This window comes from Haemaphysalis longicornis, unplaced genomic scaffold (genome assembly GCF_048455015.1).
Source record: "Haemaphysalis longicornis isolate Haplotype H1 unplaced genomic scaffold, Haemaphysalis longicornis Haplotype H1 scaffold_10, whole genome shotgun sequence".
Lineage (NCBI taxonomy): Eukaryota > Metazoa > Arthropoda > Arachnida > Ixodida > Ixodidae > Haemaphysalis > Haemaphysalis longicornis.
In genome coordinates, this window is record NW_027526204.1 from 450,142 (window position 1) to 594,320 (window position 144,179).

The window sequence follows — 144,179 nt, forward strand, 5'->3', positions numbered from 1 at the left end:
GCGGCTACTCACAGCACTCAGCAAAGTGCTCTTGACGAAACAGGCCTGAGTCCCTATTTATTTGATGTAGGATGCGATCATCTGGCCGCTACTCACAGCACTGAGCAAAGTTCACTTGACTAAACACGCCTGAGTCCCTATTTATTTGATGTAGGATGCGATCATCTGGCGGCTACTCACAGCACTGAGCAAAATTCACTCGACGAAACGGGCCTGCGTCCCTATTTATTTGATGTAAGATGCGATCATCTGGCGGCTACTCACAGCACTGAGCAAAGTGCACTTGACGAAAGGGGCCTGCGTCCCTATTAATTTGATGTAGGATGCGATCATCTGGCGGCTACTCACAGCACTGAGCAAAGTTCACTTGACTAAACACGCCTGAGTCCCTATATATTTGTGTAGGATGTGATCATCTGGCGGCTACTCACAGCACTGAGCAAAGTGCACATGACGAAACAAGCACTGCGTCCCTATTTATTTGATGTAGGATGCGATCATCTGGCAGCTACTCCAAGCACTGAGCAAAGATCGCTTGACGAAACATGCCTGCGTCCCCATTTTTTTTATGTAGAACGCCATCATCTGGCGGCAACTCACAGCACTGAGCAAAGTTCACTTGACTAAGCACGCCTAAGTCCCTATTTATTTGATGTAGGATGCGATCATCTGGCGGCTACTCACAGCACTCAGCAAAGTGCACTTCACGAAACAGGCCTGAGTCCCTATTTATTTGATGTAGGATGCGATCATCTGGCGGCTACTCACAGCACTGAACAAAGTTCACTTTACTAAACACGCCTGAGTCCCTATTTATTTGATGGAGGATGCGATCATCTGGCGGCTACTCACAGCACTGAACAAAGTTCACTTTACTAAACACGCCTGAGTCCCTATTTATTTGATGTAAGATGCGATCATCTGGCGGCTACCCACAGCCTGCACTGAGCAAAGATCACTTGACGAAACATGCCTGCGTCCCCATTTATTTTATGTAGGATGCCATCATCTGGCGGCTACTAACAGCACTGAGCAAAGTTCACTTGACGAAACAGGCAAGAGTGCCTATCTATTTGATGTAGGATGCGATCATCTGGCAACTACTCACAGCACTGAGCAAAGTTCACTTGACTAAACACGCCTGAGTCCCTATTTATTTGATGTAGGATACGATCATCTAGGAGCTACTCACAGCAATGAGCAAAGTTCACTTGACGAAACAGGCCTGACTCCCTATTTATTTGATGTAGGATGCGATCTCCTGGCAGCTACTCACAGCACCGAGCAAAGTTCACTTGACTAAACACGCCTGAGTACCTATTTATTTGATGTAGGATGCGATCATCTGGTGGCTACTCACAGCACTGACCAAAGTGCACATGACGAAACAAGCACTGCGTCCCTATTTATTTGATGTAGGATGCGATCGTCTGGCGGCTACTAACAGCACTGAGCAAAGTTCCCTTGACTAAACACGCCTGAGTCCCTATTTATTTGATTTAGGATGCGATCATCTGGCAGCTACTCACAGCAATGAGCAAAGTTCACTTGACGAAACAGGCCTGACTCCCTATTTATTTGATGTAGGATGCGATCTCCTGGCAGCTACTCACAGCACCGAGCAAAGTTCACTTGACTAAACACGCCTGAGTACCTATTTATTTGATGTAGGATGCGATCATCTGGTGGCTACTCACAGCACTGACCAAAGTGCACATGACGAAACAAGCACTGCGTCCCTATTTATTTGATGTAGGATGCGATCATCTGGCGGCTACTCACAGCACTGAGCAAAGTGCACTTGACGAAAGGGGCCTGCGTCCCTATTTATTTGATGTAGGATGCGATCATCTGGCGGCTACTCACAGCACTGAGCAAAGTTCACTTGACTAAACACGCCTGAGTCCCTATATATTTGTGTAGGATGTGATTATCTGGCGGCTACTCACAGCACTGAGCAAAGTGCACATGATGAAACAAGCACTGCGTCCCTATTTATTTGATGTAGGATGCGATCATCTGGCAGCTACTCGAAGCACTGAGCAAAGATCGCTTGACGAAACATGCCTGCGTCCCCATTTATTTTATGTAGAACGCCATCATCTGGCGGCTACTCACAGCACTGAGCAAAGTTCACTTGACTAAACACGCCTAAGTCCCTATTTATTTGATGTAGGATGCGATCATCTGGCGGCTACTCACAGCACTCAGCAAAGTGCACTTCACGAAACAGGCCTGAGTCCCTATTTATTTGATGTAGGATGCGATCATCTGGCGGCTACTCACAGCACTGAGCAAAGTTCACTTTACTAAACACGCCTGAGTCCCTTTTTTTTTGATGTAGGATGCGATCATCTGGCGGCTACTCACAGCACTGAGCAAAGTTCACTTGACTAAACACGCCTGAGTCCCTATTTATTTGATGTAAGATGCGATCATCTGGCGGCTACTCACAGCCAGCACTGAGCAAAGATCACTTGACGAAACATGCCTGCGTCCCTATTTATTTTATGTAGGATGCCATCATCTGGCGGCTACTAACAGCACTGAGCAAAGTTCACTTGACGAAACAGGCAAGAGTGCCTATCTATTTGATGTAGGATGCGATCATCTGGCGGCTACTCACAGCACTGAGCAAAGTTCACTTGACTAAACACGCCTGAGTCCCTATTTATTTGATGTAGGATACGATCATCTAGGAGCTACGCAAAGCAATGAGCAAAGTTCACTTGACGAAACAGGCCTGACTCCCTATTTATTTGATGTAGGATGCGATTATCTGGCGGCTACTCACAGCACTGAGCAAAGTTCACTTGACTAAACACGCCTGAGTCCCTATTTATTTGATGTAGGATACGATCATCTAGGAGCTACTCACAGCAATGAGCAAAGTTCACTTGACGAAACAGGCCTGACTCCCTATTTATTTGATGTAGGATGCGATCATCTGGCGGCTACTCACAGCACTGAGCAAAGTTCACTTGACTACACACGCCTGAGTCCCTATTTATTTGATGTAGGATGCGATCATCTGGCGGCTACTAACAGCACTGAGCAAAGTGCACTTGACGAAAGGGGCCTGCGTCCCTATTTCTTTGATGTAGGATGCGATCATCTGGCGGCTACTCACAGCACTGAGCAAAGTTCACTTGACTAAACACGCCTGAGTCCCTATATATTTGTGTAGGATGTGATCATCTGGCGGCTACTCCAAGCACTGAGCAAAGATCGTTTGACGAAACATGCCTGCGTCCCCATTTATTTTATGTAGAACGCCATCATCTGGCGGCTACTCACAGCACTGAGCAAAGTTCAATTGACTAAACACGCCTAATTCCCTATTTATTTGATGTAGGATGCGATCATCTGGCGGCTACTCACAGCACTCAGCAAAGTGCTCTTGACGAAACAGGCCTGAGTCCCTATTTATTTGATGTAGGATGCGATCATCTGGCGGCTACTCACAGCACTGAGCAAAGTTCACTTGACTAAACACGCCTGAGTCCCTATTTATTTTATGTAGGATGCGATCATCTGGCGGCTACTCACAGCACTGAGCAAAATTCACTTGACGAAACGGTACTGCGTCCCTATTTATTTGATGTAAGATGCGATCATCTGGCGGCTATTCACAGCCAGCACTGAGCAAAGATCACTTGACGAAACATGCCTGCATTCCCATTTATTTTATGTAGGACGATATCATCTGGCGGCTACTAACAGCACTAAGCAAAGTTCACTTGACGAAACAGGCCTGAGTGCCTATCTATTTGATGTAGGATGCGATCATCTGGCGGCTACTCACAGCAGTGAGCAAAGTTCACTTGACGAAACAGGCCTGACTCCCTATTTATTTGATGTAGGATGCGATAATCTAGGAGCTACTCACAGCACTGAGCAAAGTTCACTTGACGAAACAGGCCTGACTCCCTATTTATTTGATGTAGGATGCGATCATCTGGCGGCTACTCACAGCACTGAGCAAAGTTCACTTGACTAAACACGCCTGAGTCCCTATTTATTTGATGTAGGATACGATCATCTAGGAGCTACTCACAGCAATGAGCAAAGTTCACTTGACGAAACAGGCCTGACACCTATTTATTTGATGTAGGATGCGATCATCTGGCGGCTACTCACAGCACTGAGCAAAGTTCACTTGACTAAACACGCCTGAGTCCCTATTTATTTGATGTAGGATACGATCATCTAGGAGCTACTCACAGCAATGAGCAAAGTTCACTTGACGAAACAGGCCTGACTCCCTATTTATTTGATGTAGGATGCGATCATCTGGCGGCTACTCACAGCACTGAGCAAAGTTCACTTGACTACACACGCCTGAGTCCCTATTTATTTGATGTAGGATGCGATCATCTGGCGGCTACTAACAGCACTGAGCAAAGTGCACTTGACGAAAGGGGCCTGCGTCCCTATTTATTTGATGTAGGATGCGATCATCTGGCGGCTACTCACAGCACTGAGCAAAGTTCACTTGACTAAACACGCCTGAGTCCCTATATATTTGTGTAGGATGTGATCATCTGGCGGCTACTCCAAGCACTGAGCAAAGACCGTTTGACGAAACATGCCTGCGTCCCCATTTATTTTATGTAGAACGCCATCATCTGGCGGCTACTCACAGCACTGAGCAAAGTTCACTTGACTAAGCACGCCTAAGTCCCTATTTATTTGATGTAGGATGCGATCATCTGGCGGCTACTCACAGCACTCAGCAAAGTGCACTTCACGAAACAGGCCTGAGTCCCTATTTATTTGATGTAGGATGCGATCATCTGGCGGCTACTCACAGCACTGAGCAAAGTTCACTTTACTAAACACGCCTGAGTCCCTATTTATTTGATGTAGGATGCGATCATCTGGCGGCTTCTCACAGCACTGAGCAAAGTTCACTTGACTAAACACGCCTGAGTCCCTAATTATTTGATGTAGGTTGCGATCATCTAGAGGCTACTCACAGCACTGAGCAAAGTTCACTTGACGAAACAGGCCTGACTCCCTATTTATTTGATGTAGGATGCGATCATCTGGCGGCTACTCACAGCACTGAGCAAAGTTCACTTGACTAAACACGCCTGAGTCCCTATTTATTTGATGTAGGATGCGATCATCTGGCGGCTACTCACAGCACTGAGCAAAGTGCACTTGACGAAAGGGGCCTGCGTCCCTATTTATTTGATGTAGGATGCGATCATCTGGCGGCTACTCACAGCACTGAGCAAAGTTCACTTGACTAAACACGCCTGAGTCCCTATATATTTGTGTAGGATGTGATCATCTGGGGGCTACTCACAGCACTGAGCAAAGTGCACATGACGAAACAAGCACTGCGTCCCTATTTATTTGATGTAGGATGCGATCATCTGGCAGCTACTCCAAGCACTGAGCAAAGATCGCTTGACGAAACATGCCTGCGTCCCCATTTATTTTATGTAGAACGCCATCATCTGGCGGCTACTCACAGCACTGAGCAAAGTTCACTTGGCTAAACACTCCTAAGTCCCTATTTATTTGATGTAGGATGCGATCATCTGGCGGCTACTCACAGCACTCAGCAAAGTGCACTTCACGAAACAGGCCTGAGTCCCTATTTATTTGATGTAGCCTGCGATCATCTGGCGGCTACTCACAGCACTGAGCAAAGTTCACTTTACTAAACACGCCTGAGTCCCTATTTATTTGATGTAGGATGCGATCATCTGGCGGCTACTCACAGCACTGAGCAAAATTCACTTGACGAAACGGGCCTGCGTCCCTATTTATTTGATGTAAGATGCGATCATCTGGCGGCTACTCACAGCCAGCACTGAGCAAAGATCACTTGACGAAACATGCCTGCGTCGCTATTTATTTTATGTAGGATGCCATCATCTGGCGGCTACTAACAGCACTGAGCAAAGTTCACTTGACGAAACAGGCAAGAGTGCCTATCTATTTGATGTAGGATGCGATCATCTGGCGGCTACTCACAGCACTGAGCAAAGTTCACTTGACTAAACACTCCTAAGTCCCTATTTATTTGATGTAGGATGCGATCATCTGGCGGCTACTCACAGCACTCAGCAAAGTGCACTTCACGAAACAGGCCTGAGTCCCTATTTATTTGATGTAGGATGCGATCATCTGGCGGCTACTCACAGCACTGAGCAAAGTTCACTTTACTAAACACGCCTGAGTCCCTATTTATTTGATGTAGGATGCCATCATCTGGCGGCTACTAAAAGCACTGAGCAAAGTTCACTTGACGAAACAGGCAAGAGTGCCTATCTATTTGATGTAGGATGCGATCATCTGGCGGCTACTCACAGCACTGAGCAAAGTTAACTTGACTAAACACGCCTGAGTCCCTATTTATTTGATGTAGGATACGATCATCTAGGAGCTACTCACAGCAATGAGCAAAGTTCACTTGACGAAACAGGCCTGACTCCCTATTTATTTGATGTAGGATGCGATCATCTGGCGGCTACTCACAGCACTGAGCAAAGTTCACCTGAGTCCCTATTTATTTGATGTAGGATACGATCATCTAGGAGCTACTCACAGCAATGAGCAAAGTTCACTTGACAAAACAGGCCTGACACCCAATTTATTTGATGTAGGATGCGATCATCTGGCGGCTACTCACAGCACTGAGCAAAGTTCACTTGACTACACACGCCTGAGTCCCTATTTATTTGATGTAGGATGCGATCATCTGGCGGCTACTAACAGCAGTGAGCAAAGTGCACTTGACGAAAGGGGCCTGCGTCCCCATTTATTTGATGTAGGATGCGATCATCTGGCGGCTACTCACAGCACTTAGCAAAGTTCACTTGACTAAACACGCCTGAGTCGATATATATTTGTGTAGGATGTGATCATCTGGCGGCTACTCCAAGCACTGAGCAAAGATCGTTTGACGAAACATGCCTGCGTCCCCATTTATTTTATGTAGAACGCCATCATCTGGCGGCTACTCACAGCACTGAGCAAAGTTCACTTGACTAAGCACGCCTAAGTCCCTATTTATTTGATGTAGGATGCGATCATCTGGCGGCTACTCACAGCACTCAGCAAAGTGCACTTCACGAAACAGGCCTGAGTCCATATTTATTTGATGTAGGATGCGATCATCTGGCGGCTACTCACAGCACTGAACAAAGTTCACTTTACTAAACACGCCTGAGTCCCTATTTATTTGATGGAGGATGCGATCATCTGGCGGCTACTCACAGCACTGAACAAAGTTCACTTTACTAAACACGCCTGAGTCCCTATTTATTTGATGTAAGATGCGATCATCTGGCGGCTACCCACAGCCAGCACTGAGCAAAGATCACTTGACGAAACATGCCTGCGTCCCCATTTATTTTATGTAGGATGCCATCATCTGGCGGCTACTAACAGCAGTGAGCAAAGTTCACTTGACGAAACAGGCAAGAGTGCCTATCTATTTGATGTAGGATGCGATCATCTGGCAACTACTCACAGCACTGAGCAAAGTTCACTTGACTAAACACGCCTGAGTCCCTATTTATTTGATGTAGGATACGATCATCTAGGAGCTACTCACAGCAATGAGCAAAGTTCACTTGACGAAACAGGCCTGACTCCCTATTTATTTGATGTAGGATGCGATCTCCTGGCAGCTACTCACAGCACCGAGCAAAGTTCACTTGACTAAACACGCCTGAGTACCTATTTATTTGATGTAGGATGCGATCATCTGGTGGCTACTCACAGCACTGAGCAAAGTGCACATGACGAAACAAGCACTGCGTCCCTATTTATTTGATGTAGGATGCGATCGTCTGGCGGCTACTAACAGCACTGAGCAAAGTTCCCTTGACTAAACACGCCTGAGTCCCTATTTATTTGATTTAGGATGCGATCATCTGGCAGCTACTCACAACACTGAGCAAAATTCACTTGAAGAAACGGGCTTGAGTCCCTATTTATTTGATGTAAGATGCGATCATCTGGCGGCTACTCACAGCCAGCACTGAGAAAAGATCACTTGAAGAAACGTGCCTGCGTCCCCATTTATTTTATGTAGGACGCCATCATCTGGCAGCTACTAACAGCACTGAGCAATGTTCACATGACAAAACAGGCCTGAGTGCCTATCTATTTGATGTAGGATGCGATCATCTGGCGGCTACTCACAGCACTGAGCAAAGTTCACTTGACTAAACACGCCTGAGTCCCTATTTATTTGATGTAGGATGCGATCATCTAGGGGCTACTCACAGAACTGAGCAAAGTTCACTTGACGAAACAGGCCTGACTCCCTATTTATTTGATGTAGGATGCGATCATCTGGCGGCTACTCACAGCACTGAGCAAAGTGCACTTGACGAAAGGGGCCTGCGTCCCTATTTATTTGATATAGGATGCGATCATCTGGCGGCTACTCACAGCACTGAGCAAAGTTCACTTGACTAAACACGCCTGAGTCCCTATATATTTGTGTAGGATGTGATTATCTGGCGGCTACTCACAGCACTGAGCAAAGTGCACATGATGAAACAAGCACTGCGTCCCTATTTATTTGATGTAGGATGCGATCATCTGGCAGCTACTCGAAGCACTGAGCAAAGATCGCTTGACGAAACATGCCTGCGTCCCCATTTATTTTATGTAGAACGCCATCATCTGGCGGCTACTCACAGCACTGAGCAAAGTTCACTTGACTAAACACGCCTAAGTCCCTATTTATTTGATGTAGGATGCGATCATCTGGCGGCTACTCACAGCACTCAGCAAAGTGCACTTCACGAAACAGGCCTGAGTCCCTATTTATTTGATGTAGGATGCGATCATCTGGCGGCTAATCACAGCACTGAGCAAAGTTCACTTTACTAAACACGCCTGAGTCCCTATTTATTTGATGTAGGATGCGATCATCTGGCGGCTACTCACAGCACTGAGCAAAGTTCACTTGACTAAACACGCCTGAGTCCCTATTTATTTGATGTAAGATGCGATCATCTGGCGGCTACTCACAGCCAGCACTGAGCAAAGATCACTTGACGAAACATGCCTGCGTCCCTATTTATTTTATGTAGGATGCAATCATCTGGCGGCTACTAACAGCACTGAGCAAAGTTCACTTGACGAAACAGGCAAGAGTGCCTATCTATTTGATGTAGGATGCGATCATCTGGCGGCTACTCACAGCACTGAGCAAAGTTCACTTGACTAAACACGCCTGAGTCCCTATTTATTTGATGTAGGATACGATCATCTAGGAGCTACGCAAAGCAATGAGCAAAGTTCACTTGACGAAACAGGCCTGACTCCCTATTTATTTGATGTAGGATGCGATTATCTGGCGGCTACTCACAGCACTGAGCAAAGTTCACTTGACTAAACACGCCTGAGTCCCTATTTATTTGATGTAGGATACGATCATCTAGGAGCTACTCACAGCAATGAGCAAAGTTCACTTGACGAAACAGGCCTGACTCCCTATTTATTTGATGTAGGATGCGATCATCTGGCGGCTACTCACAGCACTGAGCAAAGTTCACTTGACTACACACGCCTGAGTCCCTATTTATTTGATGGAGGATGCGATCATCTGGCGGCTACTAACAGCACTGAGCAAAGTGCACTTGACGAAAGGGGCCTGCGTCCCTATTTCTTTGATGTAGGATGCGATCATCTGGCGGCTACTCACAGCACTGAGCAAAGTTCACTTGACTAAACACGCCTGAGTCCCTATATATTTGTGTAGGATGTGATCATCTGGCGGCTACTCCAAGCACTGAGCAAAGATCGTTTGACGAAACATGCCTGCGTCCCCATTTATTTTATGTACAACGCCATCATCTGGCGGCTACTCACAGCACTGAGCAAAGTTCACTTGACTAAACACGCCTAATTCCCTGTTTATTTGATGTAGGATGCGATCATCTGGCGGCTACTCACAGCACTCAGCAAAGTGCTCTTGACGAAACAGGCCTGAGTCCCTATTTATTTGATGTAGGATGCGATCATCTGGCGGCTACTCACAGCACTGAGCAAAGTTCACTTGACTAAACACGCCTGAGTCCCTATTTATTTTATGTAGGATGCGATCATCTGGCGGCTACTCACAGCACTGAGCAAAATTCACTTGACGAAACGGTACTGCGTCCCTATTTATTTGATGTAAGATGCGATCATCTGGCGGCTATTCACAGCCAGCACTGAGCAAAGATCACTTGACGAAACATGCCTGCATTCCCATTTATTTTATGTAGGACGATATCATCTGGCGGCTACTAACAGCACTAAGCAAAGTTCACTTGACGAAACAGGCCTGAGTGCCTATCTATTTGATGTAGGATGCGATCATCTGGCGGCTACTCACAGCAGTGAGCAAAGTTCACTTGACGAAACAGGCCTGACTCCCTATTTATTTGATGTAGGATGCGATAATCTAGGAGCTACTCACAGCACTGAGCAAAGTTCACTTGACGAAACAGGCCTGACTCCCTATTTATTTGATGTAGGATGCGATCATCTGGCGGCTACTCACAGCACTGAGCAAAGTTCACTTGACTAAACACGCCTGAGTCCCTATTTATTTGATGTAGGATACGATCATCTAGGAGCTACTCACAGCAATGAGCAAAGTTCACTTGACGAAACAGGCCTGACTCCCTATTTATTTGATGTAGGATGCGATCATCTGGCGGCTACTCACAGCACTGAGCAAAGTTCACTTGACTAAACACGCCTGAGTCCCTATTTATTTGATGTAGGATACGATCATCTAGGAGCTACTCACAGCACTGAGCAAAGTTCACTTGACTACACACGCCTGAGTCCCTATTTATTTGATGTAGGATGCGATCATCTGGCGGCTACTAACAGCACTGAGCAAAGTGCACTTGACGAAAGGGGCCTGCGTCCCTATTTATTTGATGTAGGATGCGATCATCTGGCGGCTACTCACAGCACTGAGCAAAGTTCACTTGACTAAACACGCCTGAGTCCCTATATATTTGTGTAGGATGTGATCATCTGGCGGCTACTCCAAGCACTGAGCAAAGACCGTTTGACGAAACATGCCTGCGTCCCCATTTATTTTATGTAGAACGCCATCATCTGGCGGCTACTCACAGCACTGAGCAAAGTTCACTTGACTAAGCACGCCTAAGTCCCTATTTATTTGATGTAGGATGCGATCATCTGGCGGCTACTCACAGCACTCAGCAAAGTCCACTTCACGAAACAGGCCTGAGTCCCTATTTATTTGATGTAGGATGCGATCATCTGGCGGCTACTCACAGCACTGAGCAAAGTTCACTTTACTAAACACGCCTGAGTCCCTATTTATTTGATGTAGGATGCGATCATCTGGCGGCTACTCACAGCACTGAGCAAAGTTCACTTGACTAAACACGCCTGAGTCCCTAATTATTTGATGTAGGTTGCGATCATCTAGGGGCTACTCACAGCACTGAGCAAAGTTCACTTGACGAAACAGGCCTGACTCCCTATTTATTTGATGTAGGATGCGATCATCTGGCGGCTACTCACAGCACTGAGCAAAGTTCACTTGACTAAACACGCCTGAGTCCCTATTTATTTGATGTAGGATGCGATCATCTGGCGGCTACTCACAGCACTGAGCAAAGTGCACTTGACGAAAGGGGCCTGCGTCCCTATTTATTTGATGTAGGATGCGATCATCTGGCGGCTACTCACAGCACTGAGCAAAGTTCACTTGACTAAACACGCCTGAGTCCCTATATATTTGTGTAGGATGTGATCATCTGGCGGCTACTCACAGCACTGAGCAAAGTGCACATGACGAAACAAGCACTGCGTCCCTATTTATTTGATGTGGGATGCGATCATCTGGCAGCTACTCCAAGCACTGAGCAAAGATCGCTTGACGAAACATGCCTGCGTCCCCATTTATTTTATGTAGAACGCCATCATCTGGCGGCTACTCACAGCACTGAGCAAAGTTCACTTGACTAAACACTCCTAAGTCCCTATTTATTTGATGTAGGATGCGATCATCTGGCGGCTACTCACAGCACTCAGCAAAGTGCACTTCACGAAACAGGCCTGAGTCCCTATTTATTTGATGTAGCCTGCGATCATCTGGCGGCTACTCACAGCACTGAGCAAAGTTCACTTTACTAAACACGCCTGAGTCCCTATTTATTTGATGTAGGATGCGATCATCTGGCGGCTACTCACAGCACTGAGCAAAATTCACTTGACGAAACGGGCCTGCGTCCCTATTTATTTGATGTAAGATGCGATCATCTGGCGGCTACTCACAGCCAGCACTGAGCAAAGATCACTTGACGAAACATGCCTGCGTCGCTATTTATTTTATGTAGGATGCCATCATCTGGCGGCTACTAACAGCACTGAGCAAAGTTCACTTGACGAAACAGGCAAGAGTGCCTATCTATTTGATGTAGGATGCGATCATCTGGCGGCTACTCACAGCACTGAGCAAAGTTCACTTGACTAAACACTCCTAAGTCCCTTTTTATTTGATGTAGGATGCGATCATCTGGCGGCTACTCACAGCACTCAGCAAAGTGCACTTCACGAAACAGGCCTGAGTCCCTATTTATTTGATGTAGGATGCGATCATCTGGCGGCTACTCACAGCACTGAGCAAAGTTCACTTTACTAAACACGCCTGAGTCCCTATTTATTTGATGTAGGATGCGATCATCTGGCGGCTACTCACAGCACTGAGCAAAATTCACTTGACGAAACGGGCCTGCGTCCCTATTTATTTGATGTAAGATGCGATCATCTGGCGGCTACTCACAGCCAGCACTGAGCAAAGATCACTTGACGAAACATGCCTGCGTCCCTATTTATTTTATGTAGGATGCCATCATCTGGCGGCTACTAAAAGCACTGAGCAAAGTTCACTTGACGAAACAGGCAAGAGTGCCTATCTATTTGATGTAGGATGCGATCATCTGGCGGCTACTCACAGCACTGAGCAAAGTTAACTTGACTAAACACGCCTGAGTCCCTATTTATTTGATGTAGGATACGATCATCTAGGAGCTACTCACAGCAATGAGCAAAGTTCACTTGACGAAACAGGCCGACTCCCTATTTATTTGATGTAGGATGCGATCATCTGGCGGCTACTCACAGCACTGAGCAAAGTTCACTTGACTAAACACGCCTGAGTCCCTATTTATTTGATGTAGGATACGATCATCTAGGAGCTACTCACAGCAATGAGCAAAGTTCACTTGACGAAACAGGCCTGACTCCCTATTTATTTGATGTAGGATGCGATCATCTGGCGGCTACTCACAGCACTGAGCAAAGTTCACTTGACTACACACGCCTGAGTCCCTATTTATTTGATGTAGGATGCGATCATCTGGCGGCTACTAACAGCAGTGAGCAAAGTGCACTTGACGAAAGGGGCCTGCGTCCCCATTTATTTGATGTAGGATGCGATCATCTGGCGGCTACTCACAGCACTGAGCAAAGTTCACTCTACTAAACACGCCTGAGTCCCTATATATTTGTGTAGGATGTGATCATCTGGCGGCTACTCCAAGCACTGAGCAAAGATCGTTTGACGAAACATGCCTGCGTCCCCATTTATTTTATGTAGAACGCCATCATCTGGCGGCTACTCACAGCACTGAGCAAAGTTCACTTGACTAAACACGCCTAATTCCCTATTTATTTGATGAAGGATGCGATCATCTGGCGGCTACTCACAGCACTCAGCAAAGTGCTCTTGACGAAACAGGCCTGAGTCCCTATTTATTTGATGTAGGATGCGATCATCTGGCGGCTACTCACAGCACTGAGCAAAGTTCACTTGACTAAACACGCCTGAGTCCCTATTTATTTGATGTAGGATGCGATCATCTGGCGGCTACTCACAGCACTGAGCAAAATTCACTTGACGAAACGGGCCTGCGTCCCTATTTATTTGATGTAAGATGCGATCATCTGGCGGCTATTCACAGCCAGCACTGAGCAAAGATCACTTGACGAAACATGCCTGCGTCCCCATTTATTTTATGTAGGACGATATCATCTGGCGGCTACTAACAGCACTAAGCAAAGTTCACTTGACGAAACAGGCCTGAGTGCCTATCTATTTGATGTAGGATGCGATCATCTGGCGGCTACTCACAGCACTGAGCAAAGTTCACTTGACGAAACAGGCCTGACTCCCTATTTATTTGATGTAGGATGCGATCATCTAGGAGCTACTCACAGCACTGAGCAAAGTTCACTTGACGAAACAGGCCTGACTCCCTATTTATTTGATGTAGGATGCGATCATCTGGCGGCTACTCACAGCACTGAGCAAAGTTCACTTGACTAAACACGCCTGAGTCCCTATTTATTTGATGTAGGATACGATCATCTAGGAGCTACTCACAGCAATGAGCAAAGTTCACTTGACGAAACAGGCCTGACTCCCTACTTATTTGATGTAGGATGCGATCATCTGGCGGCTACTCACAGCACTGAGCAAAGTTCACTTGACTAAACACGCCTGAGTCCCTATTTATTTGATGTAGGATACTATCATCTAGGAGCTACTCACAGCAATGAGCAAAGTTCACTTGACGAAACAGGCCTGACTCCCTATTTATTTGATGTAGGATGCGATCATCTGGCGGCTACTCACAGCACTGAGCAAAGTTCACTTGACTACACACGCCTGAGTCCCTATTTATTTGATGTAGGATGCGATCATCTGGCGGCTACTAACAGCACTGAGCAAAGTGCACTTGACGAAAGGGGCCTGCGTCCCTATTTATTTGATGTAGGATGCGATCATCTGGCGGCTACTCACAGCACTGAGCAAAGTTCACTTGACTAAACACGCCTGAGTCCCTATATATTTGTGTAGGATGTGATCATCTGGCGGCTACTCCAACCACTGAGCAAAGATCGTTTGACGAAACATGCCTGCGTCCCCATTTATTTTATGTAGAACGCCATCATCTGGCGGCTACTCACAGCACTGAGCAAAGTTCACTTGACTAAACACGCCTAAGTCCCTATTTATTTGATGTAGGATGCGATCATCTGGCGGCTACTCACAGCACTCAGCAAAGTGCACTTCACGAAACAGGCCTGAGTCCCTATTTATTTGATGTAGGATGCGATCATCTGGCGGCTACTCACAGCACTGAGCAAAGTTCACTTTACTAAACACGCCTGAGTCCCTATTTATTTGATGTAGGATGCGATCATCTGGCGGCTACTCACAGCACTGAGCAAAGTTCACTTGACTAAACACGCCTGAGTCCCTAATTATTTGATGTAGGTTGCGATCATCTAGGGGCTACTCACAGCACTGAGCAAAGTTCACTTGACGAAACAGGCCTGACTCCCTATTAATTTGATGTAGGATGCGATCATCTGGCGGCTACTCACAGCACTGAGCAAAGTGCACTTGACGAAAGGGGCCTGCGTCCCTATTTATTTGATGTAGGATGCGATCATCTGGCGGCTAATCACAGCACTGAGCAAAGTTCACTTGACTAAACACGCCTGAGTCCCTATATATTTGTGTAGGATGTGATCATCTGGCGGCTACTCACAGCACTGAGCAAAGTGCACATGACGAAACAAGCACTGCGTCCCTATTTATTTGATGTAGGATGCGATCATCTGGCAGCTACTCCAAGCACTGAGCAAAGATCGCTTGACGAAACATGCCTGCGTCCCCATTTATTTTATGTAGAACGCCATCATCTGGCGGCTACTCACAGCACTGAGCAAAGTTCACTTGACTAAACACTCCTAAGTCCCTATTTATTTGATGTAGGATGCGATCATCTGGCGGCTACTCACAGCACTGAGCAAAGTTCACTTGACTAAACACGCCTGAGTCCCTATATATTTGTGTAGGATGTGATCATCTGGCGGCTACTCCAAGCACTGAGCAAAGACCGTTTGACGAAACATGCCTGCGTCCCCATTTATTTTATGTAGAACGCCATCATCTGGCGGCTACTCACAGCACTGAGCAAAGTTCACTTGACTAAGCACGCCTAAGTCCCTATTTATTTGATGTAGGATGCGATCATCTGGCGGCTACTCACAGCACTCAGCAAAGTGCACTTCACGAAACAGGCCTGAGTCCCTATTTATTTGATGTAGGATGCGATCATCTGGCGGCTACTCACAGCACTGAGCAAAGTTCACTTTACTAAACACGCCTGAGTCCCTATTTATTTGATGTAGGATGCGATCATCTGGCGGCTACTCACAGCACTGAGCAAAGTTCACTTGACTAAACACGCCTGAGTCCCTAATTATTTGATGTAGGTTGCGATCATCTAGGGGCTACTCACAGCACTGAGCAAAGTTCACTTGACGAAACAGGCCTGACTCCCTATTTATTTGATGTAGGATGCGATCATCTGGCGGCTACTCACAGCACTGAGCAAAGTTCACTTGACTAAACACGCCTGAGTCCCTATTTATTTGATGTAGGATGCGATCATCTGGCGGCTACTCACAGCACTGAGCAAAGTGCACTTGACGAAAGGGGCCTGCGTCCCTATTTATTTGATGTAGGATGCGATCATCTGGCGGCTACTCACAGCACTGAGCAAAGTTCACTTGACTAAACACGCCTGAGTCCCTATATATTTGTGTAGGATGTGATCATCTGGTGGCTACTCACAGCACTGAGCAAAGTGCACATGACGAAACAAGCACTGCGTCCCTATTTATTTGATGTGGGATGCGATCATCTGGCAGCTACTCCAAGCACTGAGCAAAGATCGCTTGACGAAACATGCCTGCGTCCCCATTTATTTTATGTAGAACGCCATCATCTGGCGGCTACTCACAGCACTGAGCAAAGTTCACTTGACTAAACACTCCTAAGTCCCTATTTATTTGATGTAGGATGCGATCATCTGGCGGCTACTCACAGCACTCAGCAAAGTGCACTTCACGAAACAGGCCTGAGTCCCTATTTATTTGATGTAGCCTGCGATCATCTGGCGGCTACTCACAGCACTGAGCAAAGTTCACTTTACTAAACACGCCTGAGTCCCTATTTATTTGATGTAGGATGCGATCATCTGGCGGCTACTCACAGCACTGAGCAAAATTCACTTGACGAAACGGGCCTGCGTCCCTATTTATTTGATGTAAGATGCGATCATCTGGCGGCTACTCACAGCCAGCACTGAGCAAAGATCACTTGACGAAACATGCCTGCGTCGCTATTTATTTTATGTAGGATGCCATCATCTGGCGGCTACTAACAGCACTGAGCAAAGTTCACTTGACGAAACAGGCAAGAGTGCCTATCTATTTGATGTAGGATGCGATCATCTGGCGGCTACTCACAGCACTGAGCAAAGTTCACTTGACTAAACACTCCTAAGTCCCTTTTTATTTGATGTAGGATGCGATCATCTGGCGGCTACTCACAGCACTCAGCAAAGTGCACTTCACGAAACAGGCCTGAGTCCCTATTTATTTGATGTAGGATGCGATCATCTGGCGGCTACTCACAGCACTGAGCAAAGTTCACTTTACTAAACACGCCTGAGTCCCTATTTATTTGATGTAGGATGCGATCATCTGGCGGCTACTCACAGCACTGAGCAAAATTCACTTGACGAAACGGGCCTGCGTCCCTATTTATTTGATGTAAGATGCGATCATCTGGCGGCTACTCACAGCCAGCACTGAGCAAAGATCACTTGACGAAACATGCCTGCGTCCCTATTTATTTTATGTAGGATGCCATCATCTGGCGGCTACTAAAAGCACTGAGCAAAGTTCACTTGACGAAACAGGCAAGAGTGCCTATCTATTTGATGTAGGATGCGATCATCTGGCGGCTACTCACAGCACTGAGCAAAGTTAACTTGACTAAACACGCCTGAGTCCCTATTTATTTGATGTAGGATACGATCATCTAGGAGCTACTCACAGCAATGAGCAAAGTTCACTTGACGAAACAGGCCGACTCCCTATTTATTTGATGTAGGATGCGATCATCTGGCGGCTACTCACAGCACTGAGCAAAGTTCACTTGACTAAACACGCCTGAGTCCCTATTTATTTGATGTAGGATACGATCATCTAGGAGCTACTCACAGCAATGAGCAAAGTTCACTTGACGAAACAGGCCTGACTCCCTATTTATTTGATGTAGGATGCGATCATCTGGCGGCTACTCACAGCACTGAGCAAAGTTCACTTGACTACACACGCCTGAGTCCCTATTTATTTGATGTAGGATGCGATCATCTGGCGGCTACTAACAGCAGTGAGCAAAGTGCACTTGACGAAAGGGGCCTGCGTCCCCATTTATTTGATGTAGGATGCGATCATCTGGCGGCTACTCACAGCACTGAGCAAAGTTCACTCTACTAAACACGCCTGAGTCCCTATATATTTGTGTAGGATGTGATCATCTGGCGGCTACTCCAAGCACTGAGCAAAGATCGTTTGACGAAACATGCCTGCGTCCCCATTTATTTTATGTAGAACGCCATCATCTGGCGGCTACTCACAGCACTGAGCAAAGTTCACTTGACTAAACACGCCTAATTCCCTATTTATTTGATGAAGGATGCGATCATCTGGCGGCTACTCACAGCACTCAGCAAAGTGCTCTTGACGAAACAGGCCTGAGTCCCTATTTATTTGATGTAGGATGCGATCATCTGGCGGCTACTCACAGCACTGAGCAAAGTTCACTTGACTAAACACGCCTGAGTCCCTATTTATTTGATGTAGGATGCGATCATCTGGCGGCTACTCACAGCACTGAGCAAAATTCACTTGACGAAACGGGCCTGCGTCCCTATTTATTTGATGTAAGATGCGATCATCTGGCGGCTATTCACAGCCAGCACTGAGCAAAGATCACTTGACGAAACATGCCTGCGTCCCCATTTATTTTATGTAGGACGATATCATCTGGCGGCTACTAACAGCACTAAGCAAAGTTCACTTGACGAAACAGGCCTGAGTGCCTATCTATTTGATGTAGGATGCGATCATCTGGCGGCTACTCACAGCACTGAGCAAAGTTCACTTGACGAAACAGGCCTGACTCCCTATTTATTTGATGTAGGATGCGATCATCTAGGAGCTACTCACAGCACTGAGCAAAGTTCACTTGACGAAACAGGCCTGACTCCCTATTTATTTGATGTAGGATGCGATCATCTGGCGGCTACTCACAGCACTGAGCAAAGTTCACTTGACTAAACACGCCTGAGTCCCTATTTATTTGATGTAGGATACGATCATCTAGGAGCTACTCACAGCAATGAGCAAAGTTCACTTGACGAAACAGGCCTGACTCCCTACTTATTTGATGTAGGATGCGATCATCTGGCGGCTACTCACAGCACTGAGCAAAGTTCACTTGACTAAACACGCCTGAGTCCCTATTTATTTGATGTAGGATACTATCATCTAGGAGCTACTCACAGCAATGAGCAAAGTTCACTTGACGAAACAGGCCTGACTCCCTATTTATTTGATGTAGGATGCGATCATCTGGCGGCTACTCACAGCACTGAGCAAAGTTCACTTGACTACACACGCCTGAGTCCCTATTTATTTGATGTAGGATGCGATCATCTGGCGGCTACTAACAGCACTGAGCAAAGTGCACTTGACGAAAGGGGCCTGCGTCCCTATTTATTTGATGTAGGATGCGATCATCTGGCGGCTACTCACAGCACTGAGCAAAGTTCACTTGACTAAACACGCCTGAGTCCCTATATATTTGTGTAGGATGTGATCATCTGGCGGCTACTCCAACCACTGAGCAAAGATCGTTTGACGAAACATGCCTGCGTCCCCATTTATTTTATGTAGAACGCCATCATCTGGCGGCTACTCACAGCACTGAGCAAAGTTCACTTGACTAAACACGCCTAAGTCCCTATTTATTTGATGTAGGATGCGATCATCTGGCGGCTACTCACAGCACTCAGCAAAGTGCACTTCACGAAACAGGCCTGAGTCCCTATTTATTTGATGTAGGATGCGATCATCTGGCGGCTACTCACAGCACTGAGCAAAGTTCACTTTACTAAACACGCCTGAGTCCCTATTTATTTGATGTAGGATGCGATCATCTGGCGGCTACTCACAGCACTGAGCAAAGTTCACTTGACTAAACACGCCTGAGTCCCTAATTATTTGATGTAGGTTGCGATCATCTAGGGGCTACTCACAGCACTGAGCAAAGTTCACTTGACGAAACAGGCCTGACTCCCTATTAATTTGATGTAGGATGCGATCATCTGGCGGCTACTCACAGCACTGAGCAAAGTGCACTTGACGAAAGGGGCCTGCGTCCCTATTTATTTGATGTAGGATGCGATCATCTGGCGGCTAATCACAGCACTGAGCAAAGTTCACTTGACTAAACACGCCTGAGTCCCTATATATTTGTGTAGGATGTGATCATCTGGCGGCTACTCACAGCACTGAGCAAAGTGCACATGACGAAACAAGCACTGCGTCCCTATTTATTTGATGTAGGATGCGATCATCTGGCAGCTACTCCAAGCACTGAGCAAAGATCGCTTGACGAAACATGCCTGCGTCCCCATTTATTTTATGTAGAACGCCATCATCTGGCGGCTACTCACAGCACTGAGCAAAGTTCACTTGACTAAACACTCCTAAGTCCCTATTTATTTGATGTAGGATGCGATCATCTGGCGGCTACTCACAGCACTCAGCAAAGTGCACTTCACGAAACAGGCCTGTGTCCCTATTTATTTGATGTAGGATGCGATCATCTGGCGGCTACTCACAGCACTGAGCAAAGTTCACTTTACTAAACACGCCTGAGTCCCTATTTATTTGATGTAGGATGCGATCATCTGGCGGCTACTCACAGCACTGAGCAAAATTCACTTGACGAAACGGGCCTGCGTCCCTATTTATTTGATGTAAGATGCGATCATCTGGCGGCTACTCACAGCCAGCACTGAGCAAAGATCACTTGACGAAACATGCCTGCGTCCCTATTTATTTTATGTAGTATGCCATCATCTGGTTGGCTACTAACAGCACTGAGCAAAGTTCACTTGACAAAACAGGCAAGAGTGCCTATCTATTTGATGTAGGATGCGATCATCTGGCGGCTACTCACAGCACTGAGCAAAGTTCACTTGACTAAACACGCCTGAGTCCCTATTTATTTGATGTAGGATACGATCATCTAGGAGCTACTCACAGCAATGAGCAAAGTTCACTTGACGAAACAGGCCTGACTCCCTATTTATTTGATGTAGGATGCGATCATCTGGCGGCTACTCACAGCACTGAGCAAAGTTCACTTGACTAAACACGCCTGAGTCCCTATTTATTTGATGTAGGATACGATCATCTAGGAGCTACTCACAGCAATGAGCAAAGTTCACTTGACGAAACAGGCCTGACTCCCTATTTATTTGATGTAGGATGCGATCATCTGGCGGCTACTCACAGCACTGAGCAAAGTTCACTTGACTACACACGCCTGAGTCCCTATTTATTTGATGTAGGATGCGATCATCTGGCGGCTACTAACAGCACTGAGCAAAGTGCACGTGACGAAAGGGGCCTGCGTCCCTATTTATTTGATGTAGGATGCGATCATCTGGCGGCTACTCACAGCACTGAGCAAAGTTCACTTGACTAAACACGCCTGAGTCCCTATATATTTGTGTAGGATGTGATCATCTGGCGGCTACTCCAAGCACTGAGCAAAGATCGTTTGACGAAACATGCCTGCGTCCCCATTTATTTTATGTAGAACGCCATCATCTGGCGGCTACTCACAGCACTGAGCAAAGTTCACTTGACTAAACACGTCTAATTCCCTATTTATTTGATGTAGGATGCGATCATCTAGGAGCTACTCACAGCACTGAGCAAAGTTCACTTGACGAAACAGGCCTGACTCCCTATTTATTTGATGTAGGATGCGATCATCTGGCGGCTACTCACAGCACTGAGCAAAGTGCACTTGACGAAAGGGGCCTGCGTCCCTATTAATTTGATGTAGGATGCGATCATCTGGCGGCTACTCACAGCACTGAGCAAAGTGCACTTGACGAAAGGGGCCTGCGTCCCTATTTATTTGATGTAGGATGCGATCATCTGGCGGCTACTCACAGCACTGAGCAAAGTTCACTTGACTAAACACGCCTGAGTCCCTATATATTTGTGTAGGATGTGATCATCTGGCGGCTACTCACAGCACTGAGCAAAGTGCACATGATGAAACAAGCACTGCGTCCCTATTTATTTGATGTAGGATGCGATCATCTGGCAGCTACTCGAAGCACTGAGCAAAGATCGCTTGACGAAACATGCCTGCGTCCCCATTTATTTTATGTAGAACGCCATCATCTGGCGGCTACTCACAGCACTGAGCAAAGTTCACTTGACTAAACACGCCTAAGTCCCTATTTATTTGATGTAGGATGCGATCATCTGGCGGCTACTCACAGCACTCAGCAAAGTGCACTTCACGAAACAGGCCTGAGTCCCTATTTATTTGATGTAGGATGCGATCATCTGGCGGCTACTCACAGCACTGAGCAAAGTTCACTTTACTAAACACGCCTGAGTCCCTATTTATTTGATGTAGGATGCGATCATCTGGCGGCTACTCACAGCACTGAGCAAAGTTCACTTGACTAAACATGCCTGAGTCCCTATTTATTTGATGTAGGTTGCGATCATCTAGGGGCTACTCACAGCACTGAGCAAAGTTCACTTGACGAAACAGGCCTGACTCCCTATTTATTTGATGTAGGATGCGATCATCTGGCGGCTACTCACAGCACTGAGCAAAGTTCACTTGACTAAACACGCCTGAGTCCCTATTTATTTGATGTAGGATGCGATCATCTGGCGGCTACTCAAAGCACTGAGCAAAGTGCACTTGACGAAAGGGGCCTGCGTCCCTATTTATTTGATGTAGGATGCGATCATCTGGCGGCTACTCACAGCACTGAGCAAAGTTCACTTGACTAAACACGCCTGAGTCCCTATATATTTGTGTAGGATGTGATCATCTGGCGGCTACTCACAGCACTGAGCAAAGTGCACATGACGAAACAAGCACTGCGTCCCTATTTATTTGATGTAGGATGCGATCATCTGGCAGCTACTCCAAGCACTGAGCAAAGATCGCTTGACGAAACATGACTGCGTCCCCATTTTTTTTATGTAGAACGCCATCATCTGGCGGCAACACACAGCACTGAGCAAAGTTCACTTGACTAAGCACGCCTAAGTCCCTATTTATTTGATGTAGGATGCGATCATCTGGCGGCTACTCACAGCACTGAGCAAAATTCACTTGACGAAACGGGCCTGCGTCCCTATTTATTTGATGTAAGATGCGATCATCTGGCGGCTACTCACAGCACTGGGCAAAGTGCACTTGACGAAAGGGGCCTGCGTCCCTATTTATTTGATGTAGGATGCGATCATCTGGCGGCTACTCACAGCACTGAGCAAAATTCACTTGACGAAACGGGCCTGCGTCCCTATTTATTTGATGTAAGATGCGATCATCTGGCGGCTACTCACAGCCAGCACTGAGCAAAGATCACTTGACGAAACATGCCTGCGTCCCTATTTATTTTATGTAGGATGCCTTCATCTGGCGGCTACTAACAGCACTGAGCAAAGTTCACTTGACGAAACAGGCAAGAGTGCCTATCTATTTGATGTAGGATGCGATCATCTGGCGGCTACTCACAGCACTGAGCAAAGTTCACTTGACTAAACACGCCTGAGTCCCTATTTATTTGATGTAGGATACGATCATCTAGGAGCTACGCAAAGCAATGAGCAAAGTTCACTTGACGAAACAGGCCTGACTCCCTATTTATTTGATGTAGGATGTGATCATCTGGCGGCTACTCACAGCACTGAGCAAAGTGCACATGACGAAACAAGCACTGCGTCCCTATTTATTTGATGTAGGATGCGATCATCTGGCAGCTACTCGAAGCACTGAGCAAAGATCGCTTGACGAAACATGCCTGCGTCCCCATTTATTTTATGTAGAACGCCATCATCTGGCGGCTACTCACAGCACTGAGCAAAGTTCACTTAACTAAACACGCCTGAGTCCCTATATATTTGTGTAGGATGTGATCATCTGGCGGCTACTCACAGCACTGAGCAAAGTGCACATGACGAAACAAGCACTGCGTCCCTATTTATTTGATGTAGGATGCGATCATCTGGCAGCTACTCCAAGCACTGAGCAAAGATCGTTTGACGAAACATGCCTGCGTCCCCATTTATTTTATGTAGAACGCCATCATCTGGCGGCTACTCACAGCACTGAGCAAAGTTCACTTGACTAAACACGCCTAATTCCCTGTTTATTTGATGTAGGATGCGATCATCTGGCGGCTACTCACAGCACTCAGCAAAGTGCTCTTGACGAAACAGGCCTGAGTCCCTATTTATTTGATGTAGGATGCGATCATCTGGCGGCTACTCACAGCACTGAGCAAAGTTCACTTGACTAAACACGCCTGAGTCCCTATTTATTTGATGTAGGATGCGATCATCTGGCGGCTACTCAAAGCACTGAGCAAAGTGCACTTGACGAAAGGGGCCTGCGTCCCTATTTATTTGATGTAGGATGCGATCATCTGGCGGCTACTCACAGCACTGAGCAAAGTTCACTTGACTAAACACGCCTGAGTCCCTATATATTTGTGTAGGATGTGATCATCTGGCGGCTACTCACAGCACTGAGCAAAGTGCACATGACGAAACAAGCACTGCGTCCCTATTTATTTGATGTAGGATGCGATCATCTGGCAGCTACTCCAAGCACTGAGCAAAGATCGCTTGACGAAACATGACTGCGTCCCCATTTTTTTTATGTAGAACGCCATCATCTGGCGGCAACACACAGCACTGAGCAAAGTTCACTTGACTAAGCACGCCTAAGTCCCTATTTATTTGATGTAGGATGCGATCATCTGGCGGCTACTCACAGCACTGAGCAAAATTCACTTGACGAAACGGGCCTGCGTCCCTATTTATTTGATGTAAGATGCGATCATCTGGCGGCTACTCACAGCACTGAGCAAAGTGCACTTGACGAAAGGGGCCTGCGTCCCTATTTATTTGATGTAGGATGCGATCATCTGGCGGCTACTCACAGCACTCAGCAAAGTGCTCTTGACGAAACGGGCCTGAGTCCCTATTTATTTGATGTAGGATGCGATCATCTGGCGGCTACTCACAGCACTGAGCAAAGTTCACTTGACTAAACACGCCTGAGTCCCTATTTATTTGATGTAGGATGCGATCATCTGGCGGCTACTCACAGCACTGAGCAAAATTCACTTGACGAAACGGGCCTGCGTCCCTATTTATTTGATGTAAGATGCGATCATCTGGCGGCTATTCACAGCCAGCACTGAGCAAAGATCACTTGACGAAACATGCCTGCGTCCCCATTTATTTTATGTAGGACGCCATCATCTGGCGGCTACTAACAGCACTGAGCAAAGATCACTTGACGAAACAGGCCCGAGTCCCTATCCATTTGATGTAGGATGCGATCACCTGGCAGCTACTCACAGCACTGAGCAAAGTTCACTTGACTAAACACGCCTCAGTGCCTATTTATTTGATGTAGGATGAGATCATCTGGCGGCTACTCACAGCACTCAGCAAAGTGCACTTGACGAAACAGGCCTGAGTCCCTATTTATTTGATGTAGGATGCGATCGTCTGGCGGCTACTAACAGCACTGAGCAAAGTTCACTTGACTAAACACGCCTGAGTCCCTATTTATTTGATGCAGGATGCGATCATCTGGCGGCTACTCACAGCACTGAGCAAAGTGCACTTGACGAAAGGGGCCTGCGTCCCTATTTATTTGATGTAGGATGCGATCATCTAGGGGCTACTCACAGCACTGAGCAAAGTTCACTTGACGAAACAGGCCTGACTCCGTATTTATTTGATGTAGGATGCGATCATCTGGCGGCTACTCACAGCACTGAGCAAAGTTCACTTGACTAAACACGCCTGAGTCTCTATTTATTTGATGTAGGATGCGATCATCTGGCAGCTACTCCAAGCACTGAGCAAAGATCGTTTGACGAAACATGCCTGCGTCCCCATTTATTTTATGTAAAACACCATCATCTGGCGGCTACTCACAGCACTGAGCAAAGTTCACTTGACTAAACACGCCTAATTCCCTATTTATTTGATGTAGGATGCGATCATCTGGCGGCTACTCACAGCACTCAGCAAAGTGCTCTTGACGAAACAGGCCTGAGTCCCTATTTATTTGATGTAGGATGCGATCATCTGGCGGCTACTCACAGCACTGAGCAACGTTCACTTTACTACACACGCCTGAGTCCCTATTTATTTGATGTAGGATGCGATCATCTGGCGGCTACTCACAGCACTGAGCAAAGTGCACTTGACGAAAGGGGCCTGCGTCCCTATTTATTTGATGTAGGATGCGATCATCTGGCAGCTACTCCAAGCACTGAGCAAAGATCGTTTGACGAAACATGCCTGCGTCCCCATTTATTTTATGTAGAACACCATCATCTGGCGGCTACTCACAGCACTGAGCAAAGTTCACTTGACTAAACATGCCTAATTCCCTATTTATTTCATGTAGGATGCGATCATCTGGCGGCTACTCACAGCACTCAGCAAAGTGCTCTTGATGAAACAGGCCTGAGTCCCTATTTATTTGATGTAGGATGCGACCATCTGGCGGCTACTCACAGCACTGAGCAAAGTTCACTTGACTAAACACGCCTGAGTCCCTATTTATTTGATGTAGGATGCGATCATCTGGCGGCTACTCACAGCACTGAGCAAAATTCACTTGACGAAACGGGCCTGCGTCCCTATTTATTTGATGTAAGATGCGATCATCTGGCGGCTATTCACAGCCAGCACTGAGCAAAGATCACTTGACGAAACATGCCTGCGTCCCCATTTATTTTATGTAGGACGCCATCATCTGGCGGCTACTAACAGCACTGAGCAAAGATCACTTGACGAAACAGGCCTGAGTGCCTATCTATTTGATGTAGGATGCGATCATCTGGCGGCTACTCACAGCACTGAGCAAAGTTCACTTGACGAAACAGGCCTGACTCCCTATTTATTTGATGTAGGATGCGATCATCTAGGAGCTACTCACAGCACTGAGCAAAGTTCACTTGACGAAACAGGCCTGCGTCCCCATTTATTTTAAGTAGGACGCCATCATCTGGCGGCTACTAACAGCACTGAGCAAAGTTCACTTGACGAAACAGGCCCGAGTCCCTATCTATTTGATGTAGGATGCGATCACCTGGCAGCTACTCACAGCACTGAGCAAAGTTCACTTGACTAAACACGCCTCAGTGCCTATTTATTTGATGTAGGATGAGATCATCTGGCGGCTACTCACAGCACTCAGCAAAGTGCACTTGACGAAACAGGCCTGAGTCCCTATTTATTTGATGTAGGATGCGATCGTCTGGCGGCTACTAACAGCACTGAGCAAAGTTCACTTGACTAAACACGCCTGAGTCCCTATTTATTTGATTTAGGATGCGATCATCTGGCAGCTACTCACAACACTGAGCAAAATTCACTTGAAGAAACGGGCTTGAGTCCCTATTTATTTGATGTAAGATGCGATCATCTGGCGGCTACTCACAGCCAGCACTGAGCAAAGATCACTTGACGAAACATGCCTGCGTCCCCATTTATTTTATGTAGGACGCCATCATCTGGCGGCTACTAACAGCACTGAGCAGAGATCACTTGACGAAACAGGCCTGAGTGCCTATCTATTTGATGTAGGACGCGATCATCTGGCGTCTACTCACAGCACGTAGCAAAGTTCACTTGACTACACACGCCTGAGTCCCTATATATTTGTGTAGGATGTGATCATCTGGCGGCTACTCACAGCACTGAGCAAAGTGAACATGACGAAACAAGCACTGCGTCCCTATTTCTTTGATGTAGGATGCGATCATCTGGCAGCTACTCCAAGCACTGAGCAAAGATCGTTTGACGAAACATGCCTGCGTCCCCATTTATTTTATGTAGAACACCATCATCTGGCGGCTACTCACAGCACTGAGCAAGGTTCACTTGACTAAACACGCCTAATTCCCTATTTATTTGATGTAGGATGCGATCATCTGGCGGCTACTCACAGCACTCAGCAAAGTGCTCTTGACGAAACAGGCCTGAGTCCCTATTTATTTGATGTAGGATGCGATCATCTGGCGGCTACTCACAGCACTGAGCAAAGTTCACTTGACTAAACACGCCTGAGTCCCTATTTATTTGATGTAGGATGCGATCATCTGGCGGCTACTCACAGCACTGAGCAAAATTCACTTGACGAAACGGGCCTGCGTCCCTATTTATTTGATGTAAGATGCGATCATCTGGCGGCTATTCACAGCCAGCACTGAGCAAAGATCACTTGACGAAACATGCCTGCGTCCCCATTTATTTTATGTAGGACGCCATCATCTGGCGGCTACTAACAGCACTGAGCAAAGATCACTTGACGAAACAGGCCCGAGTCCCTATCTATTTGATGTAGGATGCGATCACCCGGCAGCTACTCACAGCACTGAGCAAAGTTCACTTGACTAAACACGCCTCAGTGCCTATTTATTTGATGTAGGATGAGATCATCTGGCGGCTACTCACAGCACTCAGCAAAGTGCACTTGACGAAACAGGCCTGAGTCCCTATTTATTTGATGTAGGATGCGATCGTCTGGCGGCTACTAACAGCACTGAGCAAAGTTCACTTGACTAAACACGCCTGAGTCCCTATTTATTTGATGCAGGATGCGATCATCTGGCGGCTACTCACAGCACTGAGCAAAGTGCACTTGACGAAAGGGGCCTGCGTCCCTATTTATTTGATGTAGGATGCGATCATCTAGGGGCTACTCACAGCACTGAGCAAAGTTCACTTGACGAAACAGGCCTGACTCCGTATTTATTTGATGTAGGATGCGATCATCTGGCGGCTACTCACAGCACTGAGCAAAGTTCACTTGACTAAACACGCCTGAGTCTCTATTTATTTGATGTAGGATGCGATCATCTGGCAGCTACTCCAAGCACTGAGCAAAGATCGTTTGACGAAACATGCCTGCGTCCCCATTTATTTTATGTAGAACACCATCATCTGGCGGCTACTCACAGCACTGAGCAAAGTTCACTTGACTAAACACGCCTAATTCCCTATTTATTTGATGTAGGATGCGATCATCTGGCGGCTACTCACAGCACTCAGCAAAGTGCTCTTGACGAAACAGGCCTGAGTCCCTATTTATTTGATGTAGGATGCGATCATCTGGCGGCTACTCACAGCACTGAGCAACGTTCACTTTACTACACACGCCTGAGTCCCTATTTATTTGATGTAGGATGCGATCATCTGGCGGCTACTCACAGCACTGAGCAAAATTCACTTGACGAAACGGGCCTGCGTCCCTATTTATTTGATGTAAGATGCGATCATCTGGCGGCTATTCACAGCCAGCACTGAGCAAAGATCACTTGACGAAACATGCCTGCGTCCCCATTTATTTTATGTAGGACGCCATCATCTGGCGGCTACTAACAGCACTGAGCAAAGATCACTTGACGAAACAGGCCTGAGTGCCTATCTATTTGATGTAGGATGCGATCATCTGGCGGCTACTCACAGCACTGAGCAAAGTTCACTTGACGAAACAGGCCTGACTCCCTATTTATTTGATGTAGGATGCGATCATCTGGCGGCTACTCACAGCACTGAGCAAAGTTCACTTGACTAAACATGCCTGCGTCCCCATTTATTTTAAGTAGGACGCCATCATCTGGCGGCTACTAACAGCACTGAGCAAAGTTCACTTGACGAAACAGGCCCGAGTCCCTATCTATTTGATGTAGGATGCGATCACCTGGCAGCTACTCACAGCACTGAGCAAAGTTCACTTGACTAAACACGCCTCAGTGCCTATTTATTTGATGTAGGATGAGATCATCTGGCGGCTACTCACAGCACTCAGCAAAGTGCACTTGACGAAACAGGCCTGAGTCCCTATTTATTTGATGTAGGATGCGATCGTCTTGCGGCTACTAACAGCACTGAGCAAAGTTCACTTGACTAAACACGCCTGAGTCCCTATTTATTTGATTTAGGATGCGATCATCTGGCAGCTACTCACAACACTGAGCAAAATTCACTTGAAGAAACGGGCTTGAGTCCCTATTTATTTGATGTAAGATGCGATCATCTGGCGGCTACTCACAGCCAGCACTGAGCAAAGATCACTTGACGAAACATGCCTGCGTCCCCATTTATTTTATGTAGGACGCCATCATCTGGCGGCTACTAACAGCACTGAGCGGAGATCACTTGACGAAACAGGCCTGAGTGCCTATCTATTTGATGTAGGACGCGATCATCTGGCGTCTACTCACAGCACGTAGCAAAGTTCACTTGACTACACACGCCTGAGTCCCTATATATTTGTGTAGGATGTGATCATCTGGCGGCTACTCACAGCACTGAGCAAAGTGAACATGACGAAACAAGCACTGCGTCCCTATTTCTTTGATGTAGGATGCGATCATCTGGCAGCTACTCCAAGCACTGAGCAAAGATCGTTTGACGAAACATGCCTGCGTCCCCATTTATTTTATGTAGAACACCATCATCTGGCGGCTACTCACAGCACTGAGCAAAGTTCACTTGACTAAACACGCCCAATTCCCTATTTATTTGATGTAGGATGCGATCATCTGGCGGCTACTCACAGCACTGAGCAAAGTGCTCTTGACGAAACAGGCCTGAGTCCCTATTTATTTGATGTAGGATGCGATCATCTGGCGGCTACTCACAGCACTGAGAAAAGTTCACTTGACTAAACACGCCTGAGTCCCTATTTATTTGATGTAGGATGCGATCATCTGGCAGCTACTCACAGCACTGAGCAAAATTCACTTGACGAAACGGGCCTGCGTCCCTATTTATTTGATGTAAGATGCGATCATCTGGCGGCTATTCACAGCCAGCACTGAGCAAAGATCACTTGAAACATGCCTGCGTCCCCATTTATTTTATGTAGGCCGCCATCATCTGACGGCTACTAACAGCACTGAGCAAAGATCACTTGACGAAACAGGCCTGAGTGCCTATCTATTTGATGTAGGATGCGATCATCTGGCGGCTACTCACAGCACTGAGCAAAGTTCACTTGACGAAACAGGCCTGAGTCCCTATTTATTTGATGTAGGATGCGATCATCTGGCGGCTACTCACAGCACTGAGCAAAGTTGACTTGACTACACACGCCTGAGTCCCTATATATTTGTGTAGGATGTGATCATCTGGCGGCTACTCACAGCACTGAGCAAAGTGAACATGACGAAACAAGCACTGCGTCCCTATTTATTTGATGTAGGATGCGATCATCTGGCAGCTACTCCAAGCACTGAGCAAAGATCGTTTGACGAAACATGCCTGCGTCCCCATTTATTTTATGTAGAACACCATCATCTGGCGGCTACTCACAGCACTGAGCAAAGTTCACTTGACTAAACTCGCCTAATTCCCTATTTATTTCATGTAGGATGCGATCATCTGGCGGCTACTCACAGCACTCAGCAAAGTGGTCTTGACGAAACAGGCCTGAGTCCCTATTTATTTGATGTAGGATGCGATCATCTGGCGGCTACTCACAGCACTGAGCAAAGTTCACTTGACTAAACACGCCTGAGTCCCTATTTATTTGATGTAGGATGCGATCATCTGGCGGCTACTCACAGCACTGAGCAAAATTCACTTGACGAAACGGGCCTGCGTCCCTATTTATTTGATGTAAGATGCGATCATCTGGCGGCTATTCACAGCCAGCACTGAGCAAAGATCACTTGACGAAACATGCCTGCGTCCCCATTTATTTTATGTAGGACGCCATCATCTGGCGGCTACTAACAGCACTGAGCAAAGATCACTTGACGAAACAGGCCTGAGTGCCTATCTATTTGATGTAGGATGCGATCATCTGGCGGCTACTCACAGCACTGAGCAAAGTTCACTTGACGAAACAGGCCTGACTCCCTATTTATTTGATGTAGGATGCGATCATCTAGGAGCTACTCACAGCACTGAGCAAAGTTCACTTGACGAAACAGGCCTGACTCCCTATTTATTTGATGTAGGATGCGATCATCTGACGGCTACTCACAGCACTGAGCAAAGTTCACTTGACTAAACATGCCTGCGTCCCCATTTATTTTAAGTAGGACGCCATCATCTGGCGGCTACTAACAGCACTGAGCAAAGTTCACTTGACGAAACAGGCCCGAGTCCCTATCTATTTGATGTAGGATGCGATCACCTGGCAGCTACTCACAGCACTGAGCAAAGTTCACTTGACTAAACACGCCTCAGTGCCTATTTATTTGATGTAGGATGAGATCATCTGGCGGCTACTCACAGCACTCAGCAAAGTGCACTTGACGAAACAGGCCTGAGTCCCTATTTATTTGATGTAGGATGCGATCGTCTGGCGGCTACTAACAGCACTGAGCAAAGTTCACTTGACTAAACACGCCTGAGTCCCTATTTATTTGATTTAGGATGCGATCATCTGGCAGCTACTCACAACACTGAGCAAAATTCACTTATAGAAACGGGCTTGAGTCCCTATTTATTTGATGTAAGATGCGATCATCTGGCGGCTACTCACAGCCAGCACTGAGCAAAGATCACTTGACGAAACATGCCTGCGTCCCCATTTATTTTATGTAGGATGCCATCATCTGGCGGCTACTAACAGCACTGAGCAGAGATCACTTGACGAAACAGGCCTGAGTGCCTATCTATTTGATGTAGGACGCGATCATCTGGCGTCTACTCACAGCACGTAGCAAAGTTCACTTGACAACACACGCCTGAGTCCCTATATATTTGTGTAGGATGTGATCATCTGGCGGCTACTCACAGCACTGAGCAAAGTGAACATGACGAAACAAGCACTGCGTCCCTATTTCTTTGATGTAGGATGCGATCATCTGGCAGCTACTCCAAGCACTGAGCAAAGATCGTTTGACGAAACATGCCTGCGTCCCCATTTATTTTATGTAGAACACCATCATCTGGCGGCTACTCACAGCACTGAGCAAAGTTCACTTGACTAAACACGCCCAATTCCCTATTTATTTGATGTAGGATGCGATCATCTGGCGGCTACTCACAGCACTGAGCAAAGTGCTCTTGACGAAACAGGCCTGAGTCCCTATTTATTTGATGTAGGATGCGATCATCTGGCGGCTACTCACAGCACTGAGCAAAGTTCACTTGACTAAACACGCCTGAGTCCCTATTTATTTGATGTAGGATGCGATCATCTGGCAGCTACTCACAGCACTGAGCAAAATTCACTTGACGAAACGGGCCTGCGTCCCTATTTATTTGATGTAAGATGCGATCATCTGGCGGCTATTCACAGCCAGAACTGAGCAAAGATCACTTGAAACATGCCTGCGTCCCCATTTATTTTATGTAGGACGCCATCATCTGGCGGCTACTAACAGCACTGAGCAAAGATCACTTGACGAAACAGGCCTGAGTGCCTATCTATTTGATGTAGGATGCGATCATCTGGCGGCTACTCACAGCACTGAGCAAAGTTCACTTGACGAAACAGGCCTGACTCCCTATTTATTTGATGTAGGATGCGATCATCTGGCAGCTACTCACAGCACTGAGCAAAGTTCACTTGACGAAACAGGCCCGAGTCCCTATCTATTTGATGTAGGATGCGATCACCTGGCAGCTACTCACAGCACTGAGCAAAGTTCACTTGACTAAACACGCCTCAGTGCCTATTTATTTGATGTAGGATGAGATCATCTGGCGGCTACTCACAGCACTCAGCAAAGTGCACTTGACGAAACAGGCCTGAGTCCCTATTTATTTGATGTAGGATGCGATCGTCTGGCGGCTACTAACAGCACTGAGCAAAGTTCACTTGACTAAACACGCCTGAGTCCCTATTTATTTGATTTAGGATGCGATCATCTGGCAGCTACTCACAACACTGAGCAAAATTCACTTGAAGAAACGGGCTTGAGTCCCTATTTATTTGATGTAAGATGCGATCATCTGGCGGCTACTCACAGCCAGCACTGAGCAAAGATCACTTGACGAAACGTGCCTGCGTCCCCATTTATTTTATGTAGGCCGCCATCATCTGGCGGCTACTAACAGCACTGAGCAAAGTACACATGACAAAACAGGCCTGAGTGCCTATCTATTTGATGTAGGATGCGATCATCTGGCGGCTACTCACAGCACTGAGCAAAGTTCACTTGACTAAACACGCCTGAGTCCTTATTTATTTGATGTAGGATGCGATCATCTAGGGGCTACTCACAGCACTGAGCAAAGTTCACTTGACGAAACAGGCCTGACTCCCTATTTATTTGATGTAGGATGCGATCATCTGGCGGCTACTCACAGCAATGAGCAAAGTTCACTTGACTAAACACGCCTGAGTCCATATTTATTTGATGTAGGATGCGATCATCTGGCGGCTACTCACAACACTGAGCAAAGTGCACTTGACGAAAGGGGCCTGCGTCCCTATTTATTTGATGTAGGATGCAATCATCTGGCGGCTACTCACAGCACTGAGCAAAGTTCACTTGACTAAACACGCCTCAGTCCCTATATATTTGTGTAGGATGTGATCATCTGGCAGCTACTCACAGCACTGAGCAAAGTGCACATGACGAAACAAGCACTGCGTCCCTATTTATTTGATGTAGGATGCGATCATCTGGCAGGTACTCCAAGCACTGAGCAAAGATCGCTTGCCGAAACATGCCTGCGTCCCCATTTATTTTATGTAGAACGCCATCATCTGGCGGCTACTCACAGCACTGAGCAAAGTTCACTTGACTAAACACGCCTGAGTCCCTATTTATTTGATGTAGGATGCGATCATCTGGCGGCTACAAACAGCACTGAGCAAAATTCACTTGACGAAACGGGCCTGCGTCCCTATTTATTTGATGTAAGATGCGATCATCTGGCGGCTACTCACAGCCAGCACTGAGCAAAGATCACTTGACGAAACATGCCTGCGTCCCCATTTAGTTTATGTAGGACGCCATCATCTGGCGGCTACTAACAGCACTGAGCAAAGTTCACTTGACGAAACAGGCCTGAGTGCCTATGTATTTGATGTAGGTAGCGATCGTCTGGCGGCTACTCACAGCACTGAGCAAAGTTCACTTGACGAAACAGGCCTGACTCCCTGTTTATTTGATGTAGGATGCGATCATCTGGCGGCTACTCACAGCACTGAGCCAAGTTCACTTGACTAAACACGCCTGAGTCCCTATTTATTTGATGTAGGATGCGATCATCTGGCGGCTCCTCCCAGCACTGAGCAAAGTGCACATGACGAAACAGGCCTGAGTCCCTATTTATTTGATGTAGGATGCGATCGTCTGGCGGCTACTAACAGCACTGAGCAAAGTTCACTTGACTAAACACGCCTGAGTCCCTATTTATTTGATTTAGGATGCGATCATCTGGCAGCTACTCACAACACTGAGCAAAATTCACTTGAAGAAACGGGCTTGAGTCCCTATTTATTTGATGTAAGATGCGATCATCTGGCGGCTACTCACAGCCAGCACTGAGCAAAGATCACTTGACGAAACATGCCTGCGTCCCCATTTATTTTATGTAGGACGCCATCATCTGGCGGCTACTAACAGCACTGAGCAGAGATCACTTGACGAAACAGGCCTGAGTGCCTATCTATTTGATGTAGGACGCGATCATCTGGCGTCTACTCACAGCACGTAGCAAAGTTCACTTGACTACACACGCCTGAGTCCCTATATATTTGTGTAGGATGTGATCATCTGGCGGCTACTCACAGCACTGAGCAAAGTGAACATGACGAAACAAGCACTGCGTCCCTATTTCTTTGATGTAGGATGCGATCATCTGGCAGCTACTCCAAGCACTGAGCAAAGATCGTTTGACGAAACATGCCTGCGTCCCCATTTATTTTATGTAGAACACCATCATCTGGCGGCTACTCACAGCACTGAGCAAAGTTCACTTGACTAAACACGCCCAATTCCCTATTTATTTGATGTAGGATGCGATCATCTGGCGGCTACTCACAGCACTGAGCAAAGTGCTCTTGACGAAACAGGCCTGAGTCCCTATTTATTTGATGTAGGATGCGATCATCTGGCGGCTACTCACAGCACTGAGCAAAGTTCACTTGACTAAACACGCCTGAGTCCCTATTTATTTGATGTAGGATGCGATCATCTGGCAGCTACTCACAGCACTGAGCAAAATTCACTTGACGAAACGGGCCTGCGTCCCTATTTATTTGATGTAAGATGCGATCATCTGGCGGCTATTCACAGCCAGCACTGAGCAAAGATCACTTGAAACATGCCTGCGTCCCCATTTATTTTATGTAGGACGCCATCATCTGGCGGCTACTAACAGCACTGAGCAAAGATCACTTGACGAAACAGGCCTGAGTGCCTATCTATTTGATCTAGGATGCGATCATCTGGCGGCTACTCACAGCACTGAGCAAAGTTCACTTGACGAAACAGGCCTGACTCCCTATTTATTTGATGTAGGATGCGATCATCTGGCAGCTACTCACAGCACTGAGCAAAGTTCACTTGACGAAACAGGCCCGAGTCCCTATCTATTTGATGTAGGATGCGATCACCTGGCAGCTACTCACAGCACTGAGCAAAGTTCACTTGACTAAACACGCCTCAGTGCCTATTTATTTGATGTAGGATGAGATCATCTGGCGGCTACTCACAGCACTCAGCAAAGTGCACTTGACGAAACAGGCCTGAGTCCCTATTTATTTGATGTAGGATGCGATCGTCTGGCGGCTACTAACAGCACTGAGCAAAGTTCACTTGACTAAACACGCCTGAGTCCCTATTTATTTGATTTAGGATGCGATCATCTGGCAGCTACTCACAACACTGAGCAAAATTCACTTGAAGAAACGGGCTTGAGTCCCTATTTATTTGATGTAAGATGCGATCATCTGGCGGCTACTCACAGCCAGCACTGAGCAAAGATCACTTGACGAAACGTGCCTGCGTCCCCATTTATTTTATGTAGGCCGCCATCATCTGGCGGCTACTAACAGCACTGAGCAAAGTACACATGACAAAACAGGCCTGAGTGCCTATCTATTTGATGTAGGATGCGATCATCTGGCGGCTACTCACAGCACTGAGCAAAGTTCACTTGACTAAACACGCCTGAGTCCTTATTTATTTGATGTAGGATGCGATCATCTAGGGGCTACTCACAGCACTGAGCAAAGTTCACTTGACGAAACAGGCCTGACTCCCTATTTATTTGATGTAGGATGCGATCATCTGGCGCCTACTCACAGCAATGAGCAAAGTTCACTTGACTAAACACGCCTGAGTCCCTATTTATTTGATGTAGGATGCGATCATCTGGCGGCTACTCACAACACTGAGCACAGTGCACTTGACGAAAGGGGCCTGCGTCCCTATTTATTTGATGTAGGATGCAATCATCTGGCGGCTACTCACAGCACTGAGCAAAGTTCACTTGACTAAACACGCCTGAGTCCCTATATATTTGTGTAGGATGTGATCATCTGGCGGCTACTCACAGCACTGAGCAAAGTGCACATGACGAAACAAGCACTGCGTCCCTATTTATTTGATGTAGGATGCGATCATCTGGCAGGTACTCCAAGCACTGAGCAAAGATCGCTTGCCGAAACATGCCTGCGTCCCCATTTATTTTATGTAGAACGCCATCATCTGGCGGCTACTCACAGCACTGAGCAAAGTTCACTTGACTAAACACGCCTGAGTCCCTATTTATTTGATGTAGGATGCGATCATCTGGCGGCTACTCACAGCACTGAGCAAAATTCACTTGACGAAACGGGCCTGCGTCCCTATTTATTTGATGTAAGATGCGATCATCTGGCGGCTACTCACAGCCAGCACTGAGCAAAGATCACTTGACGAAACATGCCTGCGTCCCCATTTAGTTTATGTAGGACGCCATCATCTGGCGGCTACTAACAGCACTGAGCAAAGTTCACTTGACGAAACAGGCCTGAGTGCCTATGTATTTGATGTAGGTAGCGATCGTCTGGCGGCTACTCACAGCACTGAGCAAAATTCACTTGACGAAACGGGCCTGCGTCCCTATTTTTTTTATGTAAGATGCGATCATCTGGCGGCTACTCACAGCCAGCACTGAGCAAAGATCACTTGACGAAACATGCCTGCGTCCCCATTTATTTTATGTAGGATGCCATCATCTGGCGGCTACTAACAGCACTGAGCAAAGTTCACTTGACGAAACAGGCAAGAGTGCCTATCTATTTGATGTAGGATGCGATCATCTGGCGGCTACTCACAGCACTGAGCAAAGTTCACTTGACTAAACACGCCTGAGTCCCTATTTATTTGATGTAGGATACGATCATCTAGGAGCTACTCACAGCACTGAGCAAAGTTCACTTGACGAAACAGGCCTGACTCCCTGTTTATTTGATGTAGGATGCGATCATCTGGCGGCTACTCACAGCACTGAGCAAAGTTCACTTGACTAAACACGCCTGAGTCCCTATTTATTTGATGTAGGATGCGATCATCTGGCGGCTACTCACAGCACTGAGCAAAATTCACTTGACGAAACGGGCCTGCGTCCCTATTTTTTTTATGTATGATGCGATCATCTGGCGGCTACTCACAGCCAGCACTGAGCAAAGATCACTTGACGAAACATGCCTGCGTCCCCATTTATTTTATGTAGGATGCCATCATCTGGCGGCTACTAACAGCACTGAGCAAAGTTCACTTGACGAAACAGGCAAGAGTGCCTATCTATTTGATGTAGGATGCGATCATCTGGCGGCTACTCACAGCACTGAGCAAAGTTCACTTGACTAAACACGCCTGAGTCCCTATTTATTTGATGTAGGATACGATCATCTAGGAGCTACTCACAGCAATGAGCAAAGTTCACTTGACGAAACAGGCCTTACTCCCTATTTATTTGATGTAGGATGCGATCATCTGGCGGCTACTCACAGCACTGAGCAAAGTTCACTTGACTAAACACGCCTGAGTCCCTATTTATTTGATGTAGGATACGATCATCTAGGAGCTACTCACAGCAATGAGCAAAGTTCACTTGACGAAACAGGCCTGACTCCCTTTTTATTTGATGTAGGATGCGATCATCTGGCGGCTACTCACAGCACTGAGCAAAGTTCACTTGACTACACACGCCTGAGTCCCTATTTATTTGATGTAGGATGCGATCATATGGCGGCTACTAACAGCACTGAGCAAAGTGCACTTGACGAAAGGGGCCTGCGTCCCTATTTATTTGATGTAGGATGCGATCATCTGGCGGCTACTCACAGCACTGAGCAAAGTTCACTTGACTAAACACGCCTGATTCCCTATATATTTGCGTAGAATGTGATCATCTGGCGGCTACTCCAAGCACTGAGCAAAGATCGTTTGACGAACATGCCTGCGTCCCCATTTATTTTATGTAGAACGCCATCATCTGGCGGCTACTCACAGCACTGAGCAAAGTTCACTTGACTAAACACGCCTAATTCCCTATTTCTTTGATGTAGGATGCGATCATCTGGCGGCTACTCACAGCACTCAGCAAAGTGCTCTTGACGAAACAGGCCTGAGTCCCTATTTATTTGATGTAGGATGCGATCATCTGGCGGCTACTCACAGCACTGAGCAAAATTCACTTGACGAAACGGGCCTGCGTCCCTATTTTTTTGATGTAAGATGCGATCATCTGGCGGCTACTCACAGCCAGCACTGAGCAAAGATCACTTGACGAAACATGCCTGCGTCCCCATTTATTTTATGTAGGATGCCATCATCTGGCGGCTACTAACAGCACTGAGCAAAGTTCACTTGACGAAACAGGCAAGAGTGCCTATCTATTTGATGTAGGATGCGATCATCTGGCGGCTACTCACAGCACTGAGCAAAGTTCACTTGACTAAACACGCCTGAGTCCCTATTTATTTGATGTAGGATACGATCATCTAGGAGCTACTCACAGCAATGAGCAAAGTTCACTTGACGAAACAGGCCTGACTCCCTATTTATTTGATGTAGGATGCGATCATCTGGAGGCTACTCACAGCACTGAGCAAAGTTCACTTGATTAAACACGCCTGAGTCCTTATTTATTTGATGTAGGATACGATCATCTAGGAGCTACTCACAGCAATGAGCAAAGTTCACTTGACGAAACAGGCCTGACTCCCTATTTATTTGATGTAGGATGCGATCATCTGGCGGCTACTCACAGCACTGAGCAAAGTTCACTTGACTACACACGCCTGAGTCCCTATTTATTTGATGTAGGATGCGATCATCTGGCGGCTACTCACAGCACTGAGCAAAGTTCACTTGACTAAACACGCCTGAGTCCCTATATATTTGTGTAGGATGTGATCATCTGGCGGCTACTCCAAGCACTGAGCAAAGATCGTTTGACGAAACATGCCTGCGTCCCCATTTATTTTATGTAGAACGCCATCATCTGGCGGCTACTCACAGCACTGAGCAAAGTTCACTTGACTAAACACGCCTAATTCCCTATTTATTTGATGTAGGATGCGATCATCTGGCGGCTACTCACAGCACTCAGCAAAGTGCTCTTGACGAAACAGGCCTGAGTCCCTATTTATTTGATGTAGGATGCGATCATCTGGCGGCTACTCACAGCACTGAGCAAAGTTCACTTGACTAAACACGCCTGAGTCCCTATTTATTTGATGTAGCATGTGATCATCTGGCGGCTACTCACAGCACTGAGCAAAATTCACTTGACGAAACGGGCCTGCGTCCCCATTTATTTGATGTAAGATGCGATCATCTGGCGGCTATTCACAGCCAGCACTGAGCAAAGATCACTTGACGAAACATGCCTGCGTCCCCATTTATTTTATGTAGGACGCCATCATCTGGCGGCTACTAACAGCACTGAGCAAAGTTCACTTGACGAAACAGGCCTGAGTGCCTATCTATTTGATGTAGGATGCGATCATCTGGCGGCTACTCACAGCATTGAGCAAAGTTCACTTGACGAAACAGGCCTGACTCCCTATTTATTTGATGTAGGATGCGATCATCTAGGAGCTACTCACAGCACTGAGCAAAGTTCACTTGACGAAACAGGCCTGACTCCCTATTTATTTGTTGTAGGATGCGATCATCTGGCGGCTACTCACAGCACTGAGCAAAGTTCACTTGACTAAACATGCCTGCGTCCCCATTTATTTTAAGTAGGACGCCATCATCTGGCGGCTACTAACAGCACTGAGCAAAGTTCACTTGACGAAACAGGCCCGAGTCCCTACCTATTTGATGTAGGATGCGATCACCTGGCAGCTACTCACAGCACTGAGCAAAGTTTAGTTGACTAAACACGCCTCAGTGCCTATTTATTTGATGTAGGATGAGATCATCTGGCGGCTACTCACAGCACTCAGCAAAGTGCACTTGACGAAACAGGCCTGAGTCCCTATTTATTTGATGTAGGATGCGATCGTCTGGCGGCTACTAACAGCACTGAGCAAAGTTCACTTGACTAAACACGCCTGAGTCCCTATTTATTTGATGCAGGATGCGATCATCTGGCGGCTACTCACAGCACTGAGCAAAGTGCACTTGACGAAAGGGGCCTGCGTCCCTATTTATTTGATGTAGGATGCGATCATCTGGCGGCTACTCACAGCACTGAGCAAAGTTCACTTGACTAAACACGCCTGAGTCCCTATATATTTGTGTAGGATGTGATCATCTGGCGGCTACTCACAGCACTGAGCAAAGTGCACATGACGAAACAAGCACTGCGTCCCTATTTATTTGATGTAGGATGCGATCATCTGGCAGCTACTCCAAGCACTGAGCAAAGATCGCTTGACGAAACATGCCTGCGTCCCAATTTATTTTATGTAGAACGCCATCATCTGGCGGCTACTCACAGCCCTGAGCAAAATTCACTTGACTAAACACGCCTAAGTCCCTATTTATTTGATGTAGGATGCGATCATCTGGCGGCTACTCACAGCACTCAGCAAAGTGCACTTCACGAAACAGGCCTGAGTCCCTATTTATTTGATGTAGGATGCGATCATCTGGCGGCTACTCACAGCACTGAGCAAAGTTCACTTGACTAAACACGCCTGAGTCCCTATTTATTTGATGTAGGATGCGATCATCTGGCGGCTACTCACAGCACGGAGCAAAGTGCACTTGACGAAAGGGGCCTGCGTCCCTATATATTTGTGTAGGATGTGATCATCTGGCGGCTACTCACAGCACTGAGCAAAGTGCACATGACAAAACAAGCACTGCGTCCCTATTTATTTGATGTAGGATGCGATCATCTGGCAGCTACTCCAAGCACTGAGCAAAGATCGCTTAACGAAACATGCCTGCGTCCCCATTTATTTTATGTAGAACGCCATCATCTGGCGGCTACTCACAGCACTGAGCAAAGTTCACTTGACTAAGCACGCCTAAGTCCCTATTTATTTGATGTAGGATGCGACCATCTGGCGGCTACTCACAGCACTCAGCAAAGTGCACTTCACGAAACAGGCCTGAGTCCCTATTTATTCGATGTAGGATGCGATCATCTGGCGGCTACTCACAGCACTGAGCAAAGTTCACTTTACTACACACGCCTGAGTCCCTATTTATTTGATGTAGGATGCGATCATCTGGCGGCTACTCACAGCACTGAGCAAAATTCACTTGACGAAACGGGCCTGCGTCCCTATTTATTTGATGTAAGATGCGATCATCTGGCGGCTACTCACAGCCAGCACTGAGCAAAGATCACTTGACGAAACATGCCTGCGTCCCCATTTATTTTATGTAGGATGCCATCATCTGGCGGCTACTAACAGCACTGAGCAAAGTTCACTTGACGAAACAGGCAAGAGTGCCTATCTATTTGATGTAGGATGCGATCATTTGGCAACTACTCACAGCACTCAGCAAAGTTCACTTGACTAAACACGCCTGAGTCCCTATTTATTTGATGTAGGATACGATCATCTAGGAGCTACTCACAGCAATGAGCAAAGTTCACTTGACGAAACAGGCCTGACTCTCTATTTATTTGATGTAGGATGCGATCATCTGGCGGCTACTCACAGCACTGAGCAAAGTTCACTTGACTAAACACGCCTGAGTCCCTATTTATTTGATGTAGGATGCGATCATCTGGCGGCTACTCACAGCACTGAGCAAAGTTCACTTGACGAAACAGGCAAGAGTGCCTATCTATATGATGTAGGATGCGATCATCTGGCGGCTACTCACAGCACTGAGCAAAGTTCACTTGACTAAAGACGCCTGAGTCCCTATTTATTTGATTTAGGATACGATCATCTAGGAGCTACTCACAGCAATGAGCAAAGTTCACTTGACGAAACAGGCCTGACTCCCTATTTATTTGATGTAGGATGCGATCATGTGGCGGCTACTCACAGCACTGAGCAAAGTTCACTTGACTACACACGCCTGAGTCCCTATTTATTTAATGTAGGATGCGATCATCTGGCGGCTACTCACAGCACTGAGCAAAGTGCACTTGACGAAAGGGGCCTGCGTCCCTATTTATTTGATATAGGATGCGATCATCTGGCAGCTACTCCAAGCACTGAGCAAAGATCGTTTGACGAAACACCCTGCGTCCCCATTTATTTTATGTAGAACACCATCATCTGGCGGCTACTCACAGCACTGAGCAAAGTTCACTTGACTAAACACGCCTAATTCCCTTTTTATTTGATGTAGGATGCGATCATCTGGCGGCTACTCACAGCACTCAGCAAAGTGCTCTTGACGAAACAGGCCTGAGTCCCTATTTATTTGATGTAGGATGCGATCATCTGGCGGCTACTCACAGCACTGAGCAAAGTTGACTTGACTACACACGCCTGAGTCCCTATATATTTGTGTAGGATGTGATCATCTGGCGGCTACTCGCAGCACTGAGCAAAGTGAACATGACAAACAAGCACTGCGTCCCTATTTATTTGATGTAGGATGCGATCATCTGGCAGCTACTCCAAGCACTGAACAAAGATCGTTTGACGAAACATGCCTGCGTCCCCATTTATTTTATGTAGAACACCATCATCTGGCGGCTACTCACAGCACTGAGCAAAGTTCACTTGACTAAACACGCTTAATTCCCTATTTATTTGATGTAGGATGCGATCATCTGGCGGCTACTCACAGCACTCAGCAAAGTGCTCTTGACGAAACAGGCCTGAGTCCCTATTTATTTGATGTAGGATGCGATCATCTGGCGGCTACTCACAGCACTGAGCAAACTTCACTTGACTAAACACGCCTGAGTCCCTATTTATTTGATGTAGGATGCGATCATCTGGCGGCTACTCACAGCACTGAGCAAAATTCACTTGACGAAACGGGCCTGCGTCCCTATTTATTTGATGTAAGATGCGATCATCTGGCGGCTATTCACAGCCAGCACTGAGCAAAGATCACTTGACGAAACATGCCTGCGTCCCCATTTATTTTATGTAGGACGCCATCATCTGGCGGCTACTAACAGCACTGAGCAAAGATCACTTGACGAAACAGGCCTGAGTGCCTATCTATTTGATGTAGGATGCGATCATCTGGCGGCTACTCACAGCACTGAGCAAAGTTCACTTGACGAAACAGGCCTGACTCCCTATTTATTTGATGTAGGATGCGATCATCTAGAAGCTACTCACAGCACTGAGCAAAGTTCACTTGACGAAACAGGCCTGAGTCCCTATTTATTTGATGTAGGATGCGATCATCTGGCGGCTACTCACAGCACTGAGCAAAGTTCACTTGACTAAACATGCCTGCGTCCCCATTTATTTTAAGTAGGACGCCATCGTCTGGCGGCTACTAACAGCACTGAGCAAAGTTCACTTGACGAAACAGGCCCGAGTCCCTATCTATTTGATGTAGGATGCGATCACCTGGCAGCTACTCACAGCACTGAGCAAAGTTCACTTGACTAAACACGCCTCAGTGCCTATTTATTTGATGTAGGATGCGATCATCTGGCGGCTACTCACAGCACTGAGCAAAGTTCACTTGACTAAACACGCCTGAGTCCCTATTTATTTGATGTAGGATGCGATCATCTGGCGGCTACTCACAGCACTGAGCAAAATTCACTTGACGAAACGGGCCTGCGTCCCTATTTTTTTTATGTAAGATGCGATCATCTGGCGGCTACTCACAGCCAGCACTGAGCAAAGATCACTTGACGAAACATGCCTGCGTCCCCATTTATTTTATGTAGGATGCCATCATCTGGCGGCTACTAACAGCACTGAGCAAAGTTCACTTGACGAAACAGGCAAGAGTGCCTATCTATTTGATGTAGGATGCGATCATCTGGCGGCTACTCACAGCACTGAGCAAAGTTCACTTGACTAAACACGCCTGAGTCCCTATTTATTTGATGTAGGATACGATCATCTAGGAGCTACTCACAGCAATGAGCAAAGTTCACTTGACGAAACATGCCTTACTCCCTATTTATTTGATGTAGGATGCGATCATCTGGCGGCTACTCACAGCACTGAGCAAAGTTCACTTGACTAAACACGCCTGAGTCCCTATTTATTTGATGTAGGATACGATCATCTAGGAGCTACTCACAGCAATGAGCAAAGTTCACTTGACGAAACAGGCCTGACTCCCTTTTTATTTGATGTAGGATGCGATCATCTGGCGGCTACTCACAGCACTGAGCAAAGTTCACTTGACTACACACGCCTGAGTCCCTATTTATTTGATGTAGGATGCGATCATATGGCGGCTACTAACAGCACTGAGCAAAGTGCACTTGACGAAAGGGGCCTGCGTCCCTATTTATTTGATGTAGGATGCGATCATCTGGCGGCTACTCACAGCACTGAGCAAAGTTCACTTGACTAAACACGCCTGATTCCCTATATATTTGCGTAGAATGTGATCATCTGGCGGCTACTCCAAGCACTGAGCAAAGATCGTTTGACGAACATGCCTGCGTCCCTATTTATTTTATGTAGAACGCCATCATCTGGCGGCTACTCACAGCACTGAGCAAAGTTCACTTGACTAAACACGCCTAATTCCCTATTTCTTTGATGTAGGATGCGATCATCTGGCGGCTACTCACAGCACTCAGCAAAGTGCTCTTGACGAAACAGGCCTGAGTCCCTATTTATTTGATGTAGGATGCGATCATCTGGCGGCTACTCACAGCACTGAGCAAAATTCACTTGACGAAACGGGCCTGCGTCCCTATTTTTTTGATGTAAGATGCGATCATCTGGCGGCTACTCACAGCCAGCACTGAGCAAAGATCACTTGACGAAACATGCCTGCGTCCCCATTTATTTTATGTAGGATGCCATCATCTGGCGGCTACTAACAGCACTGAGCAAAGTTCACTTGACGAAACAGGCAAGAGTGCCTATCTATTTGATGTAGGATGCGATCATCTGGCGGCTACTCACAGCACTGAGCAAAGTTCACTTGACTAAACACGCCTGAGTCCCTATTTATTTGATGTAGGATACGATCATCTAGGAGCTACTCACAGCAATGAGCAAAGTTCACTTGACGAAACAGGCCTGACTCCCTATTTATTTGATGTAGGATGCGATCATCTGGAGGCTACTCACAGCACTGAGCAAAGTTCACTTGACTAAACACGCCTGAGTCCTTATTTATTTGATGTAGGATACGATCATCTAGGAGCTACTCACAGCAATGAGCAAAGTTCACTTGACGAAACAGGCCTGACTCCCTATTTATTTGATGTAGGATGCGATCATCTGGCGGCTACACACAGCACTGAGCAAAGTTCACTTGACTACACACGCCTGAGTCCCTATTTATTTGATGTAGGATGCGATCATCTGGCGGCTACTCACAGCACTGAGCAAAGTTCACTTGACTAAACACGCCTGAGTCCCTATATATTTGTGTAGGATGTGATCATCTGGCGGCTACTCCAAGCACTGAGCAAAGATCGTTTGACGAAACATGCCTGCGTCCCCATTTATTTTATGTAGAACGCCATCATCTGGCGGCTACTCACAGCACTGAGCAAAGTTCACTTGACTAAACACGCCTAATTCCCTATTTATTTGATGTAGGATGCGATCATCTGGCGGCTACTCACAGCACTCAGCAAAGTGCTCTTGACGAAACAGGCCTGAGTCCCTATTTAGTTGATGTAGGATGCGATCATCTGGCGGCTACTCACAGCACTGAGCAAAGTTCACTTGACTAAACACGCCTGAGTCCCTATTTATTTGATGTAGCATGTGATCATCTGGCGGCTACTCACAGCACTGAGCAAAATTCACTTGACGAAACGGGCCTGCGTCCCCATTTATTTGATGTAAGATGCGATCATCTGGCGGCTATTCACAGCCAGCACTGAGCAAAGATCACTTGACGAAACATGCCTGCGTCCCCATTTATTTTATGTAGGACGCCATCATCTGGCGGATACTAACAGCACTGAGCAAAGTTCACTTGACGAAACAGGCCTGAGTGCCTATCTATTTGATGTAGGATGCGATCATCTGGCGGCTACTCACAGCACTGAGCAAAGTTCACTTGACGAAACAGGCCTGACTCCCTATTTATTTGATGTAGGATGCGATCATCTAGGAGCTACTCACAGCACTGAGCAAAGTTCACTTGACGAAACAGGCCTGACTCCCTATTTATTTGTTGTAGGATGCGATCATCTGGCGGCTACTCACAGCACTGAGCAAAGTTCACTTGACTAAACATGCCTGCGTCCCCATTTATTTTAAGTAGGACGCCATCATCTGGCGGCTACTAACAGCACTGAGCAAAGTTCACTTGACGAAACAGGCCCGAGTCCCTATCTATTTGATGTAGGATGCGATCACCTGGCAGCTACTCACAGCACTGAGCAAAGTTTAGTTGACTAAACACGCCTCAGTGCCTATTTATTTGATGTAGGATGAGATCATCTGGCGGCTACTCACAGCACTCAGCAAAGTGCACTTGACGAAACAGGCCTGAGTCCCTATTTATTTGATGCAGGATGCGATCATCTGGCGGCTACTCACAGCACTGAGCAAAGTGCACTTGACGAAAGGGGCCTGCGTCCCTATTTATTTGATGTAGGATGCGATCATCTGGCGGCTACTCACAGCACTGAGCAAAGTTCACTTGACTAAACACGCCTGAGTCCCTATATATTTGTGTAGGATGTGATCATCTGGCGGCTACTCACAGCACTGAGCAAAGTGCACATGACGAAACAAGCACTGCGTCCCTATTTATTTGATGTAGGATGCGATCATCTGGCAGCTACTCCAAGCACTGAGCAAAGATCGCTTGACGAAACATGCCTGCGTCCCCATTTATTTTATGTAGAACGCCATCATCTGGCGGCTACTCACAGCCCTGAGCAAAATTCACTTGACTAAACACGCCTAAGTCCCTATTTATTTGATGTAGGATGCGATCGTCTGGCGGCTACTCACAGCACTCAGCAAAGTGCACTTCACGAAACAGGCCTGAGTCCCTATTTATTTGATGTAGGATGCGATCATCTGGCGGCTACTCACAGCACTGAGCAAAGTTCACTTGACTAAACACGCCTGAGTCCCTATTTATTTGATGTAGGATGCGATCATCTGGCGGCTACTCACAGCACGGAGCAAAGTGCACTTGACGAAAGGGGCCTGCGTCCCTATATATTTGTGTAGGATGTGATCATCTGGCGGCTACTCACAGCACTGAGCAAAGTGCACATGACAAAACAAGCACTGCGTCCCTATTTATTTGATGTAGGATGCGATCATCTGGCAGCTACTCCAAGCACTGAGCAAAGATCGCTTAACGAAACATGCCTGCGTCCCCATTTATTTTATGTAGAACGCCATCATCTGGCGGCTACTCAAAGCACTGAGCAAAGTTCACTTGACTAAGCACGCCTAAGTCCCTATTTATTTGATGTAGGATGCGATCATCTGGCGGCTACTCACAGCACTCAGCAAAGTGCACTTCACGAAACAGGCCTGAGTCCCTATTTATTCGATGTAGGATGCGATCATCTGGCGGCTACTCACAGCACTGAGCAAAGTTCACTTTACTACACACGCCTGAGTCCCTATTTATTTGATGTAGGATGCGATCATCTGGCGGCTACTCACAGCACTGAGCAAAATTCACTTGACGAAACGGGCCTGCGTCCCTATTTATTTGATGTAAGATGCGATCATCTGGCGGCTACTCACAGCCAGCACTGAGCAAAGATCACTTGACGAAACATGCCTGCGTCCCCATTTATTTTATGTAGGATGCCATCATCTGGCGGCTACTAACAGCACTGAGCAAAGTTCACTTGACGAAACAGGCAAGAGTGCCTATCTATTTGATGTAGGATGCGATCATTTGGCAACTACTCACAGCACTCAGCAAAGTTCACTTGACTAAACACGCCTGAGTCCCTATTTATTTGATGTAGGATACGATCATCTAGGAGCTACTCACAGCAATGAGCAAAGTTCACTTGACGAAACAGGCCTGACTCTCTATTTATTTGATGTAGGATGCGATCATCTGGCGGCTACTCACAGCACTGAGCAAAGTTCACTTGACTAAACACGCCTGAGTCCCTATTTATTTGATGTAGGATGCGATCATCTGGCGGCTACTCACAGCACTGAGCAAAGTTCACTTGACGAAACAGGCAAGAGTGCCTATCTATTTGATGTAGGATGCGATCATCTGGCGGCTACTCACAGCACTGAGCAAAGTTCACTTGACTAAACACGCCTGAGTCCCTATTTATTTGATTTAGGATACGATCATCTAGGAGCTACTCACAGCAATGAGCAAAGTTCACTTGACGAAACAGGCCTGACTCCCTATTTATTTGATGTAGGATGCGATCATGTGGCGGCTACTCACAGCACTGAGCAAAGTTCACTTGACTACACACGCCTGAGTCCCTATTTATTTAATGTAGGATGCGATCATCTGGCGGCTACTCACAGCACTGAGCAAAGTGCACTTGACGAAAGGGGCCTGCGTCCCTATTTATTTGATATAGGATGCGATCATCTGGCAGCTACTCCAAGCACTGAGCAAAGATCGTTTGACGAAACACCCTGCGTCCCCATTTATTTTATGTAGAACACCATCATCTGGCGGCTACTCACAGCACTGAGCAAAGTTCACTTGACTAAACACGCCTAATTCCCTTTTTATTTGATGTAGGATGCGATCATCTGGCGGCTACTCACAGCACTCAGCAAAGTGCTCTTGACGAAACAGGCCTGAGTCCCTATTTATTTGATGTAGGATGCGATCATCTGGCGGCTACTCACAGCACTGAGCAAAGTTGACTTGACTACACACGCCTGAGTCCCTATATATTTGTGTAGGATGTGATCATCTGGCGGCTACTCGCAGCACTGAGCAAAGTGAACATGACAAACAAGCACTGCGTCCCTATTTATTTGATGTAGGATGCGATCATCTGGCAGCTACTCCAAGCACTGAACAAAGATCGTTTGACGAAACATGCCTGCGTCCCCATTTATTTTATGTAGAACACCATCATCTGGCGGCTACTCACAGCACTGAGCAAAGTTCACTTGACTAAACACGCTTAATTCCCTATTTATTTGATGTAGGATGCGATCATCTGGCGGCTACTCACAGCACTCAGCAAAGTGCTCTTGACGAAACAGGCCTGAGTCCCTATTTATTTGATGTAGGATGCGATCATCTGGCGGCTACTCACAGCACTGAGCAAAGTTCACTTGACTAAACACGCCTGAGTCCCTATTTATTTGATGTAGGATGCGATCATCTGGCGGCTACTCACAGCACTGATCAAAATTCACTTGACGAAACGGGCCTGCGTCCCTATTTATTTGATGTAAGATGCGATCATCTGGCGGCTATTCACAGCCAGCACTGAGCAAAGATCACTTGACGAAACATGCCTGCGTCCCCATTTATTTTATGTAGGACGCCATCATCTGGCGGCTACTAACAGCACTGAGCAAAGATCACTTGACGAAACAGGCCTGAGTGCCTATCTATTTGATGTAGGATGCGATCATCTGGCGGCTACTCACAGCACTGAGCAAAGTTCACTTGACGAAACAGGCCTGACTCCCTATTTATTTGATGTAGGATGCGATCATCTAGAAGCTACTCACAGCACTGAGCAAAGTTCACTTGACGAAACAGGCCTGAGTCCCTATTTATTTGATGTAGGATGCGATCATCTGGCGGCTACTCACAGCACTGAGCAAAGTTCACTTGACTAAACATGCCTGCGTCCCCATTTATTTTAAGTAGGACGCCATCATCTGGCGGCTACTAACAGCACTGAGCAAAGTTCACTTGACGAAACAGGCCCGAGTCCGTATCTATTTGATGTAGGATGCGATCACCTGGCAGCTACTCACAGCACTGAGCAAAGTTCACTTGACTAAACACGCCTCAGTGCCTATTTATTTGACTTAGGATGAGATCATCTGGCGGCTACTCACAGCACTCAGCAAAGTGCACTTGACGAAACAGGCCTGAGTCCCTATTTATTTGATGTAGGATGCGATCGTCTGGCGGCTACTAACAGCACTGAGCAAAGTTCACTTGACTAAACACGCCTGAGTCCCTATTTATTTGATTAATCATAAAATTCTGCTTCAAAAACTGGATCATTATGGCATAAGGGGAATTGCGCATAAGTTAATCAGTTCCTACTTGCAATACCGCACTCAATTTGTTGTCATCGAAGGGAAAAGTTCGGCAATTAAACCAATCACAACCGGTGTCCCGCAGGGAAGCATCCTAGGACCATTCCTATTTCTACTTTATGTCAACGAAGTTGTCCGAATTGATGAAACAGTCCATTATATAGTATATGCTGACGATACTAGTTTATTCTTTTCGGGAAAGTCGTGCGTCGAGTTAGGTAGTAGAGCGAATCGTGTACTGAGTCAAATTAATTCATGGGCTATAATTAACTGCCTAAAACTAAACATTGTTAAAACGAAGGCTGTTTTATTTCACCCCCACCACACACCCGTTGAGCTGCCCAAAATTCAACTGAACAACACTGAAATTGAAATCGTGAAAAACTTCAAATCTCTCGGTGTGTATTTCTCACAAAATATGACATGGGATGATCATGTCAATTATATTGTCAATAAACTATCTAGGACAGTTGGTGCCATGCGTCGCCACTGCCACTACTTGCCCACCTCTGTTAATATACTCATATATAACGCCCTATTTTCTTCTCTGTTACACTATGCGTTCCTTGTATGGTCAACAACAACATCTGCAAACATTAGTCGGCTTACCGTCTTGCAGAAAAAAGCTTTACGTCTAGCTTGTAAAGTGCCCTATCGCAGCCATACCGCTGAATTATTTAGGAGATACCAAATAATTCAGGTTCCATCAATGTATGATTATAAATTATGTCGTTCATATAAACTAGGTATATTGAAAAATAATGATGCCGTCACCAGCATAGCAAATTTAAAGAAGAACATCCCGGCATATAATGTACGCCATCCTGAAGTGTGGCATGTCGCTAAATGCAGAACTAATTACGGAAATCAAATGTTAAAATTTCAATTACCTACAGTTTTAAACCGTATAGTAACGTCAGCAAACATTGACGTATCCTCTATATCAGTAAAAGAACTCCGCCTAATGTTTGTATAATGATGTGTTGTGGAAACTTGTACTTGTATCTTACTTATTTCTTACTTATTTTTTTTTATTTTTTTTGTGTTCAAATGACAATGCAAAACCTCAATGTGTTTTTCTATGAAGGCTTGTGATGCTTAGCCGCATGCTTTGTACGCCGCCCCGTGCTGCAGGGGGTCAGGGCCTCTCAAGCTGTTTCCACAGCTTTTACCTGTCCTCCTCGTAACATTTTTATTGTTGCGGAATAAATTTCAATTTCAATTTCAATTTAGGATGCGATCATCTGGCAGCTACTCACAACACTGAGCAAAATTCACTTGAAGAAACGGGCTTGAGTCCCTATTTATTTGATGTGAGATGCGATCATCTGGCGGCTACTCACAGCCAGCACTGAGCAAAGATCACTTGACGAAACATGCCTGCGTCCCCATTTATTTTATGTAGGACGCCATCATCTGGCGGGTACTAACAGCACTGAGCAAAGATCACTTGACGAAACAGGCCTGAGTGCCTATCTATTTGATGTAGGATGCGATCATCTGGCGGCTACTCACAGCACTGAGCAAAGTTCACTTGACCACACACGCCTGAGTCCCTATATATTTGTGTAGGATGTGATCATCTGGCGGCTACTCACAGCACTGAGCAAAGTGAACATGACGAAACAAGCACTGCGTCCCTATTTCTTTGATGTAGGATGCGATCATCTGGCAGCTACTCCAAGCACTGAGCAAAGATCGTTTGACGAAACATGCCTGCGTCCCCATTTATTTTATGTAGAACACCATCATCTGGCGGCTACTCACAGCACTGAGCAAAGTTCACTTGACTAAACACGCCTAATTCCCTATTTATTTGATGTAGGATGCGATCATCGGGCGGCTACTCACAGCACTCAGGAAAGTGCTCTTGACGAAACAGGCCTGAGTCCCTATTTATTTGATGTAGGATGCGATCATCTGGCGGCTACTCACAACACTGAGCAAAGTTCACTTCACTAAACACGCCTGAGTCCCTATTTATTTGATGTAGGATGCGATCATCTGGCGGCTACTCACAGCACTGAGCAAAATTCACTTGACGAAACGGGCCTGCGTCCCTATTTATTTGATGTAAGATGCGATCATCTGGCGGCTATTCACAGCCAGCACTGAGCAAAGATCACTTGACGAAACATGCCTGCGTCCCCATTTATTTTATGTAGGACGCCATCATCTGGCGGCTACTAACAGCACTGAGCAAAGATCACTTGACGAAACAGGCCTGAGTGCCTATCTATTTGATGTAGGATGCGATCATCTGGCGGCTACTCACAGCACTGAGCAAAGTTCACTTGACGAAACAGGCCTGACTCCCTATTTATTTGATGTACGATGCGATCATCTGGCGGCTACTCACAGCACTGAGCAAAGTTCACTTGACTAAACATGACTGCGTCCCCATTTATTTTAAGTAGGACGCCATCATGTGGCGGCTACTAACAGCACTGAGCAAAGTTCACTTGACGAAACAGGCCCGAGTCCCTATCTATTTGATGTAGGATGCGATCACCTGGCAGCTACTCACAGCACTGAGCAAAGTTCACTTGACTGAACACGCCTCAGTGCCTATTTATTTGATGTAGGATGAGATCATCTGGCGGCTACTCACAGCACTCAGCAAAGTTCACTTGACTAAACACGCCTGAGTCCCTATTTATTTGATGCAGGATGCGATCATCTGGCGGCTACTCACAGCACTGAGCAAAGTGCACTTGACGAAAGGGGCCTGCGTCCCTATTTATTTGATGTAGGATGCGATCATCTGGCGGCTACTCACAGCACTGAGCAAAGTTCACTTGACTAAACACGCCTGAGTCCCTATATATTTGTGTAGGATGTGATCATCTGGCGGCTACTCACAGCACTGAGCAAAGTGCACATGACGAAACAAGCACTGCGTCCCTATTTATTTGATGTAGGATGCGATCATCTGGCGGCTACTCACAGCCAGCACTGAGCAAAGATCGCTTGACGAAACGTGCCTGCGTCCCCATTTATTTTATGTAGAACGCCATCATCTGGCGGCTACTCACAGCACTGAGCAAAGTTCACTTGACTAAACATGCCTGCGTCCCCATTTATTTTAAGTAGGACGCCATCATCTGGCGGCTACTAACAGCACTGAGCAAAGTTCACTTGACGAAACAGGCCCGAGTCCGTATCTATTTGATGTAGGATGCGATCACCTGGCAGCTACTCACAGCACTGAGCAAAGTTCACTTGACTAAACACGCCTCAGTGCCTATTTATTTGACTTAGGATGAGATCATCTGGCGGCTACTCACAGCACTCAGCAAAGTGCACTTGACGAAACAGGCCTGAGTCCCTATTTATTTGATGTAGGATGCGATCGTCTGGCGGCTACTAACAGCACTGAGCAAAGTTCACTTGACTAAACACGCCTGAGTCCCTATTTATTTGATTTAGGATGCGATCATCTGGCAGCTACTCACAACACTGAGCAAAATTCACTTGAAGAAACGGGCTTGAGTCCCTATTTATTTGATGTGAGATGCGATCATCTGGCGGCTACTCACAGCCAGCACTGAGCAAAGATCACTTGACGAAACATGCCTGCGTCCCCATTTATTTTATGTAGGACGCCATCATCTGGCGGGTACTAACAGCACTGAGCAAAGATCACTTGACGAAACAGGCCTGAGTGCCTATCTATTTGATGTAGGATGCGATCATCTGGCGGCTACTCACAGCACTGAGCAAAGTTCACTTGACCACACACGCCTGAGTCCCTATATATTTGTGTAGGATGTGATCATCTGGCGGCTACTCACAGCACTGAGCAAAGTGAACATGACGAAACAAGCACTGCGTCCCTATTTCTTTGATGTAGGATGCGATCATCTGGCAGCTACTCCAAGCACTGAGCAAAGATCGTTTGACGAAACATGCCTGCGTCCCCATTTATTTTATGTAGAACACCATCATCTGGCGGCTACTCACAGCACTGAGCAAAGTTCACTTGACTAAACACGCCTAATTCCCTATTTATTTGATGTAGGATGCGATCATCGGGCGGCTACTCACAGCACTCAGGAAAGTGCTCTTGACGAAACAGGCCTGAGTCCCTATTTATTTGATGTAGGATGCGATCATCTGGCGGCTACTCACAACACTGAGCAAAGTTCACTTCACTAAACACGCCTGAGTCCCTATTTATTTGATGTAGGATGCGATCATCTGGCGGCTACTCACAGCACTGAGCAAAATTCACTTGACGAAACGGGCCTGCGTCCCTATTTATTTGATGTAAGATGCGATCATCTGGCGGCTATTCACAGCCAGCACTGAGCAAAGATCACTTGACGAAACATGCCTGCGTCCCCATTTATTTTATGTAGGACGCCATCATCTGGCGGCTACTAACAGCACTGAGCAAAGATCACTTGACGAAACAGGCCTGAGTGCCTATCTATTTGATGTAGGTTGCGATCATCTGGCGGCTACTCACAGCACTGAGCAAAGTTCACTTGACGAAACAGGCCTGACTCCCTATTTATTTGATGTACGATGCGATCATCTGGCGGCTACTCACAGCACTGAGCAAAGTTCACTTGACTAAACATGACTGCGTCCCCATTTATTTTAAGTAGGACGCCATCATGTGGCGGCTACTAACAGCACTGAGCAAAGTTCACTTGACGAAACAGGCCCGAGTCCCTATCTATTTGATGTAGGATGCGATCACCTGGCAGCTACTCACAGCACTGAGCAAAGTTCACTTGACTGAACACGCCTCAGTGCCTATTTATTTGATGTAGGATGAGATCATCTGGCGGCTACTCACAGCACTCAGCAAAGTTCACTTGACTAAACACGCCTGAGTCCCTATTTATTTGATGCAGGATGCGATCATCTGTCGGCTACTCACAGCACTGAGCAAAGTGCACTTGACGAAAGGGGCCTGCGTCCCTATTTATTTGATGTAGGATGCGATCATCTGGCGGCTACTCACAGCACTGAGCAAAGTTCACTTGACTAAACACGCCTGAGTCCCTATATATTTGTGTAGGATGTGATCATCTGGCGGCTACTCACAGCACTGAGCAAAGTGCACATGACGAAACAAGCACTGCGTCCCTATTTATTTGATGTAGGATGCGATCATCTGGCGGCTACTCACAGCCAGCACTGAGCAAAGATCGCTTGACGAAACATGCCTGCGTCCCCATTTATTTTATGTAGAACGCCATCATCTGGCGGCTACTCACAGCACTGAGCAAAGTTCACTTGACTAAACACGCCTAAGTCCCTATTTATGTGATGTAGGATGCGATCATCTGGCGGCTACTCACAGCACTCAGCAAAGTGCACTTCACGAAAAAGGCCTGAGTCCCTATTTATTTGATGTGGGATGCGATCATCTGGCGGCTACTCACAGCACTGAGCAATGTTCACTTTACTAAACACGCCTGAGTCCCTATTTATTTGATGTAGGATGCGATCATCTGGCAGCTACTCACAGCACTGAGCAAAGTTCACTTGACAAAACACGCCTGAGTCCCTATTTATTTGATGTAGGATGCGATCATCTAGGGGCTACTCACAGCACTGAGCAAAGTTCACTTGACGAAACAGGCCTGACTCCGTATTTATTTGATGTAGGATGCGATCATCTGGCGGCTACTCACAGCACTGAGCAAAGTTCACTTGACTAAACACGCCTGAGTCCCTATTTATTTGATGTAGGATGCGATCATCTGGCGGCTACTCACAGCACGGAGCAAAGTGCACTTGACGAAAGGGGCCTGCGTCCCTATTTATTTGATGTAGGATGCGATCATCTGGCGGCTACTCACAGCATTGAGCAAAGTTCACTTGACTAAACACGCCTGAGTCCCTATATATTTGTGTGGGATGCGATCATCTGGCGGCTACTCACAGCACTCAGCAAAGTGCACTTCACGAAACAGGCCTGAGTCCCTATTTATTTGATGTAGGATGCGATCATCTGGCGGCTACTCACAGCACTGAGCAAAGTTCACTTTACTACACACGCCTGAGTCCCTATTTATTTGATGTAGGATGCGATCATCTGGCGGCTACTCACAGCACTGAGCAAAATTCACTTGACGAAACGGGCCTGCGTCCCTATTTATTTGATGTAAGATGCGATCATCTGGCGGCTACTCACAGCCAGCACTGAGCAAAGATCACTTGACAAAACATGCATGCGTCCCCATTTATTTTATGTAGGATGCCATCATCTGGCGGCTACTAACAGCACTGAGCAAAGTTCACTTGACGAAACAGGCAAGAGTGCCTATCTATTTGATGTAGGATGCGATCATCTGGCGGCTACTCACAGCACTGAGCAAAGTTCACTTGACTAAACACGCCTGAGTCCCTATTTATTTGATGTAGGATACGATCATCTAGGAGCTACTCACAGCAATGAGCAAAGTTCACTTGACGAAACAGGCCTGACTCCCTATTTATTTGATGTAGGATGCGATCATCTGGTGGCTACTCACAGCACTGAGCAAAGTTCACTTGACTACACACGCCTGAGTCCCTATTTATTTGATGTAGGATGCGATCATCTGGCGGCTACTCACAGCACTCAGCAAAGTGCACTTGACGAAAGGGGCCTGCGTCCCTATTTATTTGATGTAGGATGCGATCATCTGGCAGCTACTCCAAGCACTGAGCAAAGATCGTTTGACGAAACATGCCTGCGTCCCCATTTATTTTATGTTGAACACCATCATCTGGCGGCTACTCACAGCACTGAGCAAAGTTCACTTGACTAAACATGCCTAATTCCCTATTTATTTGATGTAGGATGCGATCATCTGGCGGCTACTCACAGCACTCAGCAAAGTGCTCTTGACGAAACAGGCCTGAGTCCCTATTTATTTGATGTAGGATGCGATCATCTGGCGGCTACTCACAGCACTGAGCAAAGTTGACTTGACTACACACGCCTGAGTCCCTATATATTTGTGTAGGATGCGATCATCTGGCGGCTACTCAAAGCACTCAGCAAAGTGCTCTTGACGAAACAGGCCTGAGTCCCTATTTATTTGATGTAGGATGCGATCATCTGGCGGCTACTCACAGCACTGAGCAAAGTTCACTTGACTAAACACGCCTGAGTCCCTATTTATTTGATGTAGGATGCGATCATCTGGCGGCTACTCACAGCATTGAGCAAAATTCACTTGACGAAACGGGCCTGCGTCCCTATTTATTTGATGTAAGATGCGATCATCTGGCGGCTATTCACAGCCAGCACTGAGCAAAGATCACTTGACGAAACATGCCTGCGTCCCCATTTATTTTATGTAGGACGCCATCATCTGGCGGCTACTAACAGCACTGAGCAAAGATCACTTGACGAAACAGGCCTGAGTGCCTATCTATTTGATGTAGGATGCGATCATCTGGCGGCTACTCACAGCACTGAGCAAAGTTCACTTGACGAAACAGGCCTGACTCCCTATTTATTTGATGTAGGATGCGATCATCTAGGAGCTACTCACAGCACTGAGCAAAGTTCACTTGACGAAACAGGCCTGACTCCCTATTTATTTGATGTAGGATGCGATCATCTGGCGGCTACTCACAGCACTGAGCAAAGTTCACTTGACTAAACATGCCTGCGTCCCCATTTATTTTAAGTAGGACGCCATCATCTGGCGGCTACTAACAGCACTGAGCAAAGTTCACTTGACGAAACAGGCCCGAGTCCCTATCTATTTGATGTAGGATGCGATCACCTGGCAGCTACTCACAGCACTGAGCAAAGTTCACTTGACTAAACACGCCTCAGTGCCTATTTATTTGATGTAGGATGAGATCATCTGGCGGCTACTCACAGCACTCAGCAAAGTGCACTTGACGAAACAGGCCTGAGTCCCTATTTATTTGATGTAGGATGCGATCGTCTGGCGGCTACTAACAGCACTGAGCAAAGTTCACTTGACTAAACACGCCTGAGTCCCTATTTATTTGATGCAGGATGCGATCATCTGGCGGCTACTCACAGCACTGAGCAAAGTGCACTTGACGAAAGGGGCCTGCGTCCCTATTTATTTGATGTAGGATGCGATCATCTGGCGGCTACTCACAGCACTGAGCAAAGTTCACTTGACTAAACACGCCTGAGTCCCTATATATTTGTGTAGGATGTGATCATCTGGCGGCTACTCACAGCACTGAGCAAAGTGCACATGACGAAACAAGCACTGCGTCCCTATTTATTTGATGTAGGATGCGATCATCTGGCAGCTACTCCAAGCACTGAGCAAAGATCGCTTGACGAAACATGCCTGCGTCCCCATTTATTTTATGTAGAACGCCATCATCTGGCGGCTACTCACAGCACTGAGCAAAGTTCACTTGACTAAACACGCCTAAGTCCCTATTTATGTGATGTAGGATGCGATCAACTGGCGGCTACTCACAGCACTCAGCAAAGAGCACTTAACGAAAAAGGCCTGAGTCCCTATTTATTTGATGTAGGATGCGATCATCTGGCGGCTACTCACAGCACTGAGCAATGTTCACTTTACTAAACACGCCTGAGTCCCTATTTATTTGATGTAGGATGCGATCATCTGGCAGCTACTCACAGCACTGAGCAAAGTTCACTTGACAAAACACGCCTGAGTCCCTATTTATTTGATGTAGGATGCGATCATCTAGGGGCTACTCACAGCACTGAGCAAAGTTCACTTGACGAAACAGGCCTGACTCCGTATTTATTTGATGTAGGATGCGATCATCTGGCGGCTACTCACAGCACTGAGCAAAGTTCACTTGACTAAACACGCCTGAGTCCCTATTTATTTGATGTAGGATGCGATCATCTGGCGGCTACTCACAGCACGGAGCAAAGTGCACTTGACGAAAGGGGCCTGCGTCCCTATTTATTTGATGTAGGATGCGATCATCTGGCGGCTACTCACAGCATTGAGCAAAGTTCACTTGACTAAACACGCCTGAGTCCCTATATATTTGTGTAGGATGCGATCATCTGGCGGCTACTCACAGCACTCAGCAAAGTGCACTTCACGAAACAGGCCTGAGTCCCTATTTATTTGATGTAGGATGCGATCATCTGGCGGCTACTCACAGCACTGAGCAAAGTTCACTTTACTACACACGCCTGAGTCCCTATTTATTTGATGTAGGATGCGATCATCTGGCGGCTACTCACAGCACTGAGCAAAATTCACTTGACGAAACGAGCCTGCGTCCCTATTTATTTGATGTAAGATGCGATCATCTGGCGGCTACTCACAGCCAGCACTGAGCAAAGATCACTTGACAAAACATGCATGCGGCCCCATTTATTTTATGTAGGATGCCATCATCTGGCGGCTACTAACAGCACTGAGCAAAGTTCACTTGACGAAACAGGCAAGAATGCCTATCTATTTGATGTAGGATGCGATCATCTGGCGGCTACTCACAGCACTGAGCAAAGTTCACTTGACTAAACACGCCTGAGTCCCTATTTATTTGATGTAGGATACGATCATCTAGGAGCTACTCACAGCAATGAGCAAAGTTCACTTGACGAAACAGGCCTGACTCCCTATTTATTTGATGTAGGATGCGATCATCTGGTGGCTACTCACAGCACTGAGCAAAGTTCACTTGACTACACACGCCTGAGTCCCTATTTATTTGATGTAGGATGCGATCATCTGGCGGCTACTCACAGCAGTCAGCAAAGTGCACTTGACGAAAGGGGCCTGCGTCCCTATTTATTTGATGTAGGATGCGATCATCTGGCAGCTACTCCAAGCACTGAGCAAAGATTGTTTGACGAAACATGCCTGCGTCCCCATTTATTTTATGTTGAACACCATCATCTGGCGGCTACTCACAGCACTGAGCAAAGTTCACTTGACTAAACATGCCTAATTCCCTATTTATTTGATGTAGGATGCGATCATCTGGCGGCTACTCACAGCACTCAGCAAAGTGCTCTTGACGAAACAGGCCTGAGTCCCTATTTATTTGATGTAGGATGCGATCATCTGGCGGCTACTCACAGCACTGAGCAAAGTTGACTTGACTACACACGCCTGAGTCCCTATATATTTGTGTAGGATGCGATCATCTGGCGGCTACTCACAGCACTCAGCAAAGTGCTCTTGACGAAACAGGCCTGAGTCCCTATTTATTTGATGTAGGATGCGATCATCTGGCGGCTACTCACAGCACTGAGCAAAGTTCACTTGACTAAACACGCCTGAGTCCCTATTTATTTGATGTAGGATGCGATCATCTGGCGGCTACTCACAGCACTGAGCAAAATTCACTTGACGAAACGGGCCTGCGTCCCTATTTATTTGATGTAAGATGCGATCATCTGGCGGCTATTCACAGCCAGCACTGAGCAAAGATCACTTGACGAAACATGCCTGCGTCCCCATTTATTTTATGTAGGACGCCATCATCTGGCGGCTACTAACAGCACTGAGCAAAGATCACTTGACGAAACAGGCCTGAGTGCCTATCTATTTGATGTAGGATGCGATCATCTGGCGGCTACTCACAGCACTGAGCAAAGTTCACTTGACGAAACAGGCCTGACTCCCTATTTATTTGATGTAGGATGCGATCATCTAGGAGCTACTCACAGCACTGAGCAAAGTTCACTTGACGAAACAGGCCTGACTCCCTATTTATTTGATGTAGGATGCGATCATCTGGCGGCTACTCACAGCACTGAGCAAAGTTCACTTGACTAAACATGCCTGTGTCCCCATTTATTTTAAGTAGGACGCCATCATCTGGCGGCTACTAACAGCACTGAGCAAAGTTCACTTGACGAAACAGGCCCGAGTCCCTATCTATTTGATGTAGGATGCGATCACCTGGCAGCTACTCACAGCACTGAGCAAAGTTCACTTGACTAAACACGCCTCAGTTCCTATTTATTTGATGTAGGATGAGATCATCTGGCGGCTACTCACAGCACTCAGCAAAGTGCACTTGACGAAACAGGCCTGAGTCCCTATTTATTTGATGTAGGATGCGATCGTCTGGCGGCTACTAACAGCACTGAGCAAAGTTCACTTGACTAAACACGCCTGAGTCCCTATTTATTTGATTTAGGATGCGATCATCTGGCAGCTACTCACAACACTGAGCAAAATTCACTTGAAGAAACGGGCTTGAGTCCCTATTTATTTGATGTAAGATGCGATCATCTGGCGGCTACTCACAGCCAGCACTGAGCAAAGATCACTTGACGAAACATGCCTGCGTCCTCATTTATTTTATGTAGGACGCCATCATCTGGCGGCTACTAACAGCACTGAGCAGAGATCACTTGACGAAACAGGCCTGACTCCGTATTTATTTGATGTAGGATGCGATCATCTGGCGGCTACTCACAGCACTGAGCAAAGTTCACTTGACTAAACACGCCTGAGTCCCTATTTATTTGATGTAGGATGCGATCATCTGGCGGCTACTCACAGCACGGAGCAAAGTGCACTTGACGAAAGGGGCCTGCGTCCCTATTTATTTGATGTAGGATGCGATCATCTGGCGGCTACTCACAGCATTGAGCAAAGTTCACTTGACTAAACACGCCTGAGTCCCTATATATTTGTGTAGGATGCGATCATCTGGCGGGTACTCACAGCACTAAGCAAAGTGCACTTCACGAAACAGGCCTGAGTCCCTATTTATTTGATGTAGGATGCGATCATCTGGCGGCTACTCAGAGCACTGAGCAAAGTTCACTTTACTACACACGCCTGAGTCCCTATTTATTTGATGTAGGATGCGATCATCTGGCGGCTACTCACAGCACTGAGCAAAATTCACTTGACGAAACGGGCCTGCGTCCCTATTTATTTGATGTAAGATGCGATCATCTGGCGGCTACTCACAGCCAGCACTGAGCAAAGATCACTTGACAAAACATGCATGCGTCCCAATTTATTTTATGTAGGATGCCATCATCTGGCGGCTACTAACAGCACTGAGCAAAGTTCACTTGACGAAACAGGCAAGAATGCCTATCTATTTGATGTAGGATGCGATCATCTGGCGGCTACTCACAGCACTGAGCAAAGTTCACTTGACTAAACACGCCTGAGTCCCTATTTATTTGATGTAGGATACGATCATCTAGGAGCTACTCACAGCAATGAGCAAAGTTCACTTGACGAAACAGGCCTGACTCCCTATTTATTTGATGTAGGATGCGATCATCTGGTGGCTACTCACAGCACTGAGCAAAGTTCACTTGACTACACACGCCTGAGTCCCTATTTATTTGATGTAGGATGCCATCATCTGGCGGCTACTCACAGCACTCAGCAAAGTGCACTTGACGAAAGGGGCCTGCGTCCCTATTTATTTGATGTAGGATGCGATCATCTGGCAGCTACTCACAGCACTCAGCAAAGTGCTCTTGACGAAACAGGCCTGAGTCCCTATTTATTTGATGTAGGATGCGATCATCTGGCGGCTACTCACAGCACTGAGCAAAGTTCACTTGACTAAACACGCCTGAGTCCCTATTTATTTGATGTAGGATGCGATCATCTGGCGGCTACTCACAGCACTGAGCAAAATTCACTTGACGAAACGGGCCTGCGTCCCTATTTATTTGATGTAAGATGCGATCATCTGGCGGCTATTCACAGCCAGCACTGAGCAAAGATCACTTGACGAAACATGCCTGCGTCCCCATTTATTTTATGTAGGACGCCATCATCTGGCGGCTACTAACAGCACTGAGCAAAGATCACTTGACGAAACAGGCCTGAGTGCCTATCTATTTGATGTAGGATGCGATCATCTGGTGGCTACTCACAGCACTGAGCAAAGTTCACTTGACTAAACACGCCTGAGTCCCTATATATTTGTGTAGGATGTGATCATCTGGCGGCTACTCACAGCACTGAGCAAAGTGCACATGACGAAACAAGCACTGCGTCCCTATTTATTTGATGTAGGATGCGATCATCTGGCAGCTACTCCAAGCACTGAGCAAAGATCGCTTGACGAAACATGCCTGCGTCCCCATTTATTTTATGTAGAACGCCATCATCTGGCGGCTACTCACAGCACTGAGCAAAGTTCACTTGACTAAACACGCCTAAGTCCCTATTTATGTGATGTAGGATGCGATCAACTGGCGGCTACTCACAGCACTCAGCAAAGAGCACTTAACGAAAAAGGCCTGAGTCCCTATTTATTTGATGTAGGATGCGATCATCTGGCGGCTACTCACAGCACTGAGCAATGTTCACTTTACTAAACACGCCTGAGTCCCTATTTATTTGATGTAGGATGCGATCATCTGGCAGCTACTCACAGCACTGAGCAAAGTTCACTTGACAAAACACGCCTGAGTCCCTATTTATTTGATGTAGGATGCGATCATCTAGGGGCTACTCACAGCACTGAGCAAAGTTCACTTGACGAAACAGGCCTGACTCCGTATTTATTTGATGTAGGATGCGATCATCTGGCGGCTACTCACAGCACTGAGCAAAGTTCACTTGACTAAACACGCCTGAGTCCCTATTTATTTGATGTAGGATGCGATCATCTGGCGGCTACTCACAGCACGGAGCAAAGTGCACTTGACGAAAGGGGCCTGCGTCCCTATTTATTTGATGTAGGATGCGATCATCTGGCGGCTACTCACAGCATTGAGCAAAGTTCACTTGACTAAACACGCCTGAGTCCCTATATATTTGTGTAGGATGCGATCATCTGGCGGCTACTCACAGCACTCAGCAAAGTGCACTTCACGAAACAGGCCTGAGTCCCTATTTATTTGATGTAGGATGCGATCATCTGGCGGCTACTCACAGCACTGAGCAAAGTTCACTTTACTACACACGCCTGAGTCCCTATTTATTTGATGTAGGATGCGATCATCTGGCGGCTACTCACAGCACTGAGCAAAATTCACTTGACGAAACGAGCCTGCGTCCCTATTTATTTGATGTAAGATGCGATCATCTGGCGGCTACTCACAGCCAGCACTGAGCAAAGATCACTTGACAAAACATGCATGCGGCCCCATTTATTTTATGTAGGATGCCATCATCTGGCGGCTACTAACAGCACTGAGCAAAGTTCACTTGACGAAACAGGCAAGAATGCCTATCTATTTGATGTAGGATGCGATCATCTGGCGGCTACTCACAGCACTGAGCAAAGTTCACTTGACTAAACACGCCTGAGTCCCTATTTATTTGATGTAGGATACGATCATCTAGGAGCTACTCACAGCAATGAGCAAAGTTCACTTGACGAAACAGGCCTGACTCCCTATTTATTTGATGTAGGATGCGATCATCTGGTGGCTACTCACAGCACTGAGCAAAGTTCACTTGACTACACACGCCTGAGTCCCTATTTATTTGATGTAGGATGCGATCATCTGGCGGCTACTCACAGCAGTCAGCAAAGTGCACTTGACGAAAGGGGCCTGCGTCCCTATTTATTTGATGTAGGATGCGATCATCTGGCAGCTACTCCAAGCACTGAGCAAAGATTGTTTGACGAAACATGCCTGCGTCCCCATTTATTTTATGTTGAACACCATCATCTGGCGGCTACTCACAGCACTGAGCAAAGTTCACTTGACTAAACATGCCTAATTCCCTATTTATTTGATGTAGGATGCGATCATCTGGCGGCTACTCACAGCACTCAGCAAAGTGCTCTTGACGAAACAGGCCTGAGTCCCTATTTATTTGATGTAGGATGCGATCATCTGGCGGCTACTCACAGCACTGAGCAAAGTTGACTTGACTACACACGCCTGAGTCCCTATATATTTGTGTAGGATGCGATCATCTGGCGGCTACTCACAGCACTCAGCAAAGTGCTCTTGACGAAACAGGCCTGAGTCCCTATTTATTTGATGTAGGATGCGATCATCTGGCGGCTACTCACAGCACTGAGCAAAGTTCACTTGACTAAACACGCCTGAGTCCCTATTTATTTGATGTAGGATGCGATCATCTGGCGGCTACTCACAGCACTGAGCAAAATTCACTTGACGAAACGGGCCTGCGTCCCTATTTATTTGATGTAAGATGCGATCATCTGGCGGCTATTCACAGCCAGCACTGAGCAAAGATCACTTGACGAAACATGCCTGCGTCCCCATTTATTTTATGTAGGACGCCATCATCTGGCGGCTACTAACAGCACTGAGCAAAGATCACTTGACGAAACAGGCCTGAGTGCCTATCTATTTGATGTAGGATGCGATCATCTGGCGGCTACTCACAGCACTGAGCAAAGTTCACTTGACGAAACAGGCCTGACTCCCTATTTATTTGATGTAGGATGCGATCATCTAGGAGCTACTCACAGCACTGAGCAAAGTTCACTTGACGAAACAGGCCTGACTCCCTATTTATTTGATGTAGGATGCGATCATCTGGCGGCTACTCACAGCACTGAGCAAAGTTCACTTGACTAAACATGCCTGTGTCCCCATTTATTTTAAGTAGGACGCCATCATCTGGCGGCTACTAACAGCACTGAGCAAAGTTCACTTGACGAAACAGGCCCGAGTCCCTATCTATTTGATGTAGGATGCGATCACCTGGCAGCTACTCACAGCACTGAGCAAAGTTCACTTGACTAAACACGCCTCAGTTCCTATTTATTTGATGTAGGATGAGATCATCTGGCGGCTACTCACAGCACTCAGCAAAGTGCACTTGACGAAACAGGCCTGAGTCCCTATTTATTTGATGTAGGATGCGATCGTCTGGCGGCTACTAACAGCACTGAGCAAAGTTCACTTGACTAAACACGCCTGAGTCCCTATTTATTTGATTTAGGATGCGATCATCTGGCAGCTACTCACAACACTGAGCAAAATTCACTTGAAGAAACGGGCTTGAGTCCCTATTTATTTGATGTAAGATGCGATCATCTGGCGGCTACTCACAGCCAGCACTGAGCAAAGATCACTTGACGAAACATGCCTGCGTCCTCATTTATTTTATGTAGGACGCCATCATCTGGCGGCTACTAACAGCACTGAGCAGAGATCACTTGACGAAACAGGCCTGACTCCGTATTTATTTGATGTAGGATGCGATCATCTGGCGGCTACTCACAGCACTGAGCAAAGTTCACTTGACTAAACACGCCTGAGTCCCTATTTATTTGATGTAGGATGCGATCATCTGGCGGCTACTCACAGCACGGAGCAAAGTGCACTTGACGAAAGGGGCCTGCGTCCCTATTTATTTGATGTAGGATGCGATCATCTGGCGGCTACTCACAGCATTGAGCAAAGTTCACTTGACTAAACACGCCTGAGTCCCTATATATTTGTGTAGGATGCGATCATCTGGCGGGTACTCACAGCACTAAGCAAAGTGCACTTCACGAAACAGGCCTGAGTCCCTATTTATTTGATGTAGGATGCGATCATCTGGCGGCTACTCAGAGCACTGAGCAAAGTTCACTTTACTACACACGCCTGAGTCCCTATTTATTTGATGTAGGATGCGATCATCTGGCGGCTACTCACAGCACTGAGCAAAATTCACTTGACGAAACGGGCCTGCGTCCCTATTTATTTGATGTAAGATGCGATCATCTGGCGGCTACTCACAGCCAGCACTGAGCAAAGATCACTTGACAAAACATGCATGCGTCCCAATTTATTTTATGTAGGATGCCATCATCTGGCGGCTACTAACAGCACTGAGCAAAGTTCACTTGACGAAACAGGCAAGAATGCCTATCTATTTGATGTAGGATGCGATCATCTGGCGGCTACTCACAGCACTGAGCAAAGTTCACTTGACTAAACACGCCTGAGTCCCTATTTATTTGATGTAGGATACGATCATCTAGGAGCTACTCACAGCAATGAGCAAAGTTCACTTGACGAAACAGGCCTGACTCCCTATTTATTTGATGTAGGATGCGATCATCTGGTGGCTACTCACAGCACTGAGCAAAGTTCACTTGACTACACACGCCTGAGTCCCTATTTATTTGATGTAGGATGCCATCATCTGGCGGCTACTCACAGCACTCAGCAAAGTGCACTTGACGAAAGGGGCCTGCGTCCCTATTTATTTGATGTAGGATGCGATCATCTGGCAGCTACTCACAGCACTCAGCAAAGTGCTCTTGACGAAACAGGCCTGAGTCCCTATTTATTTGATGTAGGATGCGATCATCTGGCGGCTACTCACAGCACTGAGCAAAGTTCACTTGACTAAACACGCCTGAGTCCCTATTTATTTGATGTAGGATGCGATCATCTGGCGGCTACTCACAGCACTGAGCAAAATTCACTTGACGAAACGGGCCTGCGTCCCTATTTATTTGATGTAAGATGCGATCATCTGGCGGCTATTCACAGCCAGCACTGAGCAAAGATCACTTGACGAAACATGCCTGCGTCCCCATTTATTTTATGTAGGACGCCATCATCTGGCGGCTACTAACAGCACTGAGCAAAGATCACTTGACGAAACAGGCCTGAGTGCCTATCTATTTGATGTAGGATGCGATCATCTGGTGGCTACTCACAGCACTGAGCAAAGTTCACTTGACGAAACAGGCCTGACTCCCTATTTATTTGATGTAGGATGCGATCATCTAGGAGCTACTCACAGCACTGAGCAAAGTTCACTTGACGAAACAGGCCTGACTCCCTATTTATTTGATGTAGGATGCGATCATCTGGCGGCTACTCACAGCACTGAGCAAAGTTCACTTGACTAAACATGCCTGCGTCCCCATTTATTTTAAGTAGGACGCCATCATCTGGCGGCTACTAACAGCACTGAGCAAAGTTCACTTGACGAAACAGGCCCGAGTCCCTATCTATTTGATGTAGGATGCGATCACCTGGCAGCTACTCACAGCACTGAGCAAAGTTCACTTGACTAAACACGCCTCAGTGCCTATTTATTTGATGTAGGATGTGATCATCTGGCGGCTACTCACAGCACTGAGCAAAGTGCACATGACGAAACAAGCACTGCGTCCCTATTTATTTGATGTAGGATGCGATCATCTGGCAGCTACTCCAAGCACTGAGCAAAGATCGCTTGACGAAACATGCCTGCGTCCCCATTTATTTTATGTAGAACGCCATCATCTGGCGGCTACTCACAGCACTGAGCAAAGTTCACTTGACTAAACACGCCTAAGTCCCTATTTATGTGAGGTAGGATGCGATCATCTGGCGGCTACTCACAGCACTCAGCAAAGTGCACTTCACGAAAAAGGCCTGAGTCCCTATTTATTTGATGTAGGATGCGATCATCTGGCGGCTACTCACAGCACTGAGCAATGTTCACTTTACTAAACACGCCTGAGTCCCTATTTATTTGATGTAGGATGCGATCATCTGGCAGCTACTCACAGCACTGAGCAAAGTTCACTTGACAAAACACGCCTGAGTCCCTATTTATTTGATGTAGGATGCGATCATCTAGGGGCTACTCACAGCACTGAGCAAAGTTCACTTGACGAAACAGGCCTGACTCCGTATTTATTTGATGTAGGATGCGATCATCTGGCGGCTACTCACAGCACTGAGCAAAGTTCACTTGACTAAACACGCCTGAGTCCCTATTTATTTGATGTAGGATGCGATCATCTGGCGGCTACTCACAGCACGGAGCAAAGTGCACTTGACGAAAGGGGCCTGCGTCCCTATTTATTTGATGTAGGATGCGATCATCTGGCGGCTACTCACAGCATTGAGCAAAGTTCACTTGACTAAACACGCCTGAGTCCCTATATATTTGTGTAGGATGCGATCATCTGGCGGCTACTCACAGCACTCAGCAAAGTGCACTTCACGAAACAGGCCTGAGTCCCTATTTATTTGATGTAGGATGCGATCATCTGGCGGCTACTCACAGCACTGAGCAAAGTTCACTTTACTACACACGCCTGAGTCCCTATTTATTTGATGTAGGAGGCGATCATCTGGCGGCTACTCACAGCACTGAGCAAAATTCACTTGACGAAACGAGCCTGCGTCCCTATTTATTTGATGTAAGATGCGATCATCTGGCGGCTACTCACAGCCAGCACTGAGCAAAGATCACTTGACAAAACATGCATGCGTCCCCATTTATTTTATGTAGGATGCCATCATCTGGCGGCTACTAACAGCACTGAGCAAAGTTCACTTGACGAAACAGGCAAGAATGCCTATCTATTTGATGTAGGATGCGATCATCTGGCGGCTACTCACAGCACTGAGCAAAGTTCACTTGACTAAACACGCCTGAGTCCCTATTTATTTGATGTAGGATACGATCATCTAGGAGCTACTCACAGCAATGAGCAAAGTTCACTTGACGAAACAGGCCTGACTCCCTATTTATTTGATGTAGGATGCGATCATCTGGTGGCTACTCACAGCACTGAGCAAAGTTCACTTGACTACACACGCCTGAGTCTCTATTTATTTGATGTAGGATGCGATCATCTGGCGGCTACTCACAGCACTCAGCAAAGTGCACTTGACGAAAGGCACTGCGTCCCTATTTATTTGATGTAGGATGCGATCATCTGGCAGCTACTCCAAGCACTGAGCAAAGATTGTTTGACGAAACATGCCTGCGTCCCCATTTATTTTATGTTGAACACCATCATCTGGCGGCTACTCACAGCACTGAGCAAAGTTCACTTGACTAAACATGCCTAATTCCCTATTTATTTGATGTAGGATGCGATCATCTGGCGGCTACTCACAGCACTCAGCAAAGTGCTCTTGACGAAACAGGCCTGAGTCCCTATTTATTTGATGTAGGATGCGATCATCTGGCGGCTACTCACAGCACTGAGCAAAGTTGACTTGACTACACACGCCTGAGTCCCTATATATTTGTGTAGGATGCGATCATCTGTTGGCTACTCACAGCACTCAGCAAAGTGCTCTTGACGAAACAGGCCTGAGTCCCTATTTATTTGATGTAGGATGCGATCATCTGGCGGCTACTCACAGCACTGAGCAAAGTTCACTTGACTAAACACGCCTGAGTCCCTATTTATTTGATGTAGGATGCGATCATCTGGCGGCTACTCACAGCACTGAGCAAAATTCACTTGACGAAACGGGCCTGCGTCCCTATTTATTTGATGTAAGATGCGATCATCTGGCGGCTACTCACAGCCAGCACTGAGCAAAGATCACTTGACGAAACATGCCTGCGTCCCCATTTATTTTATGTAGGACGCCATCATCTGGCGGCTACTAACAGCACTGAGCAGAGATCACTTGACGAAACAGGCCTGACTCCCTATTTATTTGATGTAGGATGCGATCATCTAGGAGCTACTCACAGCACTGAGCAAAGTTCACTTGACGAAACAGGCCTGACTCCCTATTTATTTGATGTAGGATGCGATCATCTGGCGGCTACTCACAGCACTGAGCAAAGTTCACTTGACTAAACATGCCTGTGTCCCCATTTATTTTAAGTAGGACGCCATCATCTGGCGGCTACTAACAGCACTGAGCAAAGTTCACTTGACGAAACAGGCCCGAGTCCCTATCTATTTGATGTAGGATGCGATCACCTGGCAGCTACTCACAGCACTGAGCAAAGTTCACTTGACTAAACACGCCTCAGTGCCTATTTATTTGATGTAGGATGAGATCATCTGGCGGCTACTCACAGCACTCAGCAAAGTGCACTTGACGAAACAGGCCTGAGTCCCTATTTATTTGATGTAGGATGCGATCGTCTGGCGGCTACTAACAGCACTGAGCAAAGTTCACTTGACTAAACACGCCTGAGTCCCTATTTATTTGATTTAGGATGCGATCATCTGGCAGCTACTCACAACACTGAGCAAAATTCACTTGAAGAAACGGGCTTGAGTCCCTATTTATTTGATGTAAGATGCGATCATCTGGCGGCTACTCACAGCCAGCACTGAGCAAAGATCACTTGACGAAACATGCCTGCGTCCCCATTTATTTTATGTAGGACGCCATCATCTGGCGGCTACTAACAGCACTGAGCAGAGATCACTTGACGAAACAGGCCTGACTCCGTATTTATTTGATGTAGGATGCGATCATCTGGCGGCTACTCACAGCACTGAGCAAAGTTCACTTGACTAAACACGCCTGAGTCCCTATTTATTTGATGTAGGATGCGATCATCTGGCGGCTACTCACAGCACGGAGCAAAGTGCACTTGACGAAAGGGGCCTGCGTCCCTATTTATTTGATGTAGGATGCGATCATCTGGCGGCTACTCACAGCATTGAGCAAAGTTCACTTGACTAAACACGCCTGAGTCCCTATATATTTGTGTAGGATGCGATCATCTGGCGGCTACTCACAGCACTCAGCAAAGTGCACTTCACGAAACAGGCCTGAGTCCCTATTTATTTGATGTAGGATGCGATCATCTGGCGGCTACTCACAGCACTGAGCAAAGTTCACTTTACTACACACGCCTGAGTCCCTATTTATTTGATGTAGGATGCGATCATCTGGCGGCTACTAACAGCACTGAGCAAAATTCACTTGACGAAACGGGCCTGCGTCCCTATTTATTTGATGTAAGATGCGATCATCTGGCGGCTACTCACAGCCAGCACTGAGCAAAGATCACTTGACAAAACATGCATGCGTCCCCATTTATTTTATGTAGGATGCCATCATCTGGCGGCTACTAACAGCACTGAGCAAAGTTCACTTGACGAAACAGGCAAGAATGCCTATCTATTTGATGTAGGATGCGATCATCTGGCGGCTACTCACAGCACTGAGCAAAGTTCACTTGACTAAACACGCCTGAGTCCCTATTTATTTGATGTAGGATACGATCATCTAGGAGCTACTCACAGCAATGAGCAAAGTTCACTTGACGAAACAGGCCTGACTCCCTATTTATTTGATGTAGGATGCGATCATCTGGTGGCTACTCACAGCACCAGCAAAGTGCACTTGACGAAAGGGGCCTGCGTCCCTATTTATTTGATGTAGGATGCGATCATCTGGCAGCTACTCCAAGCACTGAGCAAAGATCGTTTGACGAAACATGCCTGCGTCCCCATTTATTTTATGTTGAACACCATCATCTGGCGGCTACTCACAGCACTGAGCAAAGTTCACTTGACTAAACATGCCTAATTCCCTATTTATTTGATGTAGGATGCGATCATCTGGCGGCTACTCACAGCACTCAGCAAAGTGCTCTTGACGAAACAGGCCTGAGTCCCTATTTATTTGATGTAGGATGCGATCATCTGGCGGCTACTCACAGCACTGAGCAAAGTTGACTTGACTACACACGCCTGAGTCCCTATATATTTGTGTAGGATGCGATCATCTGGCGGCTACTCACAGCACTCAGCAAAGTGCTCTTGACGAAACAGGCCTGAGTCCCTATTTATTTGATGTAGGATGCGATCATCTGGCGGCTACTCACAGCACTGAGCAAAGTTCACTTGACTAAACACGCCTGAGTCCCTATTTATTTGATGTAGGATGCGATCATCTGGCGGCTACTCACAGCACTGAGCAAAATTCACTTGACGAAACGGGCCTGCGTCCCTATTTATTTGATGTAAGATGCGATCATCTGGCGGCTATTCACAGCCAGCACTGAGCAAAGATCACTTGACGAAACATGCCTGCGTCCCCATTTATTTTATGTAGGACGCCATCATCTGGCGGCTACTAACAGCACTGAGCAAAGATCACTTGACGAAACAGGCCTGAGTGCCTATCTATTTGATGTAGGATGCGATCATCTGGCGGCTACTCACAGCACTGAGCAAAGTTCACTTGACGAAACAGGCCTGACTCCCTATTTATTTGATGTAGGATGCGATCATCTAGGAGCTACTCACAGCACTGAGCAAAGTTCACTTGACGAAACAGGCCTGACTCCCTATTTATTTGATGTAGGATGCGATCATCTGGCGGCTACTCACAGCACTGAGCAAAGTTCACTTGACTAAACATGCCTGCGTCCCCATTTATTTTAAGTAGGACGCCATCATCTGGCGGCTACTAACAGCACTGAGCAAAGTTCACTTGACGAAACAGGCCCGAGTCCCTATCTATTTGATGTAGGATGCGATCACCTGGCAGCTACTCACAGCACTTAGCAAAGTTCACTTGACTAAACACGCCTCAGTGCCTATTTATTTGATGTAGGATGTGATCATCTGGCGGCTACTCACAGCACTGAGCAAAGTGCACATGACGAAACAAGCACTGCGTCCCTATTTATTTGATGTAGGATGCGATCATCTGGCAGCTACTCCAAGCACTGAGCAAAGATCGCTTGACGAAACATGCCTGCGTCCCCATTTATTTTATGTAGAACGCCATCATCTGGCGGCTACTCACAGCACTGAGCAAAGTTCACTTGACTAAACACGCCTAAGTCCCTATTTATGTGAGGTAGGATGCGATCATCTGGCGGCTACTCACAGCACTCAGCAAAGTGCACTTCACGAAAAAGGCCTGAGTCCCTATTTATTTGATGTAGGATGCGATCATCTGGCGGCTACTCACAGCACTGAGCAATGTTCACTTTACTAAACACGCCTGAGTCCCTATTTATTTGATGTAGGATGCGATCATCTGGCAGCTACTCACAGCACTGAGCAAAGTTCACTTGACAAAACACGCCTGAGTCCCTATTTATTTGATGTAGGATGCGATCATCTAGGGGCTACTCACAGCACTGAGCAAAGTTCACTTGACGAAACAGACCTGACTCCGTATTTATTTGATGTAGGATGCGATCATCTGGCGGCTACTCACAGCACTGAGCAAAGTTCACTTGACTAAACACGCCTGAGTCCCTATTTATTTGATGTAGGATGCGATCATCTGGCGGCTACTCACAGCACGGAGCAAAGTGCACTTGACGAAAGGGGCCTGTGTCCCTATTTATTTGATGTAGGATGCGATCATCTGGCGGCTACTCACAGCATTGAGCAAAGTTCACTTGACTAAACACGCCTGAGTCCCTATATATTTGTGTAGGATGCGATCATCTGGCGGCTACTCACAGCACTCAGCAAAGTGCACTTCACGAAACAGGCCTGAGTCCCTATTTATTTGATGTAGGATGCGATCATCTGGCAGCTACTCCAAGCACTGAGCAAAGTTCACTTGACTAAACACGCCTGAGTCCCTATTTATTTGATGTAGGATACGATCATCTAGGAGCTACTCACAGCAATGAGCAAAGTTCACTTGACGAAACAGGCCTGACTCCCTATTTATTTGATGTAGGATGCGATCATCTGGTGGCTACTCACAGCACTGAGCAAAGTTCACTTGACTACACACGCCTGAGTCCCTATTTATTTGATGTAGGATGCGATCATCTGGCGGCTACTCACAGCACTCAGCAAAGTGCACTTGACGAAAGGGGCCTGCGTCCCTATTTATTTGATGTAGGATGCGATCATCTGGCAGCTACTCCAAGCACTGAGCAAAGTTGACTTGACTACACACGCCTGAGTCCCTATTTATTTGATGTAAGATGCGATCATCTGGCGGCTATTCACAGCCAGCACTGAGCAAAGATCACTTGACGAAACATGCCTGCGTCCCCATTTATTTTATGTAGGACGCCATCATCTGGCGGCTACTAACAGCACTGAGCAAAGATCACTTGACGAAACAGGCCTGAGTGCCTATCTATTTGATGTAGGATGCGATCATCTGGCGGCTACTCACAGCACTGAGCAAAGTTCACTTGACGAAACAGGCCTGACTCCCTATTTATTTGATGTAGGATGCGATCATCTAGGAGCTACTCACAGCACTGAGCAAAGTTCACTTGACGAAACAGGCCTGACTCCCTATTTATTTGATGTAGGATGCGATCATCTGGCGGCTACTCACAGCACTGAGCAAAGTTCACTTGAATAAACATGCCTGCGTCCCCATGTATTTTAAGTAGGACGCCATCATCTGGCGGCTACTAACAGCACTGAGCAAAGTTCACTTGACGAAACAGGCCCGAGTCCCTATCTATTTGATGTAGGATGCGATCACCTGGCAGCTACTCACAGCACTGAGCAAAGTTCACTTGACTAAACACGCCTCAGTGCCAATTTATTTGATGTAGGATGAGATCATCTGGCGGCTACTCACAGCACTCAGCAAAGTGCACTTGACGAAACAGGCCTGAGTCCCTATTTATTTGATGTAGGATGCAATCGTCTGGCGGCTACTAACAGCACTGAGCAAAGTTCACTTGACTAAACACGCCTGAGTCCCTATTTATTTGATTTAGGATGCGATCATCTGGCAGCTACTCACAACACTGAGCAAAATTCACTTGAAGAAACGGGCTTGAGTCCCTATTTATTTGATGTAAGATTCGGTCATCTGGCGGCTACTCACAGCCAGCACTGAGCAAAGATCACTTGACGAAACATGCCTGCGTCCCCATTTATTTTATGTAGGACGCCATCATCTGGCGGCTACTAACAGCACTGAGCAGAGATCACTTGACGAAACAGGCCTGAGTGCCTATCTATTTGATGTAGGATGCGATCATCTGGCGTCTACTCACAGCACGTAGCAAAGTTCACTTGACTACACACGCCTGAGTCCCTATATATTTGTGTAGGCTGTGATCATCTGGCGGCTACTCACAGCACTGAGCAAAGTGAACATGACGAAACAAGCACTGCGTCCCTATTTCTTTGATGTAGGATGCGATCATCTGGCAGCTACTCCAAGCACTGAGCAAAGATCGTTTGACGAAACATGCCTGCGTCCCCATTTATTTTATGTAGAACACCATCATCTGGCGGCTACTCACAGCACTGAGCAAAGTTCACTTGACTAAACACGCCCAATTCCCTATTTATTTGATGTAGGATGCGATCATCTGGCGGCTACTCACAGCACTGAGCAAAATTCACTTGACGAAACGGGCCTGCGTCCCTATTTATTTGATGTAAGATGCGATCATCTGGCGGCTATTCACAGCCAGCACTGAGCAAAGATCACTTGAAACATGCCTGCGTCCCCATTTATTTTATGTAGGACGCCATCATCTGGCGGCTACTAACAGCACTGAGCAAAGATCACTTGACGAAACAGGCCTGAGTGCCTATCTATTTGATGTAGGATGCGATCATCTGGCGGCTACTCACAGCACTGAGCAAAGTTCACTTGACGAAACAGGCCTGACTCCCTATTTATTTGATGTAGGATGCGATCATCTGGCGGCTACTCACAGCACTGAGCAAAGTTCACTTGACTAAACATGCCTGCGTCCCCATTTATTTTAAGTAGGACGCCATCATCTGGCGGCTACTAACAGCACTGAGCAAAGTTCACTTGACGAAACAGGCCCGAGTCCCTATCTATTTGATGTAGGATGCGATCATCTGGCAGCTACTCCAAGCACTGAGCAAAGATCGCTTGCCGAAACATGCCTGCGTCCCCATTTATTTTATGTAGAACGCCATCATCTGGCGGCTACTCACAGCACTGAGCAAAGTTCACTTGAATAAACACGCCTAAGTCCCTATTTATTTGATGTAGGATGCGATCATCTGGCGGCTACTCACAGCACTCAGCAAAGTGCACTTCACGAAACAGGCCTGAGTCCCTATTTATTTGATGTAGGATGCGATCATCTGGCGGCTACTCACAGCACTGAGCAAAGTGCATATGACGAAACAAGCACTGCGTCCCTATTTATTTGATGTAGGATGCGATCATCTGGCAGGTACTCCAAGCACTGAGCAAAGATCGCTTGCCGAAACGTGCCTGCGTCCCCATTTATTTTATGTAGAACGCCATCATCTGGCGGCTACTCACAGCACTGAGCAAAGTTCACTTGACTAAACACGCCTGAGTCCCTATTTATTTGATGTAGGATGCGATCATCTGGCGGCTACTCACAGCACTGAGCAAAATTCACTTGACGAAACGGGCCTGCGTCCCTATTTATTTGATGTAAGATGCGATCATCTGGCGGCTACTCACAGCCAGCACTGAGCAAAGATGACTTGACGAAACATGCCTGCGTCCCCATTTAGTTTATGTAGGACGCCATCATCTGGCGGCTACTAACAGCACTGAGCAAAGTTCACTTGACGAAACAGGCCTGAGTGCCTATGTATTTGATGTAGGTAGCGATCGTCTGGCGGCTACTCACAGCACTGAGCAAAGTTCACTTGACGAAACAGGCCTGACTCCCTGTTTATTTGATGTAGGATGCGATCATCTGGCGGCTACTCACAGCACTGAGCCAAGTTCACTTGACTAAACACGCCTGAGTCCCTATTTATTTGATGTAGGATGTGATCATCTGGCGGCTACTCACAGCACTGAGCAAAGTGCACATGACGAAACAAGCACTGCGTCCCTATTTATTTGATGTAGGATGCGATCATCTGGCAGGTACTCCAAGCACTGAGCAAAGATCGCTTGCCGAAACATGCCTGCGTCCCCATTTATTTTATGTAGAACGCCATCATCTGGCGGCTACTCACAGCACTGAGCAAAGTTCACTTGACTAAACACGCCTGAGTCCCTATTTATTTGATGTAGGATGCGATCATCTGGCGGCTACTCACAGCACTGAGCAAAATTCACTTGACGAAACGGGCCTGCGTCCCTATTTATTTGATGTAAGATGCGATCATCTGGCGGCTACTCACAGCCAGCACTGAGCAAAGATCACTTGACGAAACATGCCTGCGTCCCCATTTAGTTTATGTAGGACGCCATCATCTGGCGGCTACTAACAGCACTGAGCAAAGTTAACTTGACGAAATAGGCCTGAGTGCCTATGTATTTGATGTAGGTAGCGATCGTCTGGCGGGTACTCACAGCACTGAGCAAAGTTCACTTGACGAAACAGGCCTGACTCCCTGTTTATTTGATGTAGGATGCGATCATCTGGCGCCTACTCACAGCACTGAGCCAAGTTCACTTGACTAAACACGCCTGAGTCCCTATTTATTTGATGTAGGATGCGATCATCTGGCGGCTCCTCCCAGCACTGAGCAAAGTGCACATGACGAAACAAGCACTGCGTCCCTATTTATTTGATGTAGGATGCGATCATCTGGCAGCTACTCCAAGCACTGAGCAAAGATCGCTTGCCGAAACATGCCTGCGTCCCCATTTATTTTATGTAGAACGCCATCATCTGGCGGCTACTCACAGCACTGAGCAAAGTTCACTTGACTAAACACGCCTAAGTCCCTATTTATTTGATGTAGGATGCGATCATCTGGCGGCTACTCACAGCACTCAGCAAAGTGCACTTCACGAAACAGGCCTGAGTCCCTATTTATTTGATGTAGGATGCGATCATCTGCCGGCTACTCAGAGCCAGCACTGAGCAAAGATCACTTGACGAAACATGCCTGCGTCCCCATTTAGTTTATGTAGGACGCCATCATCTGGCGGCTACTAACAGCACTGAGCAAAGTTCACTTGACGAAACAGGCCTGAGTGCCTATGTATTTGATGTAGGTAGCGATCGTCTGGCGGCTACTCACAGCACTGAGCAAAGTTCACTTGACGAAACAGGCCTGACTCCCTGTTTATTTGATGTAGGATGCGATCATCTGGCGGCTACTCACAGCACTGAGCCAAGTTCACTTGACTAAACACGCCTGAGTCCCTATTTATTTGATGTAGGATGCGATCATCTGGCGGCTCCTCCCAGCACTGAGCAAAGTGCACATGACGAAACAAGCACTGCGTCCCTATTTATTTGATGTAGGATGCGATCATCTGGCAGCTACTCCAAGCACTGAGCAAAGATCGCTTGCCGAAACATGCCTGCGTCCCCATTTATTTTATGTAGAACGCCATCATCTGGCGGCTACTCACAGCACTGAGCAAAGTTCACTTGACTAAACACGCCTAAGTCCCTATTTATTTGATGTAGGATGCGATCATCTGGCGGCTACTCACAGCACTCAGCAAAGTGCACTTCACGAAACAGGCCTGAGTCCCTATTTATTTGATGTAGGATGCGATCATCTGGCGGCTACTCACAGCACTGAGCAAAGTTCACTTTACTAAACACGCCTGAGTCCCTATTTATTTGATGTAGGATGCGATCATCTGGCGGCTACTCACAGCACTGAGCAAAATTCACTTGATGAAACGGGCCTGCGTCCCTATTTATTTGATGTAAGATGCGATCATCTGGCGGCTACTCACAGCCAGCACTGAGCAAAGATCACTTGACGAAACATGCCTGCGTCCCCATTTATTTTATGTAGGACGCCATCATCTGGCGGCTACTAACAGCACTGAGCAAAGTTCACTTGACGAAACAGGCCTGAGTGTCTATCTATTTGATGTAGGTAGAGATCGTCTGGCGGCTACTCACAGCACTGAGCAAAGTTCACTTGACGAAACAGGCCTGACTCCCTGTTTATTTGATGTAGGATGCAATCATCTGGCGGCTACTCACAGCACTGAGCAAAGTTCACTTGACTAAACACGCCTGAGTCCATATTTATTTGATGTAGGATGCGATCATCTGGCGGCTACTAAACAGCACTGAGCAAAATTCACTTGACGAAACGGGCCTGCAAACCTATTTATTTGATGGAGGATGCGATCATCTGGCGGCTACTCACAGCACTGAGCAAAGTTCAACTGACTAAACTCGCCTGAGTCCATATTTATTTGATGTAGGATGCGATCATCTGGCAGCTACTCACAGCACTGAGAAAGTTCACTTGACTAAACACGCCTGAGTCCTTATTTATTTGATGTAGGATGCGATCATCTGGCGGCTACTCACAGCACTGAGCAAAGTGCACTTGACGAAACAGGCCTACGTCCCTTTCTATTTGATGTAGGATGCGATCATCTGGCGGCTACTCACAGCCAGCACTGAGCAAAGATCACTTGACGAAACATGCCTGCGTCCCCATTTATTTTATGTAGGATACCATCATCTGGCGGCTACTAACAGCACTGAGCAAAGTTCACTTGACGAAACAGGGAAGAGTGCCTATCTATTTGATGTAGGATGCGATCATCTGGCGGCTACTCACAGCACTGAGCAAAGTTCACTTGACTAAGCACGCCTGAGTCCCTATTTATTTGATGTAGGATACGATCATCTAGGAGCTACTCACAGCAATGAGCAAAGTTCACTTGACGAAACAGGCCTGACTCCCTATTTATTTGATGTAGGATGCGATCATCTGGCGGCTACTCACAGCACTGAGCAAAGTTCACTTGACTACACACGCCTGAGTCCCTATTTATTTGATGTAGGATGCGATCATCTGGCGGCTACTAACAGCACTGAGCAAAGTGCACTTGACGAAAGGGGCCTGCGTCCCTATTTATTTGGTGTAGGATGCGATCATCTGGCGGCTACTCACAGCACTGAGCAAAGTTCACTTGACTAAACACCCTGAGTCCCTATATATTTGTGTAGGATGTGATCATCTGGCGGCTACTCCAAGCACTGAGCAAAGATCGTTTGACGAAACATGCCTGCGTCCCCATTTATTTTATGTAGAACGCCATCATCTGGCGGCTACTCACAGCGCTGAGCAAAGTTCACTTGACTAAACACGCCTAATTCCCTATTTATTTGATGTAGGATGCGATCATCTGGCGGCTACTCACAGCACACAGCAAAGTGCTCTTGACGAAACAGGCCTGAGTCCCTATTGATTTGATGTAGGATGCGATCATCTGGCGGCTACTCACAGCACTGAGCAAAGTTCACTTCACTAAACACACCTGAGTCCCTATTTATTTGATGTAGGATGCGATCATCTGGCGGCTACTCACAGCACTGAGCAAAGTTCACTTGACTAAACACGCCTGAGTCCCTATTTATTTGATGTAGGATGCGATCATCTGGCGGCTACTCACAGCACTGAGCAAAATTCACTTGACGAAACGGGCCTGCGTCCCTATTTATTTGATGTAAGATGCGATCATCTGGCGGCTACTCACAGCCAGCACTGAGCAAAGATCACTTGACGAAACATGCCTGCGTCCCCATTTAGTTTATGTAGGACGCCATCATCTGGCGGCTACTAACAGCACTGAGCAAAGTTCACTTGACGAAACAGGCCTGAGTGCCTATGTATTTGATGTAGGTAGCGATCGTCTGGCGGGTACTCACAGCACTGAGCAAAGTTCACTTGACGAAACAGGCCTGACTCCCTGTTTATTTGATGTAGGATGCGATCATCTGGCGGCTACTCACAGCACTGAGCCAAGTTCACTTGACTAAACACGCCTGAGTCCCTATTTATTTGATGTAGGATGCGATCATCTGGCGGCTCCTCCCAGCACTGAGCAAAGTGCACATGACGAAACAAGCACTGCGTCCCTATTTATTTGATGTAGGATGCGATCATCTGGCAGCTACTCCAAGCACTGAGCAAAGATCGCTTGCCGAAACATGCCTGCGTCCCCATTTATTTTATGTAGAACGCCATCATCTGGCGGCTACTCACAGCACTGAGCAAAGTTCACTTGACTAAACACGCCTAAGTCCCTATTTATTTGATGTAGGATGCGATCATCTGGCGGCTACTCACAGCACTCAGCAAAGTGCACTTCACGAAACAGGCCTGAGTCCCTATTTATTTGATGTAGGATATGATCATCTGGCGGCTACTCACAGCCAGCACTGAGCAAAGATCACTTGACGAAACATGCCTGCGTCCCCATTTAGTTTATGTAGGACGCCATCATCTGGCGGCTACTAACAGCACTGAGCAAAGTTCACTTGACGAAACAGGCCTGAGTGCCTATGTATTTGATGTAGGTAGCGATCGTCTGGCGGCTACTCACAGCACTGAGCAAAGTTCACTTGACGAAACAGGCCTGACTCCCTGTTTATTTGATGTAGGATGCGATCATCTGGCGGCTACTCACAGCACTGAGCCAAGTTCACTTGACTAAACACGCCTGAGTCCCTATTTATTTGATGTAGGATGCGATCATCTGGCGGCTCCTCCCAGCACTGAGCAAAGTGCACATGACGAAACAAGCACAGCGTCCCTATTTATTTGATGTAGGATGCGATCATCTGGCAGCTACTCCAAGCACTGAGCAAAGATCGCTTGCCGAAACATGCCTGCGTCCCCATTTATTTTATGTAGAACGCCATCATCTGGCGGCTACTCACAGCACTGAGCAAAGTTCACTTGACTAAACACGCCTAAGTCCCTATTTATTTGATGTAGGATGCGATCATCTGGCGGCTACTCACAGCACTGAGCAAAATTCACTTGATGAAACGGGCCTGCGTCCCTATTTATTTGATGTAAGATGCGATCATCTGGCGGCTACTCACAGCCAGCACTGAGCAAAGATCACTTGACGAAACATGCCTGCGTCCCCATTTATTTTATGTAGGACGCCATCATCTGGCGGCTACTAACAGCACTGAGCAAAGTTCACTTGACGAAACAGGCCTGAGTGTCTATCTATTTGATGTAGGTAGCGATCGTCTGGCGGCTACTCACAGCACTGAGCAAAGTTCACTTGACGAAACAGGCCTGACTCCCTGTTTATTTGATGTAGGATGCAATCATCTGGCGGCTACTCACAGCACTGAGCAAAGTTCACTTGACTAAACACGCCTGAGTCCATATTTATTTGATGTAGGATGCGATCATCTGGCGGCTACTAAACAGCACTGAGCAAAATTCACTTGACGAAACGGGCCTGCGAACCTATTTATTTGATGGAGGATGCGATCATCTGGCGGCTACTCACAGCACTCAGCAAAGTGCACTTCACGAAACAGGCCTGAGTCCCTATTTATTTGATGTAGGATGCGATCATCTGGCGGCTACTCACAGCACTGAGCAAAGTTCACTTTACTAAACACGCCTGAGTCCCTATTTATTTGATGTAGGATGCGATCATCTGGCGGCTACTCACAGCACTGAGCAAAGTGCACTTGACGAAAGGGGCCTGCGTCCCTATTTATTTGATGTAGGATGCGATCATCTGGCGGCTACTCACAGCACTGAGCAAAGTTCACTTGACTAAACACGCCTGAGTCCCTATATATTTGTGTAGGAGGTGATCATCTGGCGGCTACTCACAGCACTGAGCAAAGTGCACATGACGAAACAAGCACTGCGTCCCTATTTATTTGATGTAGGATGCGATCATCTGGCAGCTACTCCAAGCACTGAGCAAAGATCGCTTGCCGAAACATGCCTGTTTCCCCATTTATTTTATGTAGAACGCCATCATCTGGCGGCTACTCACAGCACTGAGCAAAGTTCACTTGACTAAACACGCCTAAGTCCCTATTTATTTGATGTAGGATGCGATCATCTGGCGGCTACTCACAGCACTCAGCAAAGTGCACTTCACGAAACAGGCCTGAGTCCCTATTTATTTGATGTAGGATGCGATCATCTGGCGGCTACTCACAGCACTGAGCAAAGTTCACTTGACGAAACAGGCCTGACTCCCTATTTATTTGATGTAGGATGCGATCATCTGGCGGCTACTCACAGCACTGAGCAAAGTTCACTTGACTACACACGCCTGAGTCCCTATTTATTTGATGTAGGATACGATCATCTGGCGGCTACTCCAAGCACTGAGCAAAGATCGTTTGACGAAACATGCCTGCGTCCCCATTTATTTTGTGTAGAACGCCATCATCTGGCGGCTACTCACAGCACTGAGCAAAGTTCACTTGACTAAACACGCCTAATTCCCTATTTATTTGATGTAGGATGCGATCATCTGGCGGCTACTCACAGCACTCAGCAAAGTGCTCTTGACGAAACAGGCCTGAGTCCCTATTGATTTGATGTAGGATGCGATCATCTGGCGGCTACACACAGCACTGAGCAAAGTTCACTTCACTAAACACGCCTGAGTCCCTATTTATTTGATGTAGGATGCGATCATCTGGCGGCTACTCACAGCACTGAGCAAAATTCACTTGACGAAACGGGCCTGCGTCCCTATTTATTTGATGTAAGATGCGATCATCTGGCGGCTATTCACAGCCAGCACTGAGCAAAGATCACTTGAAGAAACATGCCTGCGTCCCCATTTATTTTATGTAGGACGCCATCATCTGGCGGCTACTAACAGCACTGAGCAAAGTTCACTTGACGAAACAGACCTGAGTGCCTATCTATTTGATGTAGGATGCGATCATCTGGCGGCTACTCACAGCACTGAGCAAAGTTCACTTGACGAAACAGGCCTGACTCCCTATTTATTTGATGTAGGATGCGATCATCTGGCGGCTACTCACAGCACTGAGCAAAATTCACTTGACGAAACGGGCCAGCGTCCCTATTTATTTGATGTAAGATGCGATCATCTGGCGGCTACTCACAGCCAGCACTGAGCAAAGATCACTTGACGAAACATGCCTGCGTCCCCATTTATTTTATGTAGGATACCATCATCTGGCGGCTACTAACAGCACTGAGCAAAGTTCACTTGACGAAACAGGGAAGAGTGCCTATCTATTTGATGTAGGATGCGATCATCTGGCGGCTACTCACAGCACTGAGCAAAGTTCACTTGACTAAGCACGCCTGAGTCCCTATTTATTTGATGTAGGATACGATCATCTAGGAGCTACTCACAGCAATGAGCAAAGTTCACTTGACGAAACAGGCCTGACTCCCTATTTATTTGATGTAGGATGCGATCATCTGGCGGCTACTCACAGCACTGAGCAAAGTTCACTTGACTACACACGCCTGAGTCCCTATTTATTTGATGTAGGATGCGATCATCTGGCGGCTACTAACAGCACTGAGCAAAGTGCACTTGACGAAAGGGGCCTGCGTCCCTATTTATTTGGTGTAGGATGCGATCATCTGGCGGCTACTCACAGCACTGAGCAAAGTTCACTTGACTAAACACCCTGTATCCCTATATATTTGTGTAGGATGTGATCATCTGGCGGCTACTCCAAGCACTGAGCAAAGATCGTTTGACAAAACATGCCTGCGTCCCCATTTATTTTATGTAGAACGCCATCATCTGGCGGCTACTCACAGCACTGAGCAAAGTTCACTTGACTAAACACGCCTAATTCCCTATTTATTTGATGTAGGATGCGATCATCTGGCGGCTACTCACAGCACACAGCAAAGTGCTCTTGACGAAACAGGCCTGAGTCCCTATTGATTTGATGTAGGATGCGATCATCTGGCGGCTACTCACAGCACTGAGCAAAGTTCACTTCACTAAACACGCCTGAGTCCCTATTTATTTGATGTAGGATGCGATCATCTGGCGGCTACTCACAGCACTGAGCAAAGTTCACTTGACTAAACACGCCTGAGTCCCTATTTATTTGATGTAGGATGCGATCATCTGGCGGCTACTCACAGCACTGAGCAAAATTCACTTGACGAAACGGGCCTGCGTCCCTATTTATTTGATGTAAGATGCGATCATCTCGCGGCTACTCACAGCCAGCACTGAGCAAAGATCACTTGACGAAACATGCCTGCGTCCCCATTTAGTTTATGTAGGACGCCATCATCTGGCGGCTACTAACAGCACTGAGCAAAGTTCACTTGACGAAACAGGCCTGAGTGCCTATGTATTTGATGTAGGTAGCGATCGTCTGGCGGGTACTCACAGCACTGAGCAAAGTTCACTTGACGAAACAGGCCTGACTCCCTGTTTATTTGATGTAGGATGCGATCATCTGGCGGCTACTCACAGCACTGAGCCAAGTTCACTTGACTAAACACGCCTGAGTCCCTATTTATTTGATGTAGGATGCGATCATCTGGCGGCTCCTCCCAGCACTGAGCAAAGTGCACATGACGAAACAAGCACTGCGTCCCTATTTATTTGATGTAGGATGCGATCATCTGGCAGCTACTCCAAGCACTGAGCAAAGATCGCTTGCCGAAACATGCCTGCGTCCCCATTTATTTTATGTAGAACGCCATCATCTGGCGGCTACTCACAGCACTGAGCAAAGTTCACTTGACTAAACACGCCTAAGTCCCTATTTATTTGATGTAGGATGCGATCATCTGGCGGCTACTCACAGCACTGAGCCAAGTTCACTTGACGAAACAGGCCTGACTCCCTATTTATTTGATGTAGGATGCGATCATCTAGGAGCTAGTCACAGCACTGAGCAAAGTTCACTTGACGAAACAGGCCTGACTCCCTATTTATTTGATGTAGGATGCGATCATCTGGCGGCTACTCACAGCACTGAGCAAAGTTCACTTGACTAAACATGCCTGCGTCCCCATTTATTTTAAGTAAGACGACATCATCTGGCGGCTACTAACAGCACTGAGCAAAGTTCACTTGACGAAACAGGCCCGAGTCCCTATCTATTTGATGTAGGATGCGATCACCTGGCAGCTACTCATAGCACTGAGCAAAGTTCACTTGACTAAACACGCCTCAGTGCCTATTTATTTGATGTAGGATGAGATCATCTGGCGGCTACTCACAGCACTCAGCAAAGTGCACTTGACGAAACAGGCCTGAGTCCCTATTTATTTGATGTAGGATGCGATCGTCTGGCGGCTACTAACAGCACTGAGCAAAGTTCACTTGAATAAACACGCCTGAGTCCCTATTTATTTGATGCAGGATGCGATCATCTGGCGGCTACTCACAGCACTGAGCAAAGTGCACTTGACGAAAGGGGCGTGCGTCCCTATTTATTTGATGTAGGATGCGATCATCTGGCGGCTACTCACAGCACTGAGCAAAGTTCACTTGACTAAACACGCCTGAGTCCCTATATATTTGTGTAGGAGGTGATCATCTGGCGGCTACTCACAGCACTGAGCAAAGTGCACATGACGAAACAAGCACTGCGTCCCTATTTATTTGATGTAGGATGCGATCATCTGGCAGCTACTCCAAGCACTGAGCAAAGATCGCTTGCCGAAACATGCCTGCGTCCCCATTTATTTTATGTAGAACGCCATCATCTGGCGGCTACTCACAGCACTGAGCAAAGTTCACTTGACTAAACACGCCTAAGTCCCTATTTATTTGATGTAGGATGCGATCATCTGGCGGCTACTCACAGCACTCAGCAAAGTGCACTTTACTAAACACGCCTGAGTCCCTATTTATTTGATGTAGGATGCGATCATCTGGCGGCTACTCACAGCACTGAGCAAAATTCACTTGATGAAACGGGCCTGCGTCCCTATTTATTTGATGTAAGATGCGATCATCTGGCGGCTACTCACAGCCAGCACTGAGCAAAGATCACTTGACGAAACATGCCTGCGTCCCCATTTATTTTATGTAGGACGCCATCATCTGGCGGCTACTAACAGCACTGAGCAAAGTTCACTTGACGAAACAGGCCTGAGTGTCTATCTATTTGATGTAGGTAGCGATCGTCTGGCGGCTACTCACAGCACTGAGCAAAGTTCACTTGACGAAACAGGCCTGACTCCCTGTTTATTTGATGTAGGATGCGATCATCTGGCGGCTACTCACAGCACTGAGCAAAGTTCACTTGACTAAACACGCCTGAGTCCATATTTATTTGATGTAGGATGCGATCATCTGGCGGCTACTAAACAGCACTGAGCAAAATTCACTTGACGAAACGGGCCTGCGAACCTATTTATTTGATGTAGGATGCGATCATCTGGCGGCTACTCACAGCACTGAGCAAAGTTAACCTGACTAAACTCGCCTGAGTCCCTATTTATTTGATGTAGGATGCGATCATCTGGCAGCTACTCACAGCACTGAGAAAGTTCACTTGACTAAACACGCCTGAGTCCTTATTTATTTCATGTAGGATGCGATCATCTGGCGGCTACTCACAGCACTGAGCAAAGTGCACTTGACGAAACAGGCCTACGTCCCTTTCTATTTGATGTAGGATGCGATCATCTGGCGGCTACTCACAGCACTGAGCAAAGTTCACTTTACTAAACACGCCTGAGTCCCTTTTTTTGATGTAGGATGCGATCATCTGGCGGCTACTCACAGCACTGAGCAAAATTCACTTGACGAAACGGGCCTGCGTCCCTATTTATTTGATGTAAGATGCGATCATCTGGCGGCTACTCACAGCCAGCACTGAGCAAAGATCACTTGACGAAACATGCCTGCGTCCCCATTTATTTTATGTAGGATGCCATCATCTGGCGGCTACTAACAGCACTGAGCAAAGTTCACTTGACGAAACAGGGAAGAGTGCCTATCTATTTGATGTAGGATGCGATCATCTGGCGGCTACTCACAGCACTGAGCAAAGTTCACTTGACTAAACACGCCTGAGTCCCTATTTATTTGATGTAGGATACGATCATCTAGGAGCCACTCACAGCAATGAGCAAAGTTCACTTGACGAAACAGGCCTGACTCAATGTTTATTTGATGTAGGATGCGATCATCTGGCGGCTACTCACAGCACTGAGCAAAGTTCACTTGACTACACACGCCTGAGTCCCTATTTATTTGATGTAGGATGCGATCATCTGGCGGCTACTAACAGCACTGAGCAAAGTGCACTTGACGAAAGGGGCTTGCGTCCCTATTTATTTGATGTAGGATGCGATCATCTGGCGGCTACTCACAGCACTGAGCAAAGTTCACTTGACTAAACACGCCTGAGTCCCTATATATTCGTGTAGGATGTGATCATCTGGCGGCTACTCCAAGCACTGAGCAAACATCGTTTGACGAAACATGCCTGCGTCCCCATTTATTTTATGTAGAACGCCATCATCTGGCGGCTACTCACAGCACTGAGCAAAGTTCACTTGACTAAACACACCTAATTCCCTATTTATTTGATGTAGGATGCGATCATCTGGCAGCTACTCCAAGCACTGAGCAAAGATCGCTTGCCGAAACATGCCTGCGTCCCCATTTATTTTATGTAGAACGCCATCATCTGGCGGCTACTCACAGCACTGAGCAAAGTTCACTTCACTAAACACGCCTGAGTCCCTATTGATTTGATGTAGGATGCGATCATCTGGCGGCTACTCACAGCACTGAGCAAAATTCACTTGACGAAACGGGCCTGCGTCCCTATTTATTTGATGTAAGATGCGATCATCTGGCGGCTATTCACAGCCAGCACTGAGCAAAGATCACTTGACAAAACATGCCTGCGTCCCCATTTATTTTATGTAGGACGCCATCATCTGGCGGCTACTAACAGCACTGAGCAAAGTTCACTTGACGAAACAGGCCTGAGTGCCTATCTATTTGATGTAGGATGCGATCATCTGGCGGCTACTCACAGCACTGAGCAAAGTTCACTTGACGAAACAGGCCTGACTCCCTATTTATTTGATGTAGGATGCGATCATCTAGGAGCTACTCACAGCACTGAGCAAAGATCGTTTGACGAAACATGCCTGCGTCCCCATTTATTTTATGTAGAACGCCATCATCTCGCGGCTACTCACAGCACTGACCAAAGTTCACTTGACTAAACACGCCTAATTCCCTATTTATTTGATGTAGGATGCGATCATCTGGCGGCTACTCACAGCACTCAGCAAAGTGCTCTTGACGAAACAGGCCTGAGTCCCTATTGATTTGATGTAGGATGCGATCATCTGGCGGCTACTCACAGCACTGAGCAAAGTTCACTTTACTAAACACGCCTGAGTCCCTATTTATTTGATGTAGGATGCGATCATCTGGCGGCTACTCACTGCACTGAGCAAAATTCACTTGACGAAACGGGCCTGCGTCCCTATTTATTTGATGTAAGATGCGATCATCTGGCGGCTACTCACAGCCAGCACTGAGCAAAGATCACTTGACGAAACATGCCTGCGTCCCCATTTATTTTATGTAGGATGCCATCATCTGGCGGCTACTAACAGCACCTAGCAAAGTCACTTGACGAAACAGGGAAGAGTGCCTATCTATTTGATGTAGGATGCGATCATCTGGCGGCTACTCACAGCACTGAGCAAAGTTCACTTGACTAAACACGCCTGAGTCCCTATTTATTTGATGAAGGATACGATCATCTAGGAGCTACTCACAGCAATGAGCAAAGTTCACTTGACGAAACAGGCCTGACTCCCTATTTATTTGATGTAGGATGCGAAAATCTGGCGGCTACTCACAGCACTGAGCAAAGTTCACTTGACTACACACGCCTGAGTCCCTATTTATTTGATGTAGGATGCGATCATCTGGCGGCTACTAACAGCACTGAGCAAAGTGCACTTGACGAAAGGGGCCTGCGTCCCTATTTATTTGATGTAGGATGCGATCATCTGGCGGCTACTCACAGCACTGAGCAAAGTTCACTTGACTAAACACGCCTGAGTCCCTATATATTCGTGTAGGATGTGATCATCTGGCGGCTACTCTAAGCACTGAGCAAACATCGTTTGACGAAACATGCCTGCGTCCCCATTTATTTTATGTAGAACGCCATCATCTGGCGGCTACTCACAGCACTGAGCAAAGTTCACTTGACTAAACACGCCTGAGTCCCTATATATTTGTGTAGGAGGTGATCATCTGGCGGCTACTCACAGCACTGAGCAAAGTGCACATGACGAAACAAGCACTGCGTCCCTATTTATTTGATGTAGGATGCGATCATCTGGCAGCTACTCCAAGCACTGAGCAAAGATCGCTTGCCGAAACATGCCTGCGTCCCCATTTATTTTATGTAGAACGCCATCATCTGGCGGCTACTCACAGCACTGAGCAAAGTTCACTTCACTAAACACGCCTGAGTCCCTATTGATTTGATGTAGGATGCGATCATCTGGCGGCTACTCACAGCACTGAGCAAAATTCACTTGACGAAACGGGCCTGTGTCCCTATTTATTTGATGTAAGATGCGATCATCTGGCGGCTATTCACAGCCAGCACTGAGCAAAGATCACTTGACAAAACATGCCTGCGTCCCCATTTATTTTATGTAGGACGCCATCATCTGGCGGCAACTAACAGCACTGAGCAAAGTTCACTTGACGAAACAGGCCTGAGTGCCTATCTATTTGATGTAGGATGCGATCATCTGGCGGCTACTCACAGCACTGAGCAAAGTTCACTTGACGAAACAGGCCTGACTCCCTATTTATTTGATGTAGGATGCGATCATCTAGGAGCTACTCACAGCACTGAGCAAAGTTCACTTGACGAAACAGGCCTGACTCCCTATTTATTTGATGTAGGATGCGATCATCTGGCGGCTACTCACAGCACTGAGCAACGTTCACTTGACTACACACGCCTGAGTCCCTATTTATTTGATGTAGGATGCGATCATCTGGCGGCTACTAACAGCACTGAGCAAAGTGCACTTGACGAAAGGGGCGTGCGTCCCTATTTATTTGATGTAGGATGCGATCATCTGGCGGCTACTCACAGCACTGAGCAAAGTTCACTTGACTAAACACGCCTGAGTCCCTATATATTTGTGTAGGATGTGATCATCTGGCGGCTACTCCAAGCACTGAGCAAAGATCGTTTGACGAAACATGCCTGCGTCCCCATTTATTTTATGTAGAACGCCATCATCTCGCGGCTACTCACAGCACTGAGCAAAGTTCACTTGACTAAACACGCCTAATTCCCTATTTATTTGATGTAGGATGCGATCATCTGGCGGCTACTCACAGCACTCAGCAAAGTGCTCTTGACGAAACAGGCCTGAGTCCCTATTGATTTGATGTAGGATGCGATCATCTGGCGGCTACTCACAGCACTGAGCAAAGTTCACTTCACTAAACACGCCTGAGTCCCTATTTATTTGATGTAGGATGCGATCATCTGGCGGCTACTCACAGCACTGAGCAAAATTCACTTGACGAAACGGGCCTGCGTCCCTATTTATTTGATGTAAGATGCGATCATCTGGCGGCTATTCACAGCCAGCACTGAGCAAAGATCACTTGACGAAACATGCCTGCGTCCCCATTTATTTTATGTAGGACGCCATCATCTGGCGGCTACTAACAGCACTGAGCAAAGTTCACTTGACGAAACAGGCCTGAGTGCCTATCTATTTGATGTAGGATGCGATCATCTGGCGGCTACTCACAGCACTGAGCAAAGTTCACTTGACGAAACAGGCCTGACTCCCTATTTATTTGATGTAGGATGCGATCATCTAGGAGCTACTCACAGCACTGAGCAAAGTTCACTTGACGAAACAGGCCTGACTCCCTATTTATTTGATGTAGGATGCGATCATCTGGCGGCTACTCACAGCACTGAGCAAAGTTCACTTGACTAAACATGCCTGCATCCCCATTTATTTTAAGTAGGACGCCATCATCTGGCGGCTACTAACAGCACTGAGCAAAGTTCACTTGACGAAACAGGCCCGAGTCCCTATCTATTAGATGTAGAATGCGATCACCTGGCAGCTACTCACAGCACTGAGCAAAGTTCACTTGACTACACACGCCTGAGTCCCTATTTATTTGATGTAGGATGCGATCATCTGGCGGCTACTAACAGCACTGAGCAAAGTGCACTTGACGAAAGGGGCCTGCGTCCCTATTTATTTGATGTAGGATGCGATCATCTGGCGGCTACTCACAGCACTGAGCAAAGTTCACTTGACTAAACACGCTTGAGTCCCTATATATTTGTGTAGCATGTGATCATCTGGCGGCTACTCCAAGCACTGAGCAAAGATCGTTTGACGAAACATGCCTGCGTCCCCATTTATTTTATGTAGAACGCCATCATCTGGCGGCTACTCACAGCACTGAGCAAAGTTCACTTGACCAAACACGCCTAATTCCCTATTTATTTGATGTAGGATGCGATCATCTGGCGGCTACTCACAGCACTCAGCAAAGTGCTCTTGACGAAACAGGCCTGAGTCCCTATTGATTTGATGTAGGATGCGATCATCTGGCGGCTACTCACAGCACTGAGCAAAGTTCACTTCACTAAACACGCCTGAGTCCCTATTTATTTGATGTAGGATGCGATCATCTGGCGGCTACTCACAGCACTGAGCAAAATTCACTTGACGAAACGGGCCTGCGTCCCTATTTATTTGATGTAAGATGCGATCATCTGGCGGCTATTCACAGCCAGCACTGAGCAAAGATCACTTGACGAAACATGCCTGCGTCCCCATTTATTTTATGTAGGACGCCATCATCTGGCGGCTACTAACAGCACTGAGCAAAGTTCACTTGACGAAACAGGCCTGAGTGCCTATCTATTTGATGTAGGATGCGATCATCTGGCGGCTACTCACAGCACTGAGCAAAGTTCACTTGACGAAACAGGCCTGACTCCCTATTTATTTGATGTAGGATGCGATCATCTAGGAGCTACTAACAGCACTGAGCAAAGTTCACTTGACGAAACAGGCCTGACTCCCTATTTATTTGATGTAGGATGCGATCATCTGGCGGCTACTCACAGCACTGAGCAAAGTTCACTTGACTAAACATGCCTGCGTCCCTATTTATTTTAAGTAGGACGCCATCATCTGGCGGCTACTAACAGCACTGAGCTAAGTTCACTTTACGAAACAGGCCCGAGTCCCTATCTATTTGATGTAGGATGCGATCACCTGGCAGCTACTCACAGCACTGAGCAAAGTTCACTTGACTACACACGCCTGAGTCCCTATTTATTTGATGTAGGATGCGATCATCTGGCGGCTACTAACAAGCACTGAGCAAAGTGCACTTGACGAAAGGGGCCTGCGTCCCTATTTATTTGATGTAGGATGCGATCATCTGGCGGCTACTCACAGCACTGAGCAAAGTTCACTTGACTAAACACGCCTGAGTCCCTATATATTTGTGTAGGATGTGATCATCTGGCGGCTACTCCAAGCACTGAGCAAAGATCGTTTGACGAAACATGCCTGCGTCCCCATTTATTTTATGTAGAACGCCATCATCTGGCGGCTACTCACAGCACTGAGCAAAGTTCACTTGACTAAACACGCCTAATTCCCTATTTATTTGATGTAGGATGCGATCATCTGGCGGCTACTCACAGCACTCAGCAAAGTGCTCTTGACGAAACAGTCCTGAGTCCCTATTGATTTGATGTTGGATGCGATCATCTGGCGGCTACTCACAGCACTGAGCAAAGTTCACTTCACTAAACACGCCTGAGTCCCTATTTATTTGATGTAGGATGCGATCATCTGGCGGCTACTCACAGCACTGAGCAAAATTCACTTGACGAAACGGGCCTGCGTCCCTATTTATTTGATGTAAGATGCGATCATCTGGCGGCTATTCACAGCCAGCACTGAGCAAAGATCACTTGACGAAACATGCCTGCGTCCCCATTTATTTTATGTAGGACGCCATCATCTGGCGGCTACTAACAGCACTGAGCAAAGTTCACTTGACGAAACAGGCCTGACTCCCTATTTATTTGATGTAGGATGCGATCATCTAGGAGCTACTCACAGCACTGAGCAAAGTTCACTTGACGAAACAGGCCTGACTCCCTATTTATTTGATGTAGGATGCGATCATCTGGCGGCTACTCACAGCACTGAGCAAAGTTCACTTGACTAAACATGCCTGCGTCCCCATTTATTTTAAGTAGGACGCCATCATCTGGCGGCTACTAACAGCACTGAGCAAAGTTCACTTGACGAAACAGGCCCGAGTCCCTATCTATTTGATGTAGGATGCGATCACCTGGCAGCTACTCACAGCACTGAGCAAAGTGCACTTGACTAAACACGCCTCAGTGCCTATTTATTTGATGTAGGATGAGATCCTCTGGCGGCTACTCACAGCACTCAGCAAAGTGCACTTGACGAAACAGGCCTGAGTCCCTATTTATTTGATGTAGGATGCGATCGTCTGGCGGCTACTAACAGCACTGAGCAAACTTCACTTGACTAAACACGCCTGAGTCCCTATTTATTTGATGCAGGATGCGATCATCTGGCGGCTACTCACAGCACTGAGCAAAGTGCACTTGACGAAAGGAGCCTGCGTCCCTATTTATTTGATGTAGGATGCGATCATCTGGCGGCTACTCACAGCACTAAGCAAAGTTCACTTGACTAAACACGCCTGAGTCCCTATATATTTGTGTAGGAGGTGATCATCTGGCGGCTACTCACAGCACTGAGCAAAGTGCACATGACGAAACAAGCACTGCGTCCCTATTTATTTGATGTAGGATGCGATCATCTGGCAGCTACTCCAAGCACTGAGCAAAGATCGCTTGACGAAACATGCCGGCGTCCCCATTTATTTTATGTAGAACGCCATCATCTGGCGGCTACTCACAGCACTGAGCAAAGTTCACTTGACTAAACACGCCTAAGTCCCTATTTATTTGATGTAGGATGCGATCATCTGGCGGCTACTCACAGCACTCAGCAAAGTGCACTTCACGAAACAGGCCTGAGTGCCTATTTATTTGATGTAGAATGCGATCATCTGGCGGTTACTCACAGCACTGAGCAAAGTTCACTTTACTAAACACGCCTGAGTCCCTATTTATTTGATGTAGGATGCGATCATCTGGCAGCTACTCACAGCACTGAGCAAAGATCACTTGACTAAACACGCCTGAGTTCCTTTTTATTTGATGTAGGATGCGATCATCTAGGGGCTACTTACAGCACTGAGCAAAGTTCACTTGACGAAACAGGCCTGACTCCCTATTTATTTGATGTAGGATGCGATCATCTGGCGGCTACTCACAGCACTGAGCTAAGTTCACTGGACTAAACACGCCTGAGTCCCTATTTATTTGATGTAGGATGCGATCATCTGGCGGCTACTCACAGCACTGAGCAAAGTGCACTTGACGAAAGGGGCCTGCGTCCCTATTTATTTGATGTAGGATGCGATCATCTGGCGGCTACTCAAAGCACTGAGCAAAGTTCACTTGACGAAACAGGCCTGAGTGCCTATCTATTTGATGTAGGTAGCGATCGTCTGGCGGCTACTCACAGCACTGAGCAAAGTTCACTTGACGAAACAGGCCTGACTCCCTGTTTATTTGATGTAGGATGCGATCATCTGGCGGCTACTCACAGCACTGAGCAAAGTTCACTTGACTAAACACGCCTGAGTCCATATTTATTTGATGTAGGATGCGATCATCTGGCGGCTACTCAGAGCACTGAGCAAAATTCACTTGACGAAACGGGCCTGCGAACCTATTTATTTGATGTAGGATGCGATCATCTGGCGGCTACTCACAGCACTGAGCAAAGTTCACCTGACTAAACTCGCCTGAGTCCCTATTTATTTGATGTAGGATGCGATCATCTGGCAGCTACTCACAGCACTGAGAAAGTTCACTTGAATAAACACGCCTGAGTCCTTATTTATTTGATGTAGGATGCGATCATCTGGCGGCTACTCACAGCACTGAGCAAAGTGCACTTGACGAAACAGGCCTACGTCCCTTTCTATTTGATGTAGGATGCGATCATCTGGCGGCTACTCACAGCACTGAGCAAAATTCACTTGACGAAACGGGCCTGCGTCCCTATTTATTTGATGTAAGATGCGATCATCTGGCGGCTACTCACAGCCAGCACTGAGCAAAGATCACTTGACGAAACATGCCTGCGTCCCCATTTATTTTATGTAGGATGCCATCATCTGGCGGCTACTCACAGCACTGGACAAAGTTCACTTGACTACACACGCCTGAGTCCCTATTTATTTGATGTAGGATGCGATCATCTGGCGGCTACTAACGGCACTGAGCAAAGTGCACTTGACGAAAGGGGCCTGCGTCCCTATTTATTTGATGTAGGATGCGATCATCTGGCGGCTACTCACAGCACTGAGCAAAGTTCACTTGACTAAACACGCCTGAGTCCCTATATATTTGTGTAGGATGTGATCATCTGGCGGCTACTCCAAGCACTGAGCAAAGATCGTTTGACGAAACATGCCTGCGTCCCCATTTATTTTATGTAGAACGCCATCATCTGGCGGCTACTCACAGCACTGAGCAAAGTTCACTTGACTAAACACGCCTAATTCCCTATTTATTTGATGTAGGATGCGATCATCTGGCGGCTACTCACAGCACTCAGCAAAGTGCTCTTGACGAAACAGGCCTGAGTCCCTATTTATTTGATGTAGGATGCGATCATCTGGCGGCTACTCACAGCACTGAGCAAAGTTCACTTGACTAAACACGCCTGAGTCCCTATTTATTTGATGTAGGATGCGATCATCTGGCGGCTACTCACAGCACTGAGCAAAATTCACTTGAAGAAACGGGCCTGCGTCCCTATTTATTTGATGTAAGATGCGATCATCTGGCGGCTATTCACAGCCAGCACTGAGCAAAGATCACTTGACGAAACATGCCTGCGTCCCCATTTATTTTATGTAGGACGCCATCATCTGGCGGCTACTAACAGCAATGAGCAAAGTTCACTTGACGAAACAGGCCTGAGTGCCTATCTATTTGATGTAGGATGCGATCATCTGGCGGCTACTCACAGCACTGAGCAAAGTTCACTTGACGAAACAGGCCTGACTCCCTGTTTATTTGATGTAGGATGCGATCATCTAGGAGCTACTTACAGCACTGAGCAAAGTTCACTTGACGAAACAGGCCTGACTCCCTCTTTATTTGATGTAGGATGCGATCATCTGGCAGCTACTCACAGCACTGAGCAAAGTTCACTTGACTAAACATGCCTGCGTCCCCATTTATTTTAAGTAGGACGCCATCATCTGGCGGCTACTAACAGCACTGAGCAAAGTTCACTTGACGAAACAGGCCCGAGTCCCTATCTATTTGATGTAGGATGCGATCACCTGGCAGCTACTCACAGCACTGAGCAAAGTTCACTTGACTAAACACGCCTCAGTGCCTATTTATTTGATGTAGGATGAGATCATCTGGCGGCTACTCACAGCACTCAGCAAAGTGCACTTGACGAAACAGGCCTGAGTCCCTATTTATTTGATGTAGGATGCGATCGTCTGGCGGCTACTAACAGCACTGAGCAAAGTTCACTTGACTAAACACGCCTGAGTCCCTATTTATTTGATGCAGGATGCGATCATCTGGCGGCTACTCACAGCACTGAGCAAAGTGCACTTGACGAAAGGGGCCTGCGTCCCTATTTATTTGATGTAGGATGCGATCATCTGGCAGCTACTCACAGCACTGAGCAAAGTTCACTTGACTAAACACGCCTGAGTCCCTATATATTTGTGTAGGATGTGATCATCTGGCGGCTACTCACAGCACTGAGCAAAGTGCACATGACGAAACAAGCACTGCGTCCCTATTTATTTGATGTAGGATGCGATCATCTGGCAGCTACTCCAAGCACTGAGCAAAGATCGCTTGACGAAACATGCCGGCGTCCCCATTTATTTTATGTAGAACGCCATCATCTGGCGGCTACTCACAGCACTGAGCAAAGTTCACTTGACTAAACACGCCTAAGTCCCTATTTATTTGATGTAGGATGCGATCATCTGGCGGCTACTCACAGCACCCAGCAAAGTGCACTTCACGAAACAGGCCTTAGTCCCTATTTATTTGATGTAGGATGCGATCATCTGGCGGCTACTGACAGCACTGAGCAAAGTTCACTCTACTAAACACGCGTCAGTTCCTATTTATTTGATGTAGGATGCGATCATCTGGCGGCTACTCACAGCACTGAGCAAAATTCACTTGACGAAACGGGCCAGCGTCCCTATTTATTTGATGTAAGATGCGATCATCTGGCGGCTACTCACAGCCAGCACTGAGCAAAGATCACTTGACGAAACATGCCTGCGTCCCCATTTATTTTATGTAGGATACCATCATCTGGCGGCTACTAACAGCACTGAGCAAAGTTCACTTGACGAAACAGGGAAGAGTGCCTATCTATTTGATGTAGGATGCGATCATCTGGCGGCTACTCACAGCGCTGAGCAAAGTGCACTTGACGAAAGGGGCCTGCGTCCCTATTTATTTGATGTAGGATGCGATCATCTGGCAGCTACTCCCAGCACTGAGCAAAGATCGCTTGCCGAAACATGCCTGCGTCCCCATTTATTTTATGTAGAACGCCATCATCTGGCGGCTACTCACAGCACTGAGCAAAGTTCACTTGACTAAACACGCCTCAGTCCCTATTTATTTGATGTAGGATGCGATCATCTGGCGGCTACTCACAGCACTCAGCAAAGTGCACTTCACGAAACAGGCCTGAGTCCCTATTTATTTGATGTAGGATGCGATCATCTGGCGGCTACTCACAGCACTGAGCAAAGTTCACTTTACTAAACACGCCTGAGTCCCTATTTATTTGATGTAGGATGCGATCATCTGGCGGCTACTCACAGCACTGAGCAAAATTCACTTGACGAAACGGGCCTGCGTCCCTATTTATTTGATGTAAGATGCGATCATCTGGCGGCTACTCACAGCCAGCACTGAGCAAAGATCACTTGACGAAACATGCCTGCGTCCCCATTTATTTTATGTAGGACGCCATCATCTGGCGGCTACTAACAGCACTCAGCAAAGTTCACTTGACGAAACAGGCCTGAGTGCCTATCTATTTGATCTAGGTAGCGATCGTCTGGCGGCTACTCACAGCACTGAGCAAAGTTCACTTGACGAAACAGGCCTGACTCCCTGTTTATTTGATGTAGGATGCGATCATCTGGCGGCTACTCACAGCACTGAGCAAAGTTCACTTGACGAAACGGGCCTGCGAACCTATTTATTTGATGTAGGATGCGATCATCTGGCGGCTACTCACAGCACTGAGCAAAGTTCACCTGACTAAACTCGCCTGAGTCCCTATTTATTTGATGTAGGATGCGATCGTCTGGCAGCTACTCACAGCACTGAGAAAGTTCACTTGACTAAACACGCCTGAGTCCATATTTATTTGATGTAGGATGCGATCATCTGGCGGCTACTCACAGCACTGAGCAAAATTCACTTGACGAAACGGGCCTGCGAACCTATTTATTTGATGTAAGATGCGATCATCTGGCGGCTACTCACAGCCAGCACTGAGCAAAGATCACTTGACGAAACATGCCTGCGTCCCCATTTATTTTATGTAGGATGCCATCATCTGGCGGCTACTCACAGCACTGGACAAAGTTCACTTGACTACACACGCCTGAGTCCCTATTTATTTGATGTAGGATGCGATCATCTGGCGGCTACTAACAGCACTGAGCAAAGTGCACTTGACGAAAGGGGCCTGCGTCCCTATTTATTTGATGTAGGATGCGATCATCTGGCGGCTACTCACAGCACTGAGCAAAGTTCACTTGACTAAACACGCCTGAGTCCCTATATATTTGTGTAGGATGTGATCATCTGGCGGCTACTCCAAGCACTGAGCAAAGATCGTTTGACGAAACATGCCTGCGTCCCCATTTATTTTATGTAGAACGCCATCATCTGGCGGCTACTCACAGCACTGAGCAAAGTTCACTTGACTAAACACGCCTAATTCCCTATTTATTTGATGTAGGATGCGATCATCTGGCGGCTACTCACAGCACTCAGCAAAGTGCTCTGGACGAAACAGGCCTGAGTCCCTATTTATTTGATGTAGGATGCGATCATCTGGCGGCTACTCACAGCACTGAGCAAAGTTCACTTGACTAAACACGCCTGAGTCCCTATTTATTTGATGTAGGATGCGATCATCTGGCGGCTACTCACAGCACTGAGCAAAATTCACTTGAAGAAACGGGCCTGCGTCCCTATTTATTTGATGTAAGATGCGATCATCTGGCGGCTATTCACAGCCAGCACTGAGCAAAGATCACTTGACGAAACATGCCTGCGTCCCCATTTATTTTATGTAGGACGCCATCATCTGGCGGCTACTAACAGCAATGAGCAAAGTTCACTTGACGAAACAGGCCTGAGTGCCTATCTATTTGATGTAGGATGCGATCATCTGGCGGCTACTCACAGCACTGAGCAAAGTTCACTTGACGAAACAGGCCTGACTCCCTGTTTATTTGATGTAGGATGCGATCATCTAGGAGCTACTTACAGCACTGAGCAAAGTTCACTTGACGAAACAGGCCTGACTCCCTCTTTATTTGATGTAGGATGCGATCATCTGGCAGCTACTCACAGCACTGAGCAAAGTTCACTTGACTAAACATGCCTGCGTCCCCATTTATTTTAAGTAGGACGCCATCATCTGGCGGCTACTAACAGCACTGAGCAAAGTTCACTTGACGAAACAGGCCCGAGTCCCTATCTATTTGATGTAGGATGCGATCACCTGGCAGCTACTCACAGCACTGAGCAAAGTTCACTTGACTAAACACGCCTCAGTGCCTATTTATTTGATGTAGGATGAGATCATCTGGCGGCTACTCACAGCACTCAGCAAAGTGCACTTGACGAAACAGGCCTGAGTCCCTATTTATTTGATGTAGGATGCGATCGTCTGGCGGCTACTAACAGCACTGAGCAAAGTTCACTTGACTAAACACGCCTGAGTCCCTATTTATTTGATGTAGGATGCGATCATCTGGCGGCTACTCACAGCACTGAGCAAAATTCACTTGATGAAACGGGCCTGCGTCCCTATTTATTTGATGTAAGATGCGATCATCTGGCGGCTACTCACAGCCAGCACTGAGCAAAGATCACTTGACGAAACATGCCTGCGTCCCCATTTATTTTATGTAGGACGCCATCATCTGGCGGCTACTAACAGCACTGAGCAAAGTTCACTTGACGAAACAGGCCTGAGTGTCTATCTATTTGATGTAGGTAGAGATCGTCTGGCGGCTACTCACAGCACTGAGCAAAGTTCACTTGACGAAACAGGCCTGACTCCCTGTTTATTTGATGTAGGATGCAATCATCTGGCGGCTACTCACAGCACTGAGCAAAGTTCACTTGACTAAACACGCCTGAGTCCATATTTATTTGATGTAGGATGCGATCATCTGGCGGCTACTAAACAGCACTGAGCAAAATTCACTTGACGAAACGGGCCTGCAAACCTATTTATTTGATGGAGGATGCGATCATCTGGCGGCTACTCACAGCACTGAGCAAAGTTCAACTGACTAAACTCGCCTGAGTCCATATTTATTTGATGTAGGATGCGATCATCTGGCAGCTACTCACAGCACTGAGAAAGTTCACTTGACTAAACACGCCTGAGTCCTTATTTATTTGATGTAGGATGCGATCATCTGGCGGCTACTCACAGCACTGAGCAAAGTGCACTTGACGAAACAGGCCTACGTCCCTTTCTATTTGATGTAGGATGCGATCATCTGGCGGCTACTCACAGCACTGAGCAAAGTTCACTTTACTAAACACGCCTGAGTCCCTATTTATTTGATGTAGGATGCGATCATCTGGCGGCTACTCACAGCACTGAGCAAAATTCACTTGACGAAACGGGCCAGCGTCCCTATTTATTTGATGTAAGATGCGATCATCTGGCGGCTACTCACAGCCAGCACTGAGCAAAGATCACTTGACGAAACATGCCTGCGTCCCCATTTATTTTATGTAGGATACCATCATCTGGCGGCTACTAACAGCACTGAGCAAAGTTCACTTGACGAAACAGGGAAGAGTGCCTATCTATTTGATGTAGGATGCGATCATCTGGCGGCTACTCACAGCACTGAGCAAAGTTCACTTGACTAAGCACGCCTGAGTCCCTATTTATTTGATGTAGGATACGATCATCTAGGAGCTACTCACAGCAATGAGCAAAGTTCACTTGACGAAACAGGCCTGACTCCCTATTTATTTGATGTAGGATGCGATCATCTGGCGGCTACTCACAGCACTGAGCAAAGTTCACTTGACTACACACGCCTGAGTCCCTATTTATTTGATGTAGGATGCGATCATCTGGCGGCTACTAACAGCACTGAGCAAAGTGCACTTGACGAAAGGGGCCTGCGTCCCTATTTATTTGGTGTAGGATGCGATCATCTGGCGGCTACTCACAGCACTGAGCAAAGTTCACTTGACTAAACACCCTGAGTCCCTATATATTTGTGTAGGATGTGATCATCTGGCGGCTACTCCAAGCACTGAGCAAAGATCGTTTGACGAAACATGCCTGCGTCCCCATTTATTTTATGTAGAACGCCATCATCTGGCGGCTACTCACAGCGCTGAGCAAAGTTCACTTGACTAAACACGCCTAATTCCCTATTTATTTGATGTAGGATGCGATCATCTGGCGGCTACTCACAGCACACAGCAAAGTGCTCTTGACGAAACAGGCCTGAGTCCCTATTGATTTGATGTAGGATGCGATCATCTGGCGGCTACTCACAGCACTGAGCAAAGTTCACTTCACTAAACACACCTGAGTCCCTATTTATTTGATGTAGGATGCGATCATCTGGCGGCTACTCACAGCACTGAGCAAAGTTCACTTGACTAAACACGCCTGAGTCCCTATTTATTTGATGTAGGATGCGATCATCTGGCGGCTACTCACAGCACTGAGCAAAATTCACTTGACGAAACGGGCCTGCGTCCCTATTTATTTGATGTAAGATGCGATCATCTGGCGGCTACTCACAGCCAGCACTGAGCAAAGATCACTTGACGAAACATGCCTGCGTCCCCATTTAGTTTATGTAGGACGCCATCATCTGGCGGCTACTAACAGCACTGAGCAAAGTTCACTTGACGAAACAGGCCTGAGTGCCTATGTATTTGATGTAGGTAGCGATCGTCTGGCGGGTACTCACAGCACTGAGCAAAGTTCACTTGACGAAACAGGCCTGACTCCCTGTTTATTTGATGTAGGATGCGATCATCTGGCGGCTACTCACAGCACTGAGCCAAGTTCACTTGACTAAACACGCCTGAGTCCCTATTTATTTGATGTAGGATGCGATCATCTGGCGGCTCCTCCCAGCACTGAGCAAAGTGCACATGACGAAACAAGCACTGCGTCCCTATTTATTTGATGTAGGATGCGATCATCTGGCAGCTACTCCAAGCACTGAGCAAAGATCGCTTGCCGAAACATGCCTGCGTCCCCATTTATTTTATGTAGAACGCCATCATCTGGCGGCTACTCACAGCACTGAGCAAAGTTCACTTGACTAAACACGCCTAAGTCCCTATTTATTTGATGTAGGATGCGATCATCTGGCGGCTACTCACAGCACTCAGCAAAGTGCACTTCACGAAACAGGCCTGAGTCCCTATTTATTTGATGTAGGATATGATCATCTGGCGGCTACTCACAGCCAGCACTGAGCAAAGATCACTTGACGAAACATGCCTGCGTCCCCATTTAGTTTATGTAGGACGCCATCATCTGGCGGCTACTAACAGCACTGAGCAAAGTTCACTTGACGAAACAGGCCTGAGTGCCTATGTATTTGATGTAGGTAGCGATCGTCTGGCGGCTACTCACAGCACTGAGCAAAGTTCACTTGACGAAACAGGCCTGACTCCCTGTTTATTTGATGTAGGATGCGATCATCTGGCGGCTACTCACAGCACTGAGCCAAGTTCACTTGACTAAACACGCCTGAGTCCCTATTTATTTGATGTAGGATGCGATCATCTGGCGGCTCCTCCCAGCACTGAGCAAAGTGCACATGACGAAACAAGCACAGCGTCCCTATTTATTTGATGTAGGATGCGATCATCTGGCAGCTACTCCAAGCACTGAGCAAAGATCGCTTGCCGAAACATGCCTGCGTCCCCATTTATTTTATGTAGAACGCCATCATCTGGCGGCTACTCACAGCACTGAGCAAAGTTCACTTGACTAAACACGCCTAAGTCCCTATTTATTTGATGTAGGATGCGATCATCTGGCGGCTACTCACAGCACTGAGCAAAATTCACTTGATGAAACGGGCCTGCGTCCCTATTTATTTGATGTAAGATGCGATCATCTGGCGGCTACTAAACAGCACTGAGCAAAATTCACTTGACGAAACGGGCCTGCGAACCTATTTATTTGATGGAGGATGCGATCATCTGGCGGCTACTCACAGCACTCAGCAAAGTGCACTTCACGAAACAGGCCTGAGTCCCTATTTATTTGATGTAGGATGCGATCATCTGGCGGCTACTCACAGCACTGAGCAAAGTTCACTTTACTAAACACGCCTGAGTCCCTATTTATTTGATGTAGGATGCGATCATCTGGCGGCTACTCACAGCACTGAGCAAAGTGCACTTGACGAAAGGGGCCTGCGTCCCTATTTATTTGATGTAGGATGCGATCATCTGGCGGCTACTCACAGCACTGAGCAAAGTTCACTTGACTAAACACGCCTGAGTCCCTATATATTTGTGTAGGAGGTGATCATCTGGCGGCTACTCACAGCACTGAGCAAAGTGCACATGACGAAACAAGCACTGCGTCCCTATTTATTTGATGTAGGATGCGATCATCTGGCAGCTACTCCAAGCACTGAGCAAAGATCGCTTGCCGAAACATGCCTGTTTCCCCATTTATTTTATGTAGAACGCCATCATCTGGCGGCTACTCACAGCACTGAGCAAAGTTCACTTGACTAAACACGCCTAAGTCCCTATTTATTTGATGTAGGATGCGATCATCTGGCGGCTACTCACAGCACTCAGCAAAGTGCACTTCACGAAACAGGCCTGAGTCCCTATTTATTTGATGTAGGATGCGATCATCTGGCGGCTACTCACAGCACTGAGCAAAGTTCACTTGACGAAACAGGCCTGACTCCCTATTTATTTGATGTAGGATGCGATCATCTGGCGGCTACTCACAGCACTGAGCAAAGTTCACTTGACTACACACGCCTGAGTCCCTATTTATTTGATGTAGGATACGATCATCTGGCGGCTACTCCAAGCACTGAGCAAAGATCGTTTGACGAAACATGCCTGCGTCCCCATTTATTTTGTGTAGAACGCCATCATCTGGCGGCTACTCACAGCACTGAGCAAAGTTCACTTGACTAAACACGCCTAATTCCCTATTTATTTGATGTAGGATGCGATCATCTGGCGGCTACTCACAGCACTCAGCAAAGTGCTCTTGACGAAACAGGCCTGAGTCCCTATTGATTTGATGTAGGATGCGATCATCTGGCGGCTACACACAGCACTGAGCAAAGTTCACTTCACTAAACACGCCTGAGTCCCTATTTATTTGATGTAGGATGCGATCATCTGGCGGCTACTCACAGCACTGAGCAAAATTCACTTGACGAAACGGGCCTGCGTCCCTATTTATTTGATGTAAGATGCGATCATCTGGCGGCTATTCACAGCCAGCACTGAGCAAAGATCACTTGAAGAAACATGCCTGCGTCCCCATTTATTTTATGTAGGACGCCATCATCTGGCGGCTACTAACAGCACTGAGCAAAGTTCACTTGACGAAACAGACCTGAGTGCCTATCTATTTGATGTAGGATGCGATCATCTGGCGGCTACTCACAGCACTGAGCAAAGTTCACTTGACGAAACAGGCCTGACTCCCTATTTATTTGATGTAGGATGCGATCATCTGGCGGCTACTCACAGCACTGAGCAAAATTCACTTGACGAAACGGGCCAGCGTCCCTATTTATTTGATGTAAGATGCGATCATCTGGCGGCTACTCACAGCCAGCACTGAGCAAAGATCACTTGACGAAACATGCCTGCGTCCCCATTTATTTTATGTAGGATACCATCATCTGGCGGCTACTAACAGCACTGAGCAAAGTTCACTTGACGAAACAGGGAAGAGTGCCTATCTATTTGATGTAGGATGCGATCATCTGGCGGCTACTCACAGCACTGAGCAAAGTTCACTTGACTAAGCACGCCTGAGTCCCTATTTATTTGATGTAGGATACGATCATCTAGGAGCTACTCACAGCAATGAGCAAAGTTCACTTGACGAAACAGGCCTGACTCCCTATTTATTTGATGTAGGATGCGATCATCTGGCGGCTACTCACAGCACTGAGCAAAGTTCACTTGACTACACACGCCTGAGTCCCTATTTATTTGATGTAGGATGCGATCATCTGGCGGCTACTAACAGCACTGAGCAAAGTGCACTTGACGAAAGGGGCCTGCGTCCCTATTTATTTGGTGTAGGATGCGATCATCTGGCGGCTACTCACAGCACTGAGCAAAGTTCACTTGACTAAACACCCTGTATCCCTATATATTTGTGTAGGATGTGATCATCTGGCGGCTACTCCAAGCACTGAGCAAAGATCGTTTGACAAAACATGCCTGCGTCCCCATTTATTTTATGTAGAACGCCATCATCTGGCGGCTACTCACAGCACTGAGCAAAGTTCACTTGACTAAACACGCCTAATTCCCTATTTATTTGATGTAGGATGCGATCATCTGGCGGCTACTCACAGCACACAGCAAAGTGCTCTTGACGAAACAGGCCTGAGTCCCTATTGATTTGATGTAGGATGCGATCATCTGGCGGCTACTCACAGCACTGAGCAAAGTTCACTTCACTAAACACGCCTGAGTCCCTATTTATTTGATGTAGGATGCGATCATCTGGCGGCTACTCACAGCACTGAGCAAAGTTCACTTGACTAAACACGCCTGAGTCCCTATTTATTTGATGTAGGATGCGATCATCTGGCGGCTACTCACAGCACTGAGCAAAATTCACTTGACGAAACGGGCCTGCGTCCCTATTTATTTGATGTAAGATGCGATCATCTCGCGGCTACTCACAGCCAGCACTGAGCAAAGATCACTTGACGAAACATGCCTGCGTCCCCATTTAGTTTATGTAGGACGCCATCATCTGGCGGCTACTAACAGCACTGAGCAAAGTTCACTTGACGAAACAGGCCTGAGTGCCTATGTATTTGATGTAGGTAGCGATCGTCTGGCGGGTACTCACAGCACTGAGCAAAGTTCACTTGACGAAACAGGCCTGACTCCCTGTTTATTTGATGTAGGATGCGATCATCTGGCGGCTACTCACAGCACTGAGCCAAGTTCACTTGACTAAACACGCCTGAGTCCCTATTTATTTGATGTAGGATGCGATCATCTGGCGGCTCCTCCCAGCACTGAGCAAAGTGCACATGACGAAACAAGCACTGCGTCCCTATTTATTTGATGTAGGATGCGATCATCTGGCAGCTACTCCAAGCACTGAGCAAAGATCGCTTGCCGAAACATGCCTGCGTCCCCATTTATTTTATGTAGAACGCCATCATCTGGCGGCTACTCACAGCACTGAGCAAAGTTCACTTGACTAAACACGCCTAAGTCCCTATTTATTTGATGTAGGATGCGATCATCTGGCGGCTACTCACAGCACTGAGCCAAGTTCACTTGACGAAACAGGCCTGACTCCCTATTTATTTGATGTAGGATGCGATCATCTAGGAGCTAGTCACAGCACTGAGCAAAGTTCACTTGACGAAACAGGCCTGACTCCCTATTTATTTGATGTAGGATGCGATCATCTGGCGGCTACTCACAGCACTGAGCAAAGTTCACTTGACTAAACATGCCTGCGTCCCCATTTATTTTAAGTAAGACGACATCATCTGGCGGCTACTAACAGCACTGAGCAAAGTTCACTTGACGAAACAGGCCCGAGTCCCTATCTATTTGATGTAGGATGCGATCACCTGGCAGCTACTCATAGCACTGAGCAAAGTTCACTTGACTAAACACGCCTCAGTGCCTATTTATTTGATGTAGGATGAGATCATCTGGCGGCTACTCACAGCACTCAGCAAAGTGCACTTGACGAAACAGGCCTGAGTCCCTATTTATTTGATGTAGGATGCGATCGTCTGGCGGCTACTAACAGCACTGAGCAAAGTTCACTTGAATAAACACGCCTGAGTCCCTATTTATTTGATGCAGGATGCGATCATCTGGCGGCTACTCACAGCACTGAGCAAAGTGCACTTGACGAAAGGGGCGTGCGTCCCTATTTATTTGATGTAGGATGCGATCATCTGGCGGCTACTCACAGCACTGAGCAAAGTTCACTTGACTAAACACGCCTGAGTCCCTATATATTTGTGTAGGAGGTGATCATCTGGCGGCTACTCACAGCACTGAGCAAAGTGCACATGACGAAACAAGCACTGCGTCCCTATTTATTTGATGTAGGATGCGATCATCTGGCAGCTACTCCAAGCACTGAGCAAAGATCGCTTGCCGAAACATGCCTGCGTCCCCATTTATTTTATGTAGAACGCCATCATCTGGCGGCTACTCACAGCACTGAGCAAAGTTCACTTGACTAAACACGCCTAAGTCCCTATTTATTTGATGTAGGATGCGATCATCTGGCGGCTACTCACAGCACTCAGCAAAGTGCACTTTACTAAACACGCCTGAGTCCCTATTTATTTGATGTAGGATGCGATCATCTGGCGGCTACTCACAGCACTGAGCAAAATTCACTTGATGAAACGGGCCTGCGTCCCTATTTATTTGATGTAAGATGCGATCATCTGGCGGCTACTCACAGCCAGCACTGAGCAAAGATCACTTGACGAAACATGCCTGCGTCCCCATTTATTTTATGTAGGACGCCATCATCTGGCGGCTACTAACAGCACTGAGCAAAGTTCACTTGACGAAACAGGCCTGAGTGTCTATCTATTTGATGTAGGTAGCGATCGTCTGGCGGCTACTCACAGCACTGAGCAAAGTTCACTTGACGAAACAGGCCTGACTCCCTGTTTATTTGATGTAGGATGCGATCATCTGGCGGCTACTCACAGCACTGAGCAAAGTTCACTTGACTAAACACGCCTGAGTCCATATTTATTTGATGTAGGATGCGATCATCTGGCGGCTACTAAACAGCACTGAGCAAAATTCACTTGACGAAACGGGCCTGCGAACCTATTTATTTGATGTAGGATGCGATCATCTGGCGGCTACTCACAGCACTGAGCAAAGTTAACCTGACTAAACTCGCCTGAGTCCCTATTTATTTGATGTAGGATGCGATCATCTGGCAGCTACTCACAGCACTGAGAAAGTTCACTTGACTAAACACGCCTGAGTCCTTATTTATTTCATGTAGGATGCGATCATCTGGCGGCTACTCACAGCACTGAGCAAAGTGCACTTGACGAAACAGGCCTACGTCCCTTTCTATTTGATGTAGGATGCGATCATCTGGCGGCTACTCACAGCACTGAGCAAAGTTCACTTTACTAAACACGCCTGAGTCCCTTTTTTTGATGTAGGATGCGATCATCTGGCGGCTACTCACAGCACTGAGCAAAATTCACTTGACGAAACGGGCCTGCGTCCCTATTTATTTGATGTAAGATGCGATCATCTGGCGGCTACTCACAGCCAGCACTGAGCAAAGATCACTTGACGAAACATGCCTGCGTCCCCATTTATTTTATGTAGGATGCCATCATCTGGCGGCTACTAACAGCACTGAGCAAAGTTCACTTGACGAAACAGGGAAGAGTGCCTATCTATTTGATGTAGGATGCGATCATCTGGCGGCTACTCACAGCACTGAGCAAAGTTCACTTGACTAAACACGCCTGAGTCCCTATTTATTTGATGTAGGATACGATCATCTAGGAGCCACTCACAGCAATGAGCAAAGTTCACTTGACGAAACAGGCCTGACTCAATGTTTATTTGATGTAGGATGCGATCATCTGGCGGCTACTCACAGCACTGAGCAAAGTTCACTTGACTACACACGCCTGAGTCCCTATTTATTTGATGTAGGATGCGATCATCTGGCGGCTACTAACAGCACTGAGCAAAGTGCACTTGACGAAAGGGGCTTGCGTCCCTATTTATTTGATGTAGGATGCGATCATCTGGCGGCTACTCACAGCACTGAGCAAAGTTCACTTGACTAAACACGCCTGAGTCCCTATATATTCGTGTAGGATGTGATCATCTGGCGGCTACTCCAAGCACTGAGCAAACATCGTTTGACGAAACATGCCTGCGTCCCCATTTATTTTATGTAGAACGCCATCATCTGGCGGCTACTCACAGCACTGAGCAAAGTTCACTTGACTAAACACACCTAATTCCCTATTTATTTGATGTAGGATGCGATCATCTGGCAGCTACTCCAAGCACTGAGCAAAGATCGCTTGCCGAAACATGCCTGCGTCCCCATTTATTTTATGTAGAACGCCATCATCTGGCGGCTACTCACAGCACTGAGCAAAGTTCACTTCACTAAACACGCCTGAGTCCCTATTGATTTGATGTAGGATGCGATCATCTGGCGGCTACTCACAGCACTGAGCAAAATTCACTTGACGAAACGGGCCTGCGTCCCTATTTATTTGATGTAAGATGCGATCATCTGGCGGCTATTCACAGCCAGCACTGAGCAAAGATCACTTGACAAAACATGCCTGCGTCCCCATTTATTTTATGTAGGACGCCATCATCTGGCGGCTACTAACAGCACTGAGCAAAGTTCACTTGACGAAACAGGCCTGAGTGCCTATCTATTTGATGTAGGATGCGATCATCTGGCGGCTACTCACAGCACTGAGCAAAGTTCACTTGACGAAACAGGCCTGACTCCCTATTTATTTGATGTAGGATGCGATCATCTAGGAGCTACTCACAGCACTGAGCAAAGATCGTTTGACGAAACATGCCTGCGTCCCCATTTATTTTATGTAGAACGCCATCATCTCGCGGCTACTCACAGCACTGACCAAAGTTCACTTGACTAAACACGCCTAATTCCCTATTTATTTGATGTAGGATGCGATCATCTGGCGGCTACTCACAGCACTCAGCAAAGTGCTCTTGACGAAACAGGCCTGAGTCCCTATTGATTTGATGTAGGATGCGATCATCTGGCGGCTACTCACAGCACTGAGCAAAGTTCACTTTACTAAACACGCCTGAGTCCCTATTTATTTGATGTAGGATGCGATCATCTGGCGGCTACTCACTGCACTGAGCAAAATTCACTTGACGAAACGGGCCTGCGTCCCTATTTATTTGATGTAAGATGCGATCATCTGGCGGCTACTCACAGCCAGCACTGAGCAAAGATCACTTGACGAAACATGCCTGCGTCCCCATTTATTTTATGTAGGATGCCATCATCTGGCGGCTACTAACAGCACCTAGCAAAGTCACTTGACGAAACAGGGAAGAGTGCCTATCTATTTGATGTAGGATGCGATCATCTGGCGGCTACTCACAGCACTGAGCAAAGTTCACTTGACTAAACACGCCTGAGTCCCTATTTATTTGATGAAGGATACGATCATCTAGGAGCTACTCACAGCAATGAGCAAAGTTCACTTGACGAAACAGGCCTGACTCCCTATTTATTTGATGTAGGATGCGAAAATCTGGCGGCTACTCACAGCACTGAGCAAAGTTCACTTGACTACACACGCCTGAGTCCCTATTTATTTGATGTAGGATGCGATCATCTGGCGGCTACTAACAGCACTGAGCAAAGTGCACTTGACGAAAGGGGCCTGCGTCCCTATTTATTTGATGTAGGATGCGATCATCTGGCGGCTACTCACAGCACTGAGCAAAGTTCACTTGACTAAACACGCCTGAGTCCCTATATATTCGTGTAGGATGTGATCATCTGGCGGCTACTCTAAGCACTGAGCAAACATCGTTTGACGAAACATGCCTGCGTCCCCATTTATTTTATGTAGAACGCCATCATCTGGCGGCTACTCACAGCACTGAGCAAAGTTCACTTGACTAAACACGCCTGAGTCCCTATATATTTGTGTAGGAGGTGATCATCTGGCGGCTACTCACAGCACTGAGCAAAGTGCACATGACGAAACAAGCACTGCGTCCCTATTTATTTGATGTAGGATGCGATCATCTGGCAGCTACTCCAAGCACTGAGCAAAGATCGCTTGCCGAAACATGCCTGCGTCCCCATTTATTTTATGTAGAACGCCATCATCTGGCGGCTACTCACAGCACTGAGCAAAGTTCACTTCACTAAACACGCCTGAGTCCCTATTGATTTGATGTAGGATGCGATCATCTGGCGGCTACTCACAGCACTGAGCAAAATTCACTTGACGAAACGGGCCTGTGTCCCTATTTATTTGATGTAAGATGCGATCATCTGGCGGCTATTCACAGCCAGCACTGAGCAAAGATCACTTGACAAAACATGCCTGCGTCCCCATTTATTTTATGTAGGACGCCATCATCTGGCGGCAACTAACAGCACTGAGCAAAGTTCACTTGACGAAACAGGCCTGAGTGCCTATCTATTTGATGTAGGATGCGATCATCTGGCGGCTACTCACAGCACTGAGCAAAGTTCACTTGACGAAACAGGCCTGACTCCCTATTTATTTGATGTAGGATGCGATCATCTAGGAGCTACTCACAGCACTGAGCAAAGTTCACTTGACGAAACAGGCCTGACTCCCTATTTATTTGATGTAGGATGCGATCATCTGGCGGCTACTCACAGCACTGAGCAACGTTCACTTGACTACACACGCCTGAGTCCCTATTTATTTGATGTAGGATGCGATCATCTGGCGGCTACTAACAGCACTGAGCAAAGTGCACTTGACGAAAGGGGCGTGCGTCCCTATTTATTTGATGTAGGATGCGATCATCTGGCGGCTACTCACAGCACTGAGCAAAGTTCACTTGACTAAACACGCCTGAGTCCCTATATATTTGTGTAGGATGTGATCATCTGGCGGCTACTCCAAGCACTGAGCAAAGATCGTTTGACGAAACATGCCTGCGTCCCCATTTATTTTATGTAGAACGCCATCATCTCGCGGCTACTCACAGCACTGAGCAAAGTTCACTTGACTAAACACGCCTAATTCCCTATTTATTTGATGTAGGATGCGATCATCTGGCGGCTACTCACAGCACTCAGCAAAGTGCTCTTGACGAAACAGGCCTGAGTCCCTATTGATTTGATGTAGGATGCGATCATCTGGCGGCTACTCACAGCACTGAGCAAAGTTCACTTCACTAAACACGCCTGAGTCCCTATTTATTTGATGTAGGATGCGATCATCTGGCGGCTACTCACAGCACTGAGCAAAATTCACTTGACGAAACGGGCCTGCGTCCCTATTTATTTGATGTAAGATGCGATCATCTGGCGGCTATTCACAGCCAGCACTGAGCAAAGATCACTTGACGAAACATGCCTGCGTCCCCATTTATTTTATGTAGGACGCCATCATCTGGCGGCTACTAACAGCACTGAGCAAAGTTCACTTGACGAAACAGGCCTGAGTGCCTATCTATTTGATGTAGGATGCGATCATCTGGCGGCTACTCACAGCACTGGGCAAAGTTCACTTGACGAAACAGGCCTGACTCCCTATTTATTTGATGTAGGATGCGATCATCTAGGAGCTACTCACAGCACTGAGCAAAGTTCACTTGACGAAACAGGCCTGACTCCCTATTTATTTGATGTAGGATGCGATCATCTGGCGGCTACTCACAGCACTGAGCAAAGTTCACTTGACTAAACATGCCTGCATCCCCATTTATTTTAAGTAGGACGCCATCATCTGGCGGCTACTAACAGCACTGAGCAAAGTTCACTTGACGAAACAGGCCCGAGTCCCTATCTATTAGATGTAGAATGCGATCACCTGGCAGCTACTCACAGCACTGAGCAAAGTTCACTTGACTACACACGCCTGAGTCCCTATTTATTTGATGTAGGATGCGATCATCTGGCGGCTACTAACAGCACTGAGCAAAGTGCACTTGACGAAAGGGGCCTGCGTCCCTATTTATTTGATGTAGGATGCGATCATCTGGCGGCTACTCACAGCACTGAGCAAAGTTCACTTGACTAAACACGCTTGAGTCCCTATATATTTGTGTAGCATGTGATCATCTGGCGGCTACTCCAAGCACTGAGCAAAGATCGTTTGACGAAACATGCCTGCGTCCCCATTTATTTTATGTAGAACGCCATCATCTGGCGGCTACTCACAGCACTGAGCAAAGTTCACTTGACCAAACACGCCTAATTCCCTATTTATTTGATGTAGGATGCGATCATCTGGCGGCTACTCACAGCACTCAGCAAAGTGCTCTTGACGAAACAGGCCTGAGTCCCTATTGATTTGATGTAGGATGCGATCATCTGGCGGCTACTCACAGCACTGAGCAAAGTTCACTTCACTAAACACGCCTGAGTCCCTATTTATTTGATGTAGGATGCGATCATCTGGCGGCTACTCACAGCACTGAGCAAAATTCACTTGACGAAACGGGCCTGCGTCCCTATTTATTTGATGTAAGATGCGATCATCTGGCGGCTATTCACAGCCAGCACTGAGCAAAGATCACTTGACGAAACATGCCTGCGTCCCCATTTATTTTATGTAGGACGCCATCATCTGGCGGCTACTAACAGCACTGAGCAAAGTTCACTTGACGAAACAGGCCTGAGTGCCTATCTATTTGATGTAGGATGCGATCATCTGGCGGCTACTCACAGCACTGAGCAAAGTTCACTTGACGAAACAGGCCTGACTCCCTATTTATTTGATGTAGGATGCGATCATCTAGGAGCTACTAACAGCACTGAGCAAAGTTCACTTGACGAAACAGGCCTGACTCCCTATTTATTTGATGTAGGATGCGATCATCTGGCGGCTACTCACAGCACTGAGCAAAGTTCACTTGACTAAACATGCCTGCGTCCCTATTTATTTTAAGTAGGACGCCATCATCTGGCGGCTACTAACAGCACTGAGCTAAGTTCACTTTACGAAACAGGCCCGAGTCCCTATCTATTTGATGTAGGATGCGATCACCTGGCAGCTACTCACAGCACTGAGCAAAGTTCACTTGACTACACACGCCTGAGTCCCTATTTATTTGATGTAGGATGCGATCATCTGGCGGCTACTAACAAGCACTGAGCAAAGTGCACTTGACGAAAGGGGCCTGCGTCCCTATTTATTTGATGTAGGATGCGATCATCTGGCGGCTACTCACAGCACTGAGCAAAGTTCACTTGACTAAACACGCCTGAGTCCCTATATATTTGTGTAGGATGTGATCATCTGGCGGCTACTCCAAGCACTGAGCAAAGATCGTTTGACGAAACATGCCTGCGTCCCCATTTATTTTATGTAGAACGCCATCATCTGGCGGCTACTCACAGCACTGAGCAAAGTTCACTTGACTAAACACGCCTAATTCCCTATTTATTTGATGTAGGATGCGATCATCTGGCGGCTACTCACAGCACTCAGCAAAGTGCTCTTGACGAAACAGTCCTGAGTCCCTATTGATTTGATGTTGGATGCGATCATCTGGCGGCTACTCACAGCACTGAGCAAAGTTCACTTCACTAAACACGCCTGAGTCCCTATTTATTTGATGTAGGATGCGATCATCTGGCGGCTACTCACAGCACTGAGCAAAATTCACTTGACGAAACGGGCCTGCGTCCCTATTTATTTGATGTAAGATGCGATCATCTGGCGGCTATTCACAGCCAGCACTGAGCAAAGATCACTTGACGAAACATGCCTGCGTCCCCATTTATTTTATGTAGGACGCCATCATCTGGCGGCTACTAACAGCACTGAGCAAAGTTCACTTGACGAAACAGGCCTGACTCCCTATTTATTTGATGTAGGATGCGATCATCTAGGAGCTACTCACAGCACTGAGCAAAGTTCACTTGACGAAACAGGCCTGACTCCCTATTTATTTGATGTAGGATGCGATCATCTGGCGGCTACTCACAGCACTGAGCAAAGTTCACTTGACTAAACATGCCTGCGTCCCCATTTATTTTAAGTAGGACGCCATCATCTGGCGGCTACTAACAGCACTGAGCAAAGTTCACTTGACGAAACAGGCCCGAGTCCCTATCTATTTGATGTAGGATGCGATCACCTGGCAGCTACTCACAGCACTGAGCAAAGTGCACTTGACTAAACACGCCTCAGTGCCTATTTATTTGATGTAGGATGAGATCCTCTGGCGGCTACTCACAGCACTCAGCAAAGTGCACTTGACGAAACAGGCCTGAGTCCCTATTTATTTGATGTAGGATGCGATCGTCTGGCGGCTACTAACAGCACTGAGCAAACTTCACTTGACTAAACACGCCTGAGTCCCTATTTATTTGATGCAGGATGCGATCATCTGGCGGCTACTCACAGCACTGAGCAAAGTGCACTTGACGAAAGGAGCCTGCGTCCCTATTTATTTGATGTAGGATGCGATCATCTGGCGGCTACTCACAGCACTGAGCAAAGTTCACTTGACTAAACACGCCTGAGTCCCTATATATTTGTGTAGGAGGTGATCATCTGGCGGCTACTCACAGCACTGAGCAAAGTGCACATGACGAAACAAGCACTGCGTCCCTATTTATTTGATGTAGGATGCGATCATCTGGCAGCTACTCCAAGCACTGAGCAAAGATCGCTTGACGAAACATGCCGGCGTCCCCATTTATTTTATGTAGAACGCCATCATCTGGCGGCTACTCACAGCACTGAGCAAAGTTCACTTGACTAAACACGCCTAAGTCCCTATTTATTTGATGTAGGATGCGATCATCTGGCGGCTACTCACAGCACTCAGCAAAGTGCACTTCACGAAACAGGCCTGAGTGCCTATTTATTTGATGTAGAATGCGATCATCTGGCGGTTACTCACAGCACTGAGCAAAGTTCACTTTACTAAACACGCCTGAGTCCCTATTTATTTGATGTAGGATGCGATCATCTGGCAGCTACTCACAGCACTGAGCAAAGATCACTTGACTAAACACGCCTGAGTTCCTTTTTATTTGATGTAGGATGCGATCATCTAGGGGCTACTTACAGCACTGAGCAAAGTTCACTTGACGAAACAGGCCTGACTCCCTATTTATTTGATGTAGGATGCGATCATCTGGCGGCTACTCACAGCACTGAGCTAAGTTCACTGGACTAAACACGCCTGAGTCCCTATTTATTTGATGTAGGATGCGATCATCTGGCGGCTACTCACAGCACTGAGCAAAGTGCACTTGACGAAAGGGGCCTGCGTCCCTATTTATTTGATGTAGGATGCGATCATCTGGCGGCTACTCAAAGCACTGAGCAAAGTTCACTTGACGAAACAGGCCTGAGTGCCTATCTATTTGATGTAGGTAGCGATCGTCTGGCGGCTACTCACAGCACTGAGCAAAGTTCACTTGACGAAACAGGCCTGACTCCCTGTTTATTTGATGTAGGATGCGATCATCTGGCGGCTACTCACAGCACTGAGCAAAGTTCACTTGACTAAACACGCCTGAGTCCATATTTATTTGATGTAGGATGCGATCATCTGGCGGCTACTCAGAGCACTGAGCAAAATTCACTTGACGAAACGGGCCTGCGAACCTATTTATTTGATGTAGGATGCGATCATCTGGCGGCTACTCACAGCACTGAGCAAAGTTCACCTGACTAAACTCGCCTGAGTCCCTATTTATTTGATGTAGGATGCGATCATCTGGCAGCTACTCACAGCACTGAGAAAGTTCACTTGAATAAACACGCCTGAGTCCTTATTTATTTGATGTAGGATGCGATCATCTGGCGGCTACTCACAGCACTGAGCAAAGTGCACTTGACGAAACAGGCCTACGTCCCTTTCTATTTGATGTAGGATGCGATCATCTGGCGGCTACTCACAGCACTGAGCAAAATTCACTTGACGAAACGGGCCTGCGTCCCTATTTATTTGATGTAAGATGCGATCATCTGGCGGCTACTCACAGCCAGCACTGAGCAAAGATCACTTGACGAAACATGCCTGCGTCCCCATTTATTTTATGTAGGATGCCATCATCTGGCGGCTACTCACAGCACTGGACAAAGTTCACTTGACTACACACGCCTGAGTCCCTATTTATTTGATGTAGGATGCGATCATCTGGCGGCTACTAACGGCACTGAGCAAAGTGCACTTGACGAAAGGGGCCTGCGTCCCTATTTATTTGATGTAGGATGCGATCATCTGGCGGCTACTCACAGCACTGAGCAAAGTTCACTTGACTAAACACGCCTGAGTCCCTATATATTTGTGTAGGATGTGATCATCTGGCGGCTACTCCAAGCACTGAGCAAAGATCGTTTGACGAAACATGCCTGCGTCCCCATTTATTTTATGTAGAACGCCATCATCTGGCGGCTACTCACAGCACTGAGCAAAGTTCACTTGACTAAACACGCCTAATTCCCTATTTATTTGATGTAGGATGCGATCATCTGGCGGCTACTCACAGCACTCAGCAAAGTGCTCTTGACGAAACAGGCCTGAGTCCCTATTTATTTGATGTAGGATGCGATCATCTGGCGGCTACTCACAGCACTGAGCAAAGTTCACTTGACTAAACACGCCTGAGTCCCTATTTATTTGATGTAGGATGCGATCATCTGGCGGCTACTCACAGCACTGAGCAAAATTCACTTGAAGAAACGGGCCTGCGTCCCTATTTATTTGATGTAAGATGCGATCATCTGGCGGCTATTCACAGCCAGCACTGAGCAAAGATCACTTGACGAAACATGCCTGCGTCCCCATTTATTTTATGTAGGACGCCATCATCTGGCGGCTACTAACAGCAATGAGCAAAGTTCACTTGACGAAACAGGCCTGAGTGCCTATCTATTTGATGTAGGATGCGATCATCTGGCGGCTACTCACAGCACTGAGCAAAGTTCACTTGACGAAACAGGCCTGACTCCCTGTTTATTTGATGTAGGATGCGATCATCTAGGAGCTACTTACAGCACTGAGCAAAGTTCACTTGACGAAACAGGCCTGACTCCCTCTTTATTTGATGTAGGATGCGATCATCTGGCAGCTACTCACAGCACTGAGCAAAGTTCACTTGACTAAACATGCCTGCGTCCCCATTTATTTTAAGTAGGACGCCATCATCTGGCGGCTACTAACAGCACTGAGCAAAGTTCACTTGACGAAACAGGCCCGAGTCCCTATCTATTTGATGTAGGATGCGATCACCTGGCAGCTACTCACAGCACTGAGCAAAGTTCACTTGACTAAACACGCCTCAGTGCCTATTTATTTGATGTAGGATGAGATCATCTGGCGGCTACTCACAGCACTCAGCAAAGTGCACTTGACGAAACAGGCCTGAGTCCCTATTTATTTGATGTAGGATGCGATCGTCTGGCGGCTACTAACAGCACTGAGCAAAGTTCACTTGACTAAACACGCCTGAGTCCCTATTTATTTGATGCAGGATGCGATCATCTGGCGGCTACTCACAGCACTGAGCAAAGTGCACTTGACGAAAGGGGCCTGCGTCCCTATTTATTTGATGTAGGATGCGATCATCTGGCAGCTACTCACAGCACTGAGCAAAGTTCACTTGACTAAACACGCCTGAGTCCCTATATATTTGTGTAGGATGTGATCATCTGGCGGCTACTCACAGCACTGAGCAAAGTGCACATGACGAAACAAGCACTGCGTCCCTATTTATTTGATGTAGGATGCGATCATCTGGCAGCTACTCACAGCACTGAGAAAGTTCACTTGAATAAACACGCCTGAGTCCTTATTTATTTGATGTAGGATGCGATCATCTGGCGGCTACTCACAGCACTGAGCAAAGTGCACTTGACGAAACAGGCCTACGTCCCTTTCTATTTGATGTAGGATGCGATCATCTGGCGGCTACTCACAGCACTGAGCAAAATTCACTTGACGAAACGGGCCTGCGTCCCTATTTATTTGATGTAAGATGCGATCATCTGGCGGCTACTCACAGCCAGCACTGAGCAAAGATCACTTGACGAAACATGCCTGCGTCCCCATTTATTTTATGTAGGATGCCATCATCTGGCGGCTACTCACAGCACTGGACAAAGTTCACTTGACTACACACGCCTGAGTCCCTATTTATTTGATGTAGGATGCGATCATCTGGCGGCTACTAACGGCACTGAGCAAAGTGCACTTGACGAAAGGGGCCTGCGTCCCTATTTATTTGATGTAGGATGCGATCATCTGGCGGCTACTCACAGCACTGAGCAAAGTTCACTTGACTAAACACGCCTGAGTCCCTATATATTTGTGTAGGATGTGATCATCTGGCGGCTACTCCAAGCACTGAGCAAAGATCGTTTGACGAAACATGCCTGCGTCCCCATTTATTTTATGTAGAACGCCATCATCTGGCGGCTACTCACAGCACTGAGCAAAGTTCACTTGACTAAACACGCCTAATTCCCTATTTATTTGATGTAGGATGCGATCATCTGGCGGCTACTCACAGCACTCAGCAAAGTGCTCTTGACGAAACAGGCCTGAGTCCCTATTTATTTGATGTAGGATGCGATCATCTGGCGGCTACTCACAGCACTGAGCAAAGTTCACTTGACTAAACACGCCTGAGTCCCTATTTATTTGATGTAGGATGCGATCATCTGGCGGCTACTCACAGCACTGAGCAAAATTCACTTGAAGAAACGGGCCTGCGTCCCTATTTATTTGATGTAAGATGCGATCATCTGGCGGCTATTCACAGCCAGCACTGAGCAAAGATCACTTGACGAAACATGCCTGCGTCCCCATTTATTTTATGTAGGACGCCATCATCTGGCGGCTACTAACAGCAATGAGCAAAGTTCACTTGACGAAACAGGCCTGAGTGCCTATCTATTTGATGTAGGATGCGATCATCTGGCGGCTACTCACAGCACTGAGCAAAGTTCACTTGACGAAACAGGCCTGACTCCCTGTTTATTTGATGTAGGATGCGATCATCTAGGAGCTACTTACAGCACTGAGCAAAGTTCACTTGACGAAACAGGCCTGACTCCCTCTTTATTTGATGTAGGATGCGATCATCTGGCAGCTACTCACAGCACTGAGCAAAGTTCACTTGACTAAACATGCCTGCGTCCCCATTTATTTTAAGTAGGACGCCATCATCTGGCGGCTACTAACAGCACTGAGCAAAGTTCACTTGACGAAACAGGCCCGAGTCCCTATCTATTTGATGTAGGATGCGATCACCTGGCAGCTACTCACAGCACTGAGCAAAGTTCACTTGACTAAACACGCCTCAGTGCCTATTTATTTGATGTAGGATGAGATCATCTGGCGGCTACTCACAGCACTCAGCAAAGTGCACTTGACGAAACAGGCCTGAGTCCCTATTTATTTGATGTAGGATGCGATCGTCTGGCGGCTACTAACAGCACTGAGCAAAGTTCACTTGACTAAACACGCCTGAGTCCCTATTTATTTGATGCAGGATGCGATCATCTGGCGGCTACTCACAGCACTGAGCAAAGTGCACTTGACGAAAGGGGCCTGCGTCCCTATTTATTTGATGTAGGATGCGATCATCTGGCAGCTACTCACAGCACTGAGCAAAGTTCACTTGACTAAACACGCCTGAGTCCCTATATATTTGTGTAGGATGTGATCATCTGGCGGCTACTCACAGCACTGAGCAAAGTGCACATGACGAAACAAGCACTGCGTCCCTATTTATTTGATGTAGGATGCGATCATCTGGCAGCTACTCCAAGCACTGAGCAAAGATCGCTTGACGAAACATGCCGGCGTCCCCATTTATTTTATCTAGAACGCCATCATCTGGCGGCTACTCACAGCACTGAGCAAAGTTCACTTGACTAAACACGCCTAAGTCCCTATTTATTTGATGTAGGATGCGATCATCTGGCGGCTACTCACAGCACCCAGCAAAGTGCACTTCACGAAACAGGCCTTAGTCCCTATTTATTTGATGTAGGATGCGATCATCTGGCGGCTACTGACAGCACTGAGCAAAGTTCACTCTACTAAACACGCGTCAGTTCCTATTTATTTGATGTAGGATGCGATCATCTGGCGGCTACTCACAGCACTGAGCAAAATTCACTTGACGAAACGGGCCAGCGTCCCTATTTATTTGATGTAAGATGCGATCATCTGGCGGCTACTCACAGCCAGCACTGAGCAAAGATCACTTGACGAAACATGCCTGCGTCCCCATTTATTTTATGTAGGATACCATCATCTGGCGGCTACTAACAGCACTGAGCAAAGTTCACTTGACGAAACAGGGAAGAGTGCCTATCTATTTGATGTAGGATGCGATCATCTGGCGGCTACTCACAGCGCTGAGCAAAGTGCACTTGACGAAAGGGGCCTGCGTCCCTATTTATTTGATGTAGGATGCGATCATCTGGCAGCTACTCCCAGCACTGAGCAAAGATCGCTTGCCGAAACATGCCTGCGTCCCCATTTATTTTATGTAGAACGCCATCATCTGGCGGCTACTCACAGCACTGAGCAAAGTTCACTTGACTAAACACGCCTCAGTCCCTATTTATTTGATGTAGGATGCGATCATCTGGCGGCTACTCACAGCACTCAGCAAAGTGCACTTCACGAAACAGGCCTGAGTCCCTATTTATTTGATGTAGGATGCGATCATCTGGCGGCTACTCACAGCACTGAGCAAAGTTCACTTTACTAAACACGCCTGAGTCCCTATTTATTTGATGTAGGATGCGATCATCTGGCGGCTACTCACAGCACTGAGCAAAATTCACTTGACGAAACGGGCCTGCGTCCCTATTTATTTGATGTAAGATGCGATCATCTGGCGGCTACTCACAGCCAGCACTGAGCAAAGATCACTTGACGAAACATGCCTGCGTCCCCATTTATTTTATGTAGGACGCCATCATCTGGCGGCTACTAACAGCACTCAGCAAAGTTCACTTGACGAAACAGGCCTGAGTGCCTATCTATTTGATCTAGGTAGCGATCGTCTGGCGGCTACTCACAGCACTGAGCAAAGTTCACTTGACGAAACAGGCCTGACTCCCTGTTTATTTGATGTAGGATGCGATCATCTGGCGGCTACTCACAGCACTGAGCAAAGTTCACTTGACGAAACGGGCCTGCGAACCTATTTATTTGATGTAGGATGCGATCATCTGGCGGCTACTCACAGCACTGAGCAAAGTTCACCTGACTAAACTCGCCTGAGTCCCTATTTATTTGATGTAGGATGCGATCGTCTGGCAGCTACTCACAGCACTGAGAAAGTTCACTTGACTAAACACGCCTGAGTCCATATTTATTTGATGTAGGATGCGATCATCTGGCGGCTACTCACAGCACTGAGCAAAATTCACTTGACGAAACGGGCCTGCGAACCTATTTATTTGATGTAAGATGCGATCATCTGGCGGCTACTCACAGCCAGCACTGAGCAAAGATCACTTGACGAAACATGCCTGCGTCCCCATTTATTTTATGTAGGATGCCATCATCTGGCGGCTACTCACAGCACTGGACAAAGTTCACTTGACTACACACGCCTGAGTCCCTATTTATTTGATGTAGGATGCGATCATCTGGCGGCTACTAACAGCACTGAGCAAAGTGCACTTGACGAAAGGGGCCTGCGTCCCTATTTATTTGATGTAGGATGCGATCATCTGGCGGCTACTCACAGCACTGAGCAAAGTTCACTTGACTAAACACGCCTGAGTCCCTATATATTTGTGTAGGATGTGATCATCTGGCGGCTACTCCAAGCACTGAGCAAAGATCGTTTGACGAAACATGCCTGCGTCCCCATTTATTTTATGTAGAACGCCATCATCTGGCGGCTACTCACAGCACTGAGCAAAGTTCACTTGACTAAACACGCCTAATTCCCTATTTATTTGATGTAGGATGCGATCATCTGGCGGCTACTCACAGCACTCAGCAAAGTGCTCTGGACGAAACAGGCCTGAGTCCCTATTTATTTGATGTAGGATGCGATCATCTGGCGGCTACTCACAGCACTGAGCAAAGTTCACTTGACTAAACACGCCTGAGTCCCTATTTATTTGATGTAGGATGCGATCATCTGGCGGCTACTCACAGCACTGAGCAAAATTCACTTGAAGAAACGGGCCTGCGTCCCTATTTATTTGATGTAAGATGCGATCATCTGGCGGCTATTCACAGCCAGCACTGAGCAAAGATCACTTGACGAAACATGCCTGCGTCCCCATTTATTTTATGTAGGACGCCATCATCTGGCGGCTACTAACAGCAATGAGCAAAGTTCACTTGACGAAACAGGCCTGAGTGCCTATCTATTTGATGTAGGATGCGATCATCTGGCGGCTACTCACAGCACTGAGCAAAGTTCACTTGACGAAACAGGCCTGACTCCCTGTTTATTTGATGTAGGATGCGATCATCTAGGAGCTACTTACAGCACTGAGCAAAGTTCACTTGACGAAACAGGCCTGACTCCCTCTTTATTTGATGTAGGATGCGATCATCTGGCAGCTACTCACAGCACTGAGCAAAGTTCACTTGACTAAACATGCCTGCGTCCCCATTTATTTTAAGTAGGACGCCATCATCTGGCGGCTACTAACAGCACTGAGCAAAGTTCACTTGACGAAACAGGCCCGAGTCCCTATCTATTTGATGTAGGATGCGATCACCTGGCAGCTACTCACAGCACTGAGCAAAGTTCACTTGACTAAACACGCCTCAGTGCCTATTTATTTGATGTAGGATGAGATCATCTGGCGGCTACTCACAGCACTCAGCAAAGTGCACTTGACGAAACAGGCCTGAGTCCCTATTTATTTGATGTAGGATGCGATCGTCTGGCGGCTACTAACAGCACTGAGCAAAGTTCACTTGACTAAACACGCCTGAGTCCCTATTTATTTGATGCAGGATGCGATCATCTGGCGGCTACTCACAGCACTGAGCAAAGTGCACTTGACGAAAGGGGCCTGCGTCCCTATTTATTTGATGTAGGATGCGATCATCTGGCAGCTACTCACAGCACTGAGCAAAGTTCACTTGACTAAACACGCCTGAGTCCCTATATATTTGTGTAGGATGTGATCATCTGGCGGCTACTCACAGCACTGAGCAAAGTGCACATGACGAAACAAGCACTGCGTCCCTATTTATTTGATGTAGGATGCGATCATCTGGCAGCTACTCCAAGCACTGAGCAAAGATCGCTTGACGAAACATGCCGGCGTCCCCATTTATTTTATGTAGAACGCCATCATCTGGCGGCTACTCACAGCACTGAGCAAAGTTCACTTGACTAAACACGCCTAAGTCCCTATTTATTTGATGTAGGATGCGATCATCTGGCGGCTACTCACAGCACCCAGCAAAGTGCACTTCACGAAACAGGCCTTAGTCCCTATTTATTTGATGTAGGATGCGATCATCTGGCGGCTACTGACAGCACTGAGCAAAGTTCACTTTACTAAACACGCGTCAGTCCCTATTTATTTGATGTAGGATGCGATCATCTGGCAGCTACTCACAGCACTGAGCAAAGTTCACTTGACTAAACACGCCTGAGTCCCTATTTATTTGATGTAGGATGCGATCATCTAGGGGCTACTCACAGCACTGAGCAAAGTTCACTTGACAAAACAGGCCTGACTTCCTATTTATTTGATGTAGGATGCGATCATCTGGCGGCTACTCACAGCACTGAGCAAAGTTCACTTGACTAAACACGCCTGAGTCCCTATTTATTTGATGTAGGATGGGATCATCTGGCGGCTACTCACAGCGCTGAGCAAAGTGCACTTGACGAAAGGGGCCTGCGTCCCTATTTATTTGATGTAGGATGCGATCATCTGGCAGCTACTCCCAGCACTGAGCAAAGTTCACTTGACTAAACACGCCTGAGTCCCTAAATATTTGTGTAGGATGTGATCATCTGGCGGCTACTCACAGCACTGAGCAAAGTTCACTTGACTAAACACGCCTCAGTCCCTATTTATTTGATGTAGGATGCGATCATCTGGCGGCTACTCACAGCACTCAGCAAAGTGCACTTCACGAAACAGGCCTGAGTCCCTATTTATTTGATGTAGGATGCGATCATCTGGCGGCTACTGACAGCACTGAGCAAAGTTCACTTTACTAAACACGCGTGAGTCCCTATTTATTTGATGTAGGATGCGATCATCTGGCAGCTACTCACAGCACTGAGCAAAGTTCACTTGACTAAACACGCCTGAGTCCCTATTTATTTGATGTAGGATGCGATCATCTAGGGGCTACTAACAGCACTGAGCAAAGTTCACTTGACGAAACAGGCCTGAGTGCCTATCTATTTGATGTAGGTAGCGATCGTCTGGCGGCTACTCACAGCACTGAGCAAAGTTCACTTGACGAAACAGGCCTGACTCCCTGTTTATTTGATGTAGGATGAGATCATCTGGCGGCTACTCACAGCACTGAGCCAAGTTCACCTGACTAAACTCGCCTGAGTCCCTATTTATTTGATGTAGGATGCGATCATCTGGCGGCTACTCACAGCCAGCACTGAGCAAAGATCACTTGACGAAACATGCCTGCGTCCCCATTTATTTTATGTAGGATGCCATCATCTGGCGGCTACTCACAGCACTGGACAAAGTTCACTTGACTACACACGCCTGAGTCCCTATTTATTTGATGTAGGATGCGATCATCTGGCGGCTACTAACGGCACTGAGCAAAGTGCACTTGACGAAAGGGGCCTGCGTCCCTATTTATTTGATGTAGGATGCGATCATCTGGCGGCTACTCACAGCACTGAGCAAAGTTCACTTGACTAAACACGCCTGAGTCCCTATATATTTGTGTAGGATGTGATCATCTGGCGGCTACTCCAAGCACTGAGCAAAGATCGTTTGACGAAACATGCCTGCGTCCCCATTTATTTTATGTAGAACGCCATCATCTGGCGGCTACTCACAGCACTGAGCAAAGTTCACTTGACTAAACACGCCTAATTCCCTATTTATTTGATGTAGGATGCGATCATCTGGCGGCTACTCACAGCACTCAGCAAAGTGCCCTTGACGAAACAGGCCTGAGTCCCTATTTATTTGATGTAGGATGCGATCATCTGGCGGCTACTCACAGCACTGAGCAAAGTTCACTTGACTAAACACGCCTGAGTCCCTATTTATTTGATGTAGGATGCGATCATCTGGCGGCTACTCACAGCACTGAGCAAAATTCACTTGAAGAAACGGGCCTGCGTCCCTATTTATTTGATGTAAGATGCGATCATCTGGCGGCTATTCACAGCCAGCACTGAGCAAAGATCACTTGACGAAACATGCCTGCGTCCCCATTTATTTTATGTAGGACGCCATCATCTGGCGGCTACTAACAGCAATGAGCAAAGTTCACTTGACGAAACAGGCCTGAGTGCCTATCTATTTGATGTAGGATGCGATCATCTGGCGGCTACTCACAGCACTGAGCAAAGTTCACTTGACGAAACAGGCCTGACTCCCTGTTTATTTGATGTAGGATGCGATCATCTAGGAGCTACTTACAGCACTGAGCAAAGTTCACTTGACGAAACAGGCCTGACTCCCTCTTTATTTGATGTAGGATGCGATCATCTGGCAGCTACTCACAGCACTGAGCAAAGTTCACTTGACTAAACATGCCTGCGTCCCCATTTATTTTAAGTAGGACGCCATCATCTGGCGGCTACTAACAGCACTGAGCAAAGTTCACTTGACGAAACAGGCCCGAGTCCCTATCTATTTGATGTAGGATGCGATCACCTGGCAGCTACTCACAGCACTGAGCAAAGTTCACTTGACTAAACACGCCTCAGTGCCTATTTATTTGATGTAGGATGAGATCATCTGGCGGCTACTCACAGCACTCAGCAAAGTGCACTTGACGAAACAGGCCTGAGTCCCTATTTATTTGATGTAGGATGCGATCGTCTGGCGGCTACTAACAGCACTGAGCAAAGTTCACTTGACTAAACACGCCTGAGTCCCTATTTATTTGATGCAGGATGCGATCATCTGGCGGCTACTCACAGCACTGAGCAAAGTGCACTTGACGAAAGGGGCCTGCGTCCCTATTTATTTGATGTAGGATGCGATCATCTGGCAGCTACTCACAGCACTGAGCAAAGTTCACTTGACTAAACACGCCTGAGTCCCTATATATTTGTGTAGGATGTGATCATCTGGCGGCTACTCACAGCACTGAGCAAAGTGCACATGACGAAACAAGCACTGCGTCCCTATTTATTTGATGTAGGATGCGATCATCTGGCAGCTACTCCAAGCACTGAGCAAAGATCGCTTGACGAAACATGCCGGCGTCCCCATTTATTTTATGTAGAACGCCATCATCTGGCGGCTACTCACAGCACTGAGCAAAGTTCACTTGACTAAACACGCCTAAGTCCCTATTTATTTGATGTAGGATGCGATCATCTGGCGGCTACTCACAGCACCCAGCAAAGTGCACTTCACGAAACAGGCCTTAGTCCCTATTTATTTGATGTAGGATGCGATCATCTGGCGGCTACTGACAGCACTGAGCAAAGTTCACTTTACTAAACACGCGTCAGTCCCTATTTATTTGATGTAGGATGCGATCATCTGGCAGCTACTCACAGCACTGAGCAAAGTTCACTTGACTAAACACGCCTGAGTCCCTATTTATTTGATGTAGGATGCGATCATCTAGGGGCTACTCACAGCACTGAGCAAAGTTCACTTGACAAAACAGGCCTGACTCCCTATTTATTTGATGTAGGATGCGATCATCTGGCGGCTACTCACAGCACTGAGCAAAGTTCACTTGACTAAACACGCCTGAGTCCCTATTTATTTGATGTAGGATGGGATCATCTGGCGGCTACTCACAGCGCTGAGAAAAGTGCACTTGACGAAAGGGGCCTGCGTCCCTATTTATTTGATGTAGGATGCGATCATCTGGCAGCTACTCCCAGCACTGAGCAAAGATCGCTTGCCGAAACATGCCTGCGTCCCCATTTATTTTATGTAGAACGCCATCATCTGGCGGCTACTCACAGCACTGAGCAAAGTTCACTTGACTAAACACGCCTCAGTCCCTATTTATTTGATGTAGGATGCGATCATCTGGCGGCTACTCACAGCACTCAGCAAAGTGCACTTCACGAAACAGGCCTGAGTCCCTATTTATTTGATGTAGGATGCGATCATCTGGCGGCTACTCACAGCACTGAGCAAAGTTCACTTTACTAAACACGCCTGAGTCCCTATTTATTTGATGTAGGATGCGATCATCTGGCGGCTACTCACAGCACTGAGCAAAATTCACTTGACGAAACGGGCCTGCGTCCCTATTTATTTGATGTAAGATGCGATCATCTGGCGGCTACTCACAGCCAGCACTGAGCAAAGATCACTTGACGAAACATGCCTGCGTCCCCATTTATTTTATGTAGGACGCCATCATCTGGCGGCTACTAACAGCACTCAGCAAAGTTCACTTGACGAAACAGGCCTGAGTGCCTATCTATTTGATCTAGGTAGCGATCGTCTGGCGGCTACTCACAGCACTGAGCAAAGTTCACTTGACGAAACAGGCCTGACTCCCTGTTTATTTGATGTAGGATGCGATCATCTGGCGGCTACTCACAGCACTGAGCAAAGTTCACTTGACGAAACGGGCCTGCGAACCTATTTATTTGATGTAGGATGCGATCATCTGGCGGCTACTCACAGCACTGAGCAAAGTTCACCTGACTAAACTCGCCTGAGTCCCTATTTATTTGATGTAGGATGCGATCGTCTGGCAGCTACTCACAGCACTGAGAAAGTTCACTTGACTAAACACGCCTGAGTCCATATTTATTTGATGTAGGATGCGATCATCTGGCGGCTACTCACAGCACTGAGCAAAATTCACTTGACGAAACGGGCCTGCGAACCTATTTATTTGATGTAAGATGCGATCATCTGGCGGCTACTCACAGCCAGCACTGAGCAAAGATCACTTGACGAAACATGCCTGCGTCCCCATTTATTTTATGTAGGATGCCATCATCTGGCGGCTACTCACAGCACTGGACAAAGTTCACTTGACTACACACGCCTGAGTCCCTATTTATTTGATGTAGGATGCGATCATCTGGCGGCTACTAACAGCACTGAGCAAAGTGCACTTGACGAAAGGGGCCTGCGTCCCTATTTATTTGATGTAGGATGCGATCATCTGGCGGCTACTCACAGCACTGAGCAAAGTTCACTTGACTAAACACGCCTGAGTCCCTATATATTTGTGTAGGATGTGATCATCTGGCGGCTACTCCAAGCACTGAGCAAAGATCGTTTGACGAAACATGCCTGCGTCCCCATTTATTTTATGTAGAACGCCATCATCTGGCGGCTACTCACAGCACTGAGCAAAGTTCACTTGACTAAACACGCCTAATTCCCTATTTATTTGATGTAGGATGCGATCATCTGGCGGCTACTCACAGCACTCAGCAAAGTGCTCTTGACGAAACAGGCCTGAGTCCCTATTTATTTGATGTAGGATGCGATCATCTGGCGGCTACTCACAGCACTGAGCAAAGTTCACTTGACTAAACACGCCTGAGTCCCTATTTATTTGATGTAGGATGCGATCATCTGGCGGCTACTCACAGCACTGAGCAAAATTCACTTGAAGAAACGGGCCTGCGTCCCTATTTATTTGATGTAAGATGCGATCATCTGGCGGCTATTCACAGCCAGCACTGAGCAAAGATCACTTGACGAAACATGCCTGCGTCCCCATTTATTTTATGTAGGACGCCATCATCTGGCGGCTACTAACAGCAATGAGCAAAGTTCACTTGACGAAACAGGCCTGAGTGCCTATCTATTTGATGTAGGATGCGATCATCTGGCGGCTACTCACAGCACTGAGCAAAGTTCACTTGACGAAACAGGCCTGACTCCCTGTTTATTTGATGTAGGATGCGATCATCTAGGAGCTACTTACAGCACTGAGCAAAGTTCACTTGACGAAACAGGCCTGACTCCCTCTTTATTTGATGTAGGATGCGATCATCTGGCAGCTACTCACAGCACTGAGCAAAGTTCACTTGACTAAACATGCCTGCGTCCCCATTTATTTTAAGTAGGACGCCATCATCTGGCGGCTACTAACAGCACTGAGCAAAGTTCACTTGACGAAACAGGCCCGAGTCCCTATCTATTTGATGTAGGATGCGATCACCTGGCAGCTACTCACAGCACTGAGCAAAGTTCACTTGACTAAACACGCCTCAGTGCCTATTTATTTGATGTAGGATGAGATCATCTGGCGGCTACTCACAGCACTCAGCAAAGTGCACTTGACGAAACAGGCCTGAGTCCCTATTTATTTGATGTAGGATGCGATCGTCTGGCGGCTACTAACAGCACTGAGCAAAGTTCACTTGACTAAACACGCCTGAGTCCCTATTTATTTGATGCAGGATGCGATCATCTGGCGGCTACTCACAGCACTGAGCAAAGTGCACTTGACGAAAGGGGCCTGCGTCCCTATTTATTTGATGTAGGATGCGATCATCTGGCAGCTACTCACAGCACTGAGCAAAGTTCACTTGACTAAACACGCCTGAGTCCCTATATATTTGTGTAGGATGTGATCATCTGGCGGCTACTCACAGCACTGAGCAAAGTGCACATGACGAAACAAGCACTGCGTCCCTATTTATTTGATGTAGGATGCGATCATCTGGCAGCTACTCCAAGCACTGAGCAAAGATCGCTTGACGAAACATGCCGGCGTCCCCATTTATTTTATGTAGAACGCCATCATCTGGCGGCTACTCACAGCACTGAGCAAAGTTCACTTGACTAAACACGCCTAAGTCCCTATTTATTTGATGTAGGATGCGATCATCTGGCGGCTACTCACAGCACCCAGCAAAGTGCACTTCACGAAACAGGCCTTAGTCCCTATTTATTTGATGTAGGATGCGATCATCTGGCGGCTACTGACAGCACTGAGCAAAGTTCACTTTACTAAACACGCGTCAGTCCCTATTTATTTGATGTAGGATGCGATCATCTGGCAGCTACTCACAGCACTGAGCAAAGTTCACTTGACTAAACACGCCTGAGTCCCTATTTATTTGATGTAGGATGCGATCATCTAGGGGCTACTCACAGCACTGAGCAAAGTTCACTTGACAAAACAGGCCTGACTTCCTATTTATTTGATGTAGGATGCGATCATCTGGCGGCTACTCACAGCACTGAGCAAAGTTCACTTGACTAAACACGCCTGAGTCCCTATTTATTTGATGTAGGATGGGATCATCTGGCGGCTACTCACAGCGCTGAGCAAAGTGCACTTGACGAAAGGGGCCTGCGTCCCTATTTATTTGATGTAGGATGCGATCATCTGGCAGCTACTCCCAGCACTGAGCAAAGTTCACTTGACTAAACACGCCTGAGTCCCTAAATATTTGTGTAGGATGTGATCATCTGGCGGCTACTCACAGAACTGAGCAAAGTTCACTTGACTAAACACGCCTCAGTCCCTATTTATTTGATGTAGGATGCGATCATCTGGCGGCTACTCACAGCACTCAGCAAAGTGCACTTCACGAAACAGGCCTGAGTCCCTATTTATTTGATGTAGGATGCGATCATCTGGCGGCTACTGACAGCACTGAGCAAAGTTCACTTTACTAAACACGCGTGAGTCCCTATTTATTTGATGTAGGATGCGATCATCTGGCAGCTACTCACAGCACTGAGCAAAGTTCACTTGACTAAACACGCCTGAGTCCCTATTTATTTGATGTAGGATGCGATCATCTAGGGGCTACTAACAGCACTGAGCAAAGTTCACTTGACGAAACAGGCCTGAGTGCCTATCTATTTGATGTAGGTAGCGATCGTCTGGCGGCTACTCACAGCACTGAGCAAAGTTCACTTGACGAAACAGGCCTGACTCCCTGTTTATTTGATGTAGGATGAGATCATCTGGCGGCTACTCACAGCACTGAGCCAAGTTCACCTGACTAAACTCGCCTGAGTCCCTATTTATTTGATGTAGGATGCGATCGTCTGGCAGCTACTCACAGCACTGAGAAAGTTCACTTGACTAAACACGCCTGAGTCCATATTTATTTGATGTAGGATGCGATCATCTGGCGGCTACTCACAGCACTGAGCAAAATTCACTTGACGAAACGGGCCTGCGAACCTATTTATTTGATGTAGGATGCGATCATCTGGCGGCTACTCACAGCACTGAGCAAAGTTCACCTGACTAAACTCGCCTGAGTCCCTATTTATTTGATGTAGGATGCGATCATCTGGCAGCTACTCACAGCACTGAGAAAGTTCACTTGACTAAACACGCCTGAGTCCCTATTTATTTGATGTAGGATGCGATCATCTGGCGGCTACTCACAGCACTGAGCAAAGTGCACTTGACGAAACAGGCCTACGTCCCTTTCTATTTGATGTAGGATGCGATCATCTGGCGGCTACTCACAGCACTGAGCAAAGTTCACTTTACTAAACACGCCTGAGTCCCGATTTAATTGATGTAGGGTGCGATCATCTGGCGGCTACTCACAGCACTGAGCAAAATTCACTTGACGAAACGGGCCTGCGTCCCTATTTATTTGATGTAAGATGCGATCATCTGGCGGCTACTCACAGCACTGAGCAAAGTTCACTTGACTAAACACGCCTGAGTCCCTATTTATTTGATGTAGGATACGATCATCTAGGAGCTACTCACAGCAATGAGCAAAGTTCACTTGACGAAACAGGCCTGACTCCCTATTTATTTGATATAGGATGCGATCATCTGGCGGCTACTCACAGCACTGAGCAAAGTTCACTTGACTACACACGCCTGAGTCCCTATTTATTTGATGTAGGATGCGATCATCTGGCGGCTACTAACAGCACTGAGCAAAGTGCACTTGACGAAAGGGGAATGCGTCCCTATTTATTTGATGTAGGATGCGATCATCTGGCGGCTACTCACAGCACTGAGCAAAGATCACTTGACTAAACACGCCTGAGTCCCTATATATTTGTGTAGGATGTGATCATCTGGCGGCTACTCCAAGCACTGAGCAAAGATCGTTTGACGAAACATGCCTGCGTCCCCATTTATTTTATGTAGAACGCCATCATCTGGCGGCTACTCACAGCACTGAGCAAAGTTCACTTGACTAAACACGCCTAATTCCCTATTTATTTGATGTAGGATGCGATCATCTGTCGGCTACTCACAGCACTGAGCAAAGTGCTCTTGACGAAACAGGCCTGAGTCCCTATTTATTTGATGTAGGATGCGATCATCTGGCGGCTACTCACAGCACTGAGCAAAGTTCACTTGACTAAACTCGCCTGAGTCCCTATTTATTTGATGTAGGATGCGATCATCTGGCAGCTACTCACAGCACTGAGAAAGTTCACTTGACTAAACACGCCTGAGTCCCTATTTATTTGATGTAGGATGCGATCATCTGGCGGCTACTCACAGCACTGAGCAAAGTGCACTTGACGAAACAGGCCTACGTCCCTTTCTATTTGATGTAGGATGCGATCATCTGGCGGCTACTCACAGCACTGAGCAAAGTTCACTTTACTAAACACGCCTGAGTCCCGATTTATTTGATGTAGGGTGCGATCATCTGGCGGCTACTCACAGCACTGAGCAAAATTCACTTGACGAAACGGGCCTGCGTCCCTATTTATTTGATGTAAGATGCGATCATCTGGCGGCTACTCACAGCACTGAGCAAAGTTCACTTGACTAAACACGCCTGAGTCCCTATTTATTTGATGTAGGATACGATCATCTAGGAGCTACTCACAGCAATGAGCAAAGTTCACTTGACGAAACAGGCCTGACTCCCTATTTATTTGATATAGGATGCGATCATCTGGCGGCTACTCACAGCACTGAGCAAAGTTCACTTGACTACACACGCCTGAGTCCCTATTTATTTGATGTAGGATGCGATCATCTGGCGGCTACTAACAGCACTGAGCAAAGTGCACTTGACGAAAGGGGAATGCGTCCCTATTTATTTGATGTAGGATGCGATCATCTGGCGGCTACTCACAGCACTGAGCAAAGATCACTTGACGAAACATGCCTGCGTCCCTATTTATTTGATGTAGGATGCGATCATCTGGCAGCTACTCCAAGCACTGAGCAAAGATCGCTTGACGAAACATGCCTGCGTCCCCATTTATTTTATGTTGAACGCCATCATCTGGCGGCTACTCACAGCACTGAGCAAAGTTCACTTGACTAAACACGCCTAAGTCCCTATTTATTTGATGTAGGATGCGATCATCTGGCGGCTACTCACAGCACTGAGCAAAGTTCACTTTACTAAACACGCCTGAGTCCCTATTTATTTGATGTAGGATGCGATCATCTGGCAGCTACTCACAGCACTGAGCAAAGTTCACTTGACTAAACACGCCTGAGTCTCTATTTATTTGATGTAGGATGCGATCATCTAGGGGCTACTCACAGCACTGAGCAAAGTTCACTTGACGAAACAGGCCTGACTCCCTATTTATTTGATGTAGGATGCGATCATCTGGCGGCTACTCACAGCACTGAGCAAAGTTCACTTGACTAAACACGCCTGAGTCCCTATTTATTTGATGTAGGATGCGATCATCTGGCGGCTACTCACAGCACTGAGCAAAGTGCACTTGACGAAAGGGGCCTGCGTCCCTATTTATTTGATGTAGGATGCGATCATCTGGCGGCTACTCACAGCACTGAGCAAAGTTCACTTGACTAAACACGCCTGAGTCCCTATATATTTGTGTAGGATGTGATCATCTTCCGGCTACTCACAGCACTGAGCAAAGTGCACATGACGAAACAAGCACTGCGTCCCTATTTATTTGATGTAGGATGCGATCATCTGGCAGCTACTCCAAGCACTGAGCAAAGATCGCTTGACGAAACATGCCTGCGTCCCCATTTATTTTATGTAGAACGCCATCATCTGGCGGCTACTCACAGCACTGAGCAAAGTTCACTTGACTAAGCACGCCTAAGTCCCTATTTATTTGATGTAGGATGCGATCATCTGGCGGCTACTCACAGCACTCAGCAAAGTGCACTTAACGAAACAGGCCTGAGTCCCTATTTATTTGATGTAGGATGCGATCATCTGGCGGCTACTCACAGCACTGAGCAAAGTGCACTTGACGAAAGGGGCCTGCGTCCCTATCTATTTGATGTAGGATGCGATCATCTGGCGGCTACTCACAGCACTGAGCAAAGTTCACTTGACTAAACACGCCTGAGTCCCTATATATTTGTGTAGGATGTGATCATCTGGCGGCTACTCACAGCACTGAGCAAAGTGAACATGACGAAACAAGCACTGCGTCCCTATTTATTTGATGTAGGATGCGATCATCTGGCAGCTACTCCAAGCACTGAGCAAAGATCGCTTGACGAAACATGCCTGCGTCCCCATTTATTTTATGTAGAACGCCATCATCTGGCGGCTACTCACAGCACTGAGCAAAGTTCACTTGACTAAACACGCCTAAGTCCCTATTTATATGATGTAGGATGCGATCATCTGGCGGCTACTCACAGCACTCAGCAAAGTGCACTTCACGAAACAGGCCTGAGTCCCTATTTATTTGATGTAGGATGCGATCATCTGGCGGCTGCTCACAGCACTGAGCAAAGTTCACTTTACTAAACACGCCTGACTCCCTATTTATTTGATGTAGGATGCGATCATCTGGCGGCTACTCACAGCACTGAGCAAAGTTCACTTGACTAAACACGCCTGAGTCCCTATTTATTTGATGTAGGATGCGATCATCTGGTGGCTACTCACAGCACTGAGCAAAGTGCACTTGACGAAAGGGGCCTGCGTCCCTATTAATTTGATGTAGGATCCGATCATCTGGCGGCTACTCACAGCACTGAGCAAAGTTCACTTGACTAAACACGCCTGAGTCCCTATATATTTGTGTAGGATGTGATCATCTGGCGGCTACTCACAGCACTGAGCAAAGTGCACATGACGAAACAAGCACTGCGTCCCTATTTATTTGATGTAGGATGCGAACATCTGCCAGCTACTCCAAGCACTGAGCAAAGATCGCTTGACGAAACATGCCTGCGTCCCCATTTATATTATGTAGAACGCCATCATCTGGCGGCTACTCACCGCACTGAGCAAAGTTCACTTGACTAAGCACGCCTAAGTCCCTATTTATTTGATGTAGGATGCGATCATCTGGCGGCTACTCACAGCACTCAGCAAAGTGCACTTCACGAAACGGGCCTGCGTCCCTATTTATTTGATGTAAGATGCGATCATCTGGCGGCTACTCACAGCCAGCACTGAGCAAAGATTACTTGACGAAACATGCCTGCGTCCCCATTTATTTTATGTAGAACGCCATCATCTGGCGGCTACTCACAGCACTGAGCAAAGTTCACTTGACTAAGCACGCCTAAGTCCCTATTTATTTGATGTAGGATGCGATCATCTGGCAGCTACTCACAGCACTGAGAAAGTTCACTTGACTAAACACGCCTGAGTCCTTATTTATTTGATGTAGGATGCGATCATCTGGCGGCTACTCACAGCACTGAGCAAAGTGCACTTGACGAAACAGGCCTACGTCCCTTTCTATTTGATGTAGAATGCGATCATCTGGCGGCTACTCACAGCACTGAGCAAAATTCACTTGACGAAACGGGCCTGCGTCCCTATTTATTTGATGTAAGATGCGATCATCTGGCGGCTACTCACAGCCAGCACTGAGCAAAGATCACTTGACGAAACATGCCTGCGTCCCCATTTATTTTAGTTAGGATGCCATCATCTGGCGGCTACTAACAGCACTGAGCGAAGTTCACTTGACGAAACAGGGAAGAGTGCCTATCTATTTGATGTAGGATGCGATCATCTGGCGGCTACTCACAGCACTGAGCAAAGTTCACTTGACTAAACACGCCTGAGTCCCTATTTATTTGATGTAGGATACGATCATCTAGGAGCTACTCACAGCAATGAGCAAAGTTCACTTGACGAAACAGGCCTGGCTCCCTATTTATTTGATGTAGGATGCGATCATCTGGTGGCTACTCACAGCACTGAACAAAGTTCACTTGACTACACACGCCTGAGTCCCTATTTATTTGATGTAGGATGCGATCATCTGGCGGCTACTAACAGCACTGAGCAAAGTGCACTTGACGAAAGGGGCCTGCGTCCCTATTTATTTGATGTAGGATGTGATCATCTGGCGGCTACTCACAGCACTGAGCAAAGTGCACATGACGAACCAAGCACTGCGTCCCTATTTATTTGATGTAGGATGCGATCATCTGGCAGCTACTCCAAGCACTGAGCAAAGATCGCTTGACGAAACATGCCTGCGTCCCCATTTATTTTATGTTGAACGCCATCATCTGGCGGCTACTCACAGCACTGAGCAAAGTTCACTTGACTAAACACGCCTAAGTCCCTATTTATTTGATGTAGGATGCGATCATCTGGCGGCTACTCACAGCACTGAGCAAAGTTCACTTTACTAAACACGCCTGAGTCCCTATTTATTTGATGTAGGATGCGATCATCTGGTAGCTACTCACAGCACTGAGCAAAGTTCACTTGACTAAACACGCCTGAGTCTCTATTTATTTGATGTAGGATGCGATCATCTAGGGGCTACTCACAGCACTGAGCAAAGTTCACTTGACGAAACAGGCCTGACTCCCTATTTATTTGATGTAGGATGCGATCATCTGGCGGCTACTCACAGCACTGAGCAAAGTTCACTTGACTAAACACGCCTGAGTCCCTATTTATTTGATGTAGGATGCGATCATCTGGCGGCTACTCACAGCACTGAGCAAAGTTCACTTGACTAAACACGCCTGAGTCCCTATATATTTGTGTAGGATGTGATCATCTGGCGGCTACTCACAGCACTGAGCAAAGTGCACATGACGAAACAAGCACTGCGTCCCTATTTATTTGATGTAGGATGCGATCATCTGGCAGCTACTCCAAGCACTGAGCAAAGATCGCTTGACGAAACATGCCTGCGTCCCCATTTATTTTATGTAGAACGCCATCATCTGGCGGCTACTCACAGCACTGAGCAAAGTTCACTTGACTAAACACGCCTAAGTCCCTATTTATATGATGTAGGATGCGATCATCTGGCGGCTACTCACAGCACTCAGCAAAGTGCACTTCACGAAACAGGCCTGAGTCCCTATTTATTTGATGTAGGATGCGATCATCTGGCGGCTACTCACAGCACTGAGCAAAGTTCACTTTACTAAACACGCCTGAGTCCCTATTTATTTGATGTAGGATGCGATCATCTGGTAGCTACTCACAGCACTGAGCAAAGTTCACTTGACTAAACACGCCTGAGTCCCTATTTATTTGATGTAGGATGCGATCATCTAGGGGCTACTCACAGCACTGAGCAAAGTTCACTTGACGAAACAGGCCTGACTCCCTATTTATTTGATGTCGGATGCGATCATCTGGCGGCTACTCACAGCACTGAGCAAAGTTCACTTGACTAAACACGCCTGAGTCCCTATTTATTTGATGTAGGATGCGATCATCTGGTGGCTACTCACAGCACTGAGCAAAGTGCACTTGACGAAAGGGGCCTGCGTCCCTATTAATTTGATGTAGGATGCGATCATCTGGCGGCTACTCACAGCACTGAGCAAAGTTCACTTGACTAAACACGCCTGAGTCCCTATATATTTGTGTAGGATGTGATCATCTGGCGGCTACTCACAGCACTGAGCAAAGTGCACATGACGAAACAAGCACTGCGTCCCTATTTATTTGATGTAGGATGCGAACATCTGGCAGCTACTCCAAGCACTGAGCAAAGATCGCTTGACGAAACATGCCTGCGTCCCCATTTATATTATGTAGAACGCCATCATCTGGCGGCTACTCACCGCACTGAGCAAAGTTCACTTGACTAAGCACGCCTAAGTCCCTATTTATTTGATGTAGGATGCGATCATCTGGCGGCTACTCACAGCACTCAGCAAAGTGCACTTCACGAAACAGGCCTGAGTCCCTATTTATTTGATGTAGGATGCGATCATCTGGCGGCTACTCACAGCACTGAGCAAAGTTCACTTTACTAAACACGCCTAAGTCCCTATTTATTTGATGTAGGATGCGATCATCTGGCGGCTACTCACAGCACTGAGCAAAATTCACTTGACGAAACGGGCCTGCGTCCCTATTTATTTGATGTAAGATGCGATCATCTGGCGGCTACTCACAGCCAGCACTGAGCAAAGATCACTTGACGAAACATGCCTGCGTCCCCATTTATTTTATGTAGAACGCCATCATCTGGCGGCTACTCACAGCACTGAGCAAAGTTCACTTGACTAAGCACGCCTAAGTCCCTATTTATTTGATGTAGGATGCGATCATCTGGCAGCTACTCACAGCACTGAGAAAGTTCACTTGACTAAACACGCCTGAGTCCGTATTTATTTGATGTAGGATGCGATCATCTGGCGGCTACTCACAGCACTGAGCAAAGTGCACTTGACGAAACAGGCCTACGTCCCTTTCTATTTGATGTAGAATGCGATCATCTGGCGGCTACTCACAGCACTGAGCAAAATTCACTTGACGAAACGGGCCTGCGTCCCTATTTATTTGATGTAAGATGCGATCATCTGGCGGCTACTCACAGCCAGCACTGAGCAAAGATCACTTGACGAAACATGCCTGCGTCCCCATTTATTTTATGTAGGATGCCGTCATCTGGCGGCTACTAACAGCACTGAGCAAAGTTCACTTGACGAAACAGGGAAGAGTCCCTATTTATTTGATGTAGGATACGATCATCTAGGAGCTACTCACAGCAATGAGCAAAGTTCACTTGACGAAACAGGCCTGGCTCCCTATTTATTTGATGTAGGATGCGATCATCTGGCGGCTACTCACAGCACTGAACAAAGTTCACTTGACTACACACGCCTGAGTCCCTATTTATTTGATGTAGGATGCGATCATCTGGCGGCTACTAACAGCACTGAGCAAAGTGCACTTGACGAAAGGGGCCTGCGTCCCTATTTATTTGATGTAGGATGCGATCATCTGGCGGCTACTCACAGCACTGAGCAAAGTTCACTTGACTAAACACGCCTGAGTCCCTATATATTTGTGTAGGATGTGATCATCTGGCGGCTACTCCAAGCACTGAGCAAAGATCGTTTGACGAAACATGCCTGCGTCCCCATTTATTTTATGTAGAACGCCATCATCTGGCGGCTACTCACAGCACTGAGCAAAGTTCACTTGACTAAACACGTCTAATTCCCTATTTATTTGATGTAGGATGCGATCATCTGGCGGCTACTCACAGCACTCAGCAAAGTGCTCTTGACGAAACAGGCCTGAGTCCCTATTTATTTGATGTAGGATGCGATCATCTGGCGGCTACTCACAGCACTAAGCAAAGTTCACTTGACTAAACACGCCTGAGTCCCTATTTATTTGATGTAGGATGCGATCATCTGGC